At 35.9% G+C, this 118,157-nt stretch overlaps 2 protein-coding genes and 2 non-coding genes across 4 annotated transcripts; 1 reads left to right on the top strand and 3 right to left on the bottom strand.

Annotated features, from left to right (window-relative positions):
- Positions 1-6,502: 6,502 nt before the first annotated feature.
- Positions 6,503-45,051, bottom strand: LOC138703165 (prion-like-(Q/N-rich) domain-bearing protein 25). The gene is made up of 8 exons (XM_069830828.1): positions 44,799-45,051; positions 35,209-35,337; positions 27,380-27,538; positions 23,994-24,131; positions 18,212-18,331; positions 16,176-16,322; positions 12,813-12,932; positions 6,503-10,424 (listed from the first exon to the last, which is right to left on the bottom strand). Exons 1-8 carry the CDS (start codon positions 44,878-44,880, stop codon positions 10,324-10,326), a joined length of 996 nt encoding a protein of 331 aa, XP_069686929.1. The 5' UTR covers positions 44,881-45,051; the 3' UTR covers positions 6,503-10,323.
- Positions 7,965-8,041, bottom strand: TRNAC-GCA (transfer RNA cysteine (anticodon GCA)). Its single transcript has one exon. It is a non-coding gene; the product is annotated as a tRNA-Cys (tRNA).
- Positions 8,162-8,238, top strand: TRNAC-GCA (transfer RNA cysteine (anticodon GCA)). Its single transcript has one exon. It is a non-coding gene; the product is annotated as a tRNA-Cys (tRNA).
- A 7,960-nt stretch (positions 45,052-53,011) lies between the features above and the next one.
- On the bottom strand, positions 53,012-116,291 carry LOC138702771 (prion-like-(Q/N-rich) domain-bearing protein 25). Its single transcript, XM_069830072.1, has 11 exons — positions 116,273-116,291; positions 115,558-115,836; positions 100,834-100,962; positions 94,573-94,692; positions 92,710-92,853; positions 90,391-90,516; positions 88,120-88,263; positions 85,405-85,530; positions 75,201-75,341; positions 63,468-63,644; positions 53,012-54,953 (listed from the first exon to the last, which is right to left on the bottom strand). The coding sequence occupies exons 1-11, from the start codon at positions 116,289-116,291 to the stop codon at positions 54,880-54,882; spliced, it is 1,479 nt and encodes a 492-aa protein (XP_069686173.1). The 3' UTR covers positions 53,012-54,879.
- Between the last annotated feature and the right edge of the window lie 1,866 nt (positions 116,292-118,157).

The following is a 118,157-nucleotide window of genomic DNA, read 5'->3' as shown; positions in this document are numbered from 1 at the left end:
CCTTCGTTCAAAGTAGTCGCCATGATGAGTCTGGAATCCTATTGATTTTTTCACGGCTTCCTTAATGTTACTTGCATTACAAATGCAGTAACTCTTGTGGTGTTGTAGGGTTTACTTAATTTTTGCAAATATTTAAAAACAATAATTAACAGTGCAATTTAGGTTAAATTGCAGTGGTAAGTTTCCAATTTATAATTATTACTATTCAGTAATATGTTAAAAGCCTAAAGCAGTAAAATGAATATGACGCTTAAGCGGTAAGAATAGGGAAATTGTTATGTGTGTTACGTTGGGAATACTGAATGTGGTATTTCACACTTACCGCGTATTGGTTTTGTGCAGAAAGCAAGCAAATACGCACGATCTCGCACAAAAAATATTTATTAAGGAATGTAGTTGCAACAGCATGATATTGTAAACATGAGTTTCAGCAATAAAATAAAAGGGAGAGAACATGAAAAAGTTAACAAGTTTTTGAGTTATGAGGGAAACGCTTCATCACTGCACAGTGAGTTTCCAACGTTTTGAATTTTGAAAAAAAAAATATATATATATATTTTTTTTTTAAATCGTAAAATATTTTTTTCGTAGAGCAGAAGGACAGTGTGTCATACATACCAATTTTCATTATTATACAAGATACAGTAATGGAGGAAAAAAAAACGTTGAATATTTCCAAAACCTTTACTGCTGTAAGCTGTACTTAACCCCTTAAATAAACTATAATTTATTTATTTAGTAGTGTTACATATGGGTACTGATCTCTAAATATAGTGGAATTCCAAAGTCAAACTATGTGGTATATCAACATTGTTAAAGTGGTGTAAGTGTGAAGAATGTAACAAATAGAAATTCAGTAGTGTGGAGTTAAGTTAATAATTTTTTTCTAATTGTTTTGCAGCCATGCGCAGAATATTGAAGAAATCTTTCAGCTGCACAGTCCTGTATGGCCCCTTTGGCAAGTACAGCCATAAATATCTTCAATTATCTATAATATAGAAGCTATAATACATTTGAATTATTTTATAAAACTAACAAACAGATTTTAATTTTCTGTAAACTTTCCTTGTGGAAAATAAGTTTGATATATATCGCAGATACAACGGAATTGTACACGTTATCCATGTAAATCATATGGGACATAGCAATACATACAGTAGCAGCACAACAATAATCTCTGTATTCAAATGAAAATGGTAATGGGCCAGTAGCGCATCGTAGTTAAAGGTTCTTAGACGGAGCCGTCCCTATAAAAATCTCCTACAGAAAACTTGGCATTTGTTGGTGTTTAATAGTAGAATAAAGATTTTCAATAGATTAGAAACATCGAAATTATACTCGGCTCGTTCGTTAATAACGGTCAATATATTTGGAACTGTTGGTATCGATAGATGTTTTTGAGATAGGTTATATAGCCTAGTAATAACAGAGGCTCAAACTTTACTTACAATAGAAACAGGACGGGGTGGTTTCCCAGCGGAGTCTGGCTAATAAAGCTATAACTAAGGCGTGCAGATCTTACGCCTTGAGTCGTTGCCAACATTTTTCTAGCTCTGAGTTTTAAAAAATTCTCTTGGAGAAGAGAAAAGAAACAATGTCTGACACTCCATTCTTGATGTTACTTGTCTGCACTCTCATTCATTTTACGGTAGGTCGTAAGCCTAGTTGGCATTTTAGGATAACTTTGCAATAATAGGATGAAGGAGTCGTTTAGTTATTCGCTGACACAATTGGTATCCCTAGTATCCCACAAAATGAAAGTTTTTCAAACATCCGTCGGAGATGAGAAAACAACACAACGGAAATTCTAACGCGCGAATTAGTTTTGGCTTGTCCTTCGTAATACGATTATCGGTATTGTATGCGGTTGTGAACTTGTGATTGTAAGGACCGTTTTCGAATGCTTATTTGAGAACAATGAATTGTGTGTGTAATATATCGAAAGAGAGAAGGGCCGATTTCGTCTACAAGCAAATAAATTAAGGCAAGTCAAGTGCCCGTTATAAATTGTAATAACTGTTTGTTTTAAATTCCCAGTTACAGAAGTACACGAATAAACAAATAAAAAATAAATTAATAAACAAATACTCATGCTCGAGGCCCTGAAAATTTCCAATTTCATCCTAGAGCCTTCCTCAATTTTAAAACCACGAGCTGCGGCTGTAATGGGCTTATTTCGAAAACCTTTCCTTAAATTGCTCATATTTTTAACACTAGGAAGACTGGATATGATGACATACCTAGAAAGACTAAGGGGATCGTTTTTGATCCTTTGCTTTATAATGCCATAATATGTCGGAAAAATGATTTGGTTGTGTAGTATGTAATGTAATGTAATGTAATACAACGCGTTAGCAATATACGTATTTCTAAGCATCCTTCCCCCCCCTCCCACCCCACAGTTGTGAGAACTATTCCCAACCACTGAAGTATAGTCACTAAACAATATAATAATATTTAGCAATTTTATTTTGATTTGAAACAATCTCAAAGCCGTCAAAGCGGCTACTTTTGGATGGTATCGTCGACGTGTTTACGAATGTGCCGCTACTCCATGATTCTCAAACACAGTAATTTTCTCATTTTATGTATTTTACGTACAAAAGGATAGGTTTGAGTCCAAAACTAGTTACTAATTGAACAATATTACACTTTATTACTGATAATTACATCTCAAGTCTGATTAGTGTAATATGCAGGATGGAAGGTAAGGTAGTACATTAATATAATACTGTATAACGAACAAGAAAGTATAATACCATTTTGCTCGTTTTTGCCAGGTTTTTTAAAGAAATAATACTTTTATGCCGACATTTCGATCGCGAATTTTACGAATACGATACTGTTTAAATACGGTTTAATTTCTTGTATAACAACGAAGAGAGCGTTTGTTATGTTCACGTTGCAGTAGTAGGCTATTTTAAATACAAAATTCACAGATTTCGAATTAATCGATTGAAGAAACACTGGAAACATTGATTGTCGAGTCACGTACAGAAGGTCTAAGTTTGTGGTGAGACAGGAGTTTACTATTATCGATTTTGAAGAAAGGCTTTTTATGTAGCACTACTACATGTAGTTGCAAGCTTAAAACGTAGGCTAAGCTTGGGAACTAGATCACGTCGTTGGAATCGATTATACTCGTATGTTTTTGGTAAATATATTAATACTCCTAGGACAATTTTTGGAGAGTGAGAGAAAACAAGTGTGGATATTTAGTGGTACTGATAGAGATGTTAAAGTGTGTCTTGCATTAAGAATGAATATTGGGAATATTGCCAATTTTTGCAATTTAATTAAGGGCTTTGCTTTGTCTGATACGTAACTGGGGTTTTCTACACTACGTGGGCAAATGTGGCGATAGCTAAGTGAGAGGAGGCCGAGGACTGTGACAGAGGGGGTTAGATGGAGGGATAGTTAAGTGACAGGGAGATAAAAGTGACAAGTTTAGAAGGGGGTAAGATGAGGGAGTAACTGACAGGAGGAAGATAAAAGTGACAAGTTTAGAAAGGGTTAGAAGAGGGGATAATTAAGTGACATGAGGGAGATGACTGTCAATTTTAGAGGGGTTACTTGAGGGGGTAAGTAATTGACGGGGAAGATGACTGTGACAAGTTTAAAGGTGGTTAGATGAGATGATAGCTAAGTGACAAGAAGGAGAAAACTGACAAGTTCAGAGTGGGTTAGATGAAAGCGTAGCTAAGTGACAGGAGGAAGATGCCTGTCAATTTTAGACGGGTTACATGAGGGGAAAAGATGAATATGCTTGCATGTGGAGCACTAAAATGAAGTCGGAATTGCGAATGGAAGGACTCACATGCGTCATTTGTATGGTCATCTGCCTTCCGTGCTGCCCAAAAGTGAGGTGGGAATCGTGCAACTTTGGAAATGTGCCGGTAGTTGTTAGCCAAATACGAGTAGCATATTGTACAATCGATCGTCCTGGAAAATGTACATATGACATACATTGTAATGTACTAAACATTATTCACTACGGGAATCAACTTTCATATCCGAGCTCAAGGTACGGGAGTAAACTTTCATTACACAATTTCTCTCATAATCCAACCGGGACTCAACTTACATGTTCCCTAGCTGAGTCATTGCATGCGTTTCCTACAAGAACAGACTACAAACTGACACAGCTAAATTCGGGAGACGCGGATCCATCAACCATTCAGCTTCCACGTTGTAATCTTTCTTTTTTCTCTCATTGCCTCTCTCTTGGCACGTGCACAAATAATCTGATCCCTGAAGCATATCATAAACACCAGTAATTTATTCATAGTGTCTTTCATTGCAAATCCAGTATTCTCCAATCTTTCCTATATTCCGCCTTCCTTTAGTCTCCGTATATGATCCATATATACCTTAATGTTGTTTATCATCTGATATCTTCTTCTGCCCGAACTTTTCTTCCGTTCGCCAACCCTAATGCATCTTTCAGTAATCAGTTTCTTTTTCCCGTGGCTCAGCCAAGAACACCAGTTAGGAATGATGAAATAAGCTAAGTATTGGGGGATTCACCAGGTATGCAGATAAAGGAAGGCGAACTCGTAGAATTGGCATCTTCAGTGGTTAGTTATAAAACAGAAGATGTCCAATTTAATTCGGCGAAGCTCCCTGAGTTCGCGGATGCAAGCAACGGCAGTAGCGGGAGAGCCTGCCGCTGATTGGCCGGTACAAACGACGGGAACGTTGGTTGGAACTCACTGTATAAGATACTGTAATCTGTAAATGTTGTTCTGCTTTCCATATTATAATCTTTAATGTTGTTTAAGTTCCAATGATGTAGTTCTATTAATAACTATGTAAATTACGGAACAACAACTACTAGGTAATTATGATAACGCGATTATCAGTTATTTTAGAAGCCTGATGCACTATTGATCGTCTTATTGTCATCGTTTCAAACAAAAGTGATATATTTAGGTACTAGTTTATAAATCAAAACATTTTTTTCTGTGATTCTAGAAAGCTGCACATACATTCTTAATATTTTTAACCGTCTCTATGTATCAGGTCATCATTTCTCTCTTTTTTATTTCTCTTGATATGAGTAAGTATATAGCACTATGTAGTTTTGTGCGAGTAGAAGGTCCATATCACGAACATTTTAATGAATTGGAATGTTATAAATAGTTACCGGATGCTAAATAGAGTAAGTAAGATCTATTTTACTTTTTAAAAGATGCTCAAACTTCTGATTGCTTCGTACAGTGCCTTACAGAGGAAAGGTTATTTCTACACCGTCAGTAGAGGCAAAGGGCCAAATTCATAGACATTCTTAGCGCGGGCTTCCGGTGGATGATCAGCGAACTAACGTTTTCCTTATTCATAAACCAGTGTTAGCGATATGATATGATATGATATATGATATGATATGATATGATATGATATGATATGATATGATATGATATGATATGATATGATATGATATGATATGATATGATATGATATGATATGATATGATATGATATGAATCCTGTACAAGTAATCAGTCGATAGCCGGGGCTAGTGTAGCACGCTCGTAGCGCGGGCTAGCGAAATGTCTATGCATAGCACCCCAAGTTTCTTTAATTTTGGAAGTAGGAGTGTGGTATTACTGCTTCAGGTTCATGTACATGCTCCCTTTTAGGTTAGATGTTGCGAAGCAACGCTTTAACAGAGGTAATGCGGCGATGTGTGAGATTAGCTAGTTTTTGACGTTCTCTTCATTAGTCCGAAATATATTCTGACCACAATACTTTATATAATAGATAACTCAGATCAATTACATCTACCTATGCTTGCAAAGGGAAAATATGCCTATCTGTATTAGTATTAAATATGTGTGTATAATCGAATCTCCACTGTGAGTTCATTAGGCTTTATATTTTATAAATTTATGGAAAAACTTCACTTTTTGTATCCTTGATCTCGCTGGAAAAAATTAGCATCGAATCTATAATTTGATCAAAACATTTACTGGGAATACGAAAGGTTATTTTAGTGTTCCAAAATATGTTTGCTGGGTTTATGAAGGGATACTTTGGTTTTCTATAATTTTACCTAAACTTTTACTGAGTTTATGAATGGGTATTTTGGCTTTCTATAATTTGACGTAAATATTTAATGAGTTTATGAGAGCAATTGCTCATAACCAAGTTTAAACAGTTTTTACTTTTTTTTTTATTAATTTTCCGAAATTTTCTTCACTGTGACTAATGCCCTTTTAACAAATCACTTTTTTTTTAACATTGTAAAGATTCTATAGTAGCATATTAAAATTACGGGTAGTTTGAAACTCCTAAAGTGGATTGAAATGTACGATAAAAAGTAATGGTACCAATAATAAAATGATATTAAATAATTATTTAGGAACAGTTTCAAATTATTAATTCGTTTTATATGGTTTAACCTAATGTTTATTGAAACAATGGTAGTTATAATTAACAAAATTACTTGGTAGTTAAAAATTGATATAAGTATATATAAATACATAGAAAATGAAACATCAACAAAAGACATTAAATAACAATTTTAATAATGAATTAATTACACTAACTAAAATTAGATTAAAGTAACATTAAAATTAAGAAAATAATGGTGTAGATTGAAACTATAACACATAAATGCAGCTATTAATTTGAAAATTTCGTTTCGTTATAATATAAAACACACATCAAAATGCTTTACGATAGGATATTTTCTTCACCAAAATGCTAAGGTTAGAATGAGCAAAAACAGTAAAAAAAAAAAAACGATGTCATGCAAATGCTTTCTCTTTACTTTCTCATTATTCATGTTATATATCGAATAAAAATCCACAGTATTCCACAAAAATATGTATTCAATAAACTAAAACATTAGCAATTACGTATCACACTTTTGATTCTGTCTCGTAAACATTTCACTTCACCTTCATGCATTAGAAGTAATTTATGTAGGTCATTTTTATTTACAATGAGTAATTTGACTTGAATTCGTTTTGAGTAGGATACGTAATTCTATTGTTAAAAATTATAACTCTACACAAGACATTTCTATATTATTTCTAGAGATATATTATGTATTGTGTTTCGTTTGTAAATATTTTCTATTTCAGAAACAATGAAGAAGAAATGAACTAAAACCGAGTTTGTCCCAGTTTTTTTTTTTTTTTTTTTTTAGTGTCCTGTTCTCAGATAGTAAAGATATTTTTCTAGTAAATATAGTACATGTGCATATTATTACATAAATCAAATATCAGGTATTTAATATGAACAAAATCTGGCCAGTAGTTTAGGAGCAGAAAGTTCACAGACAGACGAAGATGATGTAATACAGTGTAATACCAAACAAACGTTTAAGACCAATTACTTCTTACAAATAACAATTTTCGAGTCTTCTATTTTATTAATAATTTATATTGAGACATATATCTATGTAAAGAGCATTGGGATATATCTAGTTTCGTCCACACCTGTGGAGTAACGGTCAGCGCGCCTGGCCGCGAAACCAGGTGGCCCGGGTTCGAATCCCGGTCGGGGCAAGTTACCTGGTTGAGGTTTTTTCCGGGGTTTTCCCTCAACCCAATACGAACAAATGCTGGGTAACTTTCGGTGCTGGACCCCGGAATCATTTCACCGGCATTATCACCCTCATATCATTCAGACGCTAAATAACCTAGATGTTGATACAGCGTCGTAAAATAACCCAATAAAATAAATATCTAGTTTCCGAGTAATGATTATTGGATTACATGTTTGTTACTGAAGAATTCTACATTCTTATTTTTATGGACTAATTTGTGGACATTAGACCATCGTATTTATTATTAATAATTCTTGCACTATTATATAAGAACATATTGACACAAAAATACATTCCAGGGATATATATCAAATCAAATATGAATGAGGTCTCGCCCACCTCATTGAATATTACACGACTAGTCTTAACTAGTCAGTTGTATTATTACTGATAAATACGAGAAAAATTCGTACCGGCACCGGGAATCGAACCCAGGACCTCTCAGCTTTGCGCGCTGAGCGCTCTTTACCAACTGAGCCATGCCGGGACACGATCCACGGCGCCGGGTTCCGCCGTGGATCGTGTCCCGGCATGGCTCAGTTGGTAAAGAGCGCCGTGGATCGTGTCCCGGCATGGCTCAGTTGGTAAAGAGCGCCGTGGATCGTGTCCCGGCATGGCTCAGTTGGTAAAGAGCGCTCAGCGCGCAAAGCTGAGAGGTCCTGGGTTCGATTCCCGGTGCCGGTACGAATTTTTCTCGTATTTATCAGTAATAACACAACTGACTAGTTAAGACTAGTCGTGTAATATTCAATGAGGTGGGCGAGACCTCATTCATATTTGATATATGTATACTGTTAGCAGTTTTCATTAAACTGATGTTGAATACGGCAACAAAGTCATTTAATATGCGCTCCTGCATACATATGACGTGCATCGTCTTAAATGCAGGTAGTAAAGCCGTAAAACAGTACTACGAGAGGGGTTCGGCCGGCGCCGTGGATCGTGTCCCGGCATGGTAAAGAGCGCTCAGCGCGAAAAGCTGAGAGGTCCTGGGTTCGATTCCCGGTGCCGGTACGAATTTTTCTCGTATTTATCAGTAACATTCCAGGGATTTTTGTTATTTTAATTGTTTTTGTAATTTTTACAAATTAAAAATATAAAAACAATAGTGCCATCTGATCTAGTGTACCCAAACACGCAACAGTCGAACTGTCGAGTATAAACTTATCGACTGGTGCCTGTTTTATCTCGCAGGCTCAATCGTCATAAAAATATATTTATGTCTAAACATGTGTCACTATTTCTATTTTTCTTTGATATTCTTCAAAAGTTTAAACCACTTTAAAAAGACAAACTAAGTTTTGGAATTTTTTGTGCTAGTATGATCCAACATCTTTCATAATACTGGAAAAAGTTACCACTGAAATAAACAAGTTGATTTAATATCCACAAATTAATTCACAATCTTAAGTGAAAGTTTTTCTCAATAACAATTATGTAATATAAAAATGAAAAATCACAAATAGAAAATTAAATGTTATATACCAATATTAGTAAAAGGAAGGCGGAAAATATAAAAGATTGAAGAATGCTGGGTTTGCTTTGAAATACTTGATCTTGGACAGAAAAGTATGAGAGAATGAATGCCAGTATTTGAAAGATCTTTACGTAATTGCATATCTTAAAGTTTAAACCTTGCAAATTGTTCATGGAAAGGTTACTAATAGAAATACACATTGTTTCTAACAGGACTTTACAATTTTGCAAGCATACAGACACATATTGTGAAGACTAATGCAAATGATACAGGTGTAATATGTTAGCAAATTACGTCAAGTTTTACTTCAAATAGTCAGCAGGGCTCGATATCACTGCCATTGGTCATACGGCAGACATCCCACCTGAAGTCAATTTCTTGCGATACTCCTTGAATCATATTCGGTGCCACTTCTTTAGTTGCAGCGGTGATTCGATTCGATTTCTAAGCTGAGCAAGATTAACTGGCAAGGGTGGATGATACACTCAATCTTTAATGAAATTTCAGAAGAAAAAATAGAAAGGTGTCAAATCTGGAGAACGATGTGGCCATGCAAACGGCCCACTTCGGCCTATCTAGCGACTTGGGAAACGGGCATCGAGGAGATCTCGAAATTCTGTGAGGTGGTGCGCCGTCTTGTTGGAAGTGAATGAGTTCTTGATCATCATCCTCGTCTATCTGTGGTATAAGAAAATTTTCCAACATATCGAGATAAACGAGACCGTTTATGGTTTGTTCTTGAAAAAGGAAAGGACCGTAAACTCTTACTTTGCTTACAGCACAACTGTTGCGAACATGTTCCAGAGTTGAGTGAGAATTTTCGATGCCCCAAATTCTGCAATTGTGGGAGTTTACTTCGATTCTTCAAACCACAACACACACTTAGTCATTTTCAAGTTCACCTCCCTGGCGCTCGCGGTGACAGAATTCGATACTACAATACTACGTCACGAAAACTTATCTATTTATCCTACGTATAAATTAATGTATCAATCAATTTTGTAAGTCTACTGCATAAAGCGCTGCACACTCCTAAAGTTGTGAAGTCCTTTTAGAAACACGGCGTAGAAGACCAGATATTTTTGCAAGAAACAAGATCTTAAACTTTTACTAGTTACTCTGTATTTTGTTTTATATACCAGAGATGTTAAACAATTTTATTCTCATAATAATATCAAATTTGAATTTTTAAAGCCATGTATTTATCTTTATTGCATATAACAAGAAAGTAATAGAAAAACGTTCTACCATTTTGGCATAATAAATACTTAATCACCGTATATCCGAAATAACTACCTTAATTCTTGTATTAAATAATTAAATATTCGAAGAAAAATGAGTGAAATCAGTAAAATGAAAGAACTGCGTGTGCTTGCTTGTTGTCCACTGCGGCCTGAAAGAAAGAAAAATATATAATTATTAATAGAAGAACAGGATACTTACGAATACAGTATTGGGCTATTTCACTTAAAATATTATTATATTTATGGATCAAAACATTTTATGAGTGGTTTACTCTTCATCTCGCGTCAAAAATTCTTACAGGTAACTCTACAGTACTAAATATCAAGCGAACCTATGCTGAAAGAGTCTATATAGGATGTAACTAGAAGTGGGGAAAACTTCAGGTATGAATTCCTCGTATGTGTACAGAATAAAAAATGATTATATCAACATGGGTCCGGTCCAGAAATGCTTGATTTCCGGGTAGGGCTTACGAGTACAATCTTGCACTTCAGTACTTCTGTTTGCTGGAATTATGATGCATTCTGCTTACATTTCCTTAGATAAATTGTTCAAATTTCGACCTCCTACCTGAATACAGATTGCAGCTCATCGTCTCGAGATACCATGCTTGGCCTTCACGCTCACCAGATCTCAGCTCATTGAACTTCTTTCTTTGGGGGCACTTAAAGTCATTGCGTGTTTTCAACTACTGTGGATAATGAAGGAACTGTCCATGAGCGGATTCTACAAGATTGTCAGACAATAAAAACTATGCCAGGAATTTGGGAACATGTTCTTATCTCGATGAGACGATGAGTTGCAGTCTGTATTCAGGAAGAAGGTAGATATTTTGAACAATTTTATTCATCTAAGGAAATGTAAATAGAAAACATTAAAGTAATTCCAGAAAACATAAGTACTGTTGTGCACTATGATCATACTTGCACGCCATCTCAAAAACCAAACATTTTCGGACCCATATCGACATAATCATTTTTCTTCAATATATATGAGGAATCGTAACTGATCTACTATAAATTGCGCTTCCACTCTAGTCAGGTGCATTCCAACCCATATTAGGTGACTACACTAAAGTTCGCTGTGTATCCAGGAGTGAACTCTTATCGTAGATCACCAGTCTACGATCGAGGAATGCTATGGAATGATAATGAAATGAAGCTCTGACAAAATGATGTTGATGTCTAATACAGAAAACGGGAGAACCGCGAGAAAAAGTCCAACTGCGAACATGTCTGTCAATAGAAATTCTCAAATCTGATCGTTTGTGTGAGACTTTGAAACTTTGGTCTAGAAATAATATTATTTATAAAATTTCACCAGCAATTGAAAGTGTCGAAGCTAGTAATTCTTCTGAGTTTACGAGTTTCTTCAATATTTTATAAAATTATCAGTACCACGAAAAATTTTCAGCTTTTGGATAATACAAAAGAACTCAGAACAATATGTGCACCCACCTCAGTTTAGTGGGAATTTTATTATTTAATGAGATTTTAAACTTTCACTCGAGTTTGTAAGGCCTGAAGGATCGTCTACTCTGTTGAGTGCATTACCCTTGACTACTAAAATCTGAATGATCCCAACGGAGTATTCTATTCTTCTGGTCTTGAGTTAGCACGCAAAATGATTCAGAATTTAATATTAAAACTGAGAGAAGTGATAAGGCCGAGCAACATTTTGTCAGACAAGATGGACTTGGGGACTCGTCATTATCAGCATTTAAATCGTATTTTTAAATAACTGTGTGGAGAACACAACCCTGGAGTGTCACGGATTGTTTTCGATGCTGTCTTCATTCTTTGACGGAGACCCTCCTCGTCGTTGGCGAAAACCAAATTGTCCATATCACCTTACAAAAATAAGACCAAGTTGTTAAAATCTGGTGCTCATGGTGGCCAAGCAACAGGTCCAACGTGACTAATTCGTGGATTAGGAAAGGTACCATTCAGAAAATGACGAACAGTAACGCGCCAATGCATTGGACAGCCATTGTGCTGGTATCACATGCGTCTCACGGCCATAGACACATACTCAAAGTAAGAAGAGTTTCCTGGAGGAAGTGGAGGTAAATGTCACTGCTAAGGCGCTATGATAAGAATTTGGAACCATCCTCAGATACGGACACACGCTTACTAACTTATTGATAACTGCCACAGTACCCATAGAAAGCACTGGTTGCTCACTTTCAGGTACTGTGCTCACACTTGATCGTGAAGTAGCGGGAAAAAGACGAGTCGCCGATACCAGTTGTGTGACAAAAGATGTTTGCCTTGGACTCCCCAACTATTCCACTTAGTTTGTGTATTGAATTCTGAAACTCCTACATTATTTTAATAGTTGAACTTGCAAGTAGTTTCGAAATATTTCGGATATTTAAGTCCTTAGACACAGTGGAAAATACAACACTCTTCTTTCGAAAAATATGTCTTCGCTTTCTTTTCATTATTTTTGACAAGTTGTTGTATTCTCGCTTCACAGCATTCTGTCAAAGAGTAAAGAGCTGAAAATGCTTGAATTAAGTAAAAATTTTCCTTACCGATACACTGGCTATTGTCGTCATTGGGACTGAAGTTCGGGCCACAACGACAAATACCACCGTCACAAATTGCACCATTTGCCACGCACTCTCCGGCTTCTTCACACATGTCATCCAGGGCTGCAACAATGTGGAAATTAAATGACTTAGAGTAACATTGTCAACTAATTAGCAAGCGAATGACCTTCAAGTCATATGCGTGCTCGTGGAAAAAATGTTAATCAGTAAAAAAAATCTCTCTTAACGAAATAATCGACTTCTCTCAGCTTCGTAAAGTCAATCTTTCAAATCGCCTCTGCCCGCTACTTGCATGGGCCAACCTGTAGGAACTGGATTCGTTACTCGCATTTCCGGTGCCACAAGATGAGCAAAGACGGCGTTGTCGCAAATATTCGTAGCTCACAAGTAAACATTCTCAAGGGGGCAGATAACAAATCCATTTTTTTCTTTCTCCGTGTTAATAATGTCAAAACAAGTGCTTATACAAATTTTGGCCATTCAAGCGCAGAGCCACCCAGAAAGTAAGATTCCCTGAGGCCGTTTACAGAAAGAAAACATAATTTCATGGAAAGATTTATTGGAACAAATACAGCAATTGTTGAGCTATTTTTCAACATATTCCCCATCGGGACTTACATATCTGTCATACCATGGGATCAACTTTTGTATCTGTGTCATTGAAGTCTGCCGCCAGATATCGGAACCAGCGTGTGATAGCCTCTCTATTGATCCCACGGTATTGCAAATGTCCCAATTCCGGTGGCGAATATGTTGGAAAATAGTTAATTGCTGTGTCTGTTCCAATAAATATTTCCATTAAATTAGATTTTATTTTTGTAAACGGCCCCAGGGAAACTTATTGTTTACGGCCATTGCGGTCGAGTGGCCAAAATTTGTGTAAGCACTCGTTTTTACATTAACATGATGAAAGAAAAAAACTTTATCTGCCACCATGAGAATGTTTGCTTGTCAGTTGTCACCATTTTGAATGAGTAGACAATTCCACGATCGTCGGTACTGTCCGGACCAGATAACTAGCTCTGATAGTTAACTGGCCAGGGCATTAACGAACACAAAATCTGCCTGTTTGCTATCTGTTTCCGAGTAGAGAGGATGAGAACTAAGCTGGCTGAGAGGCCGCGCTCTAGCCCGGTACCGTCCACGTGTTTTACCTAAGACGTCAGAAGTCAGTTCTTTCTTTGCGTTAGCAGTAGCAGTCAAATCATAATGCATATGTTATTTCAGTTGTAGATACTGTTGAATAAAATTCTTATTTCAAAGGATTGTAGTGAAATAAGAGATAACGAAAATATAACTGGAAACCCAGAAGAGGTATCCTAATTCTCTGGTTCCGACAAAGAGCAGGCCTACAGCGTTGTATTCTTGCAGGTAACTACTTATAAGGTTGGCTCAGAATATTATCAATAATTATTAATTTATCCTTTGTTTTTTTACCCTTTTAGTAGACCGACTATGATTTCTCGTGTCATGGCATTTTTAATATTTACTGTATTATCTCAATTTTCGAGAGCTTACCGCAATTATTATATTAATTAAAATCATTAAAAATAATACAATTTTGTTAAACTTTTAATTTCTTACAGATTCATAAAATTATATGAGGCAGTTTAATATTATTTGAATTCAGTCTTGTGTGGCAACAATAATTTAGAGGTCTACGTGATCTTTTACTACACTTAGACACCAGTATGTTCGAAAGTTATTAGTTTTGAATGTGTAAGGATAAAATACCGATTCGCGTGTTTTTACACCATTACTAGATAAAAGGCTTAAGTCCTAAAGCGGTCACAAAAGAAAGTTGTAAATTTGAAGTTGAGGGAGTATTACCTAGAAGTAGTTACTGTATCGATTTATTTTAGTCGTTTCAACGAAGGTGACACCAATCTCAGAGGTATGACATTGATGATGGAGTTTTGAAAACTGCATTGGAAGAAGAACCACTATCAAGTACATTCCACAATCAACTCTTTTCTGTCACTTCAGTTTATGAGTAACTTACCCTCACAAGATCCATACAAATTGACGATTCCACAAACCGAACGATAAAGTAATTACTCGAAAATTCTTCAGGTAATCGATAATTAAAGAGAATCTGATGTACGATGAAAAAGTAAGCAACCAACAACAAGCGCAACAATTTGTCGCGAAAATCCCTCAGACGTTTAGCGCAGAAGGTTTGTATATCTAAATCATCAGCAAGAGTAGCAACAAATTTAACTAGAATTCAAACCATATACACAACACGTGTACATAGGCCTATTTCAACCGAACAATCCTAACAGCAGAGCGAACTTTTATAAAAATAAGTGTTACAGATTGTTCTTATCAATATAAATAATACGTATATAACATCTTTTTCTCGCCAGGTTACCTGATATTGCTTCCATTCGGTGAGAATTATTCTATGAATAGCACGTGCAAAACAGCTTTATTTTTGTTATTATAAGAGAATCTTTTCTTTATTGGTCCTATATCTATATTTTGTAATTGATTTTCTTGTTATTTGCTGGTAATTCGATTTTTTATTAATATAAAACTATGGTTGATTACTACGAACACTACATGCAAATGGAGCATCAATATTCTTTATCTCTATCTACTTACGCATTGGACGAGGAAGCCCGTCTATTACTGCTTCAGTCTGGCGGGAATCACAATGTTTTTTTTTTTTTTCCGCTAGACGGGAAAGTGGGTAGAGAAATAAAACTCTCTGTAATTCGACAAATCCGCTTTGTATACAAAACTATGTTGTATGTTTGGTGTTTGCTGGTATGCTTCACATATAACTTAATTCAGATGGTAGGAAGTTGATGCCGAACTGTATTCGCAAAAACTGAATGGTTTGTGTAATCGCTGCCTTTAGTCAAAATAAAGCTAGTTTTACTAAAAATATATTACGTTTAACATCAGCAAAATTCAGTAATGGGAAGATATGGCCGTTTGACAACTTACAGCCTAAATATTGTATCTTCAGACTATGGTTTAGTCGATGACTGATTCTTTGTGTCGACGACACGCCAATAACTTTGACGAGGCCCATACGGTAATACAAGATTTCTTCATTTTCAAGTTAAAAATAGTAGACTTAATACAGCCAAATTGAACTACTATCAGAAAGATAACGAACTATCAAAGAAAGTAATTTTAAAAGAATAGTTTGTGTTTTTTTATTATTAAATTCACTGTTAAATACTGATGTCCAAGAAATTTTTAATAAACCTCGTAAAATATCTTAAAGTATAAAGCTTTTTATACTAATAATTTTATACTTTTTACTGCTTAATCACACTTGATAGTGATTGATGAGATATGAAGACTATTATATATTTTGCATCGACTTACCGATATCCCTGAAACATTTACTGTTTGGTGGAATGTAGTGGAAGCCCTCTGTGCATCTGCAACGTCCATTCACACCACACTCTGCCCTTACGAGGAACATAGTGCATTGCTCGTTCTCCACACAAGGGTCCCCCATGTTGTCTGCGGCTGTTTACACAAAAAAGATATCACAGAGAATTAGATGTATTCACGTAACATTCAGAGTGCATTCCTGTGATAGAATTCAATATATTGTGTTCTTAATAGGATTATTGAGTAATCACGTTTTCAAAGATGAAAATGGTTCTACAATAAGAATAGCCCCAACGCTTCCGTTAAATGTCACGTTATGTCTGTGTTAAATACAGGTATACAGAATTTTTCAAAAGTAGTGCATAATTGCAGGTAAAATTGAACGAGTGCATTTGGGACGAAAAACTCAGACACGTCTGAAATTTCTTTGGATAGTAATCGGTGATTTCGTTTCAGAGCTCCACACCACGCACTGAGCTCTCTCTTGAGCTTTTGTCATCTTTGGTAATTATTCAACACCTGCATCACTATAATACGAGTAGAATATAAAATACAAGACTTTTTGAGTTGCTTTACATGACACCGCAAACCTCACACCTATAGGTCTAATAGTTTCCTTAAAATCAGAATATGAGATCAGAGAGGTTTCATGTGGACATTGTGTGTAAGGACTAACAAAACGTATCAACAGTTAAATTGTTACCGTAGTAACCATAGTTCTGCACAAAACAAATGAAATATTCCGTACTGATAAAAAATATTCTCTTTCAGATAATTATAAAAACTATGGAGTGCCATTTAAAAATGTTCTCAGTGACGTCATAACTCGAACAATAATAGTCACAAAAAGAAAATATATTTTTTTCAAGGGGGTTCGGAACCTCAAAAATGACGAAATTTTGAAATTTTATTTTATTGTTTCATTGTATTCTATAGACGTTAGGGATTACAATGATATATGACACTTAAAATTGGAAAGTCTTTATTTTTATCTTTTTTATTTATGTTGCACCTGTCAATTGAGGCCGTCAGAAGCAAAGGGGATAAGTGCACTTACGTTATTTTCCATAAATGTGATTAAAAGTTACTAAGCATTCTTAAATTCCGGGAAGTTTTAATTTTAAATATTAATGTGGTTAAAAGATATATCCCTTTATCACTGAAATTTTAAATATTTTACGAGTAGTTCACCCTGGATGCATTTAAATATTTTTTTTTTAGAAATGTCACTTACACCTCTTTGCTTCTAACCACCTCAATTGATGATTCTTGTCAACTTTGAATGAAGTTTCCCAAAAATTGTATTTCGTTTAACATATGTCCCATTATCTCAGTTTCTACCTAAGATACAAAGCTCAAATTTTTACCACATATTCTCCATAAGTATTTCCTACTTTTTAACACAGGGAAATGTTTCTATGTTGGATAGTTTAAAACTAAAAAAAAAAAAAAAAACTCTCCTTTTTTCTTTCCAAAATTCAGTTTCATAATAAAACAATTTTAATTTGTGAAGTTTTCATAATAACTAAATGTACTTGTGTCTACATCATCAACAGGCTTCCTATAATATATGGTAAAAGTTTTATTTTTCTATATATGAAGGTTTCTGAGAAAATGGGTCATGAACTTGGTGAAATTTAACATTGTGGAGATAGGCGATTCTGAACCCCCTTAAAACATTCCCTTCTAAATACAAGGTTTGATGTGTCGAACTGCTGCAGCAATTTTTGAAAGTGAAGTCTTTCTTGACAAATGATCTTGCTGCTTTTGGCGTAAACAGTAATGTTGCATGCGACGGTTGCTGCAAGGCTCCATAGAGCCACAAAATAAAAATTGGTAAATCGGGAGACAATAAATTGTTCCCTCAGCACAATCCCGCTTTCAAACTTTGCATCCGTAGTTCTATGAAAAACGGGTACAAATTATTTACAGTGAAAACACAGAAAGCGTTTAAGAAAAAAATGGAGAAAGAGAAGAGGCAATTTCACAGCATTTGATTGACTTGGCAGAACAAATTACTGTACCTCTGATGCAGGAGTTGTTTTGTCGACTCTGTATGTAGTTGACTCTGCAGCGACAAACGTCCCCGCACCTTGAGTTAGGAGTCACGCATTCCAAGTCATTCTGGCAAGGCTCGTCCAGATCTAAAATTAAATAGAGAGTTATTATTATTATTATTATTATTATTATTATTATTATTATTATTATTATTATTATTATTATTATTATTATTATTATTATTAAAAATGGAAAAGAGAAAAATAACAAGTTCAAGATTTTAAGATTTTCAAACAACTTCACACCAAAAAACACCCCTTCTTCATATTCTTTCTTCCTTTCTTGTAAGGATCCTTAATATACACAGTGAATCGTAAGTAATGTCATTAATTTAAGGGAGTTATTCTTTGAGAAATTTTAAATAAAAAAGTTTAATAGAATTTTGCACGTTTTTGCTTCCTTTTCGAGATAAAAATTGCTTTATACGAACTACTTCATAGCGAGTTTTGAGAGAGCCATTGATTTAAGTTTCAATATGGTGAATCAATTTAAGAGAGAAGTTATTATTATAATAAATGATTGAACCAATTTTAGTTTTGTCCTTTAAATGCGCAGAAATGTAGTCCGAATAAATGTAACTTTTCATTCTGCAAAAGAATTTTACAATGCTACATTTGTTCGGATCAAATTTCTGCGCATTTAAAGGACAAAACTAAAATTAGGTATCTGAGCGTATTGAGAATTAAATCAATGGACTTCACAAAACACGTTTTGTAATGTTTCGTGTAAAAGAATGTTAATTTCGAAAAGGAAGAAAAAACGAGCAAAATTGTATTAAACTTTTTTGTTTGAAATATCTCAAAGAATAACTCTCTGAAACTAATGACATTACTTACGGTTTACACTGTATATGGCTGCCGTAGGACAGGATCTGGCTCCCGGGCGACAGATTGAACATTAACCGGTAAATTGCTGCCTACAACGGCGGAAGCAGAAATAGATTATGAAACCTACCTTAGAGTATACATTGAAAATTTCGTTCTTCCGTTCGTGTATAAGCTTGATGTGAGAATATGTTGTCACTCACTAGTCTAAGCTAATTAACTGAAATTATTTTTATTTCATACTCATTATTATCCAGAGTTCCTCTATGTGCGGATTCGAGCGAAAAACTTCATCTTTCCTCTGTTAAAACTGTTCTTATTCGGACAAGTTTTTTGTCCAACATTAAAGTGTGGTTTCAAATTTCATCATTAATCTTTGTATAGCATTTTTGGACCATGTATTGTGGGTCCTTATCACCACGGCATGGCGCGTCCTCAGGTTGCGGTAGAGGAAACGGCCTCCAGATATGGAGGGTAGCTGCGAATATATTGAATAAGCTGTCGTGGTCAGCCGATAAGGGGTGGTCCTCCAGCTTGGGGGTTGGGCGAAGGGCTAACAATCCATCACCGTAAAAACAGCTTGTTACGAAACCTAACGATAAGACCTTTGGGGAAATTGAGACGTAGATGGGAAGATAATATTAAAATGGATTTGAGGGAGGTGGAATATGATGGTAGAGACTGGATTAATCTTGCTCAGGACAGGGACAAATGGCGGGCTTATGTGAGGGCAGCAATGAACCTCCGGGTTCCTTAAAAGCCAGTAAGTAAGTAAGTAGGTAAGTAAGTAAGTAAGTATGTATAGCATTTCTTGAAAGGGGCACTGCATTATAAGTAGGGAGCAAGAATATTGGCGGATGGAGGTATACCCCTTCATACTACCCAACCCACGTTCCACCCCTACTTTAGCTGTAAACGTTCTTCGAAGGGTCGCTTCCGAAACATCTTTCACTCCTCGCTACGTAACCTAAAGTCTGTAACATCGAAATAGTGTTTATATATAAACACTGTCTGTGTGTCAGTATTTAGTGTAATTTCTGTGCGCAGCATTATAATTATTTCATTAAACAACAGCACATGTGAACACTTCATTTGTTACCATACAAACTACTGGTATACAATATGTGACATGATTTTATAACTACTATACTGATATCGAATAGCATTCATATTTTGAGGTGAATGAACTAAGAAAATCAGTTTAATTCATATCTTCCAAGTTCGACAGTCTTAGAGAGGAATTGGCGCACACAAGACATGGACTCAACTCCACGCAGGAGGAGATGAAGAGGCTAGTGCAAGAAAATGACCATCTCAAACAGGAAGTGAGTGATCTGCAGCAGTACACACGCAGAGACAATATAATGCTATTTGGAGTTCCGGAGATTGATGAACAATCAACTTATGAAGTCATTGACCAAATATCGGAAGTCATAGGCAGTAGTGAATTGGTGCAACATGATGTAAGCGTAGCACATCGCATACCATCCAGGCCAGGGAAGACGCGTCCTATTGTCATCCGCTTCACAAAGAGTAGAAGTCGTGATGAATGGCTCCAGCTGTTCAGAAATGAGGCCAAAAATGATGGCAGCGGTCCTGGGATTGCGACAAAGGAAGTCAACAGGGACATTCCGGCAGGAAGAATCACAGCAGGTGACCAACTGACAGCAGTGACCAGAGACCTTTTGAACAAGACAAAGGTTGCAAGAAAAGATGAAGCCAGTCCCGTGAGTAAAATCACTAATGTTGACGATGTAAATAATTTGTAAATAGTATTGTGTCGGTACCTAGGTTTTATTTTATATAATATAATTGACTTCACAATGACTAGTAATACTATATTACATGAAATCCATCAGTGCAAATTTAATAATAATAATAATAATAATAATAATAATAATAATAATAATAATAATAATAACACAATGGTTTTTACTTCACTGCAATGATTATATTTCACTTAAACTTATAGTGACCTAATTCCTGTTTTCCTCATTCTCTTAATAACCAGAATTTCAATCATATTACGAAAATTTTAATTTGTTGTATTAAAGTTTTTTTTAAGTATTCGTAAACACTATAAATAATTCCTTTCGCTTGGCTCCACGTATCCGCTCCCTTTCTAGACATGTCGCTCAACTAGGCACAGAAGCAATTCCACTGTTAGTATTGAAAATTACTGTTTGAATATGTACACAGTGAACAGACAACAGCTACGATGACTACTCTCTCAATACACAACGATTGGCTTGCAAGCAACTACACCCGAACGCATCGACACACTGCCAGTCAGTCATCCCAATGGACAGGTCAGAAGAGAGGGGGTGGTACGTGCAAAAATGTGCTATGTACGACCCGCCAATATCTTTGCTCCCTACTATAGTATAAGTTTCAATAAACTCTCTTCAAACAGAAACTTACTTTTACGAAAGAAAAACACGCAACAGCCCATGAAGGCCCAAGGCCGACCAGCCGCCTGCTGACCTCACTTCCACATATCTCAGCAGAGGTGAACGATTATCCAACCATAATGGAGATATCGTATGATTAGCACGATTGATCCCTGTAGCCATTTTAGCTGGTTTTTTAAAGCCGGATTTCGCTTTCTATTGTAACTTCACAAGTTCATCACTATTCTGGTTGAGCGCCGATCCCATACACTCGCTGAAATTTCATGATAAATTTCTTCCCCAGCGCTCATCCCGTAACGCGAGTCCTAGGCATGATGTCTTAGCCCACGACGCTACGGCACGGGACTTATAGATTTGTAAAGGTGAGGGAATAAAAGTGTAAAAATTCAGTATGAAGATGGATAGGCAACAGTAATATGAAACCAACTTATAAATACATGTACATGAACTCTGCAACCGAGTCTGCACACAATAGGCTATCACCTGTTTGAGTGCACCCAGAGAGTTCTACCAATCCCGCATTATGCAAAGAAGTAATGACAGTGAATTTACATAGGATAATTTTCTGTACACATTGTGTTTAATTTTAACTTTCTAGATGCCATAAAGAGGTTCTTGCCAATGGGATGAGATGCAGTCACGTGCATTTGTTTACATGCGGAGTCACCTTGCATGAAATGAAGATTAGACCCGATTTGACTCATTGTGCGCCCTATATGCGGTGATTGTTTTAAGTCCGATAGGTGGCCCTGGTGACATTCGTGAACCCGATGCTGACAAGTGGGCCATACTGCCTCCGCGCTGATAGAGCCACTTCCCATCCTCAAAAATAGCCTGAGAATCCTACTGGCTGACAATGTCTCAACAGTTACGTTTGAGCAATATGTAGGCGCAGAATAATGAATGTATCTCTCTCTATCATTTACTTTCCATTTCCTTCTCACTCTAACCGTTTCATCTGCACAATTTTCGTGCGGGCTGTACAATTTCTGTATTACGTTTATAAATATATTTTAGCTGAAGAGCAATATGCCCTGAAATTTAAAAGCAATTTATTACCTAGGTTTCGTCCTTGTTGTGTATAAAATAATAATAATAATAATAATAATAATAATAATAATAATAATAATAATAATAATAATAATAATCATCATCATCATATCATCATCATCACCATCAACATCAACATCATCATCATCATCATCATCATCATCATGGGCCCAAGTAAGCAGCTACAGTATTGCTAAGGAAAAGAGAAACACTTCGGTGGATCTAATGGATAATGTTCGTGATGAATATGTTTATGATAATGACAAAATAATAATAATAATAATAATAATCATCATCATCATCATAATCATCATCATCATGAGCCCAAGTAAACAGCTACAGAATTGATAAGGAAAACAGAAACACTTTGGTGGATCTAATGCATAATGATCGTGATGAATATGTTTATGATAATGACAAAATAATAATAATAATAATAATAATAATGATAATAATAATAATAATAATAATCATCATCATCATCATCATTATGGGCCCAAGTAAGCCGTTACAGAATTGATAAGGAAAACAGAAACACTTCGGTGGATCTAATGCATAATGATCGTGATGAATATGTTTATGATAATGACAAAAATAATAATAATAATGATAATAATAATAATCATCATCATCATCATCATCATCATCATGCGCCCAAGTAAGCAGCTACAGAATTGATAAGGGAAATAGAAACACTTCGGTGGCTCTAATGCATAATGATCGTGATGAATATGTTTATGATAATGACAATAATAATAATAATAATAATCATCATCATCATCATCATCATCATCATCATCATCATGGGCCCAAGTAAGATTCATAAGGAAAACAGAAACACTTCGGTGGGTATAATGCATAATTATAATGATGAATACGTTTATGATAATGACGACAATAATAACAATAATAATAATAATAATAATCATAATCATCATCATAATGGGCGTAAGCAAGATTCATGATGTAAAGGGAAACACTTCGGTGGGTATAATGCATAATGATAATGATGAATGCATTTATGATAATGACGACAATAATAATAACAATAATAATAATCATCATCATCATCATCATCATGCTCCCAAGTAAGCAGCTACAGAAATGATAAGGAAAACAGGATCTAATGCATAATGATCATGATGAATATGTTTATGATAATGACAAAAATAATAGTAATAATAATAATAACAACAATAATCATAATCATCATCGTAGGTCCAAGTAAGATTCATAAGGAAAACAGAAATACTTCAGTAGGTATAATGCATAATGATAATGATAAATACGTTTATGATAATGATGACAATAACAATAATAATTTATCATCGAAAAAGAGAAAGAAATACTTGATAGTTATTACAATTCCATAAATAAAATGGTTTTGTGTAAAAAAAAAAAAAAGATAAAAATGTTCGTATATTATATTTTACTCTTCAAACAAATCTCTTGTGCCAACTTACAAACAGTCTTGATGCAGTCTCTGCCATTCTGAGTTGGATGGTAGTGGTTCGGACACACACAAACACTCTTCTCGCAGTACGCCGTGACACCCGATGTCAAATAGCAGTTGTTGCTTACCAGGCATTTTTCCCCGATCACTAAAATCAAGCAGAGAGTTTTACTATTCCTGAAGTTTCAGGTTCCCAATATTGAGATTGCATTTTACATTGAATGTTAATTTTAAATTACACACATTGACAAGTCTTGCATTTCATACAGAACTGTGGATTAGAAAATATTTGGATCGTATGTTTCTAGTTTCAAAGTTAAACAGGTTCAAAACACTGAAAAAGATCGCATAAGCCTATTAAATAGGCTTATATTTTACAAGAATCCAAAGAGCAAATAAAAAATATTCATTATTATTTGACAATCTGATTCCTTTTAGAATTTGAAAATTATACACAGAATGACAAAAATACATAAAGATCATATAATATATGTGCTGTATACAAACCAACAGTAACATGAGCTGCTGCCAAGAAGTCAAAAGGAGAATAGCAATGACAAAGGAAGCTTTTAATAGAAAAAAGAGCATCTTCTGCGAACCTCTGGAGAAAGAACTAAGAAAGAGACTAGTGAAGTGCTTTGTGTGGAGTGTAGCATTGTATGAGGCAGAAACATGGATATTACGAGTGAAGAGAAGCGCCTAGAAGCATTTGAAATGTGGATATGGAGAAAGATGGAGCGTGTGAAATGGACAGACAGAATAAGAATCGAAGCTGTGTTGGAAAGAGTGGATGAAGAAAGAATGATGCTGAAACTAATCAGAAAGAGGAAAGGGAATGGACTGGGTCGGTGGTTAAGAAGAAACAACCTTCTGAAAGATGCATTGGAAGGAATGGTGAACGGGAGAAGAGTTCGGGGCGGAAGAAGATCTCAGACGATAGACGACATTAAGATATATGGATCATATGCGGAGACAAAGAGGAAGGCAGAAAATACGTAAGACTTGATAATGCTGAATTTGCAGTGAAAGACCTGACCTTGGGCAGAACGCTATGAATGAATGAATATGGATTCAGAAGAATATTCCGTAATAATTTCCTATAATACATCAAATTAATTATAAAATTATGCCGTGCCTTGTAAATTATCAATTTCCAAACAAAATTATGAAAAAAGAAACAACAAACCACATAATACAATATTATACCCGAGCGCAGCATGCCGTGCTTTATTGATAGGATTCGTGTTGTGTGACTGAGTTCGTGAAAAATTAAGCAAATTGCCTTTTACATATGAATCGGTCAAATCAAGAATTGTCTAAATGCATATCATCAAATTTTCTTACAACTGAAAAAGAACTATATATCTCTGAAACTAATATTTGAACATATTAAAAAAATTATAGACATTTTCTATTACATCTCTATTCTATTATTTAATTATATTTGTTTTTAGCCATACACATTCCATAAAAAAATATTTAATTTATTGAACTTGGTCATTTCTTGACTTGAGAAGAACGATACATTTCCGGACATGGGTTCCCAATCAAAACTTTATCTACTTAGTCCCCTCTACAACCCCTAGAAGTTTGTAATAGGAATTATGAAACATCCTGTATGACTCTCCTCCCTGGTAACCGTGACAACAGCAATTCTACCAATAAGGTAACTGGTTAGGTGAGTGTTTAAACCTAACTAGAACCCGCAAAAGGAGGCATATTTGGAGAAAACCTAGCCTACTCAATTTGTGGCTAGCCACTGACCATGTAATGCTAGTCTCGGCTGATTTGGGCTATGTTCAGCTGTATTAGCAAGCTCTCTTTCTCTTTCTCTCTCTCTGTTCTCTTTCTTCTTGGTTTTAGAAAATCTCGTCATGTATTCTTAGTTTTCTCTTCCTGCGTAAAAAGTTTTGTTTTGATATGGTAGATTTTTTTTCTTTCTTGCGAGTGTTTGTTATTTTTTTTTCTTTTGTTAGTAGATGTAATGCAGTTATTTATACAATATATTAATTATATTGATATTTTAAAAACAAATACAGATTTGTCTCTAGTTTCTTCTAGTAATAGTTGTAGTAATAGTTAAAATGTATATAATTTAATAAAATATTTAATTTGGAATAAAGATGTACCCATAAAGTGCAAAATGGCAATGTATAAAACATATTTCAAGCCAGTTCTGACATATGCTTCAGAAACCTGGACATACACCAAAAAAGATCTGAGCAGAATTCAAGAATCAGAGATGAAAACCCTGCGAGGTATAGTATAGAAGACACGAAAAGATAGGATACGAAACGACATAATCAGAGAAACTCTGAAGGTTAGAAAATTAAGAACACAATTAGAAAATAAGAGATTACAATGATTTGGGCATCTTAACAGAATGGAAAGGAGAAGGAAAGGCTGCCAAAGAGAATATTAAATTTAAAAGTGGAAGGAAGACGATCAATGGGAAGACCACGCGAAAGATGGATAAATCAAATTTAGAAGAACTTACAAGAATGGGGGCATAAGTGAAATGAAATAAACAGGAAAAAATCTTGGGAAGACAGAGACGAATGGAAGCATTTTTGGAAAAGAGAACACGATAAGAGGATGATGATGATGATGATGATGATGATGATGATGATGATGATGATGATGATTAGTTGTTCAGTATCTTATGACCTAATCGATAGGATCGTCAGTGAATTTGCTGTACAAGCATTTAATAGTAATGGGGTACGTGACAGATCCTATATTTTTAATACAGTGAAAGCTCTTAAGTTCGACAGAAATCAAGTTCGACATCCTGTAGTTCGACTGCTTACGTAGGAGAATTAGACATGCCCCTATACGGGCACTAAGAAATGGGTTTGCCATTTGAATGGGAATTGGTTCTGTGTCTTGTAGTGATACTTTTGTTAAAGAAAAACAGAATATTTTATTGATTAGGACATCCATATTGGTCACAGATTTTAAATTAATGAACACTTCTTTCTCTATTTGAGAATTGTGCCGTTTGTGAGACGGAACTGTCGAAACTCACTGTGGTACTAGGAGCGCATACACAAGTCTCGGGGCGGGCAGGAAATGCAAGTACAGTACTGTATTCGTTGATGGATAACCAATACGAATTTGTATTTATTTCACCTGCCACACCCACTACCCTTATTGGACTGAACTTTCAATTCTGTTTTGTCGAACTTAGGAGAGTCCACTGTAGACCACATAAAATGAAACTTCTTATTAGTCACGTCTTGATCACCTCAACTTTCAAACCCATCGTTCGCCACTGCTGTTGAGAGCAACTTTATTTTGAAACAGTATGTCCTAATCATCTATTAATTTACGAAACAGCTCCATTTTCGGAACTGTTCCGGAATATCGGTTCACTTTTCTTCGGAATCACTGCACCTGCTGTCTCGTAGCATCGGCCCTCCTTGAAATGCGCCCCGGCCATGCACTCGCACTTGCCCAATCTAGATGTCTTGGTAGTGAGACAATGTGCATGGATTCCGAATGGTTTGGTGCACTGGATATCTGCTTGGCAGCCGTCCCCCAGCAACAAGGCCTCTGATTGATTTCATTAAAACAGAGATAAGTTTACTGTATTACAGATTGAATAACATGTTTCCATTTTACAAGATTTCATCTGCAGAAATACAAAATTAAAATAATGAATAATACAGTGCGTATACTAAGTGGCTCCGCAGGAGAAGTGGCAAGCAGAACACGGAGACTCCAGGAGTTGTGTTGGTATCGTGCATGTAGAGTCAATGACTTTGGCCGCATTGAATGATGGAGGGTGAGAGGGAGAGAGAGAGGAGATGTAATATTCCTACGTGTTCAAACCAGGCGCTACACAGTACCAACTTTACATCGCTCCTGGGTCGAATATTGCCGCTTGCTTCACTGCGGAGCCAGTTAGTATACGCACTGTATAATTAAATACAGGGTAAATAGGAATTGTTTTATACGAGGCGCATCCAGAAAGTAAGTTACCCTATTTTTTTTAAAGAACACACACTTTCAGGAAAACATTTATTGGCAACAGGTACAGCAATGTTTCAGCTATTTTTCAACATAGCCACCATCAGAATTGAGACACTTGTATCGTGGGATCAACTTTTGTATCCCTCTGTCGTAGAACTCTAACCCCTGTGAATGGAACCAGCGTGTGACAGACGTCTTCAGCTCTTCGTCGTTGCCAAAACGCTCACCGGAGGACAGGAATTTTTTGAGGTGCAAGAAAACGTGAAAATCACTGGGAGCAAGATCAGGACTGTAGGGTGGTTGATCAAACAACTCCCAGCCAAATTCCGTCAAAACAGCTGCTGTGCGCCGAGCCGTATGTGGACGAGCATTGTCATAGAGGAGCACAACACCTGCAGTAAGCATTCCACGCCTCTTGTTTTGAATGGCACGTCGCAATTTTCGCAGTGTTTCACAGTAACGGTCAGCGTTCACTGTTTCACCTCTTGGAAGGAAGTCAATGAGCAGAATGCCCTTCCTGTCCCAGAACACCGTGCACATCACTTTGCGTACCGACAGCGTCTGTTTGAATTTCGTCCTGACCGGAGATCCACTATGCCGCCAATGCATTGACTGCTGCTTGGTTTCCGGGGTGAAGTGCGAAATCCAAGTCTCATCGCCCGTGACGATCCTGTCGAGGAACTCGTCGCCGTCATCGTGATACCGTTGCAGAAATGTCAGTGTCAGTGTTGCTCCTAAACGTTGCATTTTGTGTTCTGTGTCAGGTTTTTCGGCACCCACCTGGCACACACTTTTTTGAACAGCAGGTGCTTAGTGACAATCTCATGCAACAAGGATCGCGATATCTGCGGAAAATGGCTGCTCAGCTCCGTAATCGTGAAGCGACGGTTCTCCATGATGCACTGCCGCACCAGCTCAACACGATCATCATTGATGAGGGACGGTCGCCCACTGCGCTCTTCATCATGGACACTTTGACGACCTTCGGAAAACTGCCTACACCAGCGACGCACCATCTGCTTACTCATGATGTTCGGCCCATAGACCTGTCAGAGCTGCCGATGAATTTTAATTGGCGCAATGCTTTGTGCATTAAAGAACTTTATCACCAACCGAACCTCACAGGCGGCGGGAGAAGGAATAAGAGCTTCCATTTCGGATCACTGCTGCCACGCTACTGGCACCAGGCGGGACCTGTCCGGCTGTCATATGTTTGATACGTCATAGATCTGTTACGCATGCGCAATTGACACGGCTAATTACGTTTACTTTCAAAGGGAAAAAATCGGGAAACTTACTTTCTGGATGCGCCTCGTATGTAATAAGGAAACATTGATCAAATACAAGATGTGCATAAACAAATATCGAACCTTTGGTCGACAGAAATACATTTATTCATACACAATATAGCTCTAATCTCCTTCAGTGTAGTCCGCTTGGTAAAGCAAACACTTCTTCCAGCGGTCCCATCATTGTTGGAAGTACTTCTAAAACGCATCTTTTGGAATAGTGTTCAGCTGTGCCGTCGCGTTCCGCATAATGTTTTCTCTTGATTCAAATTGGGTCCCTTTCAGCGGCATTTTCAACTTGGGGAAAACCAAAAATCGCACGGTGCCATTTCGGGGGAGTAGGAAGCTTGACAAGCCACGAGAATGCTGTGTTTGGTCAAGAAAGTCTGAATCAAATGCGGAGAATGGGCGGGTGCATTATCGTGATGGAGCTGTCAAGTCGCCGCACACAGGTTGGGTCAAAATTGAATGTACCGATCCAATGCTTACCTCCACCTCTTTCGCAAGTGATACGACGATCCTGCATGACAAAAGTCCGCACTTGATCAATGACATTGACATTTCGACTTGTTGAGGGCCTATCGAGACGCGGTTCGCTGTCCACTGATGTGCCATCATCTTTGAAGCGATTGTACCACTCCTTTATTCGTGAGATGCATATGGCATCGTCCCTTAAAGCCTGTTGGATCTTGTGAATGGTTTGCACTTGGGTATCGCCAAGTTTCAGGCAAAATCTGATGTAATACCGGTGCTCAAGTCGTTTCGTCATTTGACAATCTGACGGACGCTCACATTTTCTCGCTTATACACCGACTGTCAATGACTGACGCTTTCTGTGGGCGGAAAAAATTTACACATACGAATTAATGTCACCTACACATCTCCACCGAAGGACGCCTCCCATGCTTCATTTGTTTACACGGGAAAAATTAAGGTTTGATATTTTTTGAACACACCTCGTAGAGTACAATACTAGAATACGGAACGACACAATGATATACAGAGTGGTCCACATCTGCGGAGTAACGGTTAGCGCGTCTGCCGCGAAACCAGATGGCCCGGGTTCTATTCCCGGTCGGGGCAAGTTACCTGGTTGAGGTTTTTCCGGGGTTTTCCCTCAACCCAATATGAGCAAATGCTAGGTAACTTTCGGTGTTGGACCCCGGACTCATTTCACCGGCATCATTTAGACACTAAATAACCTGAGATGTTGATAAAGCGTCGTAAAATAACCTACTAAAGTAAAATATACAGAGTGATTCGCATAGTTTTGCCGCCACTTATGGACGATCTTCCTGAGGTCAAGTGAAGCAAAATAGTGTAAATAAAAAAATAAGGTCCGACTTACAGTTAAGTCGCTACAGATTATTGAAAAATTAAAATTATAATTAGGCAAAATTTAATAAAATCACTACAGAAAATACAAAAAATGGATACATTTCCCACTCATGTAACTGCTTACTTGTTGTAAACTTCATTCTGCTTATCAGCTATTAGTTTTACAAGAGATTTTCAAATGTGTATCCTACCTCCACACACTGTCTTGGTCGCACGCTTATGAATTGCGCGCGTCGCAGTCTGTAACTTATCAGGCCTGTTCCTTATGATTGCTGTGGCGTCCATAATGTTCACAATTAATTCTTCACGTGTGTTTACCTTAATCTAGTACACAAGATACTTCACCCACCCCCATAAACAATAATCAAGTAGTGTCAAATCTTGGGGACCTGGCTGACATTTGAGAGTTCTATTCAGATCAACACGTTTAGAAAATTAATGGTTATTCCTGAATTATATGAGACAGAAAAAAACTTTATTAGAAAAATATGTTCCAAATCACTTCAGGAAAATGCTCCATTAGTGGCGGTAAATCTTCGTGAATCACTCCGTATAAGAACATAAGCCTAAATAGGACAGATTAGTGGAAGTGGAATGGGTTTTTAGATATGTCACATAGTGAATAGGGCCTCTAAAACACATATTTTCCATATGTAGGCATTTTAACTTTAGAATTTATTTTTGCTCGACCCTAATACACATCAATTTAATTTGTCAAAGTGCAACGCGGATTATCGATAAAGAAATTTGGATTTTACTCTCATTGCAAACATTTTTATTATTATTATTATTATTATTATTATTATTATTATTATTATTATTATTATTATTATTATTATTATTATTATGTAGAGATACGGAAATAAAATTTGGAGCTTACACAACACACTGCGCATGTACAGTAAACAAGAACCTCTGTGTATATACGCTACACTTGTGAACAGTTGTGTGAAATTGTTGCTTACATACAGGAAGACTCCCATCAAGACTCGCTCCAAGTTTTAATTACGTATCTGTACATATATTAAATTTGGTAAGGAACAATAGACCGCAGTTTATCGATTAAGAAATGTGGGGTTTTATTCTACCGTAATCATAAACATTTATTGTTACTTCATCATCATCATCATTGTACTTTTCTAATACATTATAATAATAATAATAATGATAATAATAATAGACTAATAATAATAATAGACTAATAATAATAATAATACATTATAACGGCGGTGGGCTTTTACGTAAATTAAACTAGTAAAGTACACCGAGGATTATTGATTAAGAAATATGAATTTTTCTTCTGATCGTAAACATTTATTGTCACTACGAAAGATTTTCATTATAACGACTGTATACATAAATTAACCAACGAGGGGTTACTTCTCCGAAATTTATATTTTAATATGTAATTAATATATTAAAAATATTAAAATATTATTTATTATCAATTATAAATTCTTCGGTCCTATTATGTTATTGTTTAATCGTTTTCCTGATAGTAGTTTTGTTAAAATACGAAGATATGTCAAGGTAGACAAAAAATATCCGCTCTTAATTTAAATAGGTCTAATTGTTCGAAAATATACAATGACATTTCAATTTTTCTCTTTTATTATAGAACATACTATTTGCTGATAACAAATGTTAAATAAAAATTTTCAAAATTAAACATTTTTGTAGCAAAACAATATATGAGGACGGGTGTGACGAAAGTGATGCGTAACATTTTTCAGACTGTTTAAATAATTGTTCGAAAATATACAATGTAATTTCAATTTTTCTCTTTTATTATAGTACATACTCTTTCTTAATTACAAATGTTAAAAAATCGTTCAAAATTAAACATTTTCTTAGTGGTCACAAAATACCACCCGTTGATACTGCATATTATTTCAAAAACTTGATATTGCTAGGGTTAATGCAAATTATTGGATAAGAAATTTGGATTTTTCTGCTTATCTTATCAGTTACTAGTTACATTATTATTATTATTATTATTATTATTATTATTATTATTATTATTATAAAATATTTCCATTGTGACGTCGGTTTACATGAATTAAATTTGGTGATGTAGAATGTACTAGGCCTAAGAGGTTTATTAATTTAAAAATTTGGATTTTTCTTCTAGTAGTAAACATTTACTTGTTACTTTATTAGGATATTATTATTATTATTATTATTATTATTATTATTATTATTATTATTATTTCTACTTCATTGTATACCAATTCAACATTCATATTGTCACTTTTATCTTTCCGCTGATAACTCTAAATTGCTTCCACACATCAATGAGGAACACCATAACCTCTATCAATCTATAGAGTGAGAAATAATTATTGATTGATTATAATCAATCAACATCAATTTTCTCAGCATCAAGCGCAGCCAATAAATTTACTTTGACAGACTGTTAGTTCCAGATATTGTACATTTAATTAAATTTCTATGTTTTTAATTCAATTCTCTATAATAAAAATGAATTATTCTATTATTCCTTTGTTTCTGTCACTCATGTGTAGGCCTAATTAGTTAAGATTATCAAAAGTCCTTCAATAACTGTCTATTCAAAACAATATTTTAATTTGTTATTCTTTTAACTGTCTGTATCTCTATTTTAAGCTGCATATATATCTTGCAGACCTCGATTTTTTAAACAAATTTTGATCTATAAGCTGCACACATGTCAAATACTTTTATGTACGTTATTAATTTTTGAGACCTCATGAAGGTTTTACTGTCATATATATATATATATATATATATATATATATATATATATATATATTAGACTGTTCATAAGTCAAATTTTACTTTTCTTACCATTGTATTTTTATATCTTCACGTCATGTACCTTAACACATTTCGACGTTACTTGTCCATCTATGTCTTTATATTTAAAGCTTAATATCACGCAAGTCTGACCTGAAGATGCTATTATAATAGCGAAAGCGCTAGTCAGAATATGTTCATGTAACCTATGTAATATTTTGTATTTTTGAATAGACAGTTATTGAAGGACTTTTGATATTTGTTTCTTTAAATTTGTTAACTTGTCGGACCAACATGCCTTTCAAAATTTAGTTAAGATTAGATAACAATATGTGGTTCTGGTCTTAATTGTAAATAAATATTTGCGTTCTTGATTTACGATGTGAGGTAAATCAAATATCTTACCCAATAATAGTATCCGTTACTATATTAATGTTTTTAGTTATTTATTTATTAATCGATTGGGGGAATAGTTTTATTAAATATTAAACAAGATATTCATTGTTTACGAGCTTGTAAATTTATCAGCAGTCACTTGCAATAACCCTTCAACAATCCGGCTGTAAATTTCTCCTGTTATTTAATTTTGGGAATTTCGGAGAATTCCGTTAATACACCCATCTAGTCTTTTGGTGAGGATCTCCACTTTAGGGATTGAAAACACTTCCCTCGCAGTAATCCAACTGTTCCACTGAACTAGAGTTCCTCCTGGATGTACTTTACTTGAGTCCTTATGACATACCGTACAGTCGACGAATGGTCGAAAATAATTTGAACCACGAGAACTTAATAATACTTACTTACAAATGGCTTTTAGAGAACCCGGAGGTTCATTGCCGCCCTCACAAAAGTCCGCCATTGGACCCTATCCTAACCAACATTAATCCAGCCCCTATCATCATATCCCACTTCCCAAATACCAATTTTAATATTATCCTCCCATCCACGTCTTGGATTCTCCATAGGTCTTTTTCCCTCAGGTCTCCCAACTAACACTCTATATGCATTTCTGGATTCGCCCATACGTGCTACATGCCCTGCCCATCTCAAACGTCTGGATTAAATATTCCTAATTATGTTAGGTAACGAATACAGTGCATGGAGTTTTGCGTTTTGTGACTTTCTCCATTCTCCTGTAACTTCATCCCTTTTAGTCCCAAATATTTTCCTAAGTACCTTATTCTCAAACATCTTTAACCTCTGTTCCTCTCTCAAAGTGAGAGTTTCACAACCATACAGAACAACCGGTAATATAACTGTTTTACAAATTCTAACTTTCAGTTTTTTTGAAAAGACACTGGATGACAAAAGCTTTTCAACCGAATAACAAACATTTCTCACATTTATTCTGCGTTTCATTCCCCCCTCCCCCCGGGTCTCATTTATATTTGTTACTGTTGCTCCAATGCATTTGAATTTTTCCACCTCTTCAAAGGATAAATTTCCAATTTTTATATTTCCATTTCGTACTATGTTCTGGTCAAGAAACATAATATGATTTGTCTTTTTCGGAATTTACTTCCAAATCTATCTCATTACTTACTTCAAGTAAAATTCCCGTGTTTTCCCTAATAGTTTGTGGATTTTCTCGTAACATATTCTCGTCATCAGCATAAACAAGCAGCTGATGTAACCAATTAAATTCCAAACCCTCTGTGTTATCCTGGACTTTCCTAATGGCATATTCTAGAGCGAAGTTAAAAAGTAAAGATGATAATGCAAATAATAATAATAATAATAATAATAATAATAATAATAATAATGACGCTAAATTGATTGTTATTGATTGTTACAGCAATCGTGTCAAATTTTTCAGCCTTTCAAGTTTCAAATAGGTACTTGTCTTACCTTGTAGACATGAGAAGTTTCTTCCTGTTTCATAATAAATGAAATCTTTTTTGCATTCGCAGTAGGTCTGCTCTTTGCAGAAGGCATTTGCAATGCAGTCGGAGTCGTAATTGCAGGCTGCAATAATTCCTGAAAATTTAAGAATGCGTGCAATAAATATGTGAATTAGCAGCATGCAGATTGACTTTTTTTTTCAGAACGAAATGGATTTCGTGGCCAACATTATTTTCTGAAGTCTGGAGCACAGGTTTCAGTCAGGCTAAACAACGGTAACATCACAGTCTAGTATAATTATACAATCATTAAGCTTGAATTTTTTAGGGTACTAGGAACAATAGACTGTGCAGGTACTATTTCGCATTGTCTGTAATGAGGCGATAGTAGCGATCCTAGTGGTTAGCAACTATCTATGGATGCATATTTTCTACGTATTGAGCTTCGTGACTGTATATACTAGACTGTGGTAACATTATGTGAATAGGAACTTTGGCATATAGCATCATTGTTGTACCATAAAACTTGTCATATGAGAAAAAAATCAGTTTAATGAAGCATTTGAAACTTGGAAGTTGTTTGTGTCTGTTATTAAGGTAAATTCAGTGACTGTAATGGTATCAAAGTTGCAATTGAATTGTTTATCTGTGTTTGATATAAGGTCTTATGTTCATCCTGTTCGGGCTTTTGTTTTAGACATAAACATGAAGCTTACAATAGAGAGTATTTTCAACTCTGTACTGAACCAATTGAAAAAAATTGAAAGACTCGACAATTTTAACCCTTAACTGGTATCATGACGTCTGTGAGACGGCTCCAAGCCTTTCCTCTGCCATCCCTTTTCCTACAAGGGTTAATTTGCTTCCTCCGTTTATGTACCTTTTAGTTGGGGTGTTGGTTATGTGCTGTGAAAGTCGCACGCCCCTCGTTGTGTTTGACCTTGAGTAAGTGCGTAGTAAAATCGACACTCCGTCTTACAGACATATGATACCAGTTAAGAGTTAAAACTGATTTTTACATATGAGGGTGTCAAGTGCAAAACTCGCCTTATCAAATTTTAAAAATATAAGTTATATAATCGTATACAATACTTCTTGTAGCCCTCTGTCTCCTGATATAGTTGTTTTGTCCAAATCTCGTCATCGAACTTCCAGAGAGCTCAGAAAACTATCAAATGCGAAACTCTTCATATCCATGATGGTGGTTCGTGCAAACACAAATCTGATAAGCCTTACAGTTTAAAGTACTAATCTTCTTATTCAATATTTACTGCACTACCATTAAGAAATGTGAAGAGCAAAACTCGCCTTATCCAACGTTAAGTAAAACAAGAATTTTTGTGCTCAGTAATATTATTTTCAGTTGTAGTTTGTCTGCTTTAAAATCGAGACTTGTGATGATGGAGTCCCCTGTTTTTCCGAATATCACTGAAAGGGAGAGAACAAGAAAATTAAACGCGAGAAAAGAGAAGAAAAGTATGTAGTCATGAATACTACAATTAATTACAGATTGAGGAGTTTCCAGTATAGCCGGTGTAATAGCCTGTCACGATATCTTTATCTCTGCAGTGAATGTTCTGCTATGATTATTGTGTTAACGCCTTTTGATACGTCTAGTTGAGCACGTGAATGGATGTCTCACTCGTCGTACGTTCATTTCTTTCGTTGTCGACCTGTAAGTAATATTTCTATTGCTGACAAAATGATATGGCTTAACATTAGACATTTTGATTCTTTTAAAGTACACTATTATTGAAGGCATTCAGCAAGCCTCAGCCAAAATTTACCTGTCTTCAATCACAATGGGAAAACATACGGGTGTGACAATTCGACACAGAAGGATATAAGGATATTCCATCAAGCCTTCTATAGTTTCTGTTCTAAAATTAAACAAGACTGCATAATATTGACATATTGCTCAACTGATAAACCTGAACGTCAACGTTCATTCAAAGTAGTGTGCATGGTTCAGTTATTCGAGTATGTCAGAAAATATTTATAAACATTTTACGTCACAAAAAAGTAACAGTAAGAGAGAATTCTTCGTTAAATTTAAACGTTTAAAGTGCTTGAGAATCTGTCGGAATACAGTATGGACATGTCAGTACCTACCTGGCGAATTAAGCTTAGGCTAAATAAATTGCCAAACACGTATTACGACCAGGCTGAAAATTCATTGAAAGCATCTAAAAGTTTCTTCCGAAACACAATATTAAATATCGGGTTTATATGAAGGGTTCAGAACCATAGGGGCCAAGCGCCATTTACTAAAACCGTAGAAAACAAGGGTTAAAATAAAGTTATTACCATAATTCAATGGAAACATATAGCAAGTAATACAAAGTATACACATTAAAACCAAATGATATGCCAATCTTCATTAAAGTAAGTTATTCGCTTAACTTTAACCCTTGCTTTCTCCGTTTTTAATAAATGGCGCTTGGCCCACTATGGCTCTGAACCCTTCATATGTCCTGTTTTTATGCATGCTCAATCTAACCACATCATGAGAAAATGAAGATAAAAAAACTCATAAAGGTAAACGTTCGGAGTTGTTGGTAGCAAAACTAATTCGTAAGGTTAGAGATAGAGTTTACTTTCTCGATCTTCTGAAAGAGTATGATCTAACCACCAAACCTTGTTTTATCCACAACAGTACCGTGCAAAACTCGTCTTATGCAAAATTAAATTGTGGTTTACCATTCATATTATTTAAGTCTGATTTTTGACACAATAGCCTACACGTGATATACTGCGTCTTGTAAGAAAATGACAGTATTGAAATAAATTTCAAAATCTATACGATTAGCTTCGCAGGACAAATCATTTTACCTGGATAAGGCATTTTGCATTTGATAGCCTCATATCCTCCACTGCTTATGATAGTGATTTTAGTTCTGTAGGGCGTTCTCATGATGATAAAGTTTCGTGAGTATCTATAATAATGAAAAATAATCCTCCTCTGTTTTTCTTAATATCAGTCACAGTCACAAAGCTTGAGTTGTGAGGGTACTAGGAACAATAGACTGTGCAGGTACTATTTCGCATTGTCTGTGATGAGGTGATAATAGCGATCCTAGTGGTTAGCAACTTTCTATGGATGCATATTCCCTACGTACTGAGCTTGGTGACTCTATATACTAGACTGTGATATCAGTGATATTGATATTAGTGTTTTAGCGAAAATGTCTACCAGAAATGAGTGTACATTACTATTTGAGACTGTAGTGTCAAATTTCGGCCCCTAACTTCTGATTTGATCCCAAATTCCCTATTTATTTTTGAAACTACAGAATTAAATGACAAACAATTATATCTCAAGAGACATGGCCAGGTAGATGGAAGTGGCTATCGAATTAAAAAGAAGAAGATGCTGGTTATTTCAAATGCTGTGCCCTTTTCTGCTAAGAAACTATCGACTATGGGAGATATGAGTACGTTTGGTGCTCTCGTGACAAGTCCTTTAAAAAGTCAGACAATATGATAATGAAGAGTTTGAATCAAAGCATCATTGGAGCTGTGTCGTTGCTACAAATCAATTTCTGAATCGTATGAAAAAATAAATGGACAAATTGTATGCCAGATGGCCACAATGCGGAAAAAACATTGGGAAAATTGAAGGGTTTAGAACCATAGTGGGCCAAGCGCCATATATTAAAGACTTAGAAAACAGGGGTTAAGTTTAAGTTATTACCATAATTCAATGGAAACATATAGCAAGTAATATAAAGTATGCATATTAAAACTAAATGATAGGCTATGTCAATCTTCATTAAACTATGGTATTCACTTACCTTTAACCCTTACTTTCTCCGTTTTTAATAAATGGCGCTTGGGCCACTATGGCTCTGAACCCTTCAATTGAGCCGTTTTGAGACCTGTTATTTAAATAACAAAGTAGTGGAAAGTAAGAACTTACATTAAGAAATGATGAAGACAGTGACCTCTATTTAAAAAAAAAAATATTCGTAGAAAAGTTTCAAACTTAGTGCTTTATTGCATTTAGCTACGTGCTAATTCTGAAGACGATAATTTGAAGAAACTTGTTTTGAATTTGTCTCATGTTAGCCCAATCATTCAAAACGAAATCATTGCCATTTGTGGATCTTTGATTCAGCAATTTATTATGAATTAAATAAATGAATCTAGCTGCATCTAGGTGTCCCAGTAGAATGCACTGACGTTTTTAGCAATTTTATTCTTTGGAGTAAATATTGGTTTCCTATGCAACCTTCAAACATGCCATTTCTCCTGTGATTGTAGGAAATGGTATTATGGCTAACTCGACGGTGGCAGAACGTATATTTGCATTAACAGCATATCGTCGTTGTTCCTGCAATAACTCCTATGTGCAAAATATAAAAATTTTAAGTAGGAAGAAAAAACACATTTATTCATCATATGGCAGCCGTACATAGGAGGCTGTGAATTCTTACATTTTCGAAACAAAGAAATATAATTGCATATAAGAGATTTTATTATTTGCTGTATCACTATTTTTAAGTTATTTAATAGAGAAAAAATCTTAAAATCGATAAATATGTTACATAGAAGTTATTGCAGGAACGACGATATATTGACTCTAAATCCATCACACATGTTCAGAGAAGATTTAGAAATGAAGTCGGCCTGGGTAGCGCAGTCCGTATAGCCTTCTGTGCTCGAGGTTGCGGGTTCGATCCCGACTCAGGTCGATGGCATTTAAGTGTGCTTAAATGCTACAGGCTCATGTCAGTAGATTTACTGGCATGTAAAAGAACTCCTGCGGGACAAAATTCCGGCACATCCGGCGACGCTGATATAAGCTCGGCAGTTGCGAGCGTGTCGTTAAATAAAACATAAAATAAAAAAAAAAAGAGAAATGAATTTAATGTTTCACGACATGGAATAATTCCTTCCCCTAACACAATTCTGAAGTGGGTGAGTAAATTCAATAACACTGGGAATGTTTGTAATAGATTTGCTGGTGGTCCGCGATCAGTCCTTACAGACTGATTATTTAGTCCTGACAGCTTAGCGACGCGAAAGAGGGGAAGTAATAGGAGGAGAGTTCCGGAGTAGAGATAAGGGCGAGCGGTCGGTAAAGGAATGCAGTACAGCTTAATTGTACTGGAACCATACCGCTCTCCGATCGCTTTGAAGGCAAGCGAGTGAATAACCCAAACACCCCTTGGCGTAACTAAATGGACTCGCATATCATCGGCGACTGTCAGGACTAAATAATCGTACTGTACGCCGGAAAACATCGACAGAGTTAGAGAAGCTGTGCTTAGAAGTCCATCTCGCTCTTCCAGGCATCAATCAGCTGCCTTGAATTTATCGCTCACAAGCATGTGTCGTTATTACACGAAGACTTCAGATTCCATTCATACAAAATCCAATCTTTGTGATACTGATAAACCTGCTCGATCAGCGTTTTGTAGAGAGTTCAGTGAAATGTTAAATGCTGATCCGGATATTCTCATCAAACTCATTATGTCGGTGGGACGACGTACACTTCCACCTATCTGGAGTCGTTAATAAACAGAATGGAGTGGCTGTGTAAGTGGACTGCATAACTGGAGTGACTATGTAACTGAACAGATTTGTACATGGACTATGTAACTGAACGTGCTGTATAATTGGAATGACTATGGGCTTACGTGAGGGCGGCAATGAACCTGCGGGTTCCTTAAAAGCCATTTGTAAGTAAGTTAGTATGTATTGTACTCGCCAAACTTAGACGACCCCGGCTCAGAGGAAAGAAGTCAAAGAAGTCACATCAACATGCTCTCGATGTTTATGTTATGCAGTTGGCCGCGTTCGATAACTGAATTGCTTTATAACAGCGTTGCCAAACATTGACGGCCTCAGCCCGAGTAGAGAGGTCAGCTTATCTTGCCGCAAGAGATAACTACTAACTTCTCTGTTAAAAAACATCATACTTGCCTCATCCCAGCGGCTGGGCTAATTCAGAGTCATAATGTGACAACGCTGCATAACTAACAGGCATGCACCGTATGATTTATTATGTTTTGAGTAAGGCACGAGCCAGCAGAGTGGTGTGAGTGAGGTCGTCTAAGCTTGGCGAGAACAATAACTTGACTGTCTTTGTACTTGGATTGTGTAAGTGGTTTGTGTAATTGGACGGAGAGTACAACTGGGATGACTGTGTAACTGGATTGTGTAAGTGGATTGTGTAACTGGAAGAATTTTATATTTCATTTTTATTTAATTTACTGTATTCCATAATTCTTACAATAGCGTTATAACTTTAGGATGTAGAACAAGTCAAAAGTTATACAAACGTATGCAATACATAGCAAGCATATCAATTCTGTTTACTACCGTACAGTAAGGTCCGAAAGTCTTGTCACCCATCCCCCTTATTTGTATGTTGATATGCATCCATTTTGAACATGTCATAGCAGATGTGTGACAATGGTTGATACTTTACGTCCCAGCCTGTTTAGTTATCCAAAACATCAATATGGGACCATCATTGTCAAGGCACAAAATGATGCGGCGCCATGTCCTGTGTGAAATTTTCCGCAGTAAAGGCGGTGTGGTTTCCCCTGGGAGAAAAACTAAGCAGCATGTCTCGAAACATCGATACCAGGCAATTGAAGATTTGAAGCAAGCTGTTAGGGAGGCATTCAGGGAAATCACACTTAAGTTAACAGAAAGCCACAATTTAAGTCACACAGCATTTGTGTGCACTCATAATTGAGTTCTGGCGTCTTGTCAGCTCATTTGAGTTGTGTGGATATAAAGGAAAAATTGTGACGGTGCCGCGTGTAGTTCCTGGGGTAGCTCAGTCGGTAGAGCGTTCGCGCGCTAAGCCAGGGGTCCCGGGATCGATACCCGGCCTCGGAACAATTTTTCCTTGAAATTATACGAAACGTATTATAGATTTCCTATTCATTTAAGTGTAACCCTAGATCATACATACCCAGATTGCTATCCATTATAGACTTTGACGGTAACAACTTTTGTCAGGTTTACTATGCTGCCATCTAGTTGTTACATAAGGAGTCACGTCATAACTTCCATTTCAATTGCATTAGCGACTGTACTCCCATCTCGTGTTCGTTTACGGCGGACGGGTGGCGATCCTGGCGGATGTTCTCTTCAAAGTGCAGCCGATTTTAACATAGGAATGAGCAATCTATGTGTGATCTGGGGTGTAACCTATCGTCCCTTTCAATACGCAGGGTTATTTCAGTTCCATCTTGTATAGGTAGTACATATCGGTCTACTGAACAAAATGACTAGTTAAATTTACTTATGTCTTATAATATTTTTATGCTCGACCATGCCGAAATGTAGTAATTATACACCTGGTAGCAGTCCTTTAATGCATGTCATTAAAGTACACCTACTCATTAAAGTACAGGTGTTCAGCCAATGACAACTCAGCTTACAGGTGTTCAGCCAATAACAAGTCAGCTTTGTATCGTTATAAAACCGCAAGTATCGATTATTCTCGGATATGCAATCGAAAGAGAATTAGCGAAAAGTCACGGAGGCTGGAAATCCAATACTGTCGCAGAAGGTTATGTTCTGTTACTATAATAATTAGCGTTAATTGTAAATAATATTCAAATAAATTCTATTTGTCATCTCGTTTTTCAATGTCGAATTCAATAATCAAGGTTATACCAAGTTTAACGGAATTACACAAGGTCAATGACATTATTGTTCCTCGGAAAAAATCAACACTTTCGCGTCTGCGCACATCTCACAATTCACGACCTAGAACAAGGTCACTTCCGTTCTTGTCAGATACAAATAAAATGTATACATCTGAATACTGTAATTTCAAGTTAGAAATATGGTCGAGGATAAAAAGTCGTATGAAACTCGCCTATAATGGTAATTAAGAAGCTCGTATGAAAATTATGAAACTCGCTTGCGCTCGTTTCATAAACATCCATACTCGCTTCTTAATCACTATCATTATAGGCTCGTTGCATAATGTACTATTAATTTGTAAAATGTTTTTAAGATTGGTAGTAGTCTAATATTTGTTTACATTTCGACTGAACGTGAATGTCATTGCCAACGACCTTGCGCATCCTAATACCACAGTCTAGTATATACAGTCACGAAGCTTGTGTTGATAGAAGTACTAGGAACAATAGACAGTGCCGGTACTATTTCGCATTGTCTGTGGTGAGGTGATAGTAGCGATCCTAGTGGTTAGCAACTATCTATGGATGCATATTCCCTACTTATTGAGCTTCGTGACTGTATGTATTGTAGACTGTGCTAATACACAACAAAGTATGTAGGCTTACCTTGGTTTGGATAGAAGGATATCACCACAGTTCACTAGAACAATGACCTTCAAGTACTTAACATTGTATTACCAGGTTAATGCAGAACCTATTCTCATTTGAAAAAAAATAGATTCACAAAAACATTTTTTTCTGGTAAAAAGCCGTGACAGTTACAGAAAAACATTGTTTGGCCTTATTCTTCAGTTATTTATGCACTACCATCGGAATTTTTGGACAATTTATATTATTTACACCCTGTACAATAGACAAAACTCAATTTAGGAATAAAATATATATTTTATGTGTGTTTTCCAGTTCAAGTCATTATGTGGAATGACACTATATCCGAACTGGCTGTGAAATTGTACTTCACTACATACTGTAAAGGCTCATTCACAATGAAAATTAAACATAACGTAAGCGTTAACTTAAGAATATAAACGTTACGGTAAAATCAAGAAGTCATACCATCATTCACGATGGGAACATAAACATAACCGCAAACATACTTGATAACCATGGAAACATAACAACGACGCCATTTCCTTATATTCTGTCGTATACTTCAGCGCTCCACGATTGTGTTTTGTTTGCAAATCACGTAAGCATAAGCATGAAAGTTTGGAATTTGCAAACTTTCATTTTAACGTCTTACTGTAATGTTTATGTCAATGCTTATGTGAATCATTGTGAATGATCCCATTTGGTAGCCTGGGCGCAAACTTCTGTGTTTATGTTACGGTTATGTTTAATTTTCATTGTGAATGGGCCTTAAGTTGTTGTAAGTGGACTGTGTAACTTAACGGACTGTGTAACTTAACGGACTGTATAACTAAGCTGACTATACACTTGGAGTGGTTGTGTAACTATTGACTGTATAACTGGAGCGATTTTAACTACGGTAGACTGACTCAAGAATTTTGCAGATTTTTCTTTGGTATGCTGTCTTACATTTCGTAATGTAGGCACACATAACTGCGATGGCATGTCACAAAAAAAAAAAAGAATCTAGCTTGTGCGTCATACAAACTAAATATAGTTGTAGTGAAAGAGCTCTAAGAAAAATATAAAGCTTTTCCGGATCTGGATCTTTTATATGTCAGGAATGTTTCCCGAAAGGTGCGACGCACCTTTTATAGTTACACCCTGTATAAAATTGACTCACTCACTCACTCACTCACTCACTCACTCACTCACTCACCGACCTGTGGTAAGGCCAAGATGGAAATTTAGTAGCATATACTCTATAATAATTATTGCCTTGGCATTCAACAAACTCTGAAATTTTCTAGATTATTCGATGAAGACACGTCTGCATAATATTGTATATACTCACGCTGTTTTTTCTCTTGTGTTGCAACGTGATGCATCACTAATCCCAGGATGAGTATTGACCTCGCCAGCTTCTGAGCGTCCATAGCAATCACAACACTTGCACTTAGGCCTAATTCTTCAGTAAAAAATATTTCACAGAGAAATTAATTATGTTTCGTTAATAGAAATCGCACCTTTCGAAGCAGACAGAATTATTAAAAATACGTAGCGATGTGGGCTTGGCTATGATTAGTGACTTTGATAAGGTAGAACAGTCACAGTTTTATCTTATCTCACACTACGCAACCCATCAAGCTTAATAACCTACGGCGACCAAGACACAAAAGTCACTAGATAAACTATCGAACGCTCTCTTTCACACTCTGTTACTCAAATAATGGCTTTTCAGTATGTGGGTCGAGTTTCGATTCCTTGCAGATAAATATCCCTTTTCTTTCTTCCTTTCTTTCTTTATTTCTTTCCTTCTTTCTTTCTTTTTCTTTCTTTCTTTCTTATTCTTTCTTTCTTTCTTCCCTTCTCTTTGTTTACTTTCTTTCTGTCTTTTTCTTCCTTCTTTTCCATTTTTCTTTCTTCTTTCTTTCTTTTCTCTTTTATTTTTCTTTCTTTCTTTCTATCTTGTCTCTCTTTTTCGTTATTTTTTTCTTTCTTCTTCCTTTCTTTTTCTTTCCTCCTTTCTTTCTTTATCTTTGTTTACTTTCTTTGTCTTTTCCTTTCCTCTTTTTCATGTTTCTTTATTTTTCTTTCTTCTTTCTTTCTTTTTTCCTTTATTTTTTTTCCTTTCTTTTTTCTTTCTCTTTATTTTTCTTCCTTTCTTTCTTTCTTTCTTTCTATCTTCTCTTTCTTTTTCTTCGTTTCTTTCTTTTTCTTTCTTTCTTCTTCATTTCTTTTTATTTCCTCCTTTCTTTCTTTTTCTTTCCTTCTTTCTTTTTCTTTGTTTACTTTCTTTCTGTCTTTTTCTTTCCTCTTTTTCATTTTTCTTTATTTTTCTTTCTGCTTTCATTTTTCTTTTATTTTTCTTCCTTTCTTTCTCTTTATTTTTCTCCCTTTCTTTCTTTCTTTCTTTCTATCTTTTCTTTCTTTATTTCTTTCTTTTTCTTTCTTCTTCGTTTCTTTTTCTTTCCTCTTTTCTTTCTTTTTCTTTATTTATTTTCTTTCTGTCTTTTTCTTTCTTCTTTTTCATTTTTCTTTATTTTTCTTTCTTTTTTCCTTTATTTTTCTTTCTTTCTTCCTTTCTTTCTCTTTCTTTATTTTTCTCCCTTTCTTTCTTTCTATTTTTCTTTCTTTCTGCCTTTTTCTTTCTTTTATCATTTCTTCTTTATTTTTCTTTCTTCTTTCTTTCTTTTTCTTTCTTTCCTTCTCTTTCTTTATTTTTCTTCCTTCCTTTCGCCTTTCTTTCTTTTTCATTCTCACTTTTTATTCCTTTCTTTCTCTTTCTTTTCTTTCTTTTCTTTCTTTTTGTCTTTTTTATTTTTATTTTTTTCTCTTTCTTCCTTTCTTTTTTTTTCGTTTTTTCTTCTTTCTTTCAGTTCTGTAAGACAATAGCATGGAATGGAATGTTTTTCTAACAAGATAACATTCCAAAATTACCAGAATAAATCTATTCTTGAAACTTCATATACGTGTAGGCATTGTAAAGAAAATACCATCTGACACAAAAGTCGCTTATCAAATGAAGAAAATAATATTAACTTATTTTGAAATGAAAAATGTAGGCTTAACAAATAATTTGTTTCGAACAAACCTCTTAATAATCTCATTCTACAATAAAATACCGTACAACATATATTATTACATTGGCGCCGACTCCGTCCTTGTTTGCGTGCAGGGGGGAGCAAGTCCTTTTGCCCCGATGATTTTTTTAATAATGCCAGAACGTGTTATGTGAAATACACGAGATCTTCGTCTTGTTACTGGGAAGTGGGATGGGATCACTTCATCACAATTTCGTAAGTCAGTTCATGCTGTGTTTATTGATGGCTGAAACCAGATATGTCTTTGTTTTAAAAGTGTACGATAGCAGGTTAGAATTGCGTTTAATAATATTATGGTGTTATGTGAGAAAGCGATAACATAAACCTTACTGAAAACATGTAAAAGTTAATAAAATTTGAAATCTAAATGTAATGGCTGAATATCATATGAATAGAATACATAATTATATCACCCTGCAACTCATGCACCCCTTCCTATCCTAGTGGTTAAAATCAAACGTTGGCGTCTATAAGTGCAACTGCCCAGTGCACTGTCACAAAAGTTCGAAGTGTGTTCCATTTATTTGAAGAAGTGCCTCACTCGATCCTGACATTCCTCTGTCACTTTTGAAAGTATTGCTTGTAGAATTTCTCGGACAACATAAGTGAACCTTTATTTTAACTCATCTATAGACCCAGGCTTTATCTTAAAAAACACGGTGTTTCACATATCCTCATAGGAAAAAATCTAGATATATGAAGTCTGGTAACCCTGAAGGCCATGATTGATGTCTACCTCGTCCAATCCCTTGCACACTGAAGATGTTATTTAATTTCTCACTAACTGTCTTAGTATACTGTGCTGTAGTCCCATCTAGCTGGTACCACATTCTTATCTCTTTGTTCTTTGGTAAAATATATAGGAATTCCATTACACAGCTGTCCAACAATTAGCCAAATGTCTATTGGTTCATATTTCTGTATAAAAATATGATCCCACAGTCATACAGCCTAGGATTTCACACTACACCATTATTTTTTTTAGCATTCATATTGGGTTTTCTTTGAGCCAATGTCGTGCGTTTTGTTTATGAGCACATCATAAAAGCCTACAGCATTGCAAAACTTTCGCGTAGTGCGTGATACACTCTTTACTGTGCATTGCTAGTGGAATTTCTGAAGCGTGGACAAATGATCAATGCCCAGTGCTATACAAACACTTTCGGGTGTCTTAGAGAAAACATAAAAAATAAACGCCCAGGCTTTTTGACGAGAATAGTAATTTTACTCCATGACTATGCCCACACTTCCAGATCAACAAGGGACGAGTTGCGCAGATTTCACTGGGAAACACTGCCACAATCCCCTTATAGTCCAGACTAATCTCCATGAGATTTTCATATTTTTGGATATTTCGAGAAAAGCCTGAAGGAAACTAAGCTTCCATAGGTTGCAGGAATAAGTCCCTTTCGTTGTGGTATCTCTGTAGATGGAGTTGAGTATTGCGTATCGGTGCCACTTCTGAGCTGCTGTCAAGTTATGAGGAATCCAGCGTGCTGCAGTTTTTCTCATGTGGAGATTTTTCTTCAAGATATGTCACACAGTTTAATGACTGAGGCCAATCTGGAAGGATAATTCTCGTACAGTCCAGCGATGGTCAACAGCAAGGAGACGTTGCACTATCTCCACTTATTTGTCACAAATGGACGGGCGACCTATGCGAACCACATGTACCGTCCCGTACGAAATGCAGGGACCTGTCTTGCAACCGTCCGATAAGGTAGTGCATCCTTTCCACAAGCTTCAAGTAACCCTTGATGACATTGACGTGCATTTCTACCACGGGCTACCTCGATTTTTATCCACGATTGCCGCTCAAGTGTAGTAAACATGCTTTAGAGTAGTTAAAAATAGTGCTCTACATTTAGCTACGCACAATAACAACATCTGTTGTCATAGCAACCGGTTTTAACATTCAATACATCGACAATATCTCCAACTACGATCACCAGTTGTCTCGTATGGCATGTGATTGCGTATGAACCATTCCCAGCAATGTTGCCACTACTTTATTTACAACCCATGTATTTCATTGTGTGAATACCGGTATATAAACGTGTCAAAAATTAGATCCAAACAAAAAACACAGAAAACAAATCGGTAAAAATACGAAAATGTGATGACTTCCCTGCAACGTATAAAGTTTAGAGGCAACGATATGAATATATCAATGTCAACAAGTAGGCAAGAAAATAGATATTTAGGCCTACATGTTTACTACATATAGTCATGATTATTCAATGAGGACGGCGAGACCTCGTGTATATATATATATATATTTATTTATTTATGTATACTTATATTTATATATATTTATTTATATTTATATTTATATTTATATTTTAACAGTACATATTCAAAAACTGTTGTTGAAAATGGTCATGAACAGGCCACGGATGTTCGGTACGTCTGTCTTCTCCGCGCGACTACGGCTTCAGATAGGACGGGGGGATTGTGCTGGTAGTTTGCGTTGCAAGTGCACAGTGACAGTCACAACTAATAACAAAGCGGGCACATACAAGTACAGCATACGGACGAGGTAACCGAGTCATGGCGAAGTGCAGGTAAGCGGACGTTTTGAGAACTCACAACATACGTGTTATTAGAAGTGGTGTTATAAAAGTTTAAAAATACTACTTTGAATTGTAGGTCAATTGTTTCGTGGAGGAATTTGGAGGAGGTGAAATATTATCTTCGAATGGAGAATTTATAATTTGTAGATTGTGCCGCACACAAGCAAGAGGCTGGAAACGAGCATTCATTGAAAGACATTGCAACACAAAAAATCATAAGGCAAGTGTAGCTTTATTGGAGCAGGAAGTAAACAAAGTTCCATCTACTTCTCTCTCAAGTTGCAAGTCTACATTTTTTCGGGACGTCTGTGAGATGATGGTGGGGGCCAACATTCCATTCCATAAAATAGAGAATGTTTTTTTTTAAGAACTTCATAGAAAAATATACAGAAAAACAATTTTCTTCCGAATCAACTCTTCGCAAAAACTATCTGCCAGATTGTTATGCAGATGTTTTTAATCAAATAAGGAAAGCGGTAAGAAATAATAAGATTTGGGTTTCTGTGGACGAAACGACTGATGAAACAGGGCGATTTGTAGCACATGCCGTTGTCGGAACATTGAGCCCTGATGGACCTGGTGAAAAGTTTTTGTTAACCGCAGAGGTACTTGATAAAGTGAATCATGCATCCATTGTAACACAATTTGAAAACTCAATGTCCCTTTTATGGCCAGACGGAGTTAAACGTGAAAATATCCTAGTGCTAGTCACCGATGGCGCTGCTTACATGATGAAAGCAGGCAGACAAATAAAATTAAGCTACCCTAACATCTGTCACATGACTTGTCTTGCTCATTGTCTTCACAGAGTAGCCGAGACGGTGAGGAGTTCCTATCCAGATGTGGACCGGTTCATATCAAATATGAAACAAATATTTTTAAAGGCACCTACTAGGTTACAAGTATTTAAAAATATGGCGCCAGAAATTCCCTTACCTCCAAAGCCAATCATAACACGTTGGGGTACTTGGTTGGATGCTGCAAGCTACTATGCAAAATACTACGAAAAAATAGTAGACGTGTTAGCAGTGCTCAATAGTGAGGATTGTTCTTCAGTTGCCATAGCTAAAGAGTTAGTGTCGGAACAGCTAAGAGACCACATTATGTATATTGAACAGAAGTTCAAGGATCTGTCAAAATATATTAAACTGTTGGAAACAAGTGCCATGGAAATATCTAAGTTTCTTAAAGTAGTACAAGACTTGTCCACAGCCCTAGAGGGGCCCTCCCAAGCAGTGATACAAAAACTGAAAAAAAATTATTGACAAAAATGTTGGATATTCTGATCTTTGCCAAATACGTGATCAGCTAGCAAGTACTGAAAATCAAACACATAACAGTGACAGTGAATACATTCAGTATTTTAAGTTTGCACCCGTCACGTCTTGTGACTTGGAAAGAAGTTTTTCGCGTTTAAAATCGGTTCTAACTGACAATCGAAAAAGTTTTCAATTCGAAAACCTTCGAATGTACATAGTCATACACTGTAATAAAATGTACAGAGCACACCATTAAATTCAATGTATTTCCCAAGGTTATTAATAAAATATATGTTGTTCTAGACTGAAGTCACTTTTCAAGCGGATCTGACAGTACCTCCTTTACGGAAGCGGGGTTGGAATGAGTTTATCTTGACATTGAAGCCGGTTACTTACGTACGTGCAGCAACATAAGTCTCCAAGGTCCGGGCCTTGGTCATGAAGTCATTTAAACATGCGCTCCTGCATACATGACTTATACGTCTAAAATGCAGGTAGTAGGCCATTAATGATACAAAGGAGGAGAGTTCGGCCGGCACCGTGAATCTGGTCCCGGCATAGCTCAGATGGAAAGAGCGCCCTGGGTTCGAGTCCCGGTGCCGGAACGAATTTTTCTCCAATAATAGGTATAGGCAAGATAAGACTGAATTTAGTGCCATCTCAGTCAAGTAAGGTGTTTAACAGAACAGAAATTTATGAATGAATATCAATCTATTATTTTCATTTGTTATTATTTTGTACAGTATATGACATTATTTATTTACTTACAATATACATTCAAATACATATAGGCAAAATGTTTTTGCTAACCTGTTCTTGTTATAAGTTGCACCAATAAGGCATCACTCATGAGGCAACTAAGCCGGGAGGTAATGGGGTAGGAGATCAGTTCCCTTCTCCTTTCATTTTATACATCGCTGACTAGTAACGTATTACACTAATAATACTTCAATATGTAATGAAAATTCAGGACGGAAATTGGCTGTTAAATTTATATTTTAAAGTAATATATATGACCAGGGAAAGGATTTATATGTAAATACATATTTACTTATAAAGCTAATATAATTTATATTTTGCATTATCTTTATGTTTCACAATGTGTAGGGTTGAAAAATCCTACTTTTATTTTCCATATTTTTCCATATTTTAGAGTTTAGTACATATTTTCGTTAATTTCCATATATTTTCCATATTTCATATAAAACAGTCCATATTATATTATGTTTAACAATAAAACAAAACAAAATTCCATTAACTTTTAAAAATACATTTCAACAATAGAGATTTAAACACATGTTCAGTAATCCCTTTAACATCAGAGTTATTTGAAAATTAGCAGTCCTATCAACAATGGGAAAGTAAGTTACAAAACTGTATTAATTTAATTTAAAATTTTTAACAGACTTCAGTTGTGCAGCTCAACAGTTAAATGCCAGTCAGAGTACACATAGGTTCAGTTTTGTAAATCATACTATAAAGACGGTAAATATGCCAAAAGTACGTCATTCAGTCAATTTAAAATCAAAACTAACAAGTTACATTTCAGAATTTAAAGAAGATGGTTTATCAACTGACAATAAAATATTATTTTGTAATTTGTGTCAGTGTGCAGTATCATCTACACAAAATTTCCTGGTGCAACAACACATTACAACTAGTAAACATCAGGCCAACAAACAACTAAATTCCAAGCAGAGACAATTGTTTTTAACACAACCAACAACATCGAATGTAAGATCTGAGTTTAACATCGACCTGTGCCGTTCTCTCATCTCTGCTGATATTCCTCTCTACAAACTAAAGAATAAGGTCTTCAGGGAATTCCTTGAAAAATATACTCAACATACAATCCCGGATGAGTCAACACTTAGGAAGACGTATGCTCCATCCATCTACGATGAGACAATACAGAAGATAAGAGATGAAATTAAAGATAGTTCAATTTGGGTTTCCATTGATGAGACTCCCGACAAAGAAGGTAGACTTGTTGGTAATGTAGTTATCGGTTTGTTAAGTGAACAATATTCTGAACGAATTCTTTTACATTGTGATGTTCTAGAAAAGTGCAATAACAAAACTATAGTTAAACTGTTCAACGAAGCTATGGGTATCCTGTGGCCAAAGGGTATTATGTACGATAATGTGTTATTCTTTATTAGCGATGCTGCCCCTTATATGGTCAAAGCTGGACAAGCATTATCTGTTGTATATCCTAAATTGACTCATTTTACTTGTGTGGCGCATGCATTTCATCGTGTGGCAGAAGTGGTCAGAGACAATTTCCCTAAAGTAGATTTGTTGATTTCATCAGTGAAAAAAGTATTTCTCAAAGCTCCCAGTAGAGTTAACGTGTTGAAAGAAATGTACCCTGAAATTCCATTGCCACCAAAGCCAATTTTAACTAGATGGGGTACATGGCTAGAAGCAGTTGAATATTATGCCGAACATATAGACTCTATTAACAATGTTCTCCTTGCATTGGACTCTGAAGATGCAGTCTCAATTGATACTGCGAAAACAGTTACCTGTGACATAAGTGTGAAGAATGACTTAGCTCACATTCAGCATACATTTTCATGCATCATAAAAACGCTCAAAAGTCTCCAAAATAGGCACCTTTCACTATCTGAAAGTTTTGAAATTATAAATAGTACTGTGGAACAACTGAATCGTGGTAGAGGTAAAGTTGCAGATGCAGTAAGAGCTAAGGTGGACACTGTACTTTCAAAAAACCCTGGATATGAAGAACTACAAAAGGTTGTTGCTGTGATGAGTGGTGAATCAACAGTGAAGATTAACTTGGACTTATCCCCAGCAGACATTGTGAAATTGAATTATGTACCAGTTACTTCTTGTGACGTCGAACGCTCTTTTAGTCAGTATAAATCTATCCTCAGAGACAATAGAAGAAGATTCACTTTTCAGCACTTGAAAGAAATGTTTGTAACCTATTGTTATGGTAACAGACAATAAAAATTGTGTTTTGTTGAAACTACATTGGAAGATAAGGTACGTCCATTATATTTTTTGTTTAGTTTGATTAAAATGTACCAATATTTAACGTACATAGTCATTTTTTTATAATTTTAAGTCCATATTTAATTCCATATTTTGGTAAAAATCCATATTTAATTCCATATTTTGGTAAAAATAACTACATATATATTTACATATTTCATATATTTTTAGTCCATATAAATCCGTTCCCTGTATATGACATAATTTTATATGTAGCCTACAGTAGCAAAAATTAAATTACCACTATTGCAGGCCATATACAGGCTCACAGGGTAGCGGGAGATTAAGGTTCCCACATTTTCTAGGAAATTGGCATTAGTAGCAGTAGGGATGTTAGTCCTACGTGCTTGCTAGAGCTGAGACGAGATGTTATGGCACCAACCTGCGCGAAGTTTTAAATTGTCGGCCTGCAGTGTAGAGGAGTGGGGGTTGTTTGGGTTACGGTTCTCAAGCTCAGAGCGGCAGGCATATCCGTTTTATCTCTTTCTAAAAACATTCGTCTTACCTTAGTATCACCACTTTCCTACTCAAGAGTCCGAAGGTACCTAATGGAATTACGCCCGATATTCCATCTTTATATTCTTATTCTCCGTCCGAATCAGACGACTGATCTGTGCTGGAATCAGATGTCCCTAAGTTTATGGAAATGTTCTCCAAAATCCTGTCCATCACGTGCTCACTTTCAATATAATTGTTCTCTACTTTCTTCATATATTCATACACTGATATCCATTCTTGGAAGAAGCGATTGCAGAGTCGGCCTCTGCTTATGCGTAGCGTAGAAATTACAGATGAGTCTTCTTAGGACTTCCTCATCAAAACTGTCTACAGCTACAAAAATCTTCTTCTTCGGCTGTGATTTTTCCGGACTGGAGAAAGAATCTGTTGTTCCTGCCTCAATATTTTTCCCTTCTTTCCTGATTCTTGCCAAGGTTCGCTTTGAAATACCAGTGGCAGACAGTACTCTTGCACACACGCTTTTCAATGGAATTGGTATTCCATTTACAACCTCTTCTGACATGAATTTCCATACATTGTATGCTATTTCATCTCCTTGACTATGAACTACTCTATGATTTCACACCTTAGACTATGCCATAATGAGGGAGCTCAAAAGGACAATGTTTTCAGTATTAGCAATAGCGGTAGTAGCAGACTGATCTGAACACTCGGAATGCTAGTAACCAACTGACCCAACACCCCTCCAATTGAGTGTGAGGGCGAGTCCAAGCAAACGAAACTAAAATGCGTCCCTCGCGCTGGTGCCATAACTTCTCGTCCGGGCTTTACCTTTATCCCCAAGGAAATACCCCTGGTATTCATTTCTGTTAGAGAGACGCTGAATAAACTCCAGGGCCGTAGTGCTTCCGAAAGAATTAGATCTATGAAGCAAACCAATAATTTAATTGGGAATCGAACCCGCGATCTTATAATTTGCTGCACAGCTCCTAACCGCTCTCCCGACTTACAAAATACCTCTACTCTGTATTTGCTAGGAATTGCAGAGACATAATAATTACAAACATGAATTTGCTGTGAGAAATGCAGATTCCTGAAAAGAAAGAAGGAGAAAATTATCTCAATGAGATTTGAATTAAAATGTGAACAGTTTCGTTTTGGTTAAAATCAGATCATTACAGACGAGATCAAGAATACTGACAGTTTTATTTAGAAATATATATAGGCAAACATGTATGTATAGGTATGTATTTTTCTGTATGTGATTTGATCCTGTTTGAGTGGAAGAGAAGGCCTGATGGCCTTAACTCTGTCAGGGAAAATAAAACTACTGTATTATTATTATACAGGACAACCATTTCAAAATTTCCCAGTCTAAATAACTAATTATTTAAATAGAATTCAATGTAAACAAAAAACACGTCAATTTAGATATTGAGGGGGAAGTTTGAAACCAGGCTTAATTGCATTTTAGATTTCACCCCCCATCCCAGACTCCACCTCTTTGAAATTTCAAATGGAACCCCTATATTTTTATACTTAAATATGAAAGATCATTAAATTGTTTATGCACCTCATTGATTTGTTATTATCAGTTGATTGTAGGATGAAAACGGGGCTTTTTTGTGTAATTTCGTAAATTTAATCAATAAGGATGATTTATGTTCTCTCTTGAAGGGTATTCACCATTTTAAATACACAAACACAACTATTACATGAAATGCTCAATAAGTTTTTGTAGCTTTATTCTCTTCAGCTTTAATCAACAATAACATCAATCCAGGTTGCCAGGTGACGATAGAAAACAAAAGATGCGAAAACAAATCATTGAGATGTATAAACAATTGAATGCTCTTTTATATTTAAGTATAAAAATATAGGGGTGCCATTTGAAATTTCAAAGTGGGGGGGGGGCTGGGGGTGAAGATGAAATCTAAAATGCAATTAAGCCTGATTTCAGACTTCCCCCTCAGTATCTCAATTGACGTGCTTTTGTTTCATTTGAATTTAATTTAAATAATTAGTTTATTTAGACTGGGAAGTTTTGAAATGAAAGCCCTGTATAGTGTAATATATTATATATATACTGTATACACTGAAGATAAATGTTATTTTCCCACAAGTCATATTAGGATTATATGTACGTACATTAACCGAATAGCAAAGAAAACACCAGAGCAAATTTCTTCAGAGCCCGAAGAAATGGAAGAACAAGGCAGAGATGGAAAGATGGAATGAAGGACGACGCTGTCAGCTTCCTCCAGTGTGGGACTCGGAATCTGATCGTCGAAATTCCGTAGAAACAAAATGAAGCAAAATCTGCTGGAAGCCAAGGTACAAACCTGAGTTGTAGAACGAATGGATGGATGGCTGGATGGATGGGTGGGTGGGTGGGTGGGTGGGTGGGTGGGTGGATGGATGGGTGGATGGATATGTGGGTGGGTGGGTGAATGGATGGATGGATGGGTGGGTGGGTGGATGGATGGATGGATGGGTGGGTGGGTGGATGGGTGGGTGGGTGGGTGGATGGGTGGGTGGGTGGATGGATGGATGGGTGGGTGGATGGGTGGGTGGATGGATGGATGGATGGGTGGGTGGATGAATGGATGGGTGGATGGGTGGGTGGGTGGATGGATGGGTGGGTGGATGGATGGGTGGGTGGATGGATGGGTGGGTGGGTGGGTGGATGGATGGATGGGTGCATGGATGGGTGGGTGGGTGGATGGATGGATGGGTGGGTAGGTGGGTGGATGGATGGATGGGTGGCTGGGTGGGTGGGTGGATGGGTGGGTGGATGGATGGGTGGGTGGATGGATGGATGGGTGGGTAGGTGGGTGGGTGGGTGGATGGGTGGGTGGGTGGGTGGTTGGATGGATGGGTGGGTGGATGGATGGATGGATGGGTGGGTGGGTAGGTGGGTGGGTGGATGGATGGGTGGGTGGGTGGATGGGTGGGTGGGTGGGTGGATGGTTGGGTGGGTGGGTGGATGGGTGCATGGATGGGTGGGTGGGTGGATGGATGGATGGGTGGATGGGTGGGTGGATGGATGGATGGATGGATGGATAGGTGGGTGGGTGGATGGGTGGGTGGATGGGTGGATGGATGGGTGGGTGGGTGAATGGATGGGTGGGTGGGTGGGTGGGTGGATGGGTGAGTCGATGGGTTGGTGGATGGATGGATGGGTGGGTGGGTGGATGGGTGGGTGGGTGGGTGGGTGGGTGGATGGATGGATAGATGGATGGATGGATGGATGGATGGATGGATGGATGGATGGGTGGGTGTGTGGGAGGGTGGGTGGATGGATGGATATGAAATTTAAACCTTCTTAATAACTAAACAAAATTAACATAAACAGAACAATAATAAAATATATTTATATGACATTCAATAACGCTGTATGAATACGGTATTTCTGTCTTGTATTATGTGTCGATATTAACCCCTTGTGTTGTAATAGTATAAATGTAAAACCCTTCTGTATATATTTCAACTAGACTGTGACGATGAATTCAAACTTTGTAGCACTATTAAGATATTTTTTTTACATGTTCCATATTCTAGCTGTGAAGCAATGTACAAATATCATAAAAAGTAAATACAATACAATACATTATAGACACACACCTTTTAGCTACATGCTCTACAGTAAATTTGTCAATATTCCATCACGCATAACCATACATACACATGTACTTAAACAATATGACAGTAAAAACTAAATTAAATGAATAAATAAATACAAATAAATAAAATACGTAGAGATGGGAGACTTTAACAACTTAAAACTAAAAAAAAGCACTTTAGAAATAAAATTTAACATTTTATAGCATTTTAACACAAAATTTTAGCATTTTGTAGCGTTTTAAATGTTACATGTTTTGTAGAAAATTTGGTTGTAGAAATTCAATTTCAGTCATGTGTTAACAGATGCACTTTCTAGATTTCCCATTTAAATTTTTTCAAAATAAAAAATAAGTAACATAAGATATAAAATTACAGTGAAATTGTAAACATTGCTGACCCATCTTATTACTCAATCACAATCACCCGCTATCACATACAACTTATTGTAAGTGGACATTTCACATAAAGAGATCGCATAGGCTGCCAATAGGCCTATTCTACTCCCAGCACCAGACAGATTACTTGCAAAACTCGAGATGACGGTACAGGTAACATATTCCTGTGCAATTCATACTGTAAAAGCTAACATGGAAGAGTGAACAATCTATTTGAAGAATATATTTAAATAACACTTATACCTGTATGTGATGGAGCCATTAGATAGATTCTGATTAAAAAACACAAGTATCTTCTAAAATATATTTTCACTCTTATTTCGCAGAAACAAAAACATTTCACCTTTTGCATTCAATTTCGCAATTCATCTAGGATTAAAAAAAACTACTCTAATATACGCTACTTAATATACTTTTAAATATAAAATTACTGATTTGGACAGCATTTGGGCACATTTCGCATTTATCGTGATTGCAAAAATCTACCATTTCTAATACGCTGAATGTTGCAAACTATTAGGCTATTGTCCTATATTTTGACAGTGAAATTGTAAATGCTTGTATGTGAATAATTCTGAAAATTATATGCATTTATCTCACAGAAACGCAGCTTGGCAAAATGACGTGAACTGAACAGCAGGAAAACGCTGATTAACTTTCAGAAGATGCTCTCGATGTGAAACCTGTTGACTGGACGGGCTTGCACTTAATTGGACTGAACTGGAAAGGCCGGGACTTAGCTGGACTGAACTGGAAGGGCCTGGATTTAACTGAACTGAACTGGAAGGGCCTGGACTTGATTGGACTGGACGGGCTAGATGCGAAAATACCTACCTAGTATAACTTTTCCGCCGGGACATCTGTCATGATTCAGTGGACACTGCAGTACTACCTTGGAACCCCCTGCAATTATATGTAGCACTTCTTTGCTGATTTTATAGCAAATGTCTTGGAGACGATACACAATAAATCGGGTGGAATGTTCATCTTATTAGCTTTCAAAGAATTACCATAAATCTTGTTGACGATTGAATTCTTCTTGTATATAAAATTTTCGAAATGCTAATAATATTTTCGTTATGATTGTTAGATTTACCTCTTCCATTGCCCAATTGAAATAACCACTCAGAAAATTGACATTGGCACACATATTGGGTCGAGACAATGATTATCAATTTTGCTGTTTCAAATGCAGGACTCCAGGATTTTAATTTCATTCACCATTGGCACTACTGGTGAGACCTGCCTGAAATCTCCACCAAAAAGTGTTACTTTCCTACCCATTGGGACCTTACTTAATAGTGGATCTTTACATTTCATAATGTCTCGCAGTAAATGGTCCATACAGTCTGTTGCAGCAGCTGGCACCATTGATGTCATAATAGATGTGATGACAATAGTCTTTATTTCACCAGATTTAAATTGAAAATCGGTACTTGGCACAAAGCCTTGCTCGCTCCCAGCATGGATGATCACAGCTGACTGGTAAAGAAAACGAAGACATTATGGTCTGCTAGAAAAATGACTTCAAAATTATTTTCTTGGTCTGCTAAACAAACTTCCTACACTTGATGTACAATCTTAGAAAAAAGATTTTCAGCACAAATATTTTATAAGTCCCAGAAAGGAGGTAGTGCACATGACCAGAGGACGAGCGACCTGGTTCACAAAAGAAGGGTAGTTCAGGTAATAAAATTAGTTTTGTTTCGTTTTAAGTCTGATCATGCGCACTATCTCCTTCCGGGACAGTATCAATGCGACAAAACGTTTTTCTAAGAGGTGAATAATATAAATATTAAACGTTTCACGTAAAACTGTAGCAACTCTTCCAAAGTTAGCCTTGTTTCATGAAACTGATGAAAATATTACAGGAAAGGAGAAGACCGAACAAGCAATGGAGTGTAGTTCCTCTATCCAGGATTAGCATAGTTATACCAGTCCAGGAAGCTGTGGTATAAACGCACATACACACACATACACATACATACAAACAGATAAGAAAGCTGGGAACACTAAACTGGACTATTCACTTCGCATGGGTCAAGGCACACGTTGGACTTGCGGGGAACGAGCTGGCCGACCACTTGGCAAAGCAGGCAGCAAGTAGGCCTAACAACGAGTTACCAGTGAGCTTCGACAGGATACCAGTCAGCGACATCATGCGGGAACTTCAAGAAGAAAGTGTGCTTAAGTGGGAAAGTGAGTGGCAAACCACGAAAAATGGTGCAGTGACAAAATCGTTTTTCCCCAGTGTAAAAGAGAGGTTACGCGTTAATATTCCACTTAATGGAAAGGTCACAACTTTTCTAACTGGACATGGAAAAACCGGTGCTTACTTATAGAGATTCAAGCTGAGGGACAACCCTTCGTGTACGTGTGGAGCAGAGGAACAGACCGTCGACCACCTCCTTTTCGAGTGCCCGAAATTGGACAAAGAAAGACTAGCGTTCCAGCGGGAAATGTTAAGGAAAACTGGCAAGTGGACTTTCACAAAGCTTAAAATAGTGCAAGAACATGCGCATACATTCACAAACTATGTCAATGTTATAAATTTAGACGAGTAAACTTAGGATAATTTAATCTAGGATAGATAAGAGTAGGCAATAGATATAATGAAAGACTCAAATTTTCACAACAGAATAACAGACCTACATACGCCTAGAGAGTGACAGAAACGAGACATAATGTGTTATATTGTAAACATACAGGTAGCAAGGCATGTAGCATTACCTCTATTGTAATGGGACATGCCGTTCAACTAATATTTAAAAAATACATACATACATACATACATACATACATACATACATACATACATACATACATACATACATACATACATACATACATACATACATACATACATACATACATACGCCTCGTTTTAACCGTGACAACGCTTTTTAGTTCTTTTAAGCATTCTGGTTATTGTGTTATGTTTGTGTTAAGTGGATGATTTTAGATAAGGGCGCAAATAGCCATAGTAGCTGACGCGCCCTTTTTAAACCCCACTAACTACATACATACATACATACATACATACATACATACATACGCCTCGTTTTAACCGTGACAACGCTTTTTAGTTCTTTTAAGCATTCTGGTTATTGTGTTATGTTTGTGTTAAGTGGATGATTTTAGATAAGGGCGCAAATAGCCATAGTAGCTGACGCGCCCTTTTTAAACCCCACTAACTACATACATACATACATACATACATACATACATACATACATACATACATACATACGCCTCGTTTTAACCGTGACAACGCTTTTTAGTTCTTTTAAGCATTCTGGTTATTGTGTTATGTTTGTGTTAAGTGGATGATTTTAGATAAGGGCGCAAATAGCCATAGTAACTGACGCGCCCTTTTTAAACCCCACTAACTACATACATACATACATACATACATACATACATACATACATACATACATACATACATACATACATACATACATACATACATACATACATACATACGCCTCGTTTTAACCGTGACAACGCTTTTTAGTTCTTTTAAGCATTCTGGTTATTGTGTTATGTTTGTGTTAAGTGGATGATTTTAGATAAGGGCGCAAATAGCCATAGTAACTGACGCGCCCTTTTTAAACCCCACTAACTACATACATACATACATACCTACATACATACATAAAATACATACATACATACATACATACAACATACATACATACATACATACATACATACATACATACATACATACATACATACATACATACATACATACATACATATATATGAAGGGGTGAGAATGATATAGTCCTAAGCCACACAGACAAAATTTTACAGTAGAGCGTGTTAAAAGTTTAGACGCCAATGCTATTAGGTGAGGTATCATAATTTCTCCGGCGAATTCTTACGTCATTTGTTGAGTAATTTTTACAATATTTTACTAGTAGCTTCCCCAGACATGTAAGAAATGAACTCGCATAAAAAACCAGTTTTGGTACAAGTTTGGCTTTGGACTATCTCATTCTAACCCCCATCGTATATACAGGATGTACCGTGAGTAATGTCGTTAATTTCAGGAGGTTATACTTTGAGATATTTCAAACAAAAAAGTTTAGTACAATTTTACTCGTTTTTGCTTCCTTTCCGAGATAAAAACTGTTTCATAATTATGAAATAATTCATAGCGTGTTTTGGGAAAGCCATTGGTTTAATTCCTAATATGCTTAGTCAATTTAAGAGAGCAGTGTGTTATGATAATAAATGAATGAAATAATTCAATTTTGTCCTTTAAATGTGCAGAAATTTGATCCGAACAAATGTAACATTATAAAATTCCTTTTCAGAATGAAAAGTTACATTTGTTTGAATCAAATTTCTGTATATTTAAAGGACAAAACTAAAATTCTTTTAATCATGTATTATCATAATACACTAGTCTCTTAAATTTCATTGATTGAGCATATTGGGAATTCAATCATTTGCTTTCCCAAAATACGCTACGAAATGTTTAATATGGGTATAAACCAATTCTGTATTGCTCGGGAAAAGTGCCACAAGTCAAAAATGTTAATTTTACAGGAGAAGGAAAAAAACTGTATTCACACTGGTTTATGGCGATTTGATTTTCTTCTGTATGAATTATTGTAATGCGAGAAATACTTATGTATCTTTTCCCAAGCGAGCAGATGTTCCTAAGTTGTCAATAAATTAATAAAAAAGTTTGTGGAAACTGACTTACGTCACTTTTCCCAAGCACTGCAGAATTGTTATCTCGAAAAGGAAGCAAAATTGTAATAATTTTTTTGTTTGGAATATATCAAAGAATTAGCCCCTGAAATCAATGACATTACTTACCGTTCACTCTGTATATACATATACACACAGTATATTCAGTATATTAGGGTATATATATATATATAGCTATGCTAAAGATTAATTTTTTGGTACTACAGAATTTATGTGTTATGGAGAAAAATTCGCTCCGGCGCCGGAGACCGAACCCCGGTCCTTGATCCTACGTACCAAGCGCTCTAACCACTGAGCTACGCCGAAGTTCAATCTACAGCACCGGATCGAATCCCTCTCCTCCAGTCTTTTTCCCTTTGTGTCGTGACTCCAAGTTCGACATATATGTTATCTTTTATATTAAGTCAACTGCCATTATACAAGGCGCGCACTCAATTGAGTGACTTGGTGGCTGGGACCTTCGCCCAACAGTGCATATTACTATGGAATCCCGGCCACCAAGTCACTCAATTGAGTACGCTCCTTGTATAATGACAGTTGACTTAATATTTTATGTCAACATATATGTCGAACTAGGAGTCATGCCACATGTGGATTCGATCCGGTGCTGTGGATTGAACTTCGGCGTACTCAGTGGTTAGAACTCTTGGTACGTAGAACCAAGGAACCGAGTTCGATCCCCGGCGCCGTAGCGAATTTTTCTCCTCTAACATATATATATATATATATATATATATATATATATATATATACTGTATATACGTATATAATCGATAAAGGCATTTCTTAAAACGAAAGACGAATAGTATTTACTCGTACATTCGTACATACATTTAACAGGATAGGGAAAAGTAATCTTACCAAGGGATTTGGCCTTTTCTTTCATATTATCTCTTGCTGTTCTGTTTCGTGTGTCAGCTACCACTATCCCTCCCCGTTGTAGTTTGGGAATCTCCAGTGGCGTACATTTTCCATTGTTGCATCGCAGTGGCTTCATATCGTAGCAATCAATATCTGAAGTACAGCTTTCATAAACACCTATGCAAAATGAACAAACATGGTTATCAAATTGTCACTTTTATACTAACATGATAAAAAAAATAAACTATGACATCTAAATGACATTCTATTATAAATTTCACTTCTTTATTAGTACACTAGACTCTCGCTAATCCGGCCTCCTTTCAGGGTATTGCCCATGGATGGGCAACTCGTGCTCACAAAGTGCTAAAAGCCTTGAAAGAGGGAAAGACAGACGGAGCCAGCCGCAACAGTTACAAGTTGTTTGTAGGTTCGCTGCAAAAGCAGTTCACTGCCGCGGTGCGTTCTGGCGGCTCATGCAGGTGGTCGTGATATCTACTCCATGATTTGAATTTCAGAATGACGCTGGTACAATACAATAATTATAGTAATTTTAGACAGACGGTACCTAAACACACATAATAAAATTATATTATTTCCTAGCTTTGTAAATTAGTTCAGTACTGGAAACACAACCTGAATACACCTTTTCAAGAGACAACAAATATAGCTGCAACACTTATTTATTATTAGCCCTATACTATTTGTTAATATTTATTATTATATGTCTTATTTGAAACATAGAATGCGAGAATTTACAAGTCTTTATACATTACAAAGTATTCCTCTGTTCTCAGAAATGTAATAGTCTATATTCGCAAACAAACACAAATTCAAGAAGTATTTTTCACATGTCACGGCAGATGAAATAAACTTACTTCTAAGCTCTTTCTGTACATTGAGAGCTTTTACATTTCTTTCTTATAATAAACTCTGACTCAAGTACATATAGTAGCCTATATATGGAAGCAAAGAGTATATTTGGAAATTCTGACTTAGGCAGCATTACAAACAGTTCGATTCCTGATTTCGCTGGAATCTGAGTGGCGTGCTGTTCTGTAGATTTATCAATTCAAGCTATAAACTTTCAGGATCTTCTATCGACTGTAAGCCAAAAGGATTTTAAAAAAAATCTCGATTCCTTGTCAATTGTCACTGTTTTTCCAAACTTACCAGTGAATTCTGCTGTAGGTCTTGCAGTAGGGTGTTATATTTGATAAGAAGATTTTCTTACCACTCTTCAAGATAGTTTATAATGAAAGAAAGTGAAGTTGTTTATGTTCTACATGGTATTGCCATATTTCAAATTTATCCATAACTCTTAGCTAGTCGATCATATGTCGGGCAATACTGTAACTCACACGCACAGCGTGCTAACGATATTTTATATCAGTCTCCCATTTTTACCCCTAGCTGTTCTAAAGCAGATCTAGACAGCATTTCTTTACTAAAACCTTCACTGTGTTTATTTGTAACATAAAATGTCATGCGTAAGAAAGTTAAAAGAACATAATATAAGCTTTATCTCCTTTCTTAATAAAAAAAAAACTTTCTCTTTCGACTCATTACTAAAGGGAAATGATCTGGGAATTATATTATTGTTCACTTAAAACGAGCCGCCACTTACTGCAGACGCGAGCAAACTTGTATACAGACACTACAGTACAGAGTCCGTTCTACCTGCACTGAGGTTGTGTTCACACTTCGAGAGCACGAGTTGCCCACTCATGGAATTGCCTATCACCTCTACTGTAATAGTTTTGTGGGAAATTTGCACCGGTATCATGTGTTATATTGTATTGCTTTACTTACTACTTATATACTTACATAAACATAGCCTACACTAGCGCCAGCCACAAGTAGAACGTTCTAGTTTGGATTTAGAAGTGATTGGTGCAGCTTATAACATTAAATGTAATGATATTTTAAAGCACTCTCAGTAATCTGGCACCTTTCTGCACAAGAAATGACCGGATTAACAAGAGGCTACTATTGTTATTATTATTATTATTATTATTATTATTATTATTATTATTATTATTATTATTATTATAGGGACGGATTTTTATGCACTAAAAGCTACAGTGCGTTCGTAGCTCGGCCGGACCGTTCCGCGCGTCAGCGGTAGCTACAACGCTACTCTGATGGCAGGCGCGCCAATTTTCACCCAGTCCAAGACCGCCACGGAACGGCAGAGCTACGAACGCACTGTAGTATTGCAAAATGCTGTGGTTCTTAACGAGCTAGTTATAGCCTCTCTGGTATAAATAATATCACTGAGTTTGAAAGCTGTAACCGATTGTATTCAATGGACCGAACTTTTTGTTGGCTATGTATTTTACGTATACCAGCTATAACGACTGGATGGATTGTCGTGCTAACCACAGATACATTCGTTCTGGTACGATGATCGTTCACCTATACTGAAGCATAATTATGGACATGAGATCAGCAGTCGCGTGATAGGACTCGGTCCTTCATGGGCTGTCGCGCTACGGATGTATTCCACGAAGTCCACGCCATTTACTACAATTGGCTACAGCTTTATTTGCAGTAGAACACAAAGCCAGTGCATGAAAACGTGGCGACATGCATCTTGGTCTAGCAATTTTAAAAGAATCCCAACTATTTTAATTTCTATCAACATGTGAACATATATCCCCGGTTTCTGGTACACGTCAGTTAACTGTCAGTTACTTAACTGCACTTATAAATTTAACTGCATTGATAACTTTCATGAGTTTTCGAAAAGTTAAATGTAGATTTATCAGATCTTGTAACTAACAGTATCTCTTGTTGTCCATAGGTGTCTCCACTGGTATTTTGTTAATGATTTTTTAGTTATTTTTATTTGCAGAAGTTTTCAGTAGTAATATGGCAGTGAGCTCTGTAGTAATAGGAGCAAGGCTTTTTAGTTAAGGAACCGTATGATAAACGATAGTGTACATGTACACTTCCATCTCAATCGTAATATGATTAAAAAAGCAATAATTGTTGGTATTTGACGTAATCATGGAGGTAAATAATACTAATGGTGAGAGGGCTAGATGCAATTTCTGCTAGAAAACTGCAACCGCAGTCAGCTGATCAGTATGGCAGCCATATTGGTAATGTAAAAATATATTACATTCGTCCATATGAATGCTTTCATGTGTTCAAATGGAATTTTCGAAGACCGAAATACCATTGGCATTGGTAGAGCACCCAAGAATAAAATATTCCTTGACTGATGACATAAGAATCTGAAGTTTATGACGAAAATTAAGCTTAACATATTCGAAATTGTCTTATTATCCTAATATGTCATAGAAAGTAGACCATTTACTGTAAGTTAAGTAAATAAAACGTCAAATTTTTAAAACTATATCAATAATATAGTAAATTAATTAATTCCGATTTATATTATTATTTAATATCAGTTATTCTAGTTTACGAAACAGTAATGCAGTAGCGCCGCATGTCGGTATTTGTTCGAATCAAGTACTAACAGCCAGGTAACTACAGGCCGAGGCACAGTTACCAGTTGAAGCACAGATAACTGTAAAGATGACGATAACTGTTGTTTCGGAAACTCGTTTCAAACATATGAGCGCGTTAAATCGTAGATAACTCTGTATGTACAGGTAAATGTCTTTCCAGAAACCGGGCATAATATGTTTCATTTTATCGATCAGATTTTAGTATCAATTCCACTATTTCAACACACTTTATTTACATAATTTGCTTTATCAAATCATTGTTTATAATACATTTTCATAGCGGGAATCAGTCTACAAACTAGAGGAAATTTTCTGTGAGAGTTTCAAGCAGAGAAGCATAATATATATTAATCGGGGTGTACTGAATTGGGTTGCCATCATTCTTGGTGTCAAACATACTCACGCTTTTTGTATTTCTCCTGTTTTAAAATGCAGTGCACATATTTTAGAATTTGCTTTCACAATATAATCTTTTCGATCAATCGCTCGCAACCACTATTCTTTCAATTCTAAATACAGTAAAATCCCTCGTAACAGGCACCCAAATAACCCGCAATACCAAAACAAAGACACTTTTGGCTGGGCCAAAAAAGAATTTTGAATCTGCCACATTGCCACAATCTGGGCCGTCAGTTTTTCCATATTAGGTTCATTTTCAATGAATGTTTGAACCTAAAATTGATGTCTTATTTGTATTGTGTGATGTGTTTTAATAAAGAAAATCCACATGTTTTTATATTTATTTAATTGTATTCCGGACGCCACGATTGCCACATTAGGAAGACAGCACAAACTTTCGTTTTCAGTGAATATTCAAACCTAAAATTAATGTATTATGTGTGTTGTATCATGTGTTTTAATGAAGAAAATCCACACAGTTAATTTTGTTATGTTCGGACCGTCAGTGTCGCACGAACTTCAATTTTCAGCGAATATTCGAACCTGGAATTAGTGCATTATTTGTGTTGTGTGATGTGTTTTAATAAGGAAAATCCACACAGTTTTTATGTATATTCAGTTATGAGCAAGTGATAGAGAAATAAGCTTCACATTGCTGTAATGTCAACATTTGGCACCATGAAATACGAACTTTTTTGTTTGTATATATCGGTATTTATTCAATTATGCGGCAAAACTTCGTATCCGTAACTAGCCTGGTCCCTTTGGTGCCGGATAAGAGGAATTCTATTGTACTCCGAAGACTAGAACACACTTATTTTCTAGTCCCCTTCATAATTGCTTCTGCGTCCAGACACTGAACATTTTGATTGTTCATGTATATGTTTTATGCAAGTTGTCTTATGCATGACTTTATAATCATTTTATCTGCAATTCGTAGACTTAATATTTCCGTAAGTTTGTTTCATTGTGACATATGCTAAACAACGAGATTAAGTTATATGAGAGTTTTTACAGTAATTTTGTTTTCTTCTTTTCTTGAAGACTAGTGTAATTATCGCTCTAGCTCATTTTGTACGGAAATAACAATATTTCAGACATCATTTAGCGCAGTGGTTTTCATGCCCCGTATGGTCATGAGAGATTTAGAAGTGGTCATAGACAACCTAGAAAACATGTATGAACTCATAAATAGAGAAACACACATTAAAACATGCGAGTGAGAGTTTTTTTTCTTTGTTCAGTTGACAATTTTCAACATTTTCCATTACAAAAATCCAAACATCGCTTTCATTTAGACGTAGAAAGTGACATCAGGTGTGTCATAAGCAACTTGATACCGAACATTAAGGAGCTCCTTGAAGAAAAGCAATGTTATCCGTTGAATTGATTAAGGCGTCCTTATTTCAGCCGCACATTCTTTCAAATAGTGCACTTTTTGTTAAAATTGGATACTGTGCTGCTACTTCTGTGTATTACTGTTGTTTTAAATTATTATTGTGTATTATTGTTGTTTTAAAATTTTCTGATAAATTACTGTGAGTATAAATAATTTAATTAGCCTACAGCAAAACATTTTTGTTTCAGCCGCACATCCTTTCAAATATAGGGTTGTTTCCGATCTCTGATAACGAATCTGAATGACATCACGTGCGTCAGGAGTCACACGACAACTGAACTGTGGCGCGAGGTGACAGACCAGTAGTGAGTGATCTCATAGTCAGAGTGCACGGCGACTCACAGCAGAAATTCCCAAGAAAATCGAACCTTTTTGGGAGAGGTACATTACGACCCTTTCCAATGCCAAGTAGAGTTAAGTGAAAATAAAAGAAGCCTGCAATAAACGAGGTTTCGTTATTTCCAAGAAAGGCATCTTCTGTGTACTGAATAAGATTGGTAAAGCTCGAATGGAATTAATTTGTATCATCTCGTGGGGTGCGGCGACTTGTGACGGGGGGGTGGATTTGCTTGCTTTTTGCACTCTGAAATTAATCCCATCCGAGCTTTGCCAGTCTTATTTCCAAGAAAGGCATCTTCTGTGTACTTAATAAGATTGGTAAAGCTCGAATGGAATTAATTTGTATCATCTCATGGAGTGCGGCGACTTGTGACGGGGGGTGGATTTGCTTGCTTTTTGCACTCTGAAATTAATCCCATCCGAGCTTTGCCAGTCTTATTTCCAAGAAAGGCATCTTCTGTGTACTTAATAAGATTGGTAAAGCTCGAATGGAATTAATTTGTATCATCTCGTGGGGTGCGGCGACTTGTGACGGGGGGTGGATTTGCTTGCTTTTTGCACTCTGAAATTAATCCCATCCAAGCTTTGCCAGTCTTATTCCCAAGAAAGGCATCTTCTGTGTACTGAATAAGATTGGTAAAGCTCGAATGGAATTAATTTGTATCATCTCGTGGGGTGCGGCGACTTGTGACGGGGGGGTGGATTTGCTTGCTTTTTGCACTCTGAAATTAATCCCATCCGAGCTTTGCCAGTCTTATTTCCAAGAAAGGCATCTTCTGTGTACTTAATAAGATTGATAAAGCTCGAATGGAATTAATTTGTATCATCTCATGGGGTGCGGCGACTTGTGACGGGGGGTGGATTTGCTTGCTTTTTGCACTCTGAAATTAATCCCATCCGAGCTTTGCCAGTCTTATTTCCAAGAAAGGCATCTTCTGTGTACTGAATAGGATTGGTAAAGCTCGAATGGAATTAATTTCTATCATCTCGTGGGGTGCGGCGACTTGTGACGGGGGGTGGATTTGCTTGCTTTTTGCACTCTGAAATTAATCCCATCCAAGCTTTGCCAGTCTTATTCCCAAGAAAGGCATCTTCTGTGTACTGAATAAGATTGGTAAAGCTCGAATGGAATTAATTTGTATCATCTCGTGGGGTGCGGCGACTTGTGACGGGGGGTAGATTTGCTTGCTTTTTGCATTCTGAAATTAATCCCATCCGAGCTTTGCCAGTCTTATTTCCAAGAAAGGCATCTTCTGTGTACTTAATAAGGTTGGTAAAGCTCGAATGGAATTAATTTGTATCATCTCATGGGATGCGACAACTTGTGACGGGGGGTGGATTTCCTTGCTTTTTGCACTCTGAAATTAATCCCATCCGAGCTTTGCCAGTCTTAATAGGTACACATAAAATGCCTTTCTTGTTAATAACGAAACCACGTATTTATTTTCACGTAACTGTACTTGGCATCGGAAAGAGTTGTTATGTTCCCCTCCCAAAAAGGCTCAATTTTCTTGGGCATTGCTTCTGTGATACACCGTGTCCTCTATGAAATCACTCACTCCTGATCTGTCACCTCTCGTCGTAATTCAGATGTCGGTGTGATTCCTGACGCACATGACGTCATTCAAATTCGTTATCAGAGATCGGAAACAACCCTCTGTAGTGCACGTTTTGTTAAAATTGTTACTGTAGCCATACTGCTATTTCTGTGTATTATAGTTGTTTTAAAATTTTCTTGTAAACGTGAATAGAAATGAATTTAATTACAGCAAGACATTCTTGTTGCAGCCGCACATCTTTGCAAATGGCGTATTTTTGTTAAATTAATTATTGTACTACTGTCCGTCCGAGTGGTTATGTCGCATCCCGGTTTCCCCTACTCGTTTCTGCCGGCCTCTATGTAAAGGCTGTTGGTTGGGCTGTTAGGCTCTTTCCTGAAAATATTTGCTGTACGGAACTGGAAGCCTATGTAACATTATACAATTGTTTAAAATAATTTAAAGGAAAGGGCCAGTTTATCTGTCACGTGATTTCTCCCGTTTCGACGATCCTGCGACATAACAACTCGGACGAACAGTACTGTGAATTTTGAAACACTGTCATTTATTTTACATTATGCACTATTGAAAGACTGCATCACGCGATATGGACTGACTAATGTCTGGACCACAGACGGTATTATTTTTGTTAAAATTGGGAATGTAAAACACAAAATTGTAAAAGCTTCTGATCTGCCGTAGTTAATATGCAAGCACTAGGTCATAACATCATACACTACCACATTTTCTTAGTCCGTAATTCAATTTTTAGTGGTAGGATTGCAATATTCACTATTACTGTTATCATATAAATATTATTATTAATCTCTTTCATTATTGCATTACTATTAGTTTATATTAATTTAGTTTCTGTAAGTTGTCAGTATTGACTGCATCGAGGTGAATGACTCGCTGTCTGCAGCCCCTCACACAAACGACTTTCACTTTTCTGAATTCCCTTCCACAGCCTCACCCCCACCCACCCCAGCCACCCCTAACCCACTACCTGCTACTTCGACCAGTGCCCTGTTAAAATCGTCTTTCAGCTCGCATCCTAACACTTTAAAAGTAGCCCACATAAATTCTCAAAGCCTTCTCTGTCATTTCAATGAAGTTCAGTCTATTTTCTCTCCTTTGTCTCTTCACGCTATTCTTATCTCTGAAACGTGGTTGAAGCCTTCCCTATCATCTTCTCTAGTAAGTTTAGATAATTACACCCTCTGTAGAAATGACCGAATTGGTAAACGCGGAGGTGGTGTTGCGATATATGTGCGATCGGACTTACCGTTTAAAATTGTCTACCAGTCTTCGAATGAAGTCTTAGAACATCCTGAATATCTATTCATCGAAGTCGGTGCAAGCAACAAAAAGTGCCTCCTTGGAGTTGTATACAAACCCCCTAAATCAGGATTCTTAAGTGATCTTGAAACACCTTTGCTTAATCTTGTGCCTCACTATGACCATACTGTTATTTTAGGCGATTTCAATACAAACTTATTAAATTCAAGTAATTACGCTACAGTTCAACTTAAGAACATGTTTGAGTCTTACAATATATCCATCCTTCCTTCCGCAGCTACCCACCACACCCAGGAATCGGAGACACTTCTTGACATTATTGCCACGACTAATCCTCAGTTAGCATTAACGAATGGACAACTACCAGCGCCGGGTATCTCAGCACACGACATAATCTTTCTAGAATATTCCTTGTATTGTCCAAAATATAAACCTCACATCACATCATACCGTGACTTGAAGCATATTGAGCATGATAAATTAATCAACGATGCACTTAGCCTGCCTTGGACTGAAGTGTGGAATTTACCAGACATTGACGACAAAATCGAAAAATTTAACGACCTAGTAATCCAGTTATACGATAAACACGCACCCTTGAAAACCAGACGAGTTGGTAGACGCCCTGCGCCTTGGATGTGCGATGCCATAAAATTACTCATGACAGACAGAGACACTGCTTATCGTAAATACAGACGGAGCAAGGACGAATTAGATTTTAATACTTACAAAGTTTTAAGAAATAAATGTAATCAAGCAGTAAGAAATGCTAAATTACGCCATGCACATTCCCTTATTATACCTTCGGTCAGTGCGAAAGAATTGTGGCGTAACCTTAATAACCTGGGTCTAACAAAAGCAAAGCCTCGGGTAGATAACATCAACTTGTCACTCAATAGCCTAAATGAACATCTCGTCACTGCTCCACCTGAACCATTACATAAAAAAGAGACTCTTGAATTTCTCAGATCTTGCCCCCAACCTGTTTGGGATAAATTCTTCTTTAAATACATTAACCCGACTGACGTAATGAAGACGCTGCGATGTATGAAATCTAAAGCCCAAGGTGTAGACAATATAAATATCACTCTCCTGTATAAAATAATAGATGTGATTCTGCCGACCGTCACCCATATATTCAATGCATCTATTATGACTGGGTCCTACCCCTCACTCTGGAAAATGGCATTAGTGAAACCTTTACCTAAATCTAACACACCTTCTACAGTAAACCAATACAGACCGATATCAATTCTTCCCACTCTTTCAAAAGCATTAGAACATATTGTACACGGACAACTTACGAACTATCTCGACGAACACAAACTCCTCGATGACTATCAATCGGGTTTTAGGCATGGACACAGCACTACTACAGCCCTACTTAAAGTGACCGAGGACATCCGTGAAGCTATGGATAGGGGTGAAGTAACGGCACTAACTCTTCTCGATTTCAGCAATGCCTTTGGTTCTGTTGATATCGACTTGCTTCTTGCAAAGATGAAAACTTTGCACCTATCAGACAATACCTTGAGCTGGATGGACTCTTACCTACGGGACCGCCAACAGTGTGTTTCACTTGATAATCAATTCTCCCAATGGCGATACACAAAGGCGGGAGTGCCGCAGGGCTCCGTATTAGGACCACTACTTTTCTCTATCTACATTAATGACGTATCAAAGAACTTACAGTATTGCCGATATCACCTCTATGCCGACGACCTACAACTTTACATACATTCCAGACCCAATACGATCAATGAATCGATTGACAAGTTAAATTGTGACCTAGCCACTGTCTCCACTTGGGCGGCCAATTTCGGACTCGCACTTAACCCAAGTAAGACTCAAGCCATAATTATTGGACATAAGCGTGTAGTTAACTCCCTTAATAACAGTAATCTTTCAGTTGTTACCCTTAACAACACGCTAGTCCCTTATTCATCTGTCGTAAAAAATCTTGGCTTCTTTTTTGATAATAATCTAAGTTGGAATTTTCAAGTTAAAGAAACGATAAAGAAAATCTGTTCCTCCTTTCACTCTTTGAGTCGCTTGAGAAACTTCTTGCCCCAGCAACTAAAACTTACCCTAGTACAAACCCTAGTAATGCCGCACTTCGATTATTGTGACGTTTTGTTAAGTGATCTAAGTTCTGAACTGTCAGTCAAGTTACAGCGAGCTCAGAATATGTGCATCAGATACGTGTGCAACATCCGACGATATGATCACATATCACCGTCCTTCGCAAGTCTCTCGTGGCTCCGACTTAAAGAACGCAGAACTTTACACTCTTTGTCTTTACTCTTTCGAATTCTGCACACCTCAACACCAAATTACCTTTCGTCTCGTTTCTCTTATCTATACTCTAACCACGACGTAAATACCAGATCACTTATCTGTGGCACGCTAAATATACCTCTTCATAGAACATCTTGTTATTCCTCATCTTTTACAATATCCACCTCGCGTCAATGGAATTCCTTGTCACAAAGTATTAGGGGCTGCAAGACAACAAACACCTTTAAGAACAGCTTAAAAGATAACCTTATTAGCATTTCACTCCAATCATACTGATTTAAAATATTACTGACTACACTGTTGCTTTTTTTCTTTAGACATCATCCTGATTGTGCTGCATTTTTAAAATTGTCTCATAATAATCTCTTTCTATTATCTAACATAATTTGAAATATATTAACATTCTATGTATTTTAGTTTAATTCTGCTACCCAGTTTATTTCAGTGTTTAATTAATAGTTCATAGTATTTTGTTGTTTAATTCGTAAATAACTCTTGTATACATGTAACTCTCATCTAAATCAATTTGTTGAATTCTTTGTAAGTTCATGCATATGTATATACACTTTTTGCTGGTTGTGTGGAAGAGAAGGCCTTACGGCCTTAACTCTGCCAGCTAAAATAAATCATTATTATTATTATTATTATTATTATTATTATTCTCAGATAGGTTACAATTATTTCTGAGATAAAAGATTTGTAATAAATATAGGGAAGGCAGGGACATACTGTCCTAACAAAAGAGGTCAGCTAGAAAATGTTGGGAACCACTCTATCGAAATCTATTCAAAATCATTTGGTTCTTCGTTTCACTTTCCGTTCAAAAGGAGCTGTACCAGGAATTCCTGTTGACTTCTTTAAGTGGCCATCATCATCGCCCGTGTTTGAACGCGTTTGAAGGGAAGCATCGTAATCATTTGACCACGAAGCCAATGGAATAGTGGTAGTATATAAATATTAGTTTACGGAAATACATACGTACCTCTGTTCAGAACGCATATTGTGCCATTCACTGCATGGAAGTCATTTCTGCATGTACACACATTCAGACAGTAGCTAGACCTGCCGAATGATTCGTGACACTGCAAGTGTTCCTCACACGATTCTCCTATGTATTTCGGCCCTGAAAACATTCACTGGTTTATCTATGTAATAGATGATATTCTAAGAGATTACAATTTTAAATTTGACCCAAAATATTCCATTTCCCTCTAGTTTCCTCATGGTAAAATGTTAATTGCAAAAGATGAGCATAGCCCTATACATATCTGCATAATGTAACATATTAAGTAAATACTATATGAAACGAGTCAAAGTTACGATAGGAGAATAAATGCCAGAGGGAAGTGAAATAGGAAGAGGAATATTATCACTATTCTGTTCAGCATCCACTTGAAGGATTTAACGGCGAACTGTTTTAGCCACCGGCGTAGCTCAGACGGCAGCGCGTTTGCCTGCTGATCCGGAGTTACGCTCAGGCTTGGATTCGATTCCAGCTTGAGGTGATTACCTTGCTGGGTTTTTTCCAAGGTTTTCCCCAACCGTAGGGCGATTGTCAGGTAATCTATGGCGAATCCTCGACGCCATCTCGCCAAATACCATCTCGCTATCACCAATCCCATTGATGCTAAATAACCCAGTAGTTGATATAGTGTCGTTAAATAACCAAGTAAAAAAGAACTGTTTTTAGTATATTGCAGGAGTGAGAGCATGAGAAAGAAGAATAAATTGTATAACATTTACTAATATGGCGTTATTAGGCGAAGAAATTATACTCAGGAATATGCTACTGGACCTAAATAACAGCTGTGAATACACTCGAATGAAGATAAACGCAAACATGTCGAAAACTATGGTCATAGGAAGGAAAAAATACAAACGTGCGAATTCTAAATGAGGCAGTAGAACAATTGAACAGCTTCAAATATAGCCCGAATCAGCTTACTTAATACCTTAAGGATGAAACCTAACTATTTTTCCCTTATTACTACATGTGCGAGTGAATTATAGTGACTTTCTAGGTATCAGGTTGAATTTTCTTTTACCAACTTCGTTTCGAATTTCGAGTACTGACAAATACTACAACTGGCAGTTATTTTCTGTTATTTTGGCAGCAATAATTTTGGTTTGCAGTCTAAGGCAACTGATGAAATGGAAGTGGTAACTATCTTGTGAAATTCTAACGTAATTAAATTAATAATGAATTAGTAATACCGGTATTAATATTACTTAGGGTTTAATACAAGCAGTAATATGAGCTGCTGCCAGGAAGTCAAAAGGTGGATAGCAAATGGAACATCTGCGGACCTCTGTAAAAAGAAACTGAAGAAGAGACTAGTGAAGTGCTTTGTGTTGAGTATGGCTTTGTCTGTGCTAAGTGAAGAGAAATTACTGGATACATTTGAAATGTGGATATGGAGAAGAATAGGGTACGTGAAATGAACAGACAAAATAATATAGCTGTGCCATGAAAACTGGATGAAGAAAGAATAATTCTGAAACTGAATGAGAGAAAAAGGAATTGGTTGGATCACTGGCTAAGAAGAAACTGCCTATTGAAGGGTACACTGGAAGGAATGGCGAACGGGAGAAAAGTTTGGGGTAGAAGGAGATATCAGATGATAGGCAACATTAGAATGATATGGACGCACAACTAGAAAAAAAAAAAGAAGATATTTACACAAATCTGTTGTGGCAGGCTAAATTAACTCGGAGAAAATCAAGAACGCGATATCTGAATTTTGCTGCTATTTATGAGCAAAATTCGTTTATTGCATAAAATTTATTTATTTATTTATTTATTTATTTATTTATTTATTTATTTATTTATTTATTTATTTATTTATTTATTTATTTATTTATTTATTTATTTACTTACTTACTTACTTACTTAACTTACTTACTTATTTATTTATTTATGTATTTATTTATTTATTTATTTATTTTGGTTTGAAACATTAATTCAACAGCTCTTATTAAAAATTGGTTAGCCTTTTTTGGTATTATTTGTGGTATTTTTGTAATAGTATGAATGTTATAATATTTCTTACATAAAATGTTTTGTAAAAAAAAACAGATTTATTTCAATGACCAACATCTCGAAACAGGTTAATTATTGGCGCTTGGCCTCTTATTGCGTAACTCCGTCCATATATGGATCGTTTGGGAAGGCTAAGAGGAAGGCGGAAAAGAGGAAATATTTAGAATGCTGGGTTTGTAGTGAATGACATGCCCTTTGACAATAAACTATGTATGAATATTGCCGTTTTTAGGAAAGGATTTAGCACTTAGAGGCAAAAATCTTCGTGCATATGCCCATGTCGTTTTATTTTCGAACAGTAACTGGATCTGTCTTTTAGTTTAACTTCAAGAAAGTGTTCAAAATTCCTACTTTGCATGTTGTAACAGATCCATTGTTACCTAATCTTTCCTTCTGTTTCCGTCACTCGCACTCCATTCAGTTCGATCCTTCGTTAATTTTATCATAGACAGCTCAAATCTCCTCACCCTTTTCCACCATCTTGTCCTGACTTTAGTTTAACAAGTACGCATCACTCTGATTCGGGATCCAGTACCGACTCTTCTTCTCCTCTGGCTGAGTTTGATTTGTTTCCGTGAAACGGGTGAATTATGCGGACTTTTTTTGGTAATTGTTTTTAAATTCGGAAGGAAATTGACATAATCTCACGGGATATGTACAAGTATGGGAATAAAATTTGGCGCTCCCTTATTGTATAAGTTTCGCTTACAACACACTGCGCATGTGCACTAAAAAAGAACCCCTATATATATGCTACTTGTAGACAGTCGTGATAAATTGTTGCCTACATACAGGTGGACTCCCATCAATACTCGCTCCAAACTTTAATTCCGTATCTGTACGTACTGATCGAGAGGCGAGTCCTGGCATGTGAGCTACGCGAGAGGGGAAAGGATAGGAGAACAGAAACAAAGTTTGTTTCAGTTTGGTTAGTATTACACGAATCTACCGATTCGGAAGTTAATCTCAGAGTAAAAACTATTTCATCCCTCCATAATCACTGGTGACATAACCACGTTGCGTGATATGCAGGCTTCGAGACTTCGGACCCAATACAACAGTTCAGTGGGAAATCCGCATAACGGCGTACTGAGTATAGTGGTAAAGCGTACAGTGGGTTGGGGTACTGTAGAATGGATGCCAACAAATACGCAAAGGAAAACACTCTGGATTTGAAGGTTCTGACGAATAATTTGGTTTTCATACAAACTGTGTCTGAAACTATTACACGGTTAGAAAAGTCACAGCAAGAGATGCCGGAAGCCCTCAAATTAATTTAGAAAATGATGCAGAGAATTAATTAGACATCGAGTACACCGGTTACTGAACGTGTAAAACAGAAGTGGAAATCAATTTCATGTAAAAATATCGGATATGGAACATTGTGTAACATAAACAGCAAATTAGTGGACATAGAGTCACTCGAGAATAAAGGACTGTCTCTTAGAGACTGCAATGATGTTAGGTTTTTTCATTTTGCTCCTATCACGTCATGCGATGTAGAGCGCAGCTTTCTACAGTACAAACTTTGGCAGTTAACCGAAAAAGATTTACGTTTGAGACACTGAAAATGTATCTTGTAGTACATTGAATTTCGGTACTGTAACTGCACTTCCTAAAGACGACCAATAGGATAAATGAAAAAATTAAAATTGCTACATGCTTATTTTCACCATTAACACTGTGTATATTTAAACACAAATGCTTATAAAAGACAGGAGAATAAATGTTTTTCACATGCTTTTGGCATTTTCATTGTATAATGTATATTTACTTTCAGAATGTACATATGTGTGTTTCCCCATACTACCGTACTCTACTCTAAATAGCAACGTTTTTACCTCAACACATCTCTATCTACCTGCAGCGAGTCAACAACCTATAGTGCATGCACAGTAAACTTATTGTATCGGGTCCAAAGTCTCGAATCCTGGTGATAAGGTCACAGGTCAGGTCTTGCCTCTTGTACTATACTTTACACCATATCTCGAATTAATTGCATTTATTGCCTCGATGGTTACACAGTAGTTACAAACAGAAACTTAATAAGGTTTAGTAAATCTCTACATGAGCATCATTTTTGACGTGGACTATGTCCAGGCGATACTCAATCTCTTGCCACACGCTCGAATGCATCTCCAATGTGACCAATGCTATGACTTGTTGTTTCGGCCATTTACATCTGCAATATCGGACACTTCATTTTTTACAAAACCCCACAGAAAAAAATCTACTGAGGTGATGTCCGGCGAGCGGTGGCGGCTATGGCATAGGTCCACTTCTCCCTATCCAGCTGTTACAAAACCTTTCAGGAGGAAAGGAGATTTTGCAACATATTCAGGAATAAAGAAGAGAGCCACAAGACTGATAAAAAACGCTGCACAAACGCTACGTTTTCTCTTCGCACAAGGGTATGCGTTTGCGCATAGCATACTCCTAATACATAAAAATAATTATTTAATTTCTATTTGTAACTGTATTAATACCGAGGAATTAAATGCAACTGTTTCTGACATTCAATTCTTTCTTCCCATCAGCTTTCTCCCCGTCATTTGATGGAGCATTTTGATTGATGTTGTTACACCACTCGTTTATTTAATTATTGTGTTAGGTAATAGTATTTCTTATTTCATTTCATTTTATTTATTATATTCCATAGATCTTACATTAGCAATGAAGATTTAAGATGTGGAACAAGTCAAAATTTTACAAGATTACAATTACAATTACATTACAATTTTTACAATATTTTACAATTTTTACAATTTTACAATTTTACAATTTTGCAATTTTCTACAATTTCTTACAATTTTCTACAATTTTTCACAATATTTTTGTGAAATGTAGTGAGATGAGATGAGGCCCGAAGATTCGCCAAAAGATTACCTGGCATTTGCCTTATAGTTGGGGAAAACCTCGGAAAAACTCAACCAGGTAATCAGATCAATGGGGTGAAATGAAGTGAGGCCGAGGACTCGCCATAGACCATCCGGCATCAGTTCCACGGCTGGGGAAAACCTCGGAAGAAACCAATGAGACCAAACGGGGGGTCCAACCCAAACCCGAGCGCAGCTCCGGATCAGCAGGCCAGCGAGTCTGCCGACTGAGCTACATCGATGGCTCTACTAAAATTTTTCAGTAGCCTACATATCCAATCAGATTATTAAATTTACAACACAAACGATTATTCATCGGTTGAGTTATAAAATATAATACATAACAAGTTAATTAACAATTCAATCAGTTGAGATATATAGAAATTGATAATACATATCATGCAAATTACTTCAAATTACAAACATAAACAATTCATCAATAGAGATATACAGATTAGTATTCAATTTAAAGCATATACAATTCATCAGCCATACTATACAAACATATACAATACAAAGTAAACAGATTAATTCAATTTATAAAGCTACTTTCGTTAAACTATACAAATTTGTACAATTCATATCAAGTAGATTAATTCAATTTATAATCATAAACAATTCATCAGTTGAGCTACACAAACTACTATACAATTTACAGCATATACAATTCATCCGTAGAGCTATACAGACTACTATTCATTTTAAAAGCATATACAATTCATCAGCCAAACTTACAAACATATATAATACATAATAGACAAATTAATTCAATTTACAAATATATTTTTATTAAGCTATACAAAATTGTACAATTCATATCAAATAGATTAATTATTTTATATATAGTTATATTACACTAACTTTTCACACCAAAAATTCACCTTAGGGCTACCAATACATAATAATTAAAGCTATGCAAATTGCTGATGTTGATACGTTGCAGCGTGTACGGGTAGAAAATAATGGAATATCGCCTTCACGTCCTGAGGGCAACCAGCGATACACACGTTGAGGCGCATTAAATATAAACAAAGTTTTTTTTTTTTATTTCAGAGATATCTGTGTAGTCTTTCGTATAACCCGTCTGAAGAATCATTGCAGACGGCAGGTAGAGTAAGCTTGGACATAAACATGCGATCGATACTGCATTACGTCACCCTGTTCTGACGTACTATGCACAGCGCTGCAGTAAAGAAATGCCTCAGTTCAGTTCGTTCAGTCTGCTAGTCGGTATTGAAGTGTGTCTGTACACAAGAGCGACGTCAGGCAAAGCAGAAGATTATATACAGGGACATCATTTTATTTTTACTAACATTTTTAATATTAACCTGTCTATAACTTTAGAGAACCGGAAACACCGCTTGCTTCCCCCTCCAAGACTGGAGTTCGATGATACTGGCGTAAAACACAAATCACTCTACTAGGTATAGGAAGGAAGAAAAGTAGTTCATCCATTTACGTAAACTAGGAAATATCGCGATTTTTAGTTTGATAATTTTCATTAGGTTTTTCTTTAATCAAAGTACAGTACTGTATTAAGAATAAGTGTTTTTACTCACGAAGTGAGTTATCCATGCGAACGTATTCATTATGCAGTGTATATTATACTGTCTACAGCACATTAACGTACAATATAGAGAAAGAAGTTAAATTGAAAAATAATCATAATATGAACATTTAAACACAATTTTGAAAATGGTGGCCGTTCATTTCGATACAGGCTTCAGTTCTTTTGTGCATATTATCGCACTATAGACTATTGCATCTAATTCCAATTGCCAGTTTCGTCCTTCATACTAGTAACTCATGTTGAAATAATTCTGTACCTACTCTACGTACTGAAAATTCAATCTTCACTTCTGCCCGACCCGAAAATATAAAATTACTCAGACATGCTATCTACTGTCCGTCCAAGTGGTTATGCCGCAGGATTGTAGAAAGGGAGGAACTCACGTGACAGTTAATTACTTAACGAGGCCCTTTTATTTAAGTTAAATTAAACAGCTATATAATATTACGTAAACGTCCAATTCCTAAGAGAAATTAATGTTTTCAGAAAAGAGCTAAGACAGCCCAGCTTTTACAGAGGGGCGAGCAGAAGCAGGTGGGGGAAATCGGGATGCGACGTAGGCAAACGGACAGTACCTGTGCGAAAATATGATTCAATACTGAAAGCTCTTTCGTCACTGGAAAACGCGAACATATTTCTGGAACGTACTATACTCAGTAACTCAGTACTGCTTACTATCTGCGGTCTTGGTTCTGTGTGGAGTTGGAACTTCCTTAGTAGAAGGGGTGGGAGTGAAGTACATTCAAAAACTCAGGTACAATAAAAATTGAAGTAAAAATAAAATGATGTCCCTGTACAATGTGCTAAAATTTTGTAAAGAAGAGAAAAAGAAAGGTCTTATCATTCCATTAACGAACGCTGTGAAAAGAACAGCAACGGCGGTGGGGAAGAGTGAAAAAACAAAACATACTATAGCTAAGGAGGTGAGGAAGCAAAGCGCATTGGAGAACAATTTGAACTTCTGGTAAAAGCCGCCCACATTCAAAGAAAATTGTACTTGATGATTTTGAAAAATGTGTCATCCACAGAACGTTTTTAGAGTTTTATGAGCAGAGATTTAGAAATTCTGACCCTAAGCAAGCTTATGAATGCTATTAAGGAAAAGATACATTCTGGAGACTGCTGAAATCCATGGGATATAAATTTAAGAAATGCAAAAACAAACTATATGTTTTAATGTAGCTGTCGGACATTGTTGCACGTCGTGTAGCATACCTGTGAATGATAAAAGAAAACAAAAAGGGGCCAAAAAGCCAATTGTTTATACAGATGGAACATGGGTCCATACTCATTATATAGTATAAAAGTGTTGGCAGCATGATGAAGTACAAAGTATGCATGTAAACCAAAGTGTTGGGCAACGGGCTATTGTTGTTCACGCTGGTGGTGAAATGGAATTCATCGAAGAGGCCGAGTTGATATATGACTCCAAATCTTAATCTGCAGATTATCATGATAAAATGAACGGCGAAAATTATAATAAATGGTTAAAGGAACGTCTCATACCAAATCTTCCATCTGAGTGCATTGTTGTGTTAGACAATGCAAAATCACCAAAGAAGACTGGATAAAATGCTGCCAATCTGTTAAATATATCGGGGACGAATATTGGCATCGTGGCGCGTTAATGAAAGAGGGAGTTGAAAGGATAGTAATACACGTGAGTAGTGATAAAGAGTGTGATGAAGATGAGATGTATCATGATAGGGCAGGTAGCAGCACAGACGAAGGCAGTTCAACTGATAATGCAGATGGAATTGAGGCCTCTGCATCGGGCATACAGCTATTTCTGCAATAAGGTACTGTACGTGTATATACCGTATAAATGACAGAAAAAGTAAATTCAATTATGGTATTGGTAATTGTATTTGATTATAACAGCTGTTGATGTTTTTATTGTCAGACTGTACCAATATTTCTCCAGCTGATTCGCCACGCATCGAGACTGAGAGGATCGCATTCACGACACAGGAGCGCCCTCATCTGAAAACTGCAATGTTTCCTCAGACGGGTTATATATTAACGTTACCATTATTTAAAAAATAACCCAAAATAATGAGACGGGCCGGTATATTGATGCATTCTCTCTTGTATATGGCTTTTACGACAGAAAATTTTAGCCTGTCTTGAAGATACGATGTCTTATTGATTTTCACGAAAACGTAAAGGAGAAGCTATCGCCTCTATACGTGCTTTCAGAACCTTGTTTGAGATTTCATGAAACACTCATAATTTCTTCTTTTACTAGTTCAGCTATTTCACTTTCACTTGTACGTGCCATGAGGAAACCAAATAATGCCTTTTTTTTAAGAATTTGTTTTATAAAACTATTTTCTATCATTTTTCTCCAAATTTTATATTTAAGTGTTTAAAATATTACAAAATATCGATTAAATTCATGTTTAATTTTCGCAGAATCACCACTTCTTTCCTTTCCATATTCAAGATTAGTAGGTAGAGCTATTGCATGCTTTTATTGGTGACTTTCTCAGTAATGTCCTATATCTTACAAGAATATATTTCTTTTACAATTGACGATTATTCCCAAACTTAGATTAGGAAACGTGCAATTTCATACAATTAAAATAAATTGTTTTGAAATTAATCTTATTAATAGTGAAGAAGTGAGTACCCATCTAAAGTCATTATATTCAAATATTTAAAGATTCATTCTACAGTAGAACCCCGACTATCCGTCACCCTATTAACCGATTTGCGGATTATCCGACTGTCTATATCTCGCGCCTTTTTTTTTCTTCAGAAATAAATAACTTATATCAAGTACTGTTTTGTATATCATATTAGTAGCACAGTCTAGTATATACAGACACGAAGCTCAATACGTAGGGAATATGCATCCATAGATAGTTGCTAACCACTAGGATCGCTACTATCGCTACTACCGCCTCATTACAGACAATACGAAAAAGTACCGACACAGTCTATTGTTCCTAGTACCCTCACAACTCAAGCTTCGTGACTGTATATACTAGACTGTGTTAGTAGGGTCTACATATTATGTTTTTGCTATAGTGTTTTATTACAAGCTTTATCGTTACACAGCATTGTTTATTGTTCGAATTTCCGTTATATAATATAACTTGTATATAAAATGTCTTCCACGGGTGTTAACAGAAAATGTGTTGTGTTAAGTATCGAAAAAAAGTGGAGATAATTGAATGGTTCGAGAAAGAAAAACTGTGGCTCATCTCGCATCAGAATACGAGATTGAAGGCGCGATTTAATAAAAAAAAAACAAGGATAAAGAGTAAAAAAGTTTGTAAATCCACAACATGAGACCTCCTTTATTCCTGTCTTTCCTGAGACAGTCATTACAAAGGACTTCCTTGTCCTTTAAAAACCCGTCGTTTATAACCAGATTTAAATTAGTGAACTTCTGTTCCATTACATAGCGAGTTAAATACAAGATAATGGAGGAAATTACAAAATCTTTCATGGTATGGATTATCCGATTTTTCGATTAACCGTTCAGTCCATCACCTTCATTACCACGGATAATAGAGGTTCTACTGTATTTGGATTTCAGTACTCAATTCCAAAATCCTCCTCATGAAAGAAATACTCTGTTTCCTGCATCAGAGTCAGCAAGTTCACATGAAGACTATACCTCGCACAACAGAGAACGTATTATAGAGAACAATATCTTTATTTAATGATGTTACATACTATATGAACTCACTTCGAAGACACTTCTTCCTGTCGGCACTACTCAAAAAGTCATCCTGACAAGTGCAAATCTTGCCCTTACACGTCATATTTCCAATTAGACTGCATTCTTTGCTATGGCTGCATTCTTCTCCCATTCCTGGAACAAAGAAACCAACCAACTAAATATTATCTATTTTATAATAACATACACAACATGCCTACATGGATAGACCTATATGGTATACCTAATACCTCAACCAAGTGTGAGCTAACAAGATCTTTCTTCCTAATGTGAAGGATTGTTTGTCTAAAACACAGCAAACTTATCTACCGTCACAACAGGTCATGGGAAACCAAGATCACATTTCCAGATTTAAGATCATAGACTATGGATGCAAAACTATGCTACAATTGTGGCAGACGTCACAAGCTGGAACACGTAACTCATCCCTTCCCTTCAACCCTTGCGTCATTGGACATGGTAAGAGGAGAAGAGATGTGTATTCAGTATGCTTGCCAAACGTCACAGATACGTCATTGAAGGCTCCAACCTTGTGGACGGGAGAACAAACTCTTTCCCCATGCTTCCACCCTCTCTTCCCCAGTTCTGCATCCCTATCATAGACGATATATCAGTCCTTGAGTCCATAATTTGTTGGCCACCTGCTCTGGGAATGTGAACAATGAAGTAAAGAAGCAGAAATCCTTAGAAATAGTGTACTTAATGCCGGCAATCATTGGCCGATCAACAATTCTGATTTTGTAAATAAATGTACAAAACCTTTCCAAACGTTCGCAGAAACTATAAATCTTGGCGATTTCTAAATATAAAACTCAAGGAAAATATAATAGGTTTACAAATAGTGTATATACATACATAGTGTTCTGCCAAATTCTGCCTTCCTTTTGGTCTGCGCATATGATCCGTATATTTTTATGTCGTCTATCATCTGATTTCTTCTGCTTTAAACTTTTCTCCCGTTCACTATTTCTTCTCAGCCAGTGACTCAACCAATTTCTTTTCGTCTTCCTGATCAGTTTCAGCATCATTCTTTCTTCACTCACTCTTTCCAACGCAGCTTCATATTTTATTCTGTTTGTCCATCTCACATCCTCCATTTTTTTCCAAATGCGCATTTCAAATGCTTGTCGCTTCTCTTCACTTCGTTGTAATGTCCATATTTCTACTCCATACAATGCTACACTCCGTATAAAGCACTAGCCTCTTCCTTCGTTCTTTTTCCAGAGATCCGCAGAAGATGCTCCTGTTCCTATTAAGAGCTTCCTTTGACATTCCTATCCTCTTTTAACTTCCCGGCAGCAGCTCATATTACTGCTTTTAGTATACTCCAAGTATTTGAAGCTGTTCACTTGTTCCATTGCCATATTTCGAATTCGTAAGTTTACGTTCTTTAGTTTTCTTTCGATAACCACGGTCTTCGTTTTGGTTACATTTATCTTCATCCTATACTGCTCACAGCTGGCGTTTAGCTCCAGTAGCATATTTATTTATTTAAATCCACCACCAACAGAAGCAGGCTTCGAATTAAAGGTGGCTTACACAGATACATACACAAAATACATAAGAAAAAAAAAACAAAACAAACAACACAAACGAAAGAAAGAAAATACGTAACGGTAATAGATGCTAGAACATAATATTGCAGTTAATATAGTGCCAAATGTCAATATAATGATGCAAAATTATTTAAAAACTAGAGTAAAAACATTATAATACACTTCTTTATAATTTAAATATCTAAGGAAATACAATTCTTTTTAATAGTTTATGAAATTTTTAAACTGTTAAACTGAAATGTAATTGAGAATCACAGTTTAAAGACAGAGAGTTTTAAGTATTACACATAACAAACAATGTAGAGTTCTTGAAGAAAACAATTCTAGGAATGGGAATAACAAAAGGTTGCCTATGACGTAATTCTGTTTTTTCTACATTGAACTGAAGAAATTTAAGAAAATCACAGTTATTCAATATACCGTTAACAGACTTTTAGAGGAAAATTTGTCTATTTATTAATCGTCGAGATTTTAAAGTTTTATAATTAAATTAAAAAAGTAACTGATTATATGAAATTTAGTATATCATCTCCTCTTCTGCTAACAACGCCATATGAGCAAATCTTATGCACTTTATTCTTCTTCCTCCTATTATCACCACTTACATGTTCTGAAAACAGTTCTTGGCTAAATCCTCCAAGTAGATGTTCAACAGGATAGGTGATAAAGGGCATCCTTGTCGTACTCCTCTCCCTATTTATAGCCTATATATTTTATTCAGAGGAGTTAAAAAATATAATTTGAAATCCAGAAACATGTAGTATTCGATTCTGTAATGAAATATGCTTGTAAATAAATATTATTATTATTAAAAATGTGCACGTCGTACACACATGATCATGGCTCCATACAGTTTTAAAGCTGCGAACCTTAACCGTCTTTGATTCACTGCAGTCGGCTAAATCAGTTTTAATGATAATATTAAGAGTAACAATATTGAAGATTCTAATGATTTATAACAAAATGTTGTGTTTCATTAAGGTTTCTTTTAAAATATTTTGACCTCAGTTATAACAGTAATGAAATGGATATGGTGACAATAGAATAGAGTGCAGTTTAGGTGGAAATCACAAATGCAAGTCATAAAACAATATAGAACGGCATTTGGGATGTAAGAAACTATCATTATATCTATAGAAAAAGAAATTTCCTTTTTATAGTCGCTTACCTTTTTTACTGAGACATTTCCCTTGTACATCAATCGCGCTTTCTGTGCATTGACATTTGTTATCTTGGCACTTGACCTGGTCTCCCAGATTCGTCTTGTTGCATTGATTACTTACAGTGCAGTTTCCACTCAATTCCATGACCACTATAATAGATAATAGATGCATTCAATAAATAAAGGCTCATTTGCAAATAACTTGTCACAAAATTAGTCCTTAATTCATTCATTCATTCATTCATTCATTCATTCATTCATTCATTCATTCATTCATTCATTCATTCATTCATTCATTTATTTTATTCCATAGATCTTACATGAGCAATGAAGCTTTAAGATGTGGAACATGTCAACATTTTACAATATTACAATTACAAGTTTTACAAATTTTTATAGTTTTACAATTTAGTAATTTTCTACAATTTTTACAATTTTGTACAATTTTTTTTTTTTTTTACATTTTAAAATAGCGCTTTGTTATTTCGAATGAAAAAAAAACTGTAAGTAATTTTATAGTTAAACCTTCTACTCGAAGAAAACAGTTGGTGTCTGGTCTTGACATTTGACTTTTATTAATTATCCAGTTTAAGCAAATAGATTCTGAGGGGTCAGTACAGGGTGTCGATGAAGTCTGGAATCATAGGACATAATACACATACATATATAACATTAAAGAATGTGTTCCACATGTCTGCCATTTTCAACACACGTCCCCATACGTTTTGTACAATTTCTTTGAATTGTCTTCAACATGCGTGGGTTAACAGCACGTGCAGCAATAATTCTTTGACGGAGATTATCCACATTCCGAATTTTTTCTGCATACACCTCAGCTTTCACAATCCCCCAAATAGCAAAATCCATAGGGTTTAGATCTGGTGACCTTGGTGCCCATTCCACAGGGCCCCTTCTCCCAATCCAGTGTCCGGGAAATATTTCATCCAGCCAGTGCCGAAAGAAACCTGCATAATGAGGTGGGGTCCTATCTTGCATAAACCATTCTGGATAGCCGATACCATGAAGTTCTGGTACTATTTCATCGCCCAACATCCTGATATAATGTTCTTCAGTGACTGTTGAGTCAAAGAAGAATGGACCAACAATCTTATCGTCCCATAAACTACACCATACCATCACGTTTGGAGAGCCTTGCCTTTTACTGTCGATGAACCAGTTTCGGTTTGCTTGTGATCAATACTTCAAATTTTGTTTGTTCACCTCCCCACATACGTAAAAATTTGCCTCGTCTGAGAACATCACTGTTTCCAGAAAAGATGGACATGTGGAATACATTCTTTAATGTTAATATGTATGTGTGTTATGTCCTATGGTTTCAGACTTTATGGACACCCTGTAGAATATTAAAATATTTAGGATAATAACCTGCAAGCAGTGTGCTGCTTCCTATTTAAATAATTTGCAATACAAAATATAATAAACAAACTTGGGGAAATAATTGTAGTCTATACATTTTGTAGAAATGTAATAACACCTTTAGCCTATGATTTTAATAGAATTTTCAAAGCTGTAAATTTTTCTTTTCCCTTTTTGTATTGTTGGACGAGATAGAATTCGAATAACTGCACTACAGCTGCACTGAAGTTCTGTACATAGAGGTCAATCATCTGTGACTTCAGTTAGTTATAAATCGTTCTCCATCGTAGCATTATAGCTGTCTACTTTCTCAAGGCAGGAAATCTTTTCAGTTACAGGAACAAGTTAAAATCGCTTGGACTACTCCGGGCTGTAGGGTCATTAACCATTACTTTCTATTAAATGAGTCATGTATCTGTTTCAACTTGTCAGTATTTTGGAATTTATGTTAAGCTTCTGAAATATTTTCTGCTACTTATATTAGAAAATAATCTTATACGGACACTTGTGATCAAGTTTTACTATCTCTCGTCATAGAACTTCCCTGCAGTCATATTTCTGGACTGTAGCATTGCCTCGCCTCTGAAATTCTTTACCTAGTGTCGTCAGGTATTTCCGGACATTGTCGCAGTTTAAATTCAAACCAGGAAAGTATGTTTTATCTCATGAAATCCGTTACTGCGAAGTTGCTACATTTATATGCTGATAATGTTTTCATCTTTGCTCTTGTCATCCAGTCTGCCTTCAAAAAAAACCTTCTAATGATAATAATTCTGTATGTTTCCTGTATTCGATTTGGAAACCTCACAGCAAGACTGCGACTTAAGACACAACGTACCATAGAGAATAGAATTAATATAGTAATGTTATATTATGATCTTAAATACTGTTTCAACTCACTTGGAAGACATTTCTTTTTGTCAACACTACCCAGAAAGTTGTCCTTACACGTGCAATTGTTGTCTTTGCACATCATATTTTCAACTAAACTGCATTCTTTGCTGTAGTTGCATATTTCTCCCATTCCTGAAACAAAGGCACCAGCCAAGTGAACATCATCGATTTTATAATGGCATACGTACGTACGTACGTACTTTATACATACATACACACATACATACATACATACATACATACATACATACATACATACATACATACATACATACATACATACATACATACATACATACATACATACATACATACATACATACATACATACATAAATATGAATTTAATTTCTTATTAAAATATTTGATTACGGATTTAAATTTAGAAAAGTTTAGTAATTACGTCATTATATTATTACGTGTATTTATGTCATTATTTTTGCTCCACCTTTACATAACTTATGTCTTCTTTAATATTATTTATTATTCTTTATTTCAATTTAACAAAAACTGAATAAATGGAAGCTTTGTGATAAGTATGTCAGCCCAACCAACCATACTGTGACCTAATCGATTCTCAGAGCAGGAAATTGTCTATTAATTACATAAGATCTGAGAGACTGGAAATGAACAGAACTATTGTAGGAAATTTTCCTGATTAAATTTTTCCTGCAATTATCATTTCACGATTGCTATGTTATTGTCCTCTTATTATCCATTCTCTGAAAATAACTTCTTGAGTTGTAGAAGAAAATTGAATTGTTTAATTTAGAACAGAAAATATTTTTCTAATTGGATAGAAGACGTTAAAAAATACTTACAGTTGAAATGAGGTTATTCCTCAATAGATACAATTTCAAGAACGAAAAAGGGGTGTGATGTGACGACATACTAAATACAAATGCAGAAAACAATCATTGCTAAAAATTGGAAATAATACATTTTTTTTCAACTGTATAGTTACTATTTTGTTGACTGAGATTTAATGACTTCATTACTATTGCTACAAAAAATTTGACTTTTTAAGCCATGGTTCTATCATTAAATGTTGGATACAACTGATCTAATGTTATTCAAAATTTATTGTAACAACCGTCAAACTTTTCAATATACGAATGTGATTGAACACACAGATGCTATTTTTACATAATAGAAGATAATGATAAACGTTTTCGGTTCAAAGGAACCATCTTCAGATCAATTAATAGACCTACAGAGTACATTGTGTTACGAATAGTGAAGTTCATATGAAGTGGAACGGAAAACATAATAGACAGCAAGGGTGCATATGTCATTGATTAAATGGGTTAAAATAGTATAAAACTTAGAACATTAACACGTTTCATCCTCTTTAAATCATTACAAATTTTCTCGTACTTTCAGATGACTCCTGTGCTTTTATAACAACATTAGATCAAATTAATTTTTTTACGTAAAGACAATACTCTTTTAGTACTTTAATTTTTATTGTTGTTATAAATTTAATATTAATTGTAATTATAATTGTAATTGTATTTTCAATATGGTAGTTGTAATCCCCTGGTAGAGGAGAAGAGAAGGCCTGATGGCCTTATCCCTACCAGGTTAAACAAATAAATAAATTAATTTTCGATCGGATTTGTACTGTTCGTACTTCAGAGAAGATCAGAGCAAGGAATGTGAGTTTTTCCTCACTCTTACAACCAATCCCTAGTATGGAACCGGCCAGCCAATTACTAAGCCTTGTTTGTCCCAGCTGGCCAATGACACCATTCCAATCCACCTGCTCTTTCAGAGGAGTTGAGTTACTAGTTGACCCTCTCTTCTTACCCCGCAAGGACGATACACCCTCGCAGGTATCCTGTCGTGAAATTTGAACAATTGCATAAATAACGTAGGAATGTGGGTAAATTCCGTATATACAACTTCACTTCACTTCATTTTATGAGATATTCAAAACTGTGAAGCAATTGTTTGGTTTTTAAATAAAGGTACACTAATTCTTTAAGTAAGATGATTTTGTTTTACATGTATCATTGATTCTTAGATACTAAATACGAGTATGAACAAAATCCTGCAATAGTCCAATAGTAAAAGCTGTTCATGGACAGAAGTGGTTTTCGATGTCAGAAATGCAGAAAACTTGCATTACGTTGAAATCTCGTAATAAGTGTTGTACAAGATCACAGTAGGCCTACTTCTATTTGTATTGCGCGTAATGAGGAAGAAAAAAAGCTTGTTTATATACAAGTGATAAGATAAAACAGGATGTTATTTTAGGTGTGATATATATACTGAATATATATATATATATATATATATATATATATATTTATAAGTCACTTACCTTTCTTGCTTAGACATTTTCCTTGTACATCAATTGCACTTTCTGTGCATTGACATTTTTTATCTTCACACGCGACCTGATCTCCCAGCTTTATTTTGTTGCACTGAATACTTATATTGCAGTCCTTACCCAATTCCGTGACCACTATAATAGATAATAAATACATTCATTCCATAAAAATATTATAATACAACATTTCAAAAATAAAAGCAAGACAATTTATTTTAATCGTTAGGTCGTCGATCAGAGCTCCACAAGAAAGGAAAATTAAGAAAGTCACAGATGGTAAACACCCGGAAGTAGACCACTGGAAAGAGTATGAGACATCAGACTATATAGGGAAACATTTGCAAACAACAGGCATAATTGATTGAAAAAAATATTCGTTTGTATAGAGCAGTGGTTCCTAAACTTTGAAGGCGCAATCCTCTTTTCGGCGACATTTTTTTTGCGTATCACCCCCTACCGTTCCGGTACTTAACCCCATTCTAAAAATAAAAATTCCTGTAAAATCTAAAACTAGTGTAATTTTACTCAAAACCGGTGGATACCACCGAATTTCCAATTCTTTTTGGTTTCTTAAACTGGCCTTAATATTTGCCGATATATTTTTTCGAACACTAAAACACTTCAATAATAATTTGTAAAGTCAAGATGTTAACATAATAGCCACAGATAAAATCGATAGATTTTAAGGAAACTTTATTGTTGGTGGTTATTACTTGATAGAAAGAAATTTGATTCATTCCTGTGTATTAAATAACTCGTGAAAAATTCAGCGGTAAAATCGTAATATAGCGAACGCTAAGCTCCGCCCACGACCCCTTTCCACTTTTTCCCTACTAGCTCACCAGACACTCTACGTGATAGGCGAGTGTTGTGTCGAATACACATTTCATGTGGGTGAGGATAACTTCCCCTACTGGCGTTCGCTATATTGCGATTTATCCTATTAAACAACTGCTTTTTGAGTATTACAACTGTAACAGACGGACACTGAATCCGTTTTAGACAGTTGCTCTCAACTAGCTGAAATTTAAAAAATAGTATTAAAGAATGACGCATTGAAGTATGTACCTACTGATTAAATGTTGAAACTATACCTTTTTCGCAGAGCGTAAACCAGTTCTGGATCAAAAGAATGCAACACTATCTGGAGCTTGCAAAACGAGCTCTTACATTATATTTTTGATAACACTTGCAACCTCGTATTTATGCAAAATAAATCTGTTGTATATGATTGCCATCACTACAAAAGCGAGAAATGTCCTTGAAATTGAAAATATTAATGTGTGTATCGAATAGAGATTTTTAGAACTACTTTCTGAAAAAACAGACACATTTATATCGCATTTTTTTTATAACTCTTACCGGTATTTTTTATTTTTATGTTCTACGTTGTTTATGTTTCTGAATATTTGTTTTTATTCAAGTTTTTGTTTGAAAATCTCGCGAAATCTAAATATTCACATTTTGTTTCTCTGCCTCGAACCTCGAAACCTTTGCTAGAGACTTGTGTAGAAACATGAATTTAACACTTCTTCCAAGTATTAGAAGAATCCTTCTGTGTACAATAAATTATAAATGTAAGTTAATAAGGCTCTTTTGTTTTATTTTTTTCAAATTATCTGGCGAAGTCCTCAGCTTTTTACACGGCCCATACTTTGAGAACCACTGGTTTAGAGTACTATGATAAAATATTGTTTGTTCTGCAGAGAAGTGCCTTCAAGGTTTCTAAATATAGTAATAATAATGACAATAATAATAATAATAATAATAATAATAATAATAATAATAATAATAATAATAATAATAATGATAATAATCTTGAAGTTACATAAAGGATAAACTGATGGTAATTACCTGGGAGACACATTTTCTTATCTTGTACGAAGCCTTCTTTGCAAGTGCAAATGGAACTAGAACATTTTGCGTTCTGCGTAGAAGCACAGTCAAAAGAATATGCGCAATTTTCTCCAAGTTCTGAAACACAATGTAATATTTCATAATTGGGAATACGTTTCTTATCATGAACATACAATGATTTGTTAATCAATCGCAAATCGTAGATTGCTTCCTTCCTCAATATAACGTGTCTTGCCATATCTTGAACCCATTTGAAAAAACAACGGATCGGCGATAAGAAGTGGACTATTTGAGAATTAATTTCATTTGTTTTTTAGAAAAATAAACGAAGTTTGAATATCATCATATGTGTATTACATTGAAGGTATTATTACTAGTGATTTGAGCAGCGGATGCTACACATATTTTCTTGCACTGGTTATGATATTAAGACATTCTAGTTTTTCTTAGTGATTATGCTAAGATGATTTTCATCAAGCGATGATCTACAATAGAAGATTGGACATAAAAATTGCTGTAATTGCCAATATATTTGAAAATTAATTTTTCCAGAATATAGTCTATGTCCCTGGCTTAGTCCAGTAAGAAAAGATGGTAAGTCCCATTGTAATTTTATTTAAAACCTAGCTTCTTCCATAGATGTGCAAAATGTATATTGCCACAGTTTAGTATATACAGTCACGAAGCTTGAATTGTTGAGGGTACTAGGAACAATAGATTGTATCAGTACTATTTCGCATTGTCTGTAATGAGGCGATAGTAGCGATCCTAGTGGTTAGCAACTATCTATGGATGCATATTCCCAACGTATTGAGCTTCGTGACTGTAAGTACTAGACTGTGATATTATGTTACTAGTAGAACCTGTTTCCTACAGTTTTTCTCTTTGGTGCTTACAGCCTTTTCTATGTCCACTCTTCAATTATTTGAAATCACACAACCACCATTCATTTAAACGTACCATTCAAAGTACAATATAAAGTTTTTGCACTTTTCTGTGTATTAACTATTGTATTTCTTTTATGTAGATGGACACGAACTTTGCTCATACGAGTGTTCTTCGTTCAATATATCTTCTGTGTAATTTAATACAAAAATATCAAATATTACATATCGGATTACAGGCATTCTACGAATCCTCTGCAATGTTTTTTTTCTCTCTCTCTCTACTGTGATTTTGCATCCTATGGATCACTTATCTGAATGTTTAGTGTCAATTTAATATTCTCACAAGCATAGGAATACAATTTAATAATACATTTTTAAAATTATATATTTTTAAAAATCTTTATATACAGTTTGTACATTACACTATGAACAACTGACTGAAGGTTAGCAGTCTGGCCAACTTCACCATCAACTTCAATGTGAAGGAGTAAAAATGATTAAAGTTATTTAACAAACCCGCAGGTTCATTACCGCCCTTACATAAGCCCGCCATTTTACTCTATTCTGTGCAAGATTAATCCATTCTCTATCATCATATCCCACCTCCCTCAAATCCATTTTAATATTATCCTCCTATCTATGTCTCGGCCTCCCCCAAAGGTCTTTTTCCCTCCGACCTCCCAACTAACACTCTATATGCATTTCTGGATTCACCCATACGTGCTACATGCCCTGCCCATCTCAAATATTTGGATTTAATGTTTCTAATTATGTCAGGTAAAGAATATAATGCGTGCAGTTCTGCGTTGTGTAACTTTCTCCATTCTCCTGTAACTTCATCCCTCTTAGCCCCAAATGGTTTCCTAAGAACCTTATTCTCAAACACCCTTAATCTCTCTTCCTCTCTCAAAGTGAGAGTCCAAGTTTCACAATCATACAGAACAACCGGTAATATAACTGTTTTATAAATTCTAACTTTCAGATTTTTTGACAGCAGACTAGATGACAAAAGCTTCTCAACCGAATAATAACAGGCATTTCCCATATTTATTCTGTGTTTAATTTCCTCCCAAGTATAATTTACATTTGTTACTGTTGCTCCAAGATATTTTAATTTTTCCATCTCTTCGAAGGATAAATCTCCAATTTTTATGTTTCCATTTCGTACAATATTCTGGTCACGAGACATAATCATATACTTTGTCTTTTCGGGATTTACGTCCAAACCTATCGCTTTAATTGCTTCAAGTAAAATTTCCGTGTTTTCCCTAATAGTTTGTAGATTTTCTCCTAACATATTCACGTCATCCGCATAGACAGGAAGTTGATATAACCCATTAAATTCCAAACCCTCTCTGTTATCCTGAACTTTCCTAATGGCAACTCTAGAGTAAAGTTAAAAAGTAAAGGTGATAGTGCATCCACTTGCTTTAGCCCGCAGTGAATTGGAAAAGCATCAGATAGAAACTGGCCTATACGGTCTCTGCTGTAAGTTTCACTGAGACACATTTTAATTAATCGAACTAGTTTCTTGGGAATTCCAAATTCTATAAGAATATTATATAAAACTTCTCTCTTAACCGAGTCATATGTCTTTTTTAAATCTATGAATAATTGATATTTGTAATATTTCGTGTTCAATTGGAATAATTTTTAATTCTTTTTGTTAAGTGAAGTTTGAATTGTTTAAATAAAGTTCAGTATATTTCAAATGCAGTGGTCTGTTTCGTATAATATATAATAATTAACGCTGCCTTTTGTGTATGAATTTTACATACATTGTAGGATTGTAGCATACGTAGACGGCAGTGGTTTTCATTACGACTCTAGGAAGTTATTTGTAATATTTCAACATGCTTATCTAGATTGGCAACTCTGAAATTAGTAAAATCAACTTTCAATAGTGGCGGCCATTTGCTGTAACGACGAGAAAGCATACTATCGTGCAAAAAAATTATTTACTGCTCTAGTATATTGAAGTTTTAATTAAATTTCACAATATATTTTAATAACCAGTACAGATAAGCATGTGAACATAAAATATTAATCCAAATAGTACGTGTGTGCCAGTCCAGTAGATAAAGGTGCAGCATAACTATCTTAATGCGCATGTGTCAGTGTGATTTGAGATTGGTTTGCGCTTGATTCGCAAATCTTCCTGAGCGACAGGAAATGGTTTGACAACGGTTTTATATCTGCTAGAACGCCTGACTTTAATCAGCAAGTGATAAGGATTTGAAGTTATCGCTGCAGGAACAGTAAAGTCGTTGTGAGCATGCTCATGATGGTTGCAAACGTTGTAAATTGCTGCAGGAACAAACCTGTTGTATTGTATGATGAAAAACACATGAAGTTTCAAAAAGAGGCGAAATTAAGTAGACAGCAAATTTGATGGTTGAAACCTATATAAAACTTCAATTTACACGTAGGCCTATATATATACGGGATGGAAGGGAAATGATGCAACAAAATTTAAGAGGTGATTTTACATGTTAAATATAACAGAACTTTTATTACACTTTTCCTCCGGTGAAGCACCGTTAAGCAGGAAAAAAATAGTCTTTTCCCAATGTTTGCAGCGCTCTTTTGCGGTAATGGTCCGAGAGAAATGTCTGATTGCTATACAAGCAGATAGGTAAAAATAATTTGAATAGTTAGTGTCTTGAGTATATATATATATATATTTTTTTTTTTTTGCAAATTAATCCGTTTAGCCATGAATTGAAATTGAATAATTGCGAAAATCTTAAAAAAAAAAAAAAAAAAAGATCTTGCTACGTAGCGCAGCGTTGAGTGCCAGTAACTGAGTACAGCAGAGAAGGAGAGGAAGGTAAGACATGGGAATGATGTAATCTGACCTTCATTTGCTTACGTTAATTTAACATTTTTCAGTCTAAAATTACATATAAATAATACCATTTATTTTCAGGAGTGTTAATTTAGTGTAAGACAAATTATGTCAGTAAAAATTATTACAATTTATTCCTGATATCACAAGATTCGTACTTCCGTTTAAAATTGCGATCACAAAGCCAAGAGTGCATTCCTCATTCCCTTTCTACCCTAAAGAGAGCGAGAGAGAGACGAATGCTAGGAGTTGCTTTTTTTTACGTCTACTACGGGTATACATCGTCTTCAACTACTAACTCGGACTTGCCACAGTACAGGCCCACTTGCTAGAGTTATTGCAATAGTCGTGATATTGCCAAATGTTTCATAGAAACTTAACGATTTCCTCTAAAATGGTGAATGTTAGAAAAAGCTTATTTAGATTTTTCAAATCTCCCTTCATGATCTATTACCAGTTTCATTTTGGTGCAGTGGTTACCTTCCATCCTATTACTACTACTACTACTACTACTACTACTACTACTACTACTACTACTATTACTACTACTACTTACTGGCTTTTAAGGAACTCGGAGGCTCATTGCCCGCCATTGGTCCTTATCCTGAGATAGATTAATCCATTCTCTATCATCATATCCCACCTCCCTCAAATCCATTTTAATATTACCTTCCCATCTACGTCTCGGCCTCCCTAAAGGTCTTTTTCCCTCCGGCCTCCCAACTAACACTCTATATGCATTTCTGGATTCGCCCATACGTGCTACATGCCCTGCCCATCTCAAACGTTTGGATTTAATGTTCCTAATTATGTCAGGTGAAGAATACAATGCGTGCAGTTCTGTGTTGTGCAACTTTCTCCATTCTCCTGTAACTTCATCCCTCTTAGCCCCAAATATTTTCCTAAGCATCTTATTCTCAAACACCCTTAACCTATGTTCCTCTCTCAAAGTGAGAGTCCAAGTTTCACAACTATGAAGAACAACCGGTAATATAACTGTTTTATAAATTCTAACTTTCAGATTTTTTGACAGCAGACTGGATGATAAAAGCTTCTCAACCGAATAATAGCGGGCATTTCCCATATTTATTCTGTGTTTAATTTCCTCCCGAGTATCATTTATATTTGTTACTGTTGCTCCAAGATATTTGTACTTCTCCACCTCTTCAAAAGATAAATTTCCAATTTTTATATTTCCATTTCGTACAATATTCTCGTCACGAGACATAATACCTTCCATCCTATCTACATAAATATAATAGATGTGGCAACACTGAAATGGAATAGGAACTACCTGTTTTGTTTTGGCTCCTCAAATTCTTTGATGCTACGAGTTCAATCACTCTAAAAGGGAATATTTATCAATTTCACTTTCCCTTGGAAAGCTCACAATGTCCGTGGAATAGGTGCCACGCGTTTTCCTAATGTTTCCTGAAAAAACATCCTCTAATGTCTCGTTATAGTGTCTGGAAATCCTGCTCAGTAATAGTTATGTAAATATTAAGGAAGAAGAAAAATCGTGTAAAACACAGAAACTGAAGATTTGTATGGTATGTGAAAATTTTACCAAAAAATCATGATTTATATAGGAGAATTTTCTGGAGTTAATTGCATTCTATACATTGTGACACGTAAAAATTCTTGTTCTCATATCGCTAGCAGGAAAGATTTAGAATATGAAATTTCATATTTTGGTGGTCACTCACTGCTTTATTACATGTACTCATTCAACAATTCATTACCCGAAATGATTTTCTTTTCTCTAATGCATGAGAAAACTACCGAATAAATCCAGTCAGATTATCAGCTCGAACAGTTATTGAACCCATATCTGAGGATCAGCAGGCAAACGCGGCTACCTTCTGAGCTACGCCGTGGCTCACCTGGATCTATTGGCTAGCACGGCAACTGCTAGACCACCGAAAAGGACCTTCACACTGCTAAGTTGATTTGTAAATGTATGGAGGGGCAAAAGTACTTATACTTATTTTAAGTTATGTTGGCACAGGTGGTAAGGAAGAGCAAGTTTTTATCACCAACGACCTGCTTACACTCCTACTGAAACACAATGCAAATCACCCGTTAAGGCTTAGGATTTTCCGTAAGAACTAAACACTGTTTTCATACATTCTTCCTAACTGTAGAACCGCTTCAGTCAGTAAGTCAGTTGGTGGTGATCAATAGTGGTGTTCAGATTGTCTGTTATTTCAGTTTTTCAGTTTTTGTGTTGAAATATATTCTAAGCACCATGAATCTGGAAGTGAATATATGGTATATAGAACACTTGTGTTTTATGAAGCCGATGTTGGGGAAAAAAGATAAAGTTTTACATCAAATGGTAGGGATGATTCCGTCACTGCTTCATCCAGCGGCCAGGGGCTTCCTCCCTTCCTCCAACACCCCAAGATATATGTTGAGAGGATACAGAAAATGACACGTGTAAATGAGAGGGTGAATATTTCCTTCTCTTTCTAAAAAAAATCCTGTGCCAACACAAACCGAATGGAACTTTGTGGTACTTACTGCTCAGCAAATGACACCTGTTTTGCTCGTTGTGAAGATAGCGATCCTTACATCGGCACGTTCTAACTCTGCAGACAGAATTGGGTCCTCCCCACTGCAAGCAATCCTCATTCTCCACACACTCGGTTGCTTCGTTAAAAGATAAAAAAAAAATTATATGCATTACATAATAGTCATACTAATACTGCTATATAGGATATTCTATAGGTCTGATATAGTACTTGGCGGGAAAATCTCAGTGAATGATTCGGAATTAGTGCCAAGATCTTGTATGTCAGGTAATACATTTGCAGTTAGAACATAAATCAATAACAAGTAAAATAAAAACCAATGATGATGAAGATAACGAAACAATATGAAACATAATTATGGTAAAACAACAAGGAAATGAAAATAAAGAATGAATGAAAAATAGAGAAGATGGAAATAATCTCAAAATGATGGAGAGGTAAATTCGGAAATAGCAAGAGAAGAAGGGGAAAGAGTGTAGAATGGTAAGTAATTACAGAAAAATGAGAAGGGTACGATAACATTAATGGCGTACAAAGAGGAACAACAAGAATAATTAATAAATCAGAAAATAGGAAATGGAGAACAATGAAAAGAGAAATGAAAAGGAAACTGATTAAAAGAAAAAAAACATCTGTAATCAAATATGCCTGTCTCTTTCTCTATCTACTGATGCAACTATAAGAATATCCCGCTACCCAGCTATCTAACTATGTACCCAACTACCTACTCAATCTATTCGTACCTATCCATTTTTAACTATCTTCTTCTTCTTCTTCAACTTTCCTAGTATACCACTATCGTGGTGTTATGGGATTTCCTCGGATCCATCTACTATATTTTCATTTTTTAACTATCAACCCATCAAAATACTTATCTCTCCATCTACATCTATTTGTGGTCGTTAATAAAATGATCGCAAACGATCTCTAAACGGTCACCACAAAAAAAGAATTCATCACTCTGCATACCAACATATCTACCTATCAACATACATTCCAATCCATCAACAACCTACCCCATCTATCTATCTATCTATCTATCTATCTATCTATCTATCTATCTATCTATCTATCTATCTATCTATCTATCTATCTATCTATCTATCTATCTATCTATCTATCTATCTATCTGTCTGTCTGTCTGTCTGTCTGTCTGTCTGTCTGTCTGTCTGTCTGTCTGTCTGTCTGTCTGTCTGCCTGCCTGTCTGTCTATCTATCTATCTATGTCTGTCTGTCTGTCTGCGTACCTACCTTCTACTTACCTGTCTGCCTGTCGGTCCATCCGCATGTCCGTCCGTCCATCCATCTGTCTATCTGCCCGTCTGTCCGCCTATACGAGTATGTCTATTTGTCTGTCCGTTCGTCCATTCGTCCGCCCATGTATCTGTCTATGTTTCTATCTATCCTACCATCCGTCTGTATGTCTTTGCCCATCTCTCCCTGTTTCTTTGTCTGCCTGCCTACCTACCTTAATGTCTATCTATCTAACTACCTAACTATCTGCTTTATCAGTCTACTAATTATTCACCTTGTCACTTAATCCCATGCAAGTATGCATCCATTTACTGCGTGTTCAGTTCAAAGTGTGTCATGGCTCGCCGTATGCCGTCATGTGGCTAGCCGATGAGCCTCGAGAATTCAATCTTCCTACACTTCCGCAAAGGCGTATTATCTATGAGCCAGAGAAGTTGCCTAACAAGTACGGCGTTCATTCTGAAGAGTACGTACCGATACGTACGGTAACGCCGGTAGTGGCAGAAATGTGAACTGTTTGGAAACACGTACTGAGATGAGTTTTTTTCTTACTGTCGGGATATGGCGATAGAGTTAAGACGATTACTTACGTATTTGTTGACATTAACTTGGACACGGAGCATTTGATTTGTGTTGTGGAATGTTGCGGTACGCAACCGATCATAACAAATACCCTGCGTACGACTTGCCCGCGCAAAACATAGTTCGAAAGAGGTTATGGTAGCACACAGACCGTACAGGCCACCATCTGTTGCTACAACGTTCAAGTTATACCGTACACGTTCTCAAGTTCAGATTGAACGCCTTGAATAATAGGCAACTTCTCTGACATAAAAGCTGAAACTCGCTTCAAATCGCTGACTCACAACAGTGACGTCATGACACACTTTCAAATGAACACCCGGTATAATTACACCTATAAACAGAGAGATCGGGAAAATACAAGTGAAAAGAAAATGACATCTCAGAAGCTACTGCATTGATTGTCTTGATGTTCACACGTTTAGACAAAGAAACTCAGAAAGTTTCATCTATTGCACTCGCGAGTACCTTGCGCGAGGAAAAACAAAAAATGTTTCTTTGGCGTCGCGATTTTAGACATTGTTACTGATGAGACATGTTTTCTTAGCAATTTGATCTTGCTTTCATTGCAATTTAATCTTCATTTGGGAATGTAATCCGTACAGGAGAATATTCAGTGCGTTTTGTGGCTGGCTGATAATACACAGTCGTTCAGCAGAGTGAAACGTAGTTTTCAGACAGAACGAGACAGAACTCCTCTGATACGCAACAGCTTCTTACACTGGGACAGGCAACAGCATGGCGCCCCCTACACTAGTATCTTTGACGAGGCGGACACACCACAGCCACCAAGATCGCCGGACTTGTCTCTAGTAGACATTTTGTGAAGATTTATCAAAGATCGAATATATTACACTCCTATGCCAGATTTGACAGATTTACGTTACCCAATCTTGGAAGCAATAACACTGGTGACACCAGAAATGCTTTTGTTTTTCTTTTGGATGTAGTCCGCACTACAAATGACGCTCATGTCGAGATGTACTAAAATATAAATAAAACTTTTTTTCAGTTTCTCTTTCTAAACGCGTAAACCTCAATAAAATAAATGCAACAGGTTCTGAGATATGAATACTTCTCTTTTACCAGGTTTCCCTGACAAGGTGTACAGATACGGAAATAAAATTTGGAGCTCCCTTATTATAGAATTTCGCTTACAACACACTGCACATGTGCAGTAAAGAAGAGCACCTGTGTATATCGTCGGCATAAAAGAAAAACGCATTAAGTAAAAAATATTACCTCTGAGAAAAAAGCTTTTTGAAAGCTCTTGACAAAGCTGAATCCTCAAATATTATTTTTAGTCATTTGTTTCTCTTTATGTGTATTTAATTTTCAATTCTAAATTTATACACATACATTATTTACATTATATATGCCTTTTTCTTAATATTTTTTACTTAATGTGTTTTGTTTGTAAGCCGACGATATACTACTTGTGGACAGTCGTGCGAAATTGCTGCCTACATACAGGTGCACACCCATCAAGACTCGCTCCAAATTTTAATTTCGTATCTGTACATGCATGTGTGTCTATCTACATATGCTTGTATCTATTGGTGAATCTAGCTAGGCCTATTTATATCTATTTTAGAAGGGTTCATCGTGACACCTCGATTTCAACTAACACATTTGCGAGCATTAGGCCTACAAACATGTATACTATAGCGACATTTGAACTCACAACAGTGACTTCCATAAGCTATAGAAGTTGACTTCCACCAGAAGTGTACAGCATTATCTTGGGAATCTATTAAACCATTCTTGTTTATCACTCTTTGAATTGCGAGATGACTTGATATTTTTCCAGGATCAGCAAACTTCTATAACATGTATTTTATGATATAATGAGTCTATGTTGCTGTTGGCTTACTTAATTTATTTATTTTCGCAATATAAATGGCATTAATTTGAATTTATAAGGACGTAACAAAACCATTTTGTTGGTGACATAGTCAATCCTTTCATTAAAAGGTTTCTAATTGGATTATACGCCTTGGGAAAATAAATTTATACATGTTCATATTTATATTGACAAAAATATTGACCAAGGCGACACTACTGCATTTTTGATCCCTTAATAAACAGTATAAAGACACAAGATAAAAATTCAGTTGTCGGATTATTTTCCGGACAATGACGACGATTTCTTGAAGAGATTTATACTCACGCCGTTTCATGAAAAAATTACTGTGGTTGCAAAGTTACCAATTGAGACCTACAACCAATTCATCGAACCATCAGCTGATAAAACTTACAACTACAATTTATATTGGAAGATTTATGTAAGATTTGGCTTGCTAGTTGAAGTAAGTACGGAATTTTACCACAGAAGCTTTGAAAAATGATCTCTTCCGACATTTCGTCTATAGTAGCATAGAAAACTAAATGTAGGAATCATCTGTTAACGCTTGAAAACAGCTTCCGTGTGTATGAACTGGGTCCACTTATTGCCAGATTTTAAATTAAAATCAAATGCACCCATCCCAGTAAAATATGGATTTTGCAATTTCCTTTTTAATAAATGTTTCTTACTTTTGTATCTAATAAATGTGCTTTTGTGTGTACGTTTTTATCAGGAATCAAGTTTTATTCCACTTGTATTCGTTAACTTATTATTATATCGCCATCCCATGACCTGACACCACGATTCCCAGTTTGAGAAACGCTACTTTAATTTACATCCTTCTGACATTCTTAAATTCTCACTTTCCAGAATTTAGTTTTCTTTGAATTCACGAACATGTTCAATTTCTGATGGTAATGTGAAAGAATAAAAACTACCGGTACTAATATTATTCATTCTTAGATACACTCTTTTAACACTTTTATAATCACTGATGAACGTTATTCAACAAATAATAACTACTTCACTGTGTTAATATTATAAATTTTGGTGGAAAATTACGTTTTTAGACGATGTCGCAAGCCACGTCGAAACTAGTTAATCCGGTAATTTACAGCCAAAATTGAGGATTCAGAGAATGACGAAAACCACGTCGAAACTAGTCAATCAGGCAATTTGCCGCCAAAATTGAGGATTCAGAGGATGAAGCAAACTACGTCGAAACTAGTCAATCTGGTAATTTACCGACAAAATTGAGGATTCAGAGGATGACGCAAACCACATCGAAACTAGTCAATCAGGTAATTTACCGCCAAAATTGAGGATTCAGAGGATGACGCAAACCACATCGAAACTAGTCAATCAGGTAATTTACCGCCAAAATTGAGGATTCAGAGGATGACGCAAACCACATCGAAACTAGTCAATCAGGTAATTTACCGCCAAAATTGAGGATTCAGAGAATGACGCAAACCACATCGAAACTAGTCAATCAGGTAATTTACCGCCAAAATTGAGGATTCAGAGGATGACGCAAACCACATCGAAACTAATCAATCAGGTAATTTACCGCCAAAATTGAGGATTCAGAGGATGACGCAAACCACATCGAAACTAGTCAATCAGGTAATTTACCGCCAAAATTGAGGATTCAGAAGATGACGCAAACCGCATCGAAACTAGTCAACCAGGTAATTTACCGCCAAAATTGAGGATTCAGAGGATGACGCAAACCACATCGAAACTAGTCAATCAGGTAATTTACCGCCAAAATTGAGGATTCAGAGGATGACGCAAACCACATCGAAACTAGTCAATCAGGTAATTTACCGCCAAAATTGAGGATTCAGAGGATGACGCAAACCACATCGAAACTAGTTAATCAGGTAATTTACCACCAATATTTATAATATTAACATAGTGAAGTAGTTATTATGTTCAATAACGTTCATTAGTCACTAATATCACTTCTTAATCACCGAATCAAAGATTTGTTAAGTAACTTGATTGCCACAAAGTTACTGGATTTTGTTGAGTCTCCTAAACACATATTTCTTAGTGCTGTAACATAATTAAACTCTCTAACTTTATGTAAAGTAGTTCCGGAATCTACCAGTATTTTTTATTCATAAACCAACTGTTATAACTTCTAGTTTTGTAAATATTTACATTATAAATAAAAGTTGTAAAAGTGCTACAATGGTATCACAAAATATAGGCTACATTTTTATTTTCACAGCTGAATTATAAATTCTAAATTTTGCGTACACTGCGAATGGAAATTGAATTAATTTTATATGTAAAATTTCTAAGAAAGTGAATTTCCTTACCGGTACTATTTTCACACAGGCCAATGATAGTCATCAGAAAAATTATTAAACGAAGATACTTTCTATGTGAAGAATTCATAACTTTGAAAATATACGTTACTCACTTCGATCTGCAGCCATATGAATGCAATCTAGTCAACGCGTTTCCGTTTTTATCTTTTATGGATGAAGATAAATGTATTGATTTTTTTCAATATCTCATATCAACCAGATAGTCCACATCTGTGGAGTAACGGTTAGAGCGTCTAGCTGCGACACCAGGTGGCCCGGGTTCGATTCCCGGTCGGGCCAAGTTACCTGGTTAAGGTTTTTTCCGGGGTTTTCCCTCAACCAAAAATGAGCAAATGCTGGGTAACTTTCCCTGTTGGACCCCGGACTCATTTCATCGGCATTATCACCTTCATCTCATTCATAAATAACCTATTTGATAAAGCGTCGTAAAATAACCTACTAAAATTTAAAAAAAAAATATCCCGATTGTGAGAAGGAAGCTACTAACATTCGACAGTATATTACAGTTCTACAAGTGCAACGCGTTTCCGTTTTTATCTTTTATAGGTGCAGATAAATGTATTGATTTTTTTCAATATCTCATATCAACCAGATAGTCCACATCTGTGGAGTAACGGTTAGAGCGTCTAGCCGCAACACCAGGTGGCCCGGGTTCGATTCCCGGTCGGGGCAAGTTACCTGGTTGAGGTTTTTTCCGGGGTTTTCCCTCAACCCAAAATGAGCAAATGCTGGGTAACTTTCACTGTTGGACCCCGGACTCATTTCATCGGCATTAGCACCTTCATCTCATTCATAAATAACCTAAGATTTGATAAAGCGTCGTAAAATAACCTACTAAAATTTAAAAAATCATCCAGATTGTGAGAAGGAAGCTATTAACATTCGACAGTATATTACAGTTCTACAAGTCATGAAGTTAAATTACTATTTGTTTGAGGAAATAGTCTTAGTTGGAAATTCCAGATAAATAAGACCTCAGAAATGAGGGATATCTTAAAAAAATAGTAACATCTGTATTAATAATGTTAAATATATTAAAATTATTATTGTATATAACTTGTAATTAGGCCAGTTGATATGGCACAGAAACAAAATCCGATAAAAAACTAAATTTATTGATTTCTTGGTAAATAAAGATTCTTACAAGAGAATCTTTCAATATCACCAGTTTGGAGACCTCTTTGAAAAGTCGCACACTAGTAGACACAATAAAGGAAAAGTTAAGTACAAAAAAGTAGCTTCCAACACGAACTGCAAGGCATAGAAAACAACTTTTAACAATAGCTTGAAGCTTTCATTTTGAGTGTCTTTTGGCGTGAAACGACTACGGTTGAGATACAAGGGACAAAAATTATAACGTTTTGACATAAAAGGTTTCCTCAGAAGTACCATGGAAACAGTAGTCTAAGATGAATTTCGCGCCACGCTGTCCGGCTTTCAATATTGTCTGTTTTAGTGGTTTTCAAAGTGGGGTTCGCGACCCTCTGGGGGGGGGGGTAATCTGATCTGAGGAGGATCGTGAGTTGATTTATAAAATAAAACAAAAACGTGTTATTAACATACATTTATTTGCATTTAGAAACACAAACAATGTTGAAATAAAAAAATAAGTCTTTCAGCAGTTATAAAGTAAAAATAATTAGAGTAATAATTGTGCCTGTTTTTCAGACCGTAGTCTCTCAATTCATTTTCAAGTTCGAGATTCCTCGCTTTTGTTTTGATGGTAATCATAAACGAAAAAACTTAATTTGCATAAATATGATAGGGTAAATTAGGATCTGTTGGACAGTCGGGCATGTTGGACACTTTGAACTTTAACGTGTTACCACGCCACTTGTGGGCACCACATTCTGCTAGAAGTCAATGACTGAAGTAGCCACGAGAGGGGCTACTTCCGTCATTGACTTCTAGCTGAATGTTGTGCCCACAAGTGGCGAGGTAACACGTTAAAGTTCAAAGTGTCCAACATGCCCGACTGTCCAACAGACCCTAATTTAGCCTATAGCAAATCAAAGATTTAAGGGCTTCTTTTGCAGCCTCGAGGTATTCTTTTGTTGTAAAATTGGTCAATACACTGCGAAAAATATCTAGTTTCAGCATTTCATCAGTAGGTACATATTTAAATTAGCTTTTCTTTCATATATATTTTCTTTTAATTTCCGCCAGTTGAACACAGCGGATTCAGTATCGATCTGAGTCTGTCGTAATTGTTTTGAGTATTTTCCGAAAAATACTCAAAAACCAGATGTTTAAAATCGTACTTCGGTTGATATCCACTGGTTTTGAATAAAATTATAATTTTTCACGATTTTACAGTGATTTGTATTTTTGAGATGGAGTCAAGAACTGGGGAGAGACGCAAACTAAATTCTCGCCCAAAAGTTGGTCGCGTCTTCAAAAAGTTTGGGAACCACTCATCTATTTAATGTGCCTTTAGGTTTTCAAAACAAACAGATAGGAGTTAAACCTGAGTGAACTGTAATCACAGGGAGAGTAATTATCTCATGCATCCATGTTAATTACAGAATCAGGTGCCCAGACGCTAGTCCTGTCAACTAACAGTTTATTTATTTCTTCTTTATTTAATATTCGAATTATTATAGGGACAACATTTTTTTAAGTACCGATACGTGGCTGTTTGTTTGTTTGAGGTATTCCTCTATCAAATTTTCCTCGGTCTCTTGATTGAGACTACTCATCCTGTCTGTTGTTCTTTCCAGTGCATCCTTCAGTAGGCAGTTTCTCCTCAGCCAGTCACCTAACCAATTCCTTTTTCTCTTTCTGATCAGTTTCAGCGTCATTCTTTCTTCACCCACTCTTTCCAACACAGCTTCATTTCTTATTATGTCTGTCCATTTCACACGCCCCATTCTTCTCCATATCCACATTTCAAATGCTTCTATTTGTTTCTCTTCACTTCGTCGCAATGTTCATGTTTTTGCCCCATACAATACCACACTCTATACAAAGCACTTCACTTCCTTAGTTCTCTTTCCGGAGGTCCGCAGAAAATGCTCCTTTTTCTATTAAAAGCTTCCTTGGTCATTGCTATCCTTCTTTTGACTTCCTGGCTGCAGCTCATGTTACTGCTTATAGTACTTCCCAAGTATTTGAAGCTGTCCATTTGGTCTACTGCCTCATTTAGAATTCGCAAGTAAATTATGGGAATTATATGTATGAAATGTTAAAATTTGTAGTAAATAGTTAAGAGGTCTTTATTTCAAATCAACAACACAAAATAACGATGTAGTCGTAATCTTTCTTAAAGGCATTTGTTAAAAAAAATTTCTTCCAGAAAACGAAGAAATTAATTAAATCAGGTGCCAAAACCTATGAGAATCGAACAAATTGATTATTATATGCAGGATTATTTGTACTATTTTCTGTTAAATGTTTTAAACCCCAATAGCACCCAGGTCAAGTCAGGTAGTCAAGGTCGTGCGCAATGGGAGATTTTGGGGTTAACCATCCCCCCTCATTAGGGAAGAAATAAGCAAGTTGGAATGTAAAATAGTGAAATATTTCAATATGATGCTGGAGGTATAAGGTAAATATAATTTGAAATCATGATATTGTAATTAATAAACATTTTATAGGCCTATTAAAAGTTTATTGTGAACTTGTTTATGAAGATCAGTTTTCTCCTTCAAAGTCTCCTTTTTAAAAAATCCTCCGCACGGTCTTGCAGGCTATTATTTCTGATGATCGTATTATTGGTAAACGATTAACATCTCTTGTCTTAAACATATTTAAGTAAACCGAAGTAGTAATAAAGTAACTCAAAATATAAATTGAGAACAGGTTTCATAGGAAGTAGGCGAATCAGTGAGCTTCAGTTTCTCTGGAGAGGCTGTGCGTTTTAAGGAAACAAGTCTGGAATGCTGTAGGCCTAAGTACATTCAAAGTCGTCCAATTATTGCGAATCAGGAAGAGGAATATTGCCAGTATGGTTGTACTCAAGTTATATCATTGTCTCATTCTGCTCAGTATAACCCCAGATCACAAATATGAAGGGTTCAGAACCATAATGGGCCAAGTGCCATTTACTAAAACCGTAGAAAACAAGGATTAAAATGAAGTTATTACCATAATTCAATGGAAACATGTAGCAAGTAATACAACGTATACACATTAAAACTAAATGATATATCAGTCTTCTTTAAACTATGATATTCACTTAACTTTAACCCTTGCTTTCTCCATTTTAATAAATGGCGCTTGTCCCACTATGGCTCTGAACCCTTCATATATCTGATCTGGGGTTATATTGAGCAGAATGAGACAATGATATAACAGATTGCTCATCCCCATGTTAAAATCGTTAGCACTTTGAAGAGAACAACCGCCAGGATCGCCACCCGTTGGCGTCACTGGTCGAGTGAGCCAGGAAGGAGAAATATGAAAATAAATCTGAAAATGGAAAAGCTCCTGTAGCATTGTTATTGACTCATAATGTTTAAATAATCAAACACATCGATTCAGCTGACCATAATCTACAGTAATATATCATCTTTATAATGCTATATTAATTCTTACTTCGAATACAGTAGAACCCCGATTATCCGTCACCCTATTAACCGATTGGCGGATTATCCGACTGTCTATTTCTTGCTCTTTTTTTTCTTCAGAAATAAATAACTTATTATGAAGTACTGTTTTTTACATCATATTAGTAGGTTCTTCATATGTTTTTGCTAGAGAGTGTTATTGCAAGCCTTTATCATTACACAGCATTGTCTACTGTTCGAATTGCCGTTCTATAATATAACTTGTATATAAAATGTCTTCTCCATGTATTGTGGGTCCCTATCACCACGGCATGGCGCGTCCTTAGGTTGCGGATAGAGGAGACGGCCTCCAGATATGGAGGGTAGCTGCGAATATATTGAATAAGCAGTCGTGGACAGCCGATAAGGGGTGGTCCTCCAGCTTGGGGGTTGAGCGAAGGGCTAACAACCCATCACCGTAAAAAACAGCTTGTTACGAAACCTAACAATAAGCCTCGGAATGGGACTGATTCTCCGGCACGACCACAGCAAAGGAATAAGGTTATAAGATTTGGTAAAATGGATTTGAGGGAGGTGGGATATGACGGTAGGGACTGGATTAATCTTGCTCGGGATAGGGACCAATGGCGGGCTTATGTGAAGGCGGCAATGAACCTCCGGATTCCTTAAAAGCCAGTAAGTAAGTAAGTATAAAATGTCTTCCACGGGTGTTAACAGAAAATGTGTTGTGCCAAGAATCGAAAAAGAAATGGAAATAATTGAATGGTTTGAGAAAGAGAACTGTGGCTCATCTCGTATTAGAATACGAGATTGGAGTTACAACTACGCGATTTAATAAAAAAAAAACAAGGATAAGGTGTAAAAAAGTATGTAAATCTACATGAGACCTCCTTTATTCTTATCTTTCCAGAGACAGTCATTAAATAGGGCTTCCTTGCCGCTTAAAAACACATAGTTGATAATCAGACTTAAATTAGTGAACTTCTGATCCACTACCTAGCGAGTTAAATACAAGACAATGGAGGAAATAACAAAATCTTTCATGGTACGGATTATCCGATTTTTTCGGTCAACCGTCCAGTCCATCCCCTTCATTACCACGGATAATAGAGGTTCTACTGTATAAAATGTTTCTTCAGGAGAGATCACAAGAGAAAGAAAAACTTTCTGGTCAACAACCTTTCACTGAACAAAAGCTTCTGCAGTCAATTGCTTCTATTCAAAAGGTGGGTAATCAATAGAACTGAAAAAATGAAAAAAGACATCTCCTGGCATCTGTTAAGTATTTAAAAAATTTAAAAGTCAGAGACCACAACTCCATGGCAGTCAATTGCAACTTTGTCACGGGATTAGGGGTATCACGGAATTAGGCACCTTTACCCCTATTACTTTTCATTGATCTAAAATAAGTATTGTATTTTACTTATAGCGTTAAAGCCGTAGAGTAGTAGTAATGGTATAAGTAGTATTAGCACATATCAGCTGTTAATTGTAGTTCCGTATGTGTGCAGTAAAAATAATTGAGATTTTTGGCATAATTTCTGTATCTCGAATTTTCGATACCTCGAAACATTATCCATTTCCGAAAGCACTTCGAGACATTGAAATTCGATTGTATTTTAATTTTATCTTCATGGATAAATAATAGGATGTGAAACTGCAGTTAATACCATCTAACATCGACAGGCAGAAGTAACAATGGCCCGGGTTCGATTCCCGGTCGGGACAAGTTACCTGGTTGAGGTTTTCTCCGGGGTTTTCCCTCAACCCAATATGAGCAAATGCTGGGTAACTTTCGGTGTTGGACCCCGGACTCATTTCACTGGCATTATCACCTTCATCTCATTCGGACGCTAAATAACCTAAGATGTTGATAAATCGTCGTAAAATAAAAAAGTAACAAAACTAGCGCTCGGTGTCCCAGGTGATAGACATAAGAACTATATCATGACAAAATTCCATTAGTCCTCCTGTAGTACTCCAGTTATCCGTTAGATGAGAATACAAGATGAAAGCATGAAAATGCAAAAAAGAAAATCGAAGCAAATATTTTGCCCCTGGATGCTGGAATGAAGTACGTGTGTGTAGCCCTATGTGCAGCGTATGTTAAGCAATGTTGTTTGTGTTACTCGGATGTATTGTTCAAATATTGTAAAATAGTAGATACCGGTAATTAAATACAATTTAAATTATGTAGTCTTTTGTTCTCTTTTCTGTTCATTTTTAATACTTTCCACGCGGCTTAGTTCATACGTCTCATCTTCTTTGTCTGAGCGCAGGTAATATTTAACTTACCATAACTAACAGCGACTGAGTATTAACATTACAATTAGGCAACGTTGCTTAAGAACAACTTTGAAAGTCATTTTTATTTTCTGATAAGTAGTATAATGCTTAGATATGTTTATTTTATTGTTATATCAGTCATCAACTTATCGGGTTATGTTGAAGGTTAACAACCTATCAAATCATGATACATAAATAGTTTATCACAAACGTTTTCAATAGGTTATCTTCAGGTGATGGATAATTACAATGAATAAATTAAAATATTTTAACACAAGGCCTAAAGTTATAAGATGCTTAATTGTAACTATAGAAAATATATAATTTCATAATAAATACGCGGTAAAGCAGTGTATTAACAAAGGTGTACGTCAATGTAAGATATAAAATGTGATCAAATGGCTTGTTAAACACTATTTGTTCCTATGTCACAGACTAAAAACAATGGAAAAAACTTTTTTTATTTAAACACGTTAAAAACATATCCATGTACACTGTACATAAATTATAGCGTATATAATTCTCCAGTGCCTGGGAAAAGTGACATAAGTTAGTTTCCACAGACCTTTCTTGATAATTTGACAACTTACGGAACATCTGCTCGCTTGGAAAAAGAGACATAAGTATTTCTCCCATTACAATAATGCATACAGAAAAAAATCAAATCGACATAAACCAGTGTAACTTGTCATTAATTATCAAAAAAGGTTTGTGGAAACTGACTTATGTCACTTTTCTCAGGCACTGCAGAATGTAACGATTAAAATTGTAAGTTAACATGTGTATTGTTTTTAAATTTGATTACAAATATGCGTTCATTCGCTGCGATATATTTTATGTTATTCATTGTAATTATGCATCACCTGAAGGTGATCTATTAAAAGGTTGAAAATGTTTGTGATAAACTATTTATGTACCATGATTTCATATGTTGTTAACCTTCAACATAACCCGGTAAGTTGATGACTGATAAAATAATAGTACATTATGCAACGAGCCTATAATGGTAGTAATTAAGACGCGAGTATGTTTGTTTATGAAACGAGCACAAGCAAGTTTCATAATTTTCATACGAGCGTCTTAATTACCATTATAGGTAAGTTTCATACGACTTTTTATGCTCGACCATATTTCTAACTTGAAATTATTCCTAAGTATTCATGTTATGGTTATCTACGTGAAGAGCGGAACTGACCTTCTAAATTGTGAGATGTGCGCAGACGCGAAAGTGTTGATTTTTTCCGAGGGACGAATGTCATTGACCTTGATATGATCTAGAGAATAACATGAACATTAATATTGATATAACCTGGAAATTGATTTAGAATTGAAAAACGAGATGACAAATTGAATTTATTTGAAAATTATTTACAATTTGTACTTTAATGATGTGCATTAAAGGGCTACTACCAAGTGTATAATTACTACATTTCGGCATGGTCGAGCACAAACATATTTAAGAACGAACGGCTCGTATTATTCTGGGAGGCTAAAAAGTCACAACTTTCATGAACTAAGTCGCATGAATACATACATGTATTTTAATAAGTTTTATTAGAACACAGTGTAAAATATAGGCTATTGTGTTTTTCTCAGTTGCATGTCAGGATCCTTACATTCTTTCATCTTCCTGTTGTCTCCAATACGAATTTTCTGTGGAAGGTGGAGGAATATTAATCTGAATTATTTATATTAAATTAGATGGTTCCAGAAGGGATAATGCTTGATGTACATAGTTTACTTTTCGCCACTTGGTACACTGCTAGATGTATGGAACGATGAAATTATCACTGCACAAAACAGGTGGCAGCAAGATCAATTTCTACATTAGCGCCTCTAGCGTTTGAGACGGGAAGGTAAATAAGTTTTATATCTTAAGTCTTCATCCACGTTACCTTTTTGAGAATTGTCTCGTCCACTGGCTTTAGCAGACTTTCTCGTGGTGACGCTGAAGATGGTAGGCGTGTAGTATGGTGTGTAGGAATCGGAGCTTCGTCCCGTACTGGTTCCCGAGTTGATGATCAATCTGGGATTGATTCGTATAGTCGCTTCAGAGGCTCTGAATTTCCCTGAACTAGTCCTAGGAATCTGGGTAGTGGTGGACTTCTTCTCCCTTCTAAAAGGGGGCAGTGTCTTCGAGCATTTTCCATATGTAGTGCAGTTGGGTGGAGACCCTGCAGACAATGAATTAATAGTGTAACGTGGGAAGAAAGTGAAATAATAATAATAATAATAATAATAATAATAATAATAATAATAATAAGTTATTTTAGCTGGCAGTGTTAAGACCGTAAGGCCTTCTCTTCCATTTAACCAGCAAAAAAGGGTACAGTAGAGGCAACAAAAAAAGCACACCGACCCTTGTAGCTGATTTCAGAGTCACAGATTCAAATTTTGCTAGTCACAAAACACATCCATCTTGTATAATTAATTGTAACAATGAAATTTATTGCATTTGTTCGATTCTTACCGTCTTTTGTTCCTTCAGTGCCTCAAACTAACAGACGAAAAAACTTTGAGAGTTTTATTTTCATCTGGCATCAATATTACATTTCTACCTCTATTTGGCAAAGATAACTACATATTTTTACATTAAATAGCTGTACATACCTCCGGCTTCACTATCCATATTGAAATTACCACAGTTTGACACAACACACAGCACAGGACTCTTTTGTATCAGCTACAAGGGTCGATCCGGATTTTTTGCCACTACTGTACATACATATTAATGAACTTAAAAGTTACAATTTGATTTCGATAAAAGTTTCGTGTTTACAAGAGTTACTTATGAATTAAACAGCAAAATACTATGAACTATTAATTAAACAATGAAAAAAAAAACTGTGCGGCAGAATTAAACTAATATACATAGAATGTTAATATATTTCAAATATTGTTAGATAATAGGAAGAGATTATTATGAGACAATTGTGTCCACACCTGTGGAGTAACGGTTAGCGCGAATGGCGCGAAACCAGTTGGCCCGGGTTCGATTCCCGGTCTATTTAATGTGCCTCTAGGTTTTCAAAACAAACACATAGGAGTGGATCCTGAGTGAACTGTAATGACAGGGAGAGTAATTATCTCATGCATCCATGTTAATTACAGTTTATTCATTTCTTCCTTATTTAAGTTTTCGAAATATTATAGGGACAAAATTTTTTAAGTACCGATAGGTGGCCGTTTGTTTGAGGTTTTCCGCTATCGAATTTGCCTCGGTCTCTTAAATTGAGACTACTCATCCTGTCTGTTGTACTTTCCAGTGCACCCTTCAGTAGGCAGTTTCTCCTCAGCTAGTGACCTAACCATTCCTTTTTCTCTTTCTGATCAGTTTCAGCGTCATTCTTTCTTCACCCACTCTTTCCAACACAGCTTCATTTCTTATTCTGTCTGCCCAGTTCACAAGCTCCATTCTTCTCCATAACCACATTTCAAATGCTTCTATTCGCTTCTATTCACTTCGTCGTAATGTCCATGTTTCTGCCCCATACAATGCAACACTCTATATAAAGCACTTCACTAGTCTCTTCCTTAGTTCTTTTTCCAGAGGACCGCAGAAAATGCTCCTTTTTCTATTAAAAGCTTCCTTAGCCATTGCTATCCTTCTTTTGACTCCCTGTCTGCAGCTCATGTTACTGCTAATAGTACTTCCCAAGTATTTGAAGCTGTCCATTTGGTCTACTGCCTCATTTAGAATTCGCAAGTAAATTATGCGAATTATGTATATGAAATGTTAAAAATTTTAGTAAATAGTTAAGAGGACTTTATTTCAAGTCAACAACACAAAATAACGATATAGTCGAAATCTTTCTTAAAGGCATTTCTTTAAAAAAATTTCTTGCAGAAAACGAAGAAATTAATTGAATTAGGTGCCAAAATCTCTGAGAATCGAACAAATTGATTATTATATGCAGAATTATTTATACTATTTTCTGTAAAATTATTTATTTAAACTCCAATAGCGCCCAAGTCAATCCAGGTAGTCAAGGTCGTGCACAATGGGAGATTTTGGGGTTAACCATCCCCTCTCATTAGGGAAGAAATAAGCGAGTTAGAATGTGAAATAGTGAAATATTTCAATATGATATGCAATTCTGGATGTATAAGGTAAGTATAATTTGAAATCGTGATATTGTATTTAATAAACATTTTATAGGCCTATTAAAATTTTATTATGAACTACTTTATGAAGGTCATTTTTTTCTCCTTCAAACTCTCCTTTTTAAAACTCCTCCGCACGGTCCTGTAGACTATTATTTCTGATGATCGTATCATTGGTAAACGATTAACATCTCTTGTCTTAAACATATTTAAGTAAACCAAAGTAATAATGAAGTAACTCAAAATATAAATTGAGAACAGGTTTCATAGGAATTAGGCGAATCAGTGAGCTTCATTTTACCTGGAGAGGTTGTACTTTTTATGCAAACAAGTCCGGAATGTTGTAAATATATTCAAAGTCTTCCAATTATTGCGAATCAAGGCGGAGGAA

This window comes from Periplaneta americana, chromosome 7 (genome assembly GCF_040183065.1).
Source record: "Periplaneta americana isolate PAMFEO1 chromosome 7, P.americana_PAMFEO1_priV1, whole genome shotgun sequence".
NCBI lineage: Eukaryota > Metazoa > Arthropoda > Insecta > Blattodea > Blattidae > Periplaneta > Periplaneta americana.
This window is presented reverse-complemented; position numbering and strand designations above follow the sequence as displayed.

Bases quoted from the DNA above. Each gene is read 5' to 3' on its own strand.
- LOC138703165 (XM_069830828.1), bottom strand. From the start codon at position 44,880: ATGGACGCTCAGAAGCTGGCGAGGTCAATACTCATCCTGGGATTAGTG. The intron at 35,338-44,798 runs GTGAGTATATAC...TTAAATTTTCAG, and splicing joins AACACAAGAGAAAAAACAGC to GAATTATTGCAGCCTGCAAT. The intron at 10,425-12,812 runs GTAAGGAAAATT...TCTTTCTTTCAG, and splicing joins CGACAATAGCCAGTGTATCG to GCCGCAGTGGACAACAAGCA.
- LOC138702771 (XM_069830072.1), bottom strand. The intron at 94,693-100,833 runs GTAAGTACCACA...ATTGTGTTTCAG, and splicing joins CAGGTGTCATTTGCTGAGCA to AACTTGGAGAAAATTGCGCA. The intron at 75,342-85,404 runs GTGAGTTCATAT...GAATGTTTTCAG, and splicing joins CAGGAAGAAGTGTCTTCGAA to GGCCGAAATACATAGGAGAA.